The sequence below is a fragment of the Heptranchias perlo genome, chromosome 21 (genome assembly GCF_035084215.1).
Source record: "Heptranchias perlo isolate sHepPer1 chromosome 21, sHepPer1.hap1, whole genome shotgun sequence".
Classification (NCBI taxonomy): Eukaryota; Metazoa; Chordata; class Chondrichthyes; order Hexanchiformes; family Hexanchidae; genus Heptranchias; species Heptranchias perlo.
In genome coordinates, this window is record NC_090345.1 from 47921082 (window position 1) to 48065260 (window position 144179).

Sequence of the window (144179 nt, forward strand, 5' to 3'; positions counted from 1 at the left end):
TCCTGCACCATTTCTCCAACCATGCATTAACCTGCACTAACTTCCTGTTTCTATACTCACCAGCTTGTGACATTGGGAGTAATCTAGAGATTGCTACCTTTGAGGTCCTGTTCTTTAATCTTTTACCTAACGCCTGGATCTCTGATGTGGAGATGCCGGTGATGGACTGGGATGGACAAATGTAAGGAGTCGCACAACACCAGGTTATAGTCCAACAGCTTTATTTGAAATCACAAGCTTTCGGAGCTTTGCTCCTTCGTCAGGTGAGTGCACTCCCTGCCTGTTCCTTCTAGTCTGCCTGGTGGTCACCCACTCCCTCTCCTCCTGAACTCTCTGTAACTGCGGGGTGACCACCTCCTGAAACGTGCTATCCATGAAACTCTCAGATTCCCGTGTGCACTGTAGTGACGCCAGCCTCCCCTCACACTCAGAAACTCTGAGCTCGAGCTCGAGCAGTTGGCGGCACTTCCTGCACATGTGGTTTTCCAGGACACACAAAGTGTTCTGGAGTTCCCACATGGCACAGGATTTGCATGTGACGGGCCCCAGCTGTCCTGCCGTGTTAGATAACAGTTATTTAAACTGTTTGTTTAGCTTTAAGGCATTTTTCTGTTTATCTGATGCAAAAACACTAATCACTAAACACAATATCCTAAAAACACATACCAATAAACTAAATACTTACACTGACTTACCCTCGCCACTCCTCCTTGTGTTGTGATGCCACTTTTTCATTCTTTTCCCTGTCTGTTTCAGACTCACTGCTCCTCAAATTTCTTATGATGCTCTGTCACTCCCGATCCCCTCTCGTGATGCTTTGTCACTCCCGGTTCCCTCTCGCTCCTCGGCCCTCTCGTGATGCTTTGTCACTCCCGGTCCCCTCTCGCTCCTCGGCCCTCTCGTGAAGCTTTGTCACTCCCGGTCCCCTCTCGCTCCTCGGCCCTCTCGTGATGCTCTGTCACTCCCGATCCCCTCTCGTGATGCTTTGTCACTCCCGGTTCCCTCTCGCTCCTCGGCCCTCTCGTGATGCTCTGTCACTCCCGGTCCCCTCTCGTGATGCTCTGTCACTCCCGATCCCCTCTCGTGATGCTTTGTCACTCCCGGTTCCCTCTCGCTCCTCGGCCCTCTCGTGAAGCTTTGTCACTCCCGGTCCCCTCTCGCTCCTCGGCCCTCTCGTGATGCTCTGTCACTCCCGGTCCCCTCTCGCTCCTCGGCCCTCTTGTGATGCTCTGTCACTCCCGGTTCCCTCCCGCTCCTCGGCCCTCTCGTGATGCTCTGTCATTCCTGGTTCTCTCCCACTCCTTATATGGCCACTCCTCGGGCCTCTCACGATGGATAAGATTGTATTTGAAATGAACTGCTTATTATGAGCTACTTATTTAATTATAGACAGAATATTAATAACAACCTCTAAATAAAAGGTGATACAGTCCAGTTCTCTGGGTTTAGTGCCCAAATATTACCTGGAGAACAGGTGCTATACACTAATCTTTTGCCCCTGCTTTGCACCTGAATAGTACTGGAGCTGAATTTCCTGTAAGGCTTTTCAGGACATTGTACCTGACTGTGCCTGAAGGGGACGCTCCAGTGTAACTAACATGCAGCTGAAAGGTGCACTCACATTTCCTGCTTTAACACCAGGGGCAGTTCAGGGGCAAATTATTCCTAAAAAAAAACCTTGCACTTCAGCTTCCAGAGCTGCACTATCCGTTTTAAAGGGATAGGCTGCTTCCTTTTCGAGAAAGGTCTTTATTTTTGGCCTTTCGGATAAAAGGGATGGATTTTGAGCTTCGGAAATTGTTGCAGAATGTTCTAGTTCATTTCTATTCACCGATGGATGCCATTTGTGGTACAGTGGAGGCAGAAGAGGGACATCTACAGCCCCCCTTGACAGCTGCCGAAGATACCGCCTTGGTCCCCCCATCAACTGCTTCATCAACAAAGGACAGGAATCCTCCTTCCATTTTTCCGCACAGTAGCTCCCTCGCACAAGCAATGCAATCCTCCCTGTCAAACCTGCACTCTTCTCCAAATCCCGAATCTTCAGTGTACCCACCCACACTTATTATCCTTCATCGATAGTAAAAAAGGCACAAATCGAACAATGATCAAGTTTTAACATTAATTTATGAGGAACGGTGTTTGTGTGACTATCCTCTCATTATCACCACTGTGCTTCCTCCTTACCCACTTTTCCTATGGTGGTGTTGCAGGTACACAGCTACCTATTGCAGTGCTCCTTCTCCCACTGACGGAGAGGCGTCTCTGGTCCTTGAGCCTGGACCCTGGATGGTCTCCGCAGATGTGGGAACAGCCTGCCTTCTAGATCTTCGATGGTCATGGTTGTTGGGGAGGAGTAGTGTGGAACTACTGCTACCCTGAGGGGGATCGTCATCGTCCATGGTCACATTTGTCCCGAAACTACTGGCAGCCTCCATGTTACTGAGCTCTCTGCTCTGAAGATGCACAGACCCGATGACTTCAGTGTGATCAGTGAAGCCCGATCCCATTTCATGCCTCTTATGCCAGGTTCATCTGTAACTATTCATAATGCTGTGGCAGAGTGCAGGCCAAAGCCTGGATGGACTGCTATTTGAGTTCTCATCATGGCCTCTCCAGTGGAGGGCTTTGCTACCCTATCCAATGAGGTCTACAGGTTCCACTCAGTATCCCACTCAACATCAACAACAACTTGCATTTGTATAGCGCCTTTAACATGGTAAAATATCCCAAGGTGCTTCACAGGAGCGTTTTCAGACAAAATTTGACACCGAGCCACATAAGAGATATTAGGACAGGTGAACGAAAGCTTGGTCAAAGAGGTAGGTTTCTTAAAGGAGGAGAGAGAGGTAGAGAGGTGGAGAGGTTTAGGGAGGGAATTCCAGAGCTTAGGGCCTTGGCAGCTGAAGGTACGGCCGCCAATGGTGGAGTGATTAAAATCGGGGATGCGCAAGAGGCCAGAATTGGAGGAGCGCAGAGATCTCGGAGGGTTGTAGGGCTGGAGGAGGTTACAGAGCTAGGGAGGGGCGAGGCTATGGAGGGATTTGAAAACAAGGATGAGAATTTTAAATTCAAGGTGTTGCTGGACCGGGAGCCAATGTAGGTCAGCGAGCACAGGGGTGAAGGAGACTTGGTGCAAGTTAGGCTACAGGCAGCAGAGTTTTGGATGAGCTCAAGTTTACGGAGGGTGTACTAACAGGGGGAGAGAGAACAGGGGGACACAAACAGACAGCAAGGCAGACAGGCAGGTTTTGTCTCCTCACTATGATTTGATTTCTTTTTTTTTAAAGTTGAATTTTGAAAGCAAATAAAGAATCTTTGACAGAAACAGATAGGAAAGAAGAACATAAGAAATAGGAGCAGGAGTAGGCCATCCGGTCCCTCGAGCCTGCTCCGCCATTCAATAAGATCATGGCTGATCTTCGAACTCAATGCCATTTTCCTGCACCATCCCCATATCCCTTGATGCCTTTAATATCTAGAAATCTATCGATCTCTGTTTTGAATGTACTCAATGACTGAGCCTCCACAGTCCTCTGGGATAAAGAATTCCAAAGATTCATCACCCTCTGAGTGAAGAAATTTCTCCTCTTCTCAGTCCTAAATGGCCTACGCTTTATTCTGAGACTGTGACCCCTGGTTTTAGACTCCCCAGCCAGGGGAAACATCCTCCCTGCATCTACCCTGTCGAGCCCTGTAAGAATTTTGTATCTTTCAATGAGTTCACCTCTCATTCTTCTAAGCTCTAGAGAATACAAATGTACAGAATCTTACAATACCAGGTTATAGTCTAACAGTTTTATTTGAAAATCACAAGCTTTCGGAGGCTTTCTCCTTCGTCAGGTGTGTGATTCTTTACATTTGTACACCCCAGTCCATCACCTGCATCTCCACATCATGACGAGAGAATACAGGTCTAGTCTACTCAATCTCTCCTCATACCACAATTCTGCCATCCCAGGGATCAGTCTGGTGAACCTTCGTTGCACTCCCTCTGTGGCAAGTATATCCTTTCTTAGGTAAGGAGACCAAAATTGCACACAATACTCCAGGTGCGGTCTCACCAAGGCCCCATATAATTGCAGTAAGACATCTTTACTCCAAAGGTTGACGAGGAGGGAAGGAGGGAAACTGGTTGAGGTTGAGCTGGCCTCTGGCCTTTCAGCACCCACCCAGGGTTAGGGAAGTGGGAGTGGTTGGAGTGTTAAAGGTGAGGTGAATGGTCGTGGAGTGATGAGTAGCGGAAGGTAAAGGGGTCGAGCAGGTAGGTCAACGAGGATGAGGTTGAGGTAGTGATGAGAGTAAGGGGTGGTAGAAAAGGGAGGCGGTGGGAAGGTGAATGTCACAGGCAAAAATATCACGTCCAAGCCCAGGCTTTTGGGAAAGGATGAGGCCTTCACATAAAAACTTAAACGAAAGCATTAAAAGGCACAAAAGTTAATTCCATGGATTAATTTAATCATGTCACTCTGAAATGTCTATTTTTTTTAAAAAAAATTTGTTGTTTAAACCCTTCTTTTGGATATTAGAAAGTTCAGAATTGAGAAAAAAAGTGTCAGGTGAAAAAAAATTCAGATTTATGGGAGCCCAGTAACCAGATTGTACAATCGTAGGGTACTATACTGTATCTATTGTGTGTCACACAGGGGGAAACCCACACAGTGGGGGTAATTCTAACTTTTGTCGATAGTGTGAAACAGGCATTATTGGATTCGCGGCCTGTTACACACCTCTCCCAACTTCCATGGAAAGGGAAATGGGTAGATTGTATAACCGGCGGCCGGTCCAATATTGCCCCTTTTACACTATCACCAAAAGTTAAAATTAACCCCTAGTAAGTCAAAAAGTGTGAGAAAGAGCCCAGCAGGACATATGGGCAAGTTACCCAAATGAGGATTATGTAGATGAATGCATGTAGGATAAGAAATAAAACAAGTGAGTTAGAAAAACAAATTCAGCTCAAAAGATCTGATGTAGTGACCACTACAGAGACTTGGCTAGAAGCTGGGCGTGATTGGGAGGTAAATATTCCAGACTATCGGATCTTTGGAAAGGACAAGGAAATTGGGAAAGGAGGGGTAGTAGCATTATTGATTAAAAAAACCCACATAATTAAAGCATTAGATAGAAGAGATTTCATGAGGGTGAACAGACAGTAGAAACACTTTGAGTATAATTAAGGAGCAGCAAAGGATGCAAGACTGTGGTGGGAATTGACTACGGACCTATTGACAGTAGTGATGGGTGGGAGGCGGGGATGTATAAATATGGAGAGCAGAGAGACATGTAGCAATAGTAGTTTTCCTTCCAGTATGACCTCTGTGGCCGAGTCCCCGATATGCATTCCTATTTCACAAAGTTCTGCGCCAGGAGCACTAATAAAGTAAAATTTACCCCAAACTTCCCTGATCTTGGCACGACCAGTTGAACCTTTTTAACTTGTCACTAGTCAGTGTGAAGGTGTCACTCACAATGCTAATCAAGTACTGGGAGGTATCTCACGAGCATTTGAATAGAAACAAAAACAAGCCATCCACATGGAGTATAGTAACCAAGTGAGTCAATATTTGGGATTGTTGGTATGCAGTTTTGAGCACCTTGAACAGATGCTGAGGACGATTCTGGGATGTAGGACTCTAAAGTTACTGAGACACACACACAGGGGAACTTTTTTATTCCATGAGAGGAGATATGATCCAGATTTTAAAAATGCTGACAAAATGCATAATGTAAATGCAAGCAGATACTTAACTTGGATTGTGAGTGCAGAATCGGGCGAGAAGTACAAAATTAACCACAACATCAATACAGCAGGTGGAAGGGCATTTGAAAGTACACATTGCTGCTCTGGCATTGTAAATAGCAGGAATCATTCCTCCTCACTGGGAGCGGGGGATTACACAATTTACCCCAACATTTTAAAAACATTGTAATTCTGTTGAATTAAAAGGAGTTTCTGTAACAGCATTCTCCTTCGAACAGAGGAGGTTAAGGGGAGATAGAGGTGCTCAAGATTACGAAGGGTTTTGATAAATCAGCAGAAACTGTTTCCACTGTCAGGAGGGTCGGTAACGAGAGGGCACAGATTTAAGATAATTGGCAAAATAAGGAGAATGTTGTTTACCCAGAGTTATGATCTGGAATGCACTGCATGAAAGGGTAGTGACAGCAGATTCAATGCTAACATTGAAAAGGGAATTGGGTATATATCTGAAAAGAAAAAATTGCAGGGCTACCGGGAAAGAGCAGGGGAGTTTGACTAATTGGATAGCTCTTTCAAAGAGTTGGCACAGGCAGGAGGGGTCGAATGGTCTCCCTCTGTGCTATATGATTCCATGATTATAGGCAGTGCTGTGCAGCTTATGAAAATGTCCCAATTTGTTAATTAATGAGCCTTCATCCCTTTTGAATTGAAGAAAGGTGAGTGTACATTTTGCGAGGTGAGGCTCCCCCATGGATTGGAGGATCACAGATGGAGGTCAGTCGACTGATTTTTGCAGCGCTCCCAATTTTCCAGTTATTGAATGCAATGTCGCCCTATTCTCTGCTTGCTCGTCTTTTTCACATCTTTCAGGAATTTGTTTCATGCTGGGCACTGTGGTACCAGTCTAGGATAGCGAATTGTTTCTCTGAATTTATGAATTCCACGTTATCATTTTTTTTGCTAAACCGAGTATTTTTCCAGAGCTTCGGGATTTCGTGACAGACTGAGGCGCAAAAGGGCGACTCCGTGAACCCACACACCCGGCAGGGAGCCACATTCTCGGAAAGCGCATCGCAGGAGATCAAGGGGAAACGGTCCCTTGGAGCCGGACTTCCCACGGGGAACACGGGTTCTCTTTAGCGATCACCCGCAAACGCGGCGGGCGCGGTCTCTCGAGAAATATGCATGTGACTGACAGAAAGGACTCTGATAAGAGATTGGAATACTCTGAACAGACTTTAATATACCAGAAAAATTGCACACATCGCTCCGTCACTGATCGTCACTGCAGGACACACCCATACAAAGTTAAACTTTTAAATTAAAATTCGGTGCTGGATTCTGGTGGTTTGTTATCAGTTGCTAATTTCAATAATACCGGGGACATTTTATGTGTTTTGACAAAAATAGCTGCAGCTTCTAACAGTATATTCATAAAATGCAGGAAATTAAACACTCTGCTCTCAGTCTAGTCATCAAACAGAAATGTCAATGCAATAACAGCCTCGTTTGTTATTCTGTCTTCCACCAGATTTAACAATACATCAAAGATATGACAAACGTTTGCAGCATACATTTTAATAACACTGGACACTGTGCCACTGACTGCTGGTAACCCTTTGAGTATTGAAGAGGGGGTATTGGGAGCTGGAGACAGGACAACATCATTGTATTTCCAACCCACAACAACAACTTGCATTTATATAGCGCCTTTAACATAGTAAAACGTCCCAAGGTGCTTCACAGGAGCGCAGTCAGACAACAGTTGACGCTGAACCAAAGAGGGAGACATTAGGACAGGTGATTAAATGCTTGGTCAAAGAGCATAGAGTTTTAAGCAGCATCTTAAAGGGAGAGAGAGAGAGGTAGAGAGGCTAAGAGATTTGGGGAGGGAATTCCAGAGCTTAGGGCCTAGACGGCTGTAGGCACGGCCACCAATGGTGGAGCAAAGAAAGTGGGAGTGCACAAGAAGCTAGGGTTGGTGGAACACAGAATTCTAGTAGGGCTGGAGGAGGTCACAGAGATAGGGAGGGGCGAGGCCATGGAGGGATTTGAATAAGAAGTAGAGAATTTTAAAATTGAGGCACTGCTGGACCGGGAGTCAGTGTAGGTCGGCAAGCATAATGGGTGAACGGGACTTGGTGCGAGTTAGGATACGGGCAGCAGAGTTTTGGATGATCTCAAGTTTATGGAGGGTGGAAGATGGGAGTTGGGAATGTTCCCATTGGGATAGAGGGATCATGAATCAACTCTAAGTTCTTCTACAGTTTTCAAAATGTGCACTTCAGTTATTTCTTCAGTCTGTCTCCCCTCAGTGAGAAAGTAAGATATTCAAAAATTAATTTGGGTTTGTCAGAAACAGCACCTTCCTCTGTGTAATACTCCAGCTAAGAACTGATGATAGCCACATCGGGAATGCAGGTTTGAACAATATTTCTAGAATGTTCTCACACGTGGTCTTCTGACTGGGACAACATTCTCCCCTTAACCAGACCCAGGTGAAATGGACATTCATCGCATTTGCTGATTGTGACTCCTTGCTGTGTACGAATTGTCCGCCACATCTGCCTACATAAAAACTGACTGCACCTGGAAGTAGTTCGTTGGCTGTGAATCGCTTTGCAACATCTGGACGACCTGATACGGCACTCTATAAATGCATGTTCTTTGTTACAGTCAAAGAGGCTTTCTTTTATACACTGCAGCAGAGAAGGTTGAGGAGGATATAATCGAATTTTTCAAAATTATGCAAGGTTTTGAGAGGGTAAAAAGTGCAAGCCTGTTTCTACTGGTTGGTGAATCAGTAACAAGGGACTAAACCATCTAAACTAACTGAGGACGAAAAGAATGAGGAGGGAAGTTAGAAAAACTGTTTTCACACAGAGGATTATTAGAACATGGTATGTTTCACCACAAGGGGCTATTGAGGCAGTGACTGTAACATCATTTAAAAAGGAATTGGATGAGTATTTGGAAAGGAAGAATATAAAAGGATATGGGGAAAAGGAGGGGAAATGGGAGTAGAATAAAAAGCTCCAACTGATGAGTTAGGGCTGCATGGTCCCCTTTGGTGCTGTAATTTTTATGATTTTATGTTCACTTGCTTAAGCAACCAAGTATTACTATTATCACAATGTGTAGAACTGATTTCCATAAATATTGAAAGCGGAGTATTATAACATAGAATACAAGCTAATAAACTCCTTGAAGGACAATGCCATCCTTTGAATAAATTAAGATGTTGTAACATCATACTTTTAATTCAGGAATGATATTCTAAGACCTCATCGTGTTACAATCACATACAGCACTATTTACATCCATAGTAACAGCAACACATTACCAACACTCACATACCAGGTTGCAATCTGAGTAACGGTAACATTTAATTACATACACAAGAGGAAATTGTGGTAACAGTGTTGTCATCTCTAAGCATAGGTCTCCTCTCAGGAACAGCTGCTGGTGTTTTCACCAGGAGAACATATGGGAATGCACAACATATCACAACAAAAGCGTTCCACAGAATGTCACAGGAAAAGCACTTATCTGGGTGAATAACATTTTAATTGTAAGATTGAGAAACAAAAGTGAAAGGCAGCTCCCCGGTGTGTCAGATTTCATAGTTCCTGAATTTCCGAAGCAGTTCTGAAGGAGAGTCTGCCGACCAGCGGAAACGATAATGGCAGCCGTTCACATCGGAAATTCCTGGAGGAAATCAGAATTTGAACAAGTCACTGGTGGATCTCCTGTGGCATTGCTCACATTGAGTCAGAGGATATAAAAATTGGGATATCTACAAAATGTGACCAGGAAAAGTGTTCCAGGAAGTGTGTATGACACCTACAGGAAGTGCATGTCATATGCAAGACTTAAATACGCTATAGATGTTTACAAAATACTATGAATTTCATAAAAGGGTAATTAAACAGTCATGATAGAAATTTCCAATAGGTTACCAATTTCCTTGCCCCCCCCCCCCAATCTCTCAGCCACAGCAGCAAGGAGCTACGAATGGGAGTCAGTGGTGGTGAGAGGGCCAGCAACATCATTGAATGATTACATAAGTTTCTTTTGCATTAAGATTACCTGAGTTTCTTTTGCATTAAGATTACCTGAGTTTCTTTTGAATTAAGATTACCTGAGTTTCTTTTGCATTAAGATTACCTGAGTTTCTTTTGCATTAAGATTACCTGAGTTTCTTTTGCATTAAGATTACCTGAGTTTCTTTTGAATTGGTGCCAGTAAAGTTAAGACTGAACAGGACCTAGTCTTATATTTGGCACAAGTGAAAAAAACCAGAGCTCTGGGTCACTGTTGTGATTTTCATGGTCTGCAGCTGCATAGTATTGTAGAGAGATAGAAGTGGATGGGGAGACTGGTTGGTGTAGTGGAGTAAAGCACTGTCCTTTCACTTCAGGCTTGAGTCTTTCCTCCATAGCTGCTTCTACGTTGATGTTGACGGGTGTTCCCGAATCATGGGTCGCCATCAGCCGGTGACAGCACCTGTGGTAAACCTACCAGCTTCATTAAATCAGGACACAGGGAGGACCAGGTATAAAGTGGGTCTTCAAAACTCATTGACTACAAAATCATTTTGTTCCCAGATTATAGAGCATGGCTCACATTAAGCACACAATACAGTCCCCGCCACTTATACCACCCAGGGGGCAACTATCTATACCGGGCAATTAACCATAACCATTTTCTATCACTGTAGAATCACAAAGGCGTCGCTTACAATGTATGGAGCAGGCTGGTTATTTTGGGCAATTCAATAAGCTTTTCGCCCCTTGTTAAAGTGCAATTATCTTAGTTACTGAATGAGGGAAAGAGAATTAGTGAAGACTGATAGGGTTGAGCAGCCACCCAACTAAAGACAAGTCGAGACATGTCCTTGCCTAGCAATTGACTTCCCATGGTACAGATTACTCAAAGCCCGGGAAAAATATACATAAGATAATTAGCTTTGAACTTGCTACTTGGTGAATGACAAACAGAGACAGCCAGTCTGGGAAACAAAGATCAGTCAAATACAGGGAAGTCACACCTCACTCCAAAATTTTCACATCGTTCACCTGACGAAGGAGGAAGCCTCCGAAAGCTTGTGAATTTAAAATAAAATTGCTGGACTATAACTTGGTGTTGTAAAATTGTTTACACTCCAAACAGGACACAGATCGAGTGTGATGGGAGAAAACTCACATCTAATTGAGGTGAACAAAGATAGAGCAATCTTTGTGTGTGCGGGGTGGGGTGGGGGGGTAATGGCTGTTCCAAAGCCAGTTGGTTTTAAGTGGTGTTTGAGTGGCAGACAAAGATGCCCAGTCTATGTGTATGAGCTGGGTTTCGGTGGGCATGTCCAAGGTATGAGCGAAGGTAGCATAAAGAGACCATGCTTTGGCTGTTAGAGGGGGTACTGTCTGAAGAGCTCATGCCTAGGTTTTACTGTATCCTGTTTAATGCAGTGTAACACCGATATAAAGGCAAGACAAGAAACAAGGACGAGTCTGCCTATCATTTTACCCGATGGATTTAACTTCATTTAACTTCAGTTACTTAATCCTCTATACTGACTGTTTTAAAAGCTCTGCTGATTTCAGACAAATTGAAATGTTAATTAAATTTCTTTCAGTTTGTACTGTTAACTGTTCTGCCTCAGTACTGCAGTGTGGTCAGACACTGCCATTGCTTGTATTGGGAGCATGGTGAAATAGTGGCTGTATTAACAGGAAACTTCGATCTAGATTGTGCAGTGTTTTGTTTAATGGCGCACTCAGTGCTGAATCAGGTCCCAGGTGATCTAGAAACGGCCTTGTGACTATTGCAGGGTGGACCCCACAGTAACCAGAACCTAACCCTGTACTTGCAGTTCTTACCCTGTTGTAGTTGTGACTGGGACATCTGGGTCCATTACCTCCCCCAATGTCTGCACTGGTTCACTGGCACACAAGACCAACCTGGAGGCCAGAACACACGGCCATTTCACCAATTGGTTATATTGCCATCAGAAGGAGCGAGGTGGGAGGACAATCTCAGGAGGCTCCTACAGAAACCACCGCTATTGGTAATGCACACGAGCCAACACAGTAAACGTACTATCGGGTAAAGTTGCCGATCCCACACTCCCAGACATCACAGATAGTGCTGTTCCATCATCTAGCTAACCTACACCCCTTTAATTTACCTTTAGAAGACTAGATGCATTTATTCTCTTTACGGATGTCATTTCAAATTTACATTTAACTAGAGAGGCTGAAATTTCACTTGTATTTAGCCAAGCGACTATCACAACTCATCATGTTAACGATACTCCAGTGCTACATTTATACAGCTCCAAAATAGGATACTGGGTGTCGTGATCACCTCCATATTCCAATTTCAAATCGGTGGTTGAAAATGGTTCCCAATCACTTTTTAATCTCACTATTGGATGAATCCAGGAAGTACTGGACCAGAAATAAAACTGCAGTCCACATGGCCAGTCCCAAAAATGAACAGTCCTCAATCGCCCACTCGCTCAGATATCAATCCAATCCTCCCTTAAATCTTTCCACCTTCACTGCCCCCACTGCCTCTCTGGTCAGTTCATTCCACACGTCAATCACCCTCTGCTAAAAGTGGTTCAATCTAAACTGCCTGCTCACCTTCCCTCTTCTAGCCTTGAGCCCATGTCCCCTTGTGGCAATCTTGAACATATTGGCAGGATTCAATTTATCTATTCCCTTAACTAAACCATACAGATTACTGTGGAACATAGGAATTGCTGGACAAAGAAAGACCACAGTCCATCTAGTTCACCATTTACCATCCTGGTAGTCACATGGTACAACGATAATGGAGCTGTTGACTAATCAGAGCAATCAATCTCTATCAATCTGTCTAACCCGACCCAGACATGAGGTGAGGAAAACCCCCAGTGGTGGAGAGCTTTGCAAACCAGAGGTCCAAAGTCACCTGTTCCTCCCAAGCCCGTTACACTTATCACAGGTCATGTCTCCAATTACTCATAAACTGGATCCCAAAATGTGTTTTTCTTTTAATGCTTACTGTTCAATTTTACATTTGTATAGCTTTTTGAATCAATTCTTCATTTTTCATCCATACACCACAGTCGCATTTTGGGATTTCTGACCAATTTTCCACAGAGAGGATTTGGAAATGAGTTACATTTAAGTGGTTTGTTTTAAAGTGGGTTTACAGCAGTTTAAAATTTTCCTTACACCACATGCTGCACTCTGAGACAAAGGAATGTATATATTAATGAGCCAGTTATTGGAAAGATGTGTTCCACAACAACTTACAACAATGGGTAATTTGTTATCTTATTTTAGAATTCCTACAAACATCCACACCTCTTATCGTTGGGGTGACCCTGTTCATTTGAACCCAGCGTGGGGTATCTGCTGAGAATTGACTCTTGAGAGGGGAGTTGCCGATTTTATTGACAGGCCCACTGGTGAATCATTGAATGGGGAAGTTGGAGGTACAGCATTCCCCCCACCCTGCCCGGCCCCCCCATCCCCCCAGCCCCGGATCAGTTCCTCTGGTCAGAAGTAACAAAAGAGAAAAACCCACATTCCAGGTCAGTCCAGACGATCTGCTAAAAGGCAAGAAAGACCTCGGCAGTTTATTGTAAGACTTGTGCTGAACAAGCCCGTGTAAGCCTCGGCCTGTTTAAATGCTAAAATAGACTAAAAGCAAGTGTAGTTAGCTCACTAACTGGGACAGGGTAGCGTGGTTTATTATTTTTCTTATTCACAAAGAGGGGATTCAAGTTACGTGAAGTAAGTGAGTTTTGATTACAGTTGTTAGTCTGCACAATCACTTATTGTCTATGAAATAAGCAGCCTAGCAATTCATATCTGGTGCCATCTCACTAAAGTGCTTTCAGTCCATTCTCTGAAAGATTAGAGAAGCTAAAGTGAGGGCACATGTGAAAGACATGATATCCAGTTCAGATCACTGGGGGTGCTAATGTTACACCCCTAGATAATGCTATGGTATAATTAGATATTGGGCATTGCGGGCACACTCCTGAGCATAAGATCTTCAGGCCACTTACAGGAGTGACCAGCACTGCTGTTCCAAAAGAATATCTAAGACAGACCCAAAGTTTGTAACAATTATAACAACTGGTCTCCTCACTTTTACTTTACTTCTCCAGATACTGTTGAGTTGTCGTTTCCTGCATCTCCACAGCATTACTTCTTGTTTAGTCTTTAAAATTCGGTTTTCTATACTCACGTGGAGAGGTGGGACTTGTTGAAGAATGCTGATCTTCATTAGCCATCCTTTCCTCTTTGATTCCAGCTCCATCCAAATCGGCCTGATCCGCGTTACCAATACGACCATTTCTCCATTCTTCCTCTGCTCTCTTTGTAGAGCCTTCTGAATCTGCAGTCGGTGCCTCCAGCATTGGCTCTTTCTTACCCCTCACTGCCCAGTGCATGGACTAGGAGACAAGATATGACAGAGTCGTAACTCTTCTACAATTTACTAGTAGACAAGTACCAAAGATGTTGTATTCTGTTTAGTTAACATTTTTAAAAATGTTTTTCCTGGTGTGTGGTATATGCTCCAATACAGAGTTTGTCCCTTTTACAGTTTGCGGAATTAACTCACTGATAATCGCCACAGGTCTGTCAAAATTGCAGCACAAGGATCAATATTTTAATTGTGACACTTAATTGACCTGGGGTAGACTTCATGAATTGGCACTCGTGGTGCGGAGTTTCACACCAACGGAGCTCTCATTGGCAAATTTGGGCGTGAAGGTTAGCGTGCCCTCCGTGATTTTCTATTCGTTAATCTACCCTGACTTTCTACAACCAATGACAAAGCCCATCTTAAGGGGCATCATTTAAGTCAAAATGTTAGGTCCACTTTAGTAATCAAACTTTCTGCAATTGCACTTTTGCTTTGTTAACCCCAAGGGGTTAAATGTTCTGCGTTCGCCTGCCAGACAGGAATGTCGGCCACTGGCAGCTCATGATGGAAAATTGCATGCATACTCGCGATTCTCCAGTACTCAGTGGGCAAACTCGGACAATTACCCCCCGAAGAATGCATTTACACTATGGCAACCAGTCTGAGAAGGGTAGCTACAGAACTGATTCCACCTGGCAGTACCTGCACTCGAATCTCAGGGCCAGGAGAGAGCAGTGTTGATGTGTAAGCTCAAGGCTTTGGTCTCAGAAAGTCTTACAGAGCTCACGAATCTCACAGCCCAAATTCCGGATCCATAATGCAAATTTCTAACATTACAAAGAGATATTCACACTTCCATGGGGATCATCAGGCTTGATATGTTGCCCGTATTCAGTGGTTAATTGTATTTGAATATTATTTGATGTCTGAAGATGTGTTTGTGAATCTGCAGACTGAAGGAAGCAGACAAAGTCATCCAAGCTCATCTTTACCTTCACCGCTTGGCAGTAAACTGGCAGAGGGGATCGCCTGCCCGTTATAGAACCCGGCTGGTATAGAACCTGGCTGGTATAGAGCCTGCCCGATACAGAACCTGCCCGGTATAGAGCCCGCCCATTATGGAACATGCCCGGTATAGAACATGCCCGGTATAGAGCCTGCCCATTATGGAACATGCCCGGTATAGAACATGCCCGGTATAGAGCCCGCCCGGTATAGAGCCCGCCCGGTATAGAATATGCCCCGATTTTCATTTCCATTGATTTCCATGAAAATCCACTTCAGAGGTGAAGGTTAAAAGTATCCTCGTCACCTCTGATCTGCCCCATCAGTGGACTTTCTGAATGGAAGGCAGTTAAGCTGAGATTTTCCTATTGCCATTATTTTAAGTCCAGCATCAATTCATTCATTTTAAATAGTTTAACAACACGCTAAACACACCCATTGGAAAATCTCGGTTTTGAAGTCTCAGGTTTGACATATGTGATGGTGTTTGCAGGATAGGGCAGCCTACAGAATGATCAGGCAACCTCTTCAATTCAGGGATTTGGTGCAGCCTGTTTAAACATTTGATGGCAGTTTGAGAATAGACTGGACAAACTCTGCCCAAGCAACAGGAGAGGGGAACTCAGAGCTTTGTGGATTACAGAACTGAGGAAACAATCACAGCCCCTCACTGAGCTTGCTGATAGACATTTTGTCTGGCGACCGTTTGATTATAAACATTGGGGTAAATGTTTGTCTTTGCACAAAGCAGTGCCTTGGCGGAATGCGTGGAGGTACATGACCATAACACAGCTCGCCCACTATTTTAAGGGACGGAAAACCTTGCGGGTTCTGTTACTGGCTGGCGAACCTCCCTGCCTGATCCTCTGTGTGCTCTGCCCAGCTGATTCTCTGTGAAGACAAAGATCTACCCGATTGTGTCCAACTGTTCTGTCCTACTTAATTACTTCAATTAAAAATGTTCACTGCAAGGTGATGATGTTATCCTGTGAGGAAACATTAGTCAGATAAATCCTTCTTTCCTTTCATTTAAAGTGCAAAGAAAGTAACCAGGGGCAGCAAGTTAAACTGCAGAGCCAGCAACAGAAGGTTTAAAGATTTGGAAACTGCTCCCAGCACCTTCAGTGATCCCACTGCACCAGCATGACAAGTAAAGCTTCTATTGTTCTGTCACATCAAAGATACATTAAAACCCACGCAGCTTTAAATCAGGGCTTGCAGTCATGATGAATATGATGTTCTTTATTAAATCAAAGGAAAGGATGCTTTCATGGTTACCATCACGACCTCTAGTCATTCAGCTGGACAAATCTTTTTAGTAGAATTATATACGGTATGATTCATCTGTGGCTCTACTGGAAAAATTAAATGCATTCGATGAAGCTACTGGAGGAAATCGAGATCCAAGCCGGAGAGAGAGAGGCTACGGAGAGAGATATTCAGCTGGCCTTCAATCCCGATTCTAACGATGAATGATTAATCCCGAAGTTTGAAGGTTAATGGGTAATAAAGGGTAAATTTAACCAACGCATGCCCCCCCCCCCAAACATTGTGGGGGGCTACCCAGGCAATTTCCCGTCATGCGCTCCCACTGGGCGAGGCTCCACGCCAGGAACATGCATCCAGGAGAGTAGATTTTAGCACCACCCCCCCTCCCCCTGCACCCCGCCCATCGGGAATGGCATGGGTGGGGTTTAACATGATGAGGGGGGATATCATGCCATGTTCCCGCCCCCGACCATCTTTACTTACCTTAATTAAGGTACTGTAGGGCCGTCTGACCCCGGCATCGAAACATCGTGGCCCCATGGTGTCATCGGCACCACAGCGGCATTTTAACATCTGGATTCGGGGGGCCCGAACGGGGCCAATCCTGACAGCAGAACCACGGCGGGAATCGCAGAGTGGTCAGAAGAGGCAAAGGTAAGTTTAAAAATGTAACCTTTCTAAAGAGTGTATGTGGGTCTGGAGGAGCAGGAGTGCCTGACCCAGGCCCAGTGACTGGAGCTTTGTCTGGAACAAGTTGAAGGCTGGTCTCACATAGACCAATACGACCGGACCCCCCCACCAGTGGGTAAAGTTTCAAAAGTCAGAAATCCGATTCCAAACCATCTCCAGTGAGGCTTAATGGAGCCGGGTTTGTGGGGGCGGGGACTAATCTGCTCGAGAGGCAGGTCAGTAATTTAAATATGTTAATGAGGCTGCATGCCTCAAATTTAAAGTGACTTTTACATTTAACAGCTGTGGGCCGGGTTTCCCAGAGCTCAGAAAACCCAGCAGCTGAAGGGAGGTGAGAACGGCCAGATCCAGCAGGTATGTGTTTTCCAGCACTGCCTGTGGGCCAGTTGGAGGAGGAGTGCTTTCCACCATCCCCTCAAGCAAACCTGCCGCAATCGGCCTCCCCCTCACGATCCGCTGACACTCCCGATCTCCCCCCCCAGACCCACCATCTCTCTCTCTCCCTTCCTCCACAATCTCCCCTCTGACCCATGATCTCCCCCCGACCCACGACCTCCCCCACCGACCCACGACCCCCCGACCCACGATCTCTCTCTCCCTCCCCTCCAGCCCACGATCTCTCCCCTGACCCACGATCTCTCCCTCCCTCCTCTCTGACCCACGACCTCCCCTCCGACCCACGATCTCTTTCTCCCTCCCCTCCAGCCCACGGCCTCCCCCCGCCGACCCACGACCCCCTCGACCCACGATCTCTCTCTCCCTCCCTCCCCTCCAGCCCACGACCTCCCCCCCCGACCGACGATCTCTCCCTCCTTCCCCTCCGGCCCACGATCTCCCCCCGACCCACGATCTCTCCCTCCCTTCCTCCCCCCTCACCACTCCCTGGCTGCGGCCAAACAGCGCAGGCCTTCTTGCCCGACTGCGACCAGCCTCTCAATCTGACTGGCTGCTGGCTGGAAAACAGAGACATTTTTTAAAAAATGAGGTACCATTAAATTCAGCAGGACCTCCGTATTTCCAGGCCGCTAGGACCACCCCTCCCCGCCTCCCCGTAAATATCGGGGCCAACATCTCCAAAGGTTAAGTAGATGCCTAAAGCTATCTTAAGTCCCACCAACCTTTCTTTGAAGTGTTTTGACATTTTCAACTGCTTATTGCCACATTGTCCATACTGCATGTTAAATTCACACATGTACTTTCATATTGTGCTGGGACCTATTATTTTTAAATATACCGATGTATGAATTTGTGCACACACACATTCTGCTGTCCATTATGGCTTTTAAAAGTGTGGGGCCTCTCTCCACTTGATAATTGAAGCTGTTCAATAAACTACTTCAAACAAACTGAAATCACAGAGAGACAGCCTAGGTTTTCCCTTGGCTTCCCTTGATCTGAAAGTGCTGGTCTGGGAATGAATATAAAGCCAGTTATCAAACAGACTAAAAGCTCCTGCCATTCACAAGGAATAGAAGGAGCATATAAAGAGCTCGCACCACTGACAGAACCAAATGGACACCCAACGTGAACACAAGACAGTTTTTAAATGGAATATCCTTTTAAAAGGAGTCTGTGACCCAAGTACTGGAGCTGCAAGTACTGGTAGCAGAAAATATAATGACTTCATTTCAGGCACATCCTAGGAAACTGTTACTGTATGAAACTCAAGGCAGCAGTTCACCATAGTTGCTGGGAAGGTAGAGTCCTCAAAAAATACAGGTAGTTCCAAAGGAAACTTAATTGCATTGCTTTCTTCCTAACAGTGACCATTTTGTGGAGGTCAGTTTGAGAAAAGCGAATTTGTCTTCTTACATCACTAAACTTTGTATTTTTGTGATGGGGCGATGGCCATAAAATAGAGACCAGCAAGAGAGGTTCTGATCATTTATTCAACGTAACAACTAACAGATAACAGCCTAGAAATCGGACGCCTATAGGAGAAGCCTTTACCAATATGGCGGGTGGCAAATTTCCAGTGTGGAATGAGTGTATGCACGCCGCCCGCCATATTGGATCCTCACCCGACCATCTTAAGCCTGTAAAACGGGCACAGTGCGGTTCAATTTCTAGGATGACATGTTTGGACGTGGACATTTGTGTTCCAAATGAAACATCAGTGTTTAGTCCTAGAAACTACTCACCATTTTGACAGCGTCACTCAGAGCCTCCCACTGTTGAAATGGAATCGCAATCCTACTGCGACGCCAGTGGTCATAGTGGGAACGCTGGTCTTTATTGGTCAAGGTTTCCTTAGCTTGCTGCAGCTTCTGAAACTGTTCCACTAGATTACAGAAATGAATCATACTCAGTTAACAAACCTGGCAGAGTGCATAACAGAAATGAGTGCCATGCACGCATTCTTTACTCAATGAGAAAACAAATGAAGCCATTTCACTTGTACTGTTAATTTAAAGGAGCACTAGGATCAGGACTTCCTTTGAAAACCATAGCTGTAGCTTGTCAAAAGGTCTGGCTGTGTTGATGTAAACGCAACATCCATCTTCTCTGGCACGGCCAGCAAGTCGGTGAGATTTTCTGAGGACACCGTAGCTCAACTGCCCGTCAGGATTCACAAGATCCCAAGATAGTTACAGTGGAGGTAGACCATTTGGCCCAAAATGACCCTTCCATCCAGCTTTCTGACTGCTTCCTCGCAAAGCTTGTGGACTTGATGGGCCAAAGGGCCTGCCTCTGTGCAGTAACACCCTAACCATTCTAAAACTGTGTGAGCACAGGGCTAACGCTGCTCCTCTGTGAGATTCATGTAGCTCCATCTTGGATGTTCTTACCTCACCCCGGTGTGATCTGTAACTACCGCGGTGCATTGCTTTCCCCATCTGGGCTTTCCCTCCATAACCTCCTCTGCGAGCAGCTCCACAATTACTGCACCTTTCCCCATGGTGTTTGCAGCAGAAAAGAAACCATTAAACATCTGTACACTGTTGTGTTGCCACTTCTAGAAGTTATGCTTCTATCTGTTACTGAGCACCAGTTCCAAGTTCACTGGCTCGAAAAACATTCAGTTTATGTTGCAATCATGCACATTTGTCTTGATGCAAGGCCATCCCAACCATGCACAAACCCTTTACAAGGTATTTTTCCTTTGTTTCCTATTCATCCCTAGTTACACTTCAGCACTCAGGGGAAGCCAATGCACGGTGAAAAACTATGGTGTGCTGGTCAACCTCCCATGGCATTGTACAGAGTGAGTGAAGGCCATGTGTAGTCTTTAGGTGAAGTGGGGTTGGAGGGCGGGCATAATTGGACCAAGACACGCAGAGATATAATTCAGTCTCCATTTTAGAGTCATTCTGTCCTTATTTTTTTGTTTATCGTTGAATAGCAAAACGTAGGGGAATTTGAGAAGCAGAGAACTCGAGTTGGAGTACAGGCTGAGGGAGTGGGAGATGCAAAACCGAGGTGCTGCAGTGCTGCCACTGGCAGGACGGTGTAATTACAGCATGGCACGTTTATAGAGGCAGTTCCCATTATAAATATGGACTCGGGAATATTGCCAATATATCATCTGGTAGGCTTAAGATATTGACCCTTCTTTGCTTTTATCCTACCGAGTCTACTCCGTGCATTTGATATTCTCTCTTTGCTCTCCACAGAGTTTCAAAATTGGTATCATTTCAAAGATCTGTTCTACCTAACAGGCAGACAAATATTTGATTTAAAGCATGTTGATAAGGTCAAACTAAACAGAGCAGCCTCCTCCGCAGAATTCCAGCTCTTATCAGCAGCACATGCTTTCTAACAGTCTTTTATCGTTACTTGCAGATGTCAAGTTCCATGAATGAAAGAAGCTGGCCGTTAAATTGGGCCGTCTACGACCCTTGTTTTGGCGCTACGCAGCCTCCCGGTGATCCAAGATGGCATCTCGGATGCGCACACACGCTTCTAGCGTGACGTGCGCCGGACGCCATCATGGTAAAGGGTTTAGCGCATGCACAAGTAACGAACGCCGGCATCATGTAAAGTAGGGAGAAAATGTGTTTGATCAGTGTGCAACACTGATTTAAAGTGCTGGACACCATTTTGGCACTTAACGCTCCACTCAATGCACTGTCTTAACAGTGACCATCTAAACATATCTTAGAGAGCCTGGAAGACTCCCCACCAGCACTATTTAAAGGGACCATGCAAGATTTACAGGTTAATTGCTGGATTTTTACTTCTGGCTGCTGATGCATTTGTAACTGCTTTTGGAGGTCTACTATAATTGAATACTAGGACCGGGGAACATAGCCTAACATTTAGAGCCAGGACGTGCAGGAGTGAAGTTAGGAAATGCTTCTACATGCAAAGAGTGGGAGAAGTTTGGAACGCTCTTCTGCAGATGGCAGTTGATGCTAGCTCAATTGTGAATTGTAAATCTGAGATTGATAGATTTCTGTGAACCAAGGGTATTAAGAGATACGGGGCTAAGGCGGGTATATGGAGTTAGGTCACAGGTCAACCATGATCTCATTGAATGGTGGAACAGGCTCAAGGGGCTGAATGCCACTCCCACTTGCTGCCTCCTGATATGCGCCACCTTCTCCTGCAAGAAAGTTGGACGTGTGTCTGGGTGATGTGCCTGTCATGGTTGAATAGCTGCCAGTGTGTGTGGCCTGTGAGTTGTGGGTGGGCGGCTTGAAACAGTGGTAATGTGTGAGGGTGAGAGGAAGCATCTGATTGGAAGAGTTGAGTACTGATTGAAAGAGTTTGTTGGTATGTGGGTGATGGGGGTGTAGTGTGTGGTGCAGTTGGTAGGAGACGCCACTTGACAATTGACCTCACTCACCTTGACCACTCATGTCAAAGCATTGAACTTCTTCCTGCACTGCATCTATGTTCATGATGCTGTGACCCTGGCATTGACTTCGTCCCCTGCTGCCTCCCACTGCCTTTTGGGTATATGTCTGGAGGGCCTCTTGCCTCCCCTCCCCCCCCCCCCCGTGGATATAGGATGTCCCTCCTTCTATCCACCTCCTGCAACAAGGCCTCTGGTGCATCAGCAGAGAACCTTGGTGCATGCTCTCTCGCAGACCTGGTACAAACTCAGATCGGCAGATTGGTGAGGTGTGGCTTGCAGATTGGAGGATGTGGGATTGTGACTGAGTACATTCCCCAGCTCCATAAAACAATCCATGACCTTCAGCTGCAGTCCTTGATGGAGATTTCAGGTTCCTTGTAGGGTTGACCCAGTGCAGTCATGGGGATGGATTTTGCCCCTACCTGACCAGTGGGAAGTGTACTGGTGGCCTTTAAATGAGGCCTGGCGGTTAAAATCACCATGGTCTCCTGCTGCCTGTGCCAGGGAGGAAATCGACTCAGTTGAGCAGTTTCCTGCCTAGAAACTGGCTCTGAGTTAAAATCCACCCCATGGTCATTTTTAAGGTGATGGGCCAACCAATAATGCAAGTTGATCGATTATGTGCAGTGGATCACCTTCAGAATGAGATAGTATACTGTGGTCACAATTAACAATAATAACAAACTAGTGGCCAATCATGATACATCTGTAATAACGATCCTTTAATGCTGAAACATTTAACAGGCCACGAAACCTTTATAAATGTTGAAAGGTTTTTTGCTAATCCAGATGTGGAGTGTGAAATTTTCGAGCAGAATGGCTCCACAACAATTGGAAGATCAGTTCACCAAAATCTGTTATGAAGAAAAGGAATGCAAGCAGATTTTGGACATGGGAGAAAACCCCCTCAGTACACGGACAAGCTGTACACTGTCCAGTTGCTAATGTCAGCTGTGCTGAGCAGGGCTAGGTTACGTGATTCCTCAAAAGTGAGGGAAATAAAGAACTCTCAGCAAGTGACCTCAAGCTACTCACAAGCATCTACTGTGCAGCCTTTTTGCCAATGCCATGCCAAGATGTGCCCGTGCCAAAGGTGCCATGTAACACTACCGGCAGGGGCTGGTACTGTATCAGCAAAATTAATTCCAGCAAGTGCTCTTACACTACCTTAGAACCTATAAAAACCAGAGTACCAGAACAGTTAGTAAATTAAAGGACATGTTTTCCTGTTTGAAAATAGATGGCTTACAGTATCGCCATCCTATTTTTATTGATTGAGAAAAGCTGATCAGGTGCTCAGATTATTTTCATATTTTGCTTTACTTTGGGCAAGCAGAGCACTAACAGGGTGTTTTTGCCAGGCTCTGATACTAGTGCAGAGCCTCACTGGACACAAGTGTGAGTCGGAGATGGCCCTATAACTATAGTGCCAATGATGCTTGCATCTAGCCAGGAGTAAAACCTCACACAATTGCCCCTCAGACCTAACACAACAATTTGAGATCTTCTCAATGGTCAAAGCAACAAACTTGAACAGGCAACTTTTGAGCAACTAGTGACATGAGAAATTTTATTTCCTCTCCTTCATTTGCTGATAATTTTCAGTTTCAATTTCAGATTTCTAGTGTTTTTCTTTTTAGGTCTGACAAATTTAATAAAAATACATTCATATATCTTGCCCATGATATGTTTTTAATTGTGTCAATACTATACTAGTCTTTTAACAGATAATCTTTGGGCTTCAGAAGCACATGTCAAACAAATTACACCTCAGAATGGCAGTGTAGTCTAATTACTCTTATACAGTTCTCAACATGTGCCAAAAATGACAAGTGCAAATTCGATACAGGAGCGATTAATATGTGTCTAATATGTGGAGTCATACTAATCTTGCTCAACTTGTCCTACATTAAACCAACCTGAGTAAAGTTAATTAAAAAAAATAAGATCCTGCCAACAGCCTAAATAAGAAATAGGAGCAGGAATAGGTCATGCGGCCCCTGAATATTGGTTGAAAACCATTTAACTCTTGGCTTACCAGAGATCAAGGAATAAACAAGAATCCCTAGTACTTCCCTAGCTCTGTGTATGTAAAGACAACATTGTTATCAAAGTAATCATGACAACTGTTACAACAACTTGCTTTCAGAGTCACAGCAGCACAGCGGTAGTTCAGTTTACCTTTGATGAGTTACGGTGGGAGTCTGGCAAATGACCCGAGCCTTTATCCTATTCTATGGGTTTCACTCCTAATTCATCCTACATTACACTTTCCATCAGCCACCATTAAACTGAGCTGTTTGATTTGACAAGGCATCAAAATCTCAACGCTTCCTGAATTTGCCATCTTATCTCCTCAATGTGGTTTACTGGGCAGAAAAATATTGAATTGAAAAAATATAACAGTTCCTGAATAATGTGTACCTTTACTGGGGACAGGATTAGAATTGTCAGTGGCAATGGTTTTCTGAGACCGAACATTTTCTTTGTGCTCACCAAGGTTTCAGTGACAGCGCAGAGGGATGGAACATCACCTAACCCTAAGGCAGTGTCAGCACCAGGCAATCTCAAGTCAGCTGTATCACGATCAGATGCAGAGCTCCGCCCCAAAAAACATGCCTCGCCTGCAATTTCAGCTGCGTGGTGCCTGCTGCACCAGCCATCCTGTGGCCTCTCTGAGCAAGACCGCCAATTAGAGCCAAATTAATGGAAGTTTTGTTCTGTGGGCCCCAAGCCCACTGGGAATTGAAGTGAAACTGTCCAAACTCATTACACAGGACCATTATAACCGTTGATTCCAGACCCCGTGAAGTCGCATGACTTCAGGTCAAATAAGGGCAAGGAACTCGCCTATTGCATGACCCCCCCCCCCTCCCCAACTCCTCAACTGATGAATCAGTACTCCACCATATTGAACACCATTTGGAGGAAGCACTGAGGGAAGCAAAGGAACTGAATGTACTCTGGGTGGGGGACTTCAAGGTCCATCACCAAGAGTGACTCGGTAGTACCACTACTGACCAAGCCCTGAAGGATATAGTTGCCAGACTGGACCTGTCAGGTGGTGAAGGAACCAACATTCGGGAGTAACCTACTACATTTTGTGCCTACCAACGAGCCTGTTGTAGTGACCAGTCCTGCAAGGTCTTGGTTTGACAGCTAGGAGATCTGTAGTAGGGCACTGCCACCGTGCTAAGTAAGACAGATTAAGGACAGACCAAGGACAGACCTAGCAGCCCAAAACTCGGTATCCATGAATCGCTGTGAGCCATCAGCAAAAGCAGAATTGTATGCCACCACAATTTGTAACCTCACAGCCTGGCACATTCTCTCACTTTTCCATCATCATCAAGCTGGGAGGCCATCCCTAGTTCAATGAGGAGTGCAGAAGGGCATGCCAGGAGCAGCACCAGGCATATCTTAGAAGGAGGCACCAACTTAATGAAGCTACATCACAGAGCTACCAACATGTTAAGCACCAGGCTACAGGCAGAGCTAAGCAGTCCCACAACCAATGAATTAGAGCAAAGCTCTGTAGCACTGCCACATCTATTTGTGTTTAACTTATCAGCTAAGGACAGCACTCTCTCAGTACGGCAATGAAGTGCCAGCCTAGACCATGTGCTCAAGTCCTAGAGTAGGGCTTGAACCCACAACCTCCTGACTCTGAGGAGTGAGTGCTACCACTGAGGCGAGCTGACACTGCTATATTAGAATGGTGACAGTTAGGTTCCGTACTGTCATGATGGAATTTTCCTGCACTTCAACTGTTGATGAAAAAGTAAAATTACCACCAATCCGTAGCATTACTCAACTGACCATTTGACGAATCTAGCAGTAGACATCGTTTAATAAACCATGTGCAGTGTCAATAATATTTCTACTGCATTCATTAAAATCACACGTATTTAGCTGTACAAAATCTTAAAATAATAGACAGCTCCTTATTTATTTCCCATTCACAGTGCTCTTATATTATCTGTATGCCTGGGCTAACTTGGTCCCTCTAGTATAAATGAAGTACATTTTATATTACAAGCAGACCAGTTTGTTTTGTTTTAAAGGATGAACCTGAATAAGGACTATCTCTATAAAGGGGATAAAACCATTCCCATCCCAAAGTTTCTTCAAAGCCAGCTAAAAATGTAAATACCCTCGTTACCAGCGGCAACAGAACGACAGCATTATTTCCATCGCTGAGCTGAATAGATATTTGCTTAATGAATATAGCACTGCGTCATCTGCCACTGCAGCATCTAGTGAGAAGCTGTTTAGCTGCACTGTTTTTCCTTCCTATTTAAACTCATTGTGAGACAGAGACAAAGAGAATAGATTTATGGAAAATTAGAACTGTTGTGTCCAAGCTTAATATAACACACCCTAGTAAGTTCTGGAATAAAGCTCAGCACTTAGACTCTGTGACTCATGCATCTATGACGTACATTAGTTGTATTACGTGCATCTCATGACAATCTATATTGTCTCGTTATGCAGGTGTCTGAAGAGCTTCTTACTCACACTTGTGTTATTGCCACAAGAGTAAACCAGGATCTGTTTCGTGCACTGAGAGGTGGTTTACACTCTCATTTTACTTTTCCCCACCAACTCTTACGATGGTAGCTGTCAGATTGATAGGTAGCTCACAGCACGGGCTTAGAAAGAACCTTCCAGTGGAACCTGACCTCCAGTGGAAAGAGGTTAAATTTTTACTGGCCAAAAACAAGTTTGTTTCTTATTATCACTTGTGCCTTGTATAAATGATGTGCAGTGTGGTATCTGTTAATAGTCAAAGGGGGTAAAGTCTGTCTCAGCCAGTAGTCAATAGGCAGCCCGTTTTACACCCCTTCTGATTTTCTTTCCCATTGACTTCAGCCGCCAGCCAAACCACTAGCGAGGAGAACAGGGACAGTGAGACTGTAGAGAATATTGTTTTTGAAAATCTTTTTCTCTGCCATCTTGTTTAGCACTGGGAGTAAGAATTCTAACGTAGAAAATACATTAAAAAAATTACACAATTCACCAACAAGATCATGAAACTTTCTCATATAGTTGCCTTTTCTGCATTTTAAATCTCCCCTATAGCTTTTGCCCCTCGCTCCCACCCCCTACTCCCACCCACGAGACCTGCCCACATTTAAGGCTTCAACTGGGGCCTTGTGTCCCTTTGGAGTTTCCACTTGACTCACCCACGTTACACTCCCCTCATCATGCTCCCCTGCCCATCCACCTGCTCCACTCCCTAGCCTTGTCCCACAATACCAGTGAGTAACAGCACCGGATTTCTACACACAAGAAACGTGGGGACATGATTTGGAAACCAGAAACGCCCGCACCAGGGTGCACGCCCGGTCTTCTTGACACAGAAAGTTGCATCATGGACAGAGGAGAGTAGCGAATGGCAATCGTTTAGAGGGGAGGGGAAAGAGATAAAAAAAAATCTCTCTCGGCATCGCATCAAAATGTAAATTCAGACCCACAGGAAGAATGAGAACACTGTTATTCTCATCGTTAACACAAATACAGCTACAGGACTGCCAGCAGCAGATAGTGTTTTTTTTTAGTGAACCTAGGTCCCCAGTATAGTTAACATTTTCTAATTTCAACGTAATTTAAAAGGGGTAACTAAGCTAAGGCAAGTCATGGCAGCAGACCTCGCACCCGTGATATGCTCCTCCTGCAAGATGTGGGAAGTCATGGACACTACCAGTGTCCCTGCCGACCATGTGTGCGGGAAGTGTGTCCACCTGCAGCTACTGACCGATCGTATCTCGGAGCTGGAGCTGCGGGTGGACTCACTGTGGAGCATCCGCGATGCAGAGAAACTCGTGGATAGCACGTTTAGCGAGTTGGTCACACCGCAGGTAAAGGGTATACAGGCAGGAAGTGAATGGGTGACCACCAGGAAGAGTAAGAGATGCAGGCAGGTAGTGCAGGGGTCCCCTGTGGCCATCCCCCTCTCAAACAGATATGCCACTTTGGATGCTGTTGGGGGGGATGACTTATCAGGGGAAGGCAGCAGCAGCCAACTTCCTGGCACCACGGGTAGCTCTGCTGCACAGGCTGGGAGGAAAAAGAGTGGCAGAGCTATAGTGATAGGGGACTCAATTGTAAGGGGAATAGACAGGCGTTTCTGCGGCCGCAACCGAGACTCCAGGATGGTGTGTTGCCTCCCTGGTGCAAGGATCAAGGATGTCTCAGAGCGGCTACAGAACATTTTGGAGGGAGAGGGCGAACAGCCAGCTGTCGTGGTGCACATAGGCACCAACGATATAGGTAAAAAAGGGGATGAGGTCCTAAAAGCAGAATATAGGGAGTTAGGAGGTAAATTAAAAAATAGGACCTCAAAGGTAGTAATCTCAGGATTGCTGCCAGTGCCACGTGCTAGTCAGAGTAGAAATAGGAGGATATTTCAAATGAATACGTGGCTAGAGGAATGGTGCAAGGGGGAGGGATTCAAATTCCTGGGACACTGGAAACGGTTCTGGGGGAGGTGGGACCAGTACAAACCGGATGGTCTGCACCTGGGCAGGGCCGGGACCGCTGTCCTAGGAGGAGTGTTTGCTAGTGCTGTTGGGGAGGGTTTAAACTAAAGTGGCAGGGGGTTGGGAACCTGAGCAGGGAGAGAGAGGAAAGCGTAACAGGAAGGGACAGAAGGTATGGAGTAATAGGTAAAGGGTTAAAAAAGGAAAAAGCAGGAACTAAGCGTCACAAAACAGATTTGAAAGTTCTTTATCTGAATGCACGTAGCATTCGTAATAAAATGGACGAGTTAACGGCACAAATAACTACGTATGGGTATGATCTTGTGGCCATTACAGAAACATGGCTGCAGGGTGACAACGACTGGGAATTAAATATGCCAGGGTATTTAACAATCAGGAAGGACAGGCAGGAAGGAAGGGGAGGTGGGGTGGCTATGTTAATAAAGGAAGGAATCACTGTAATACAGAGAAATGATATTGGGACAAAGCATCAAGATAATGAAACAGTTTGGGTGGAGATAAGGAATAATAAGGGGAAAAAACATTAGTGGGCGTAGTATATAGGCCTCCTAATAGTTGCAACTCTGCTGGAAGAAGTATTAATCAGGAGATAGTCGGGGCATGTAATAAGGGAACAGCCATAATTATGGGGGATTTTAATTATCATATTAACTGGACAAATCAAATTGGGCAGAGCAGCCTTGAGGACGAGTTCATTGAGTGCATCAGGGATGGATTTCTTGAGCAGTATGTAACTGATCCTACAAGGGGGCAGGCAACCTTGGACCTGGTCCTGTGTAATGAGTCAGGATTAATTAATAATGTCCTAGTTAAGGATCCCCTTGGAACGAGCGACCACAACATGGTTGAATTCCATATCCAATTAGAGGGTGAGAAGGTTGATTCTCAAACAAGCGTACTGAGCTTGAATAAAGGAGACTATGATGGTATGAGAGCGGAATTGATTAAAGTGGACTGGGAAAATAGATTAAAGGGTAAGACGGTACATGAGCAGTGGTGTTCATTTAGGGAGTTATTTTACAACTTTCAAAATAAATATATTCCACTGAGGAAAAAAGGGTGTAAAAGAAATGACAGCCATCCGTGGCTAAGTAAAGAAATCAAGGATAGTATCCGACTAAAAACAAGGACATATAAGGTAGCCAAACTTAGTGGGAGGATAGAAGATTGGGAATTCTTCAAAAGACAGCAAAAAGTAACTAAAGGATTGATTAAGAAAGGGAAGTTAGATTATGAAAAGAAATTAGCAAAAAATATAAAAACAGATAGCAAGAGTTTCTATAGTTATATAAAAAGAAAAAGGGTGGCGAAGGCAAACATAGGTCCCTTAGAGGATGAGACCGGGAAATTAATGGTGGGAAACATGGAGATGGCAAAAATGCTGAACAAATATTTTGTTTCAGTCTTTACAGTAGAGGACACTAAGAATATCCCAACACTGGACAAACAGGGGACTCTCGGGGGGGAGGAGCTAAATACGATTAAAATCACTCAGGAGATGGTACTCAGTAAAATAATGGGACTCAAGGCGGATAAATCCCCTGGACCTGATGGCTTCCATCCTAGGGTCTTGAGGGAAGTGGCAGTAGGGATTGTGGATGCTTTGGTGATAGTTTTCCAAAATTCCCTGGACTCAGGAGAGGTCCCGGCAGATTGGAAAACTGCTAATGTAACACCGTTATTTAAAAAGGGTAGTAGGCAGAAGGCTGGAAATTATAGGCCAGTTAGCTTAACATCTGTGGTGGGTAAAATTTTGGAGTCTATTATTAAGGAGACAGTAACGGAACATTTAGATAAGCATAATTTAATAGGACAAAGTCAGCATGGCTTTATGAAGGGGAAGTCATGTCTGACAAATTTGCTTGAGTTCTTCGAGGATATAACGTATAGGGTGGATAAAGGGGAACCAGTGGACGTAGTGTATTTAGACTTCCAGAAGGCATTCGACAAGGTGCCACATAAAAGATTATTACTTAAGATAAAAAATCACGGGATTGGGGGTAATATTCTGGCATGGGTGGAGGATTGGTTATCGAACAGGAAGCAGAGAGTTGGGATAAATGGTTCATTTTCGGACTGGCAACCAGTAACCAGTGGTGTTCCACAGGGGTCGGTGCTGGGTCCCCAACTCTTTACAATCTATATTAACGATTTGGAGGAGGGGACCGAGTGCAACATATCAAAATTTGCAGATGATATAAAGATGGGAGGGAAAGTAGAGAGTGAGGAGGACATAAAAAACCTGCAAGGGGATATAGACAGGCTGGGTGAGTGGGCGGAGATTTGGCAGATGCAATATAATATTGGAAAATGTGAGGTTATGCACTTTGGCAGGAAAAATCAGAGAGCAAGTTATTTTCTTAATGGCGAGAGACTGGAAAGTACTGCAGTACAAAGGGATCTGGGGGTCCTAGTGCAAGAAAATCAAAAAGTTGGTATGCAGGTGCAGCAGGTGATCAAGAAAGCCAACGGAATGTTGGCTTTTATTGCTAGGGGGATAGAATATAAAAACAAGGAGGTATTGCTGCAGTTATATAAGGTATTGGTGAGACCGCACCTGGAATACTGCATACAGTTTTGGTCTCCATACTTAAGAAAAGACATACTTGCTCTCGAGGCAGTACAAAGAAGGTTCACTCGGTTAATCCCGGGGATGAGGGGGCGGACATATGAGGAGAGGTTGAGTAGATTGGGACTCTACTCATTGGAGTTCAGAAGAATGAGAGGCGATCTTATTGAAACATATAAGATTGTGAAGGGTCTTGATCGGGTGGATGCAGTAAGGATGTTCCCAAAGATGGGTGAAACTAGAACTAGGGGGCATAATCTTAGAATAAGGGGCTGCTCTTTCAAAACTGAGATGAGGAGAAACTTCTTCACTCAGAGGGTGGTAGGTCTGTGGAATTTGCTGCCCCAGGAAGCTGTGGAAGCTACATCATTAGATAAATTTAAAACAGAAATAGACAGTTTCCTAGAAGTAAAGGGAATTAGGGGTTATGGGGAGCGGGCAGGAAATTGGACATGAAGCTGAGTTCGGATCGGTCAATGCCCTGTGGGTGGCGGAGAGGGCCCAGGGGCTATGTGGCCGGGTCCTGCTCCGACTTCTTGTGTTCTTTAGATTTGTGGTTGGGATCAGATCAGCCATGATCTTATTGAATGGCGGAGCAGGCTCGAGGGGCTGATTGGCCTACTCCTGCTCCAATTTCTTATGTTCTTATGTTCTTATGTCACAGGGGGCTGCCTCTAGGGTCGCCAACTCCGGTTGGATGCATACCTGGAGATTTCATTACACGACATCCGGCCTCCCACTGCCCTGCCCCCATGCTCCCGCCATTGGTCGCCCAACATGTCCAACCTCATGGCACACCATCTCCCTGCGCCAACTGGAAAGCGAACAGACTCTTCATGACTCAATTGGATGATTCTTGACTCAGTCAAACAGTCTTTACTCCCCCAACTCCTATATTTTTATAACTAATAAACAAAAGTGTTCAAAGAAAATGAAAAAAAAACACGATTTTTTGAATGCTCTGAGGATTTTTCTCTTGGGTGTTGCTCACAGCCGTGTCCTGGGGATTAATCCTCAATTCCTGGGATGTCCAGGACAATCCTGGAGGGTTGGCGACCCTACCCACCTCTCAGCTGGATATTGTCAAGGTTCGGGTTCTGGGTCAGCTGGCATGTGGCCTCCAGTTTGTGCAGACTCCCAGCCAGACCAACCACTTTGCTGCAGCATTGCCGGGGAGAAATGGACATCGACCGTTCACAAGACATTTTTTTGGGGGATATTTTCAATTCACTTGCCTGCTTTCGGATTCTGCGGATGTTTGTCAGGATGGCAGCCCAGGGCCTTGGCTTTAAACTCTGCAATGATTTGTTCTGTCTGACAAAATAAAAATTAAATCATTACCAAACTTGAAGTATAAACCTTTTGTCACCAATGTCATCAGAAAAATGATCAGCAAACCTATCTGACAGTTATGATTCAGCATTTCCTTTGGTGTATTCATTGCTTCTTTTTGGTTGGTTTACTTTGCTTTCAGGAAGTTAAAGGTTTATTTTGATGTAATACATTCTCCATGGTAACAACTGGTGTCTGGCTTTCCACAGGTGTGACAGTAATTGTTGGAAACTGCTAATTAAACACAGGGACAAGATTTTAATTTGTGATTTAATAAAACTGACCTGGGGACTGAATGCATAATAACCAAATGACATAGAGGAGGAATGACTTTTCAATATTTGAGCCTGGATGTGTTTCCTAAATACTATGTACACATCCCATAAATTGTCATCTGTTGTACGAGCTCATTCGGATGTCTGGTTTAAAAAAATGGTGACAAATCACAGCACAAGGCAGCCTGTAAACTTCAGGACACAACACGGCTGTCGAGGTGGCGTCTGGGCCTTGAAGGCCCTGCAGTTGCACAGGGCCCCCGTACCAGTGAAAGGTTGCCACAGTCCGCAGACACTGCCCCGGCTGGACCTTTACTCAACTGCCCTTCTTCAGCCTTTCCTCATCGCTCTGTCCCTGGGATCTGGTACCCACCCCCCAAAATCCCCCACCCCCCTCCGAATCTGGTGCTGTTCGTGAAATGGATCCAAGATTTTAGAAACTCCTCTGAAACTTGCAGCGATTCGGCCCTTTGCCCCCCCCTGCCGAGCAACACAGTGCGTCAGAGTGTCAGAAAGTAACCTCATCCATTGCCTGGGACCGAGCACCGTCCTGAGGGACATTACACAATATCTATGAGGGAGGTCTCCATTAGTGTGGATAAGGCACATTCTACTGTAACATTTCATTTTTAAAAATTCATTCTTGAGATATGGGCATCGCTGGCAATGCCAGCATTTATTGCCCATCTCTAGTTACCCTTGAGAAGGTGGTGGTGGGCAGTGTTCTTGAATCGCTGCAGTCTGTGTGGTGAAGGTGCTCCCACAGTGCTGTTAGGAAGGGAGTTCCAGGATTTTGACCCAGTGATGGTGAAGGAACGGCGATATATTTCCAAATCTTTGAAGTTGGCAGGACAGGTTGAGAAAGCGGTTAAAAAAGCATATGGGATCCTGGGCTTTATTAATAGAAGCATAGAGTGCAAAAGCGAGGAAGTTATGTTGAACCTTTATAAAACACTGGTTCAGTCACAACTGGAGTATTGTGTCCAGTTCTGGGCACCGCACTTCAGGAAGGATGTGAAGACCTTAGAGAGGGTGCAGAAAAGATTTACTAGAATGGTTCCAGGGATGAGGGACTTCAGTTTTGTGAATTTCCTTAGAGCAGAGAAGGTTGAGAGGAGATTTGATAGAAGTGTTCAAAATCATGAAGGGTTTAGATAAAGTAAATAAAGCGAAACTGTTCCCATTGGCAGAAGGGTTGCGAAGCAGAGGACACAGATGATTGGCAAAAGATCCAAAGGCGACGAGGAAAAACTTTTTTACGCAGTGAGTAGTTATGATCTGGAATGCGCTGCCTGAAAGGGTGGTGGAGGCATGGCTTTCAAAAAGGAATTGGATAAATACTTGAAGGAACTGGGACCAACTGGATTGCTCTTACAAAGAACTGACACGGGCTCGGTGGGCCGAATGGCCTCCTTCTGTGCAGTAACCATTCTATGGTTCTATTCTATAAAGTTGGGTTGGTGTGTGACTTGGAGGGGAACTTGGCGGTGATGGTACTACCATACGCCTTCTGCCCTTGGTTGTTGTTCAGGTCTTGCTGCATGCAGCCATGGACTGCTTCATTATCTGAGGAATTGCGAATGGAACTGAACACTTTGCAATCATCAGCAAACAACCCCACTTCTGACCTTATGATGGAGGGAAGGTCATTGATGAAGCAGCTGAAGACGGTTGGGTCTAGGACACTGCCCTGAGGAACTCCTGCAGTGATGTCCTGGGGCTGAGATGATTGGCCGCCAATAACCAGTCCCATCTTCTTTTGTGCTAGGTATGACTCCAGACACATTCCCATTGACTTCAATTTTACTGTGACTCCTTGATGCCACACTGAGTCAAATGCAGCCTTGATGTCAAGGGCAGTCACTCTCACCTCACCTTTGGAATTCAGCTCTTTTGTCCATGTTTGGACCAAGGCTGTAATGAGGTCTGGAGCCGAGTGGTCCTGGCGGAACCCAAACTGAGCATCGGTGAGCAGGTTATTGGTGAGTAAGTGCAGCTTGATAGCACTGTCGATGACACCTTCCATCACTTTGCTGATGATTGAGAGTAGACTGATGGGGCGGTAATTGGTCGGGTCGGTTTTTGTGGACAAGACATATCTGGGCAATTTTCCACATTGTCGGGTAGATGCCAGTGTTGTAGCTGTACTGGAACAGTTTGGCTAAAGGCACGGCTACTTCTGGAGCATAAGTCTTCAGCACTACAGCCGGGATGTTGTTGGGACCCATAGCCTTTGCTGTATCCAGTGCACTCAGCAGTTTCTTGATATCACATGGAGTGAATCGAATTGGCTGAAGACTGGCTTCTGTGATGGTGGGGATATCGGGAGGAGGCCAAGATGGATCATCCAATCGGCCCTTCTGGCTGAAGATGGTTGTAAACACTTCAACCTTGTCTTATGCACTTAAGTGCTGGACTCTGTCATCATTGAGAATGGAGATGTTCACGAAGCCTCCTCCTCCAGTTAGTTGTTTAATTGTCCACCACCACTCGTGATTGGATGTCAAAGGACTGCAGAGCTTTGATCTGATCTGTTGGGATCACTCATGCTGCTTCCAGTGTTTAGCATGTAGTCCTGTGTTGTAGATTCACCAGGTTGGCACCTCATTTTTAGGTACGCCTGGTGCTGCTCCTGGCATGCTCGTCTACACTCTTCATTGAACCAGGGTTGATCCCCTGGTTTGATGGTGATGGAGGAGTGAGGGATATGTGGGGCCATGAGGTTACAGATTGTGCTGGAATACAATTCTGCTGCTGATGGTCCACAGCACCTCATGGATGCCCAGTTTTGAGCTGCTAGATCTGTTCTTAATCTATCCCACTTAACATAGTGGTAGTGCCACACGACACGATGGAGGGTGTCCTCAGTGTGAAGACGGGACTTGGTCTCCACAAGGACTGTGCGGTGGTCACTCCTACCAATACCATCATAGACAGATGCACAGTAGATTGGTGAGGATGAGGTTATTCCCTTATGTTGGTTCTCTCACCACCTGCCACAATCTCAGTCTGGCAGCTAGGTCCTTCAGGACTTGGCCAGCTCGGGCAGTAGTGGTACTACCGAGCCACTCTTAGTGATGGACATTGAAATCCCCCACCCAGAGTATATTCTGTGCCCTTGCTACCCTCAGTGTTTCCTCTAGGTGGTGTTCAACATGGAGGAGGACTGATTCATCAGCTGAGGGAGGGCAGTAGGTGGTAATCAGCAGGAGGTTTCCTTGCCCATGTTTGACGTGAAGCCATGAGACCTGGCTTAAACAAGGGGAGGAATGGGCACTTAATATTCCTGGCTACAATGTATTCTGGAAAGATAGGGAAGGAAGAAAAGGAGGGGGTGGCAGTATTGATCGAAGATACTGTTATAGCACTAGGAAGGGATGATATACATGAGGGTTCAAAGATAGAATCTATTTGGTTAGAATTAAGGAACAATAAAGGAGCTATTACACTGCTGGGTGTACACTATAGGCCACCAAATAATGGGAAAGAGACAGAAGAGCAAATTTGCAGGCAAACTGTAGAAAGATGCAACAACTTTAGAGTGGTGATAATGAGGGACTTGAATTATCCCAATATAGACTGAGATAGTAAAGGGCAAAGAGTGGGAGGAATTCCTGAAACGTGTACAGGTGAATTTTCTTGAACAGTGTGTTTCCAGCCCAACCAGGAAGTGGGGCAGGTGGAGCATGTTTCAGTAGAGAAGCATTTGGGAAACACTGATCACAATATCATTAGGTTTAGAGTAGTTATGGAAAAGGACAAGAAAAAATAAAATGTGAAAATACTCAACTGGAGGAGGGCTAATTTCAGTGAGTTGAAAAGGGATCTGGTCTAGGTTGATTGGAATCAAACACTGGTAGGTAAAACAGTAAATGAGCAATGGAAGGCCTTCAAAGAGGAGATAGTTCGGATACAGAGTAGACAAATGTCAGATTCGTAATTCAGTAGAGAACCAAGCTGAATATAAAAAGTACACAGCAGAACTGAAAAAGGAAATAAGCGGGGCAAAGAGAATGTATGAGATTAGATTAGCGGATAACATAAAAGGGAACCCAAAAGTCTTTTATAAACATATAAACAGTAACAGAGTAGTCAAAGGAGGGGTGGAGCCGATTAGAGACCAAAAAGGAGACCTTCTTGTGGAGGCAGAGGGTACGGCTGAGGTACTAAGTGAGTACTTTACAGCTGTCTTCACTAGAGAAGAGGATGTTGCCAATGTCACAGTAAAGGAGGAGGTAGTAGTGAATTTGGATAGGATAAAAATAGATAAAGAGGATGTAATTAAAAGGCTGGCAGTGCTCAAAGTAGAAAAGACACCCAGTTGGGATGCGTCCTAGGTTACTGAGGGAAGTAAAGGTGGAAATTACAGAGGCTCTGGCCACAATCTTCCAATCCTCTTTAGATATGGAGGCGGTGCCAGAGGACTGGAGGATTGCAAATGTTACACCCCTGTTCAAAAAAGGGGAGAGGGATAAACCCGGCAACTACAGGCCAGTCAGTCTAACGTCGGTGGTGGGGAAACTTTTAGAGACAATAATCTGGGACAAAATTAATTGGCACTTGGAAAAATATGGGTAAATAAATGAAAGTCAGCACTGGTTGGTTAAAGGAAAATCGAGTTTGACTAACTTGATTGAGTTCGTTGATGAAGTGACGGAGAGGGTTGATGAGGGTAGTGAGGTTGATATCGGTATATGGACTTTGAAAAGGCGCTTGATAAAGTATCACATAATAATAGACTTGTTAGTAAAATTGAAGCCCATGGGATTAAAGGGACATTGGCAGCGTAGATACAAAATTGGCTAAGGATCAGAAAGCTGAGAGTAGTGGTGAACGGTTGTTTTTCAGACTGGAGGTAAGTATACAGTGGTATCCCCAGGGGTCAGTATTAGGACCACTGCTCTTTTTGATATATATTAATGACCTGGACTTGGGTATAGAGGGTGTAATTTCAAAGTATGCAGATGACAGGAAACTCGGAAATATAGTAAACAGTGAGGAGGATAGTAACAGACTTCAGGAGGACAAAGACAGACTGGTGAAATGGGCAGATACATGGCAGATGGAATTTAACACAGAGAAGTGTGAAGTAATACATTTTGGTAGGAAGAATGAGGAGAGGCAATATAAACTAAATGGTACAATTTTAAAGGGAGTGCAGGAACAGAGAGACCTGGGGGTGTAGGTACACAAGTCTTTGAAGATAGCAGGACAAGTTGAGAAGGCTGTTAAAAAGGTACATGGGATCCTTGGCTTTATAAATAGAGGCATAAAAGCAAGGAAGTTATGCTAAACCTTTATAAAACACTGGCTAGGCCCCGGCTGGAATTATTGTAGCCGATTTTGGGCACCACACTTTAGGAAGGATGTCAAAGCCTTAGAGAGGGTGCGGAGGAGATTTACTAGAATGGCACCAGCAATGATAAACTTCAGTTACATGGAGAAACTAGAGAAACTTGCGTTGTTCTCCTTGCAGCAGAGACGGTTAAAAGGAGATTTGATAGACGTGTTCAAAATCATGAATGGTTTTGATAGAGTAAATAAGGAGAAACTGTTTCCAGTGACAGAAGGGTCGATAACCAGAGGACACAGATTTAAGGTAATTGGCAAAAGAACCAGAGGTGACATGAGGAAACATTTTTTTACGCAGCGAGCTTTTATGATCTGGAATGCACTGCCTGAAAGGGTGGTGGAAGCAGATTCAATAGTAACTTTCAAAAGGAAATTGGATAAATACTTGAAGGGGAAAAATTTGCAGGGCTATGGGGAAAGAGCAGGAGAATGGGACTAATTGGATAGCTCTTTCAAAGAGCCGGCACAGACACAATGGACCAAATGGCCTCCTTCTGTGCTCTACCATTCTATGATTCTATGACTTCATGGGGTCCAGAGTCAATGTTGAGGACTCCCTGGGCCTATCCCCCCAACAACTGTAAACCACTGTGCCCCCACCTCTGGTGAGTCTGTCTTGCCGGTGGGACAGGACATACCCAGGGAATGTGATGGAGCAGTCTGGGATTTTGGCTGATAGGTATGATTTTGTGAGTATGACTATGTCAGGCTGTTACATGACTAGCCTGTGGGACAGCTCTCCAAACTTTGGCACCAGCCCCAGATGTTAGTGAGGAGGACTTTGCAGGGTCGACTGGGCTTGGTGTGCCTTCATCGTGACCAAATCTGATGCCTGAAGCCGAGTAGTCTGTCCATTTTTTTATTCTTATCCGTTTTTGTAGTGGTTTGATACAACTGAGTGGCTTGCTAGGCCATTTCAGAGGGCAGTTAAGAGTCAACTGGGATCACATATGGGCCAAACCGGGTAAGGACGGCAGGTTTCCTTCCATAAGGGATATTAACCAGTTGGGTTTTTACAATAGCTTCATAGTCACTTTACTGATACCAGCTTTTTATTCCATATTTATTTCGGATTTTTTTCAACTGAATTCAAATTCGCAAATTGCAACGGTGGGATTTGAACTCCCGTCTCTTAGTAGGCCACCTCTGGATTACTAGTCTAATAACGTATTCACTACTCTACCAGACAGTTAAAATTTAATTGCATTGGTTTGTCCATATCTTCATCAATGTGCAATGTTTATTTTAATGGAATACAATTTGAATGCACATGGCTACTCTCACAATAAAATGTGTTGCTGATGTTTTTTACATTTTGATCCTTTTACTCCCCTCCTCTCCTGATTTTTGTTGGGGTGAGGTTGTATGTATGCCAGGTGCCCACTGGGACCTCACCCTCATGGCCATACTCCATGTGAGAGCATGGTCAGTGAATCAAGTCAGCCCCTTCTGTCCTCCCCAAATATACACATACTTTGTGGCAGGGATCACTGGATTGGATCAGGAGCACATTCCCTGGCTGATACTCCTCCATAGCCCCACCCCCACCCAGGGTGCTGAGGCCAACTGTAACACATGGACCGGTAATTAAACCTAGGACCTTTTGGTCTATATGGCTCAGCATGGGGTGCATGTGCCCATTATGTTTCATCAAGTATGATTGGGTCCTGCTCTCCTCTGCCAAAACTTCTCATTACTCCAGGATCACCCTGAAATGCAAATATAACCCCCGGCATCTTTTCTCCATTACCAACCCATCTCCTTAAACCCCTCTTCCCTGCCGCCCACGCCCTCACCTCCAACAACAAGTGCGAGGAGCTCATGGATCTTTGTCCTAAGATTGAGACCATGCATTCAGCTGCCTCAGTTGTATCCCTCCCCTCCCATCCTCAAAAAACCCACCCTTGACCCCTCCATCCTTGCAAACTACTGCTCCATCTTCAAACTCTTCTCCAAAGTCCTTGAATGTGTTGTCGCTTCCCAAATCCACGACCATCTTTCCCATAACTCCCATTACCTCTCCAATCAGGTTTCCGCCCCTGCCACAGCACTGAAATCAAAGTCACAAATGACATCCTATGTGATTGGGACCGTGGTAAACTATCCCTCCTCATTCTTCTTGACCTCTTTGACAGGGTTGATCACACCACCCTCCTCCAACGCCTCTCCTCTGTTGTCCAGCTGGTTGAGACTGCCCTCGCCTGATTCCACTCAAAATTATGGACAATGTCAGGTTCCACAAGTACACTGATGACACCCAGCTCTACCTCACCATCACCTCTCTTGACCCTTCACTGCCTCTGATTAGCCAGTCTGCTTGTGCGACAACCAGTCCTCAATGAGCCGAGGATGTCCTCCAATGACATATTGGGAAGACCAAAGCCATTATCATTGGTCCCCACCCGCTAATTCCGTTCCCACGCCACCGATTCCATCCCTCCCCCTGGGCTCTGTCTCAGGCTGAACCAAACTGTTTGCAACCTTGGCGTCCTATTTGACCCTGAGATGAGCTTCCGAACCCAAATCCTCTCCATCACCAAGACCGCCTACTTCTAACTCCGTAACATCGCCCGTCTCCACCCCTGCTGCAACCCTCATCCATGCCTTTGTTACCTCTGGACTCGACTATTCCAATATTCTCCTGGCCGGCCTCCCATCTTCCACCATCCATAAGCTTGAGCTCATTCAAAACTCTGCTGCCCATATCCTAACTTGCACCAGGTCCCGTTCACCCATCACCCCTGTGCTCACTGACCTTCATCGGCTTCCGGTCCGGGAACATCTCGATTTTAAAATTCTCATCCCCATGTTCAAATCCCTCTATGGCCTCGGCCCTCCCTATCTCTGTAACCTCCTCCAGTCCTACAATCCTCCGAGATCTCTGTGTTCCTCCAATTCTGGCCTCTTGTACATCCCCCACTTCCTTCACCTCACCATTGGTGGCCGTGCCTTCAGCCGTCTAGACTTTAAGCTTTGGAATTCCCTCCCTAAACCTCTTTGCTTCTCAACCTCTCTCCTCATTTAAGATGCTCCTTAAAACCTACTTCTTTGACAAAGCTTTTGGTCACTTGACCTAGCGTCTCCTTCTTTAACTTGGTGCCAATTTTTGTCTGACTATGTTCCTATGAAGTGCCTTGGTATGTTTTACTGTGTTAAAGGCGCTATATAAATGCAAATTGGTGTTTTTGCTTCAAAGAATACATATACCAAATCTCACAGATCTAAGCTGTATTGTTATGCATTGTGGCACAAGGAAACACACTGATTCCTGACATTGAATTTAAGAGAGTATTGCAGGAGCAACTATATAAAACACTGAAGGAGAGAAAAGGTACACCCATTTTGTAACTCAAGTTAGAGCATCAGAGGAAGGTGTGTACCGTCACACTGAGTCTGTAGGAAATCTTTCAGCACCAAAATGAAAAATAGAATCTAATTACTTTATTCAGGAAACGCTAATCGATTCTTTCATTTCCACCTATCGCCTATCATTTTGACACTATTTTTATATTACCTATCACAAACTCGCTTTTTCACAATCTTCACCAGATTAACTTGTTAGTATTTAGTATCATTGTCTAGTAAAATGTAGGGACCCCAAACCAAACCTTCACACTGGGTCTCCGCAAGGCAAACACCCCCTGCACAGCCTGAATTCACAGAGATCTTCCAGCAAACCTGCAGTCCAGGTGAGTATTTAGGATTTACAGTATGCAGCAACTTAGCAATGGTTCTAAAAGACAAGATGTTGCTCACATGGTCAATGCACTGGGTGATTATTTATTCCATACACAAAGATCCTAATCTCCCCAGTGTCATTCACTCAGAAACCTGCAACACAGTTTCAGCACTAGGATACAAACTAGTCAGCACTAAGAAACTAGTCGGCACTAAGATGCAAACTAGTCAGCACTAAGAAACTAGTCGGCACTAAGATGCAAACTAGTCAGCACTAAGAAACTAGTCGGCACTAAGATGCAAACTAGTCAGCACTAAGAAACTAGTCGGCACTAAGATACAAACGAGTCAGCACTAAGAAACTAGTCAGCACTAAGATACAAGCTAGATGATCCTCACCGTGGACAGTTCGTCGCAGCCCAGTATCCGGTAGTAATCGTCCGGACCCTCGGCCGTGCGATTCACCGTCCCGTCCATTCGCGGAGACCGGCACCAGCCCGGCTCTGACGCCGGCTGCCACTCGCTCCCTGCCGGTAAGGCAGCAGCTTATGTGCTGCTGGCCGGGTTCCTTATAAAGAAGGTGTCGGTGAGATCGGAGCGGATGTGCCGCCCACTCGCCTTGTCCATGGGAATGACACTCACACACGGTCAGTCTCCACCTCCTGGGACTTGTAGTGATGGGGAGGTATCGGGGGCAGCAAGGCTGCAGACTCACACACTGTCATTGATGGCTGGACTCCCAGAATAACAAGATTCACGGGGAAATGCACATAAAACACAGCCCAGCAATGTTATACAGACAGCAGCTCAATCTGAGCGACTCAGGGCTAATTCAAAACTGAAATAAGTCTCAAATGTGGTGACTTCATCAAGAAGGGAAAAAACTGAATTCCAAAGCAACACCCAACTTGCATTTATATAGCGCCTTTAAAGTAGTAAAACGCCCCAAGGCGCTTCACAGGGGATCAGACAAAATTTGACACGGAGCCATATCAGGAGATATTAGGACAGGTGACCAAAAGCTTGGTCAAAGAGGTAGGTTTTAAGGAGCGTCTTAAAGGATGAAAATCAGGGATGCTCAAATGGCCAGAATTGGAGGAACGCAGAGATCTCGGAGGGTTGTAGGTCTGGACGAAGTTACGGAGATAGGGAGGGGTGAGGCCATGGAGGGATATGAAAAACTGATGTGTGTGTCTGTCTCTATAGCCTCCCTGTGGGATAATAGTGTGCTCCCCAAGCCCCATATCACCACCCGAAACCCACTCGGAGTTGAAACTGACCCCATGCTTATGTTTAGTGATAAAGTGAATGGCGTCTTTATTATTTTACGTATTGTGGAGAGGAGGGAAATGTATGATTCATTATTTTACACCGTACACTGTTCACTAATCTGTAGTATTTAAATAAAGCAAGTTGTTGGTTCAGAGTTTGAGTCTCAGTCTGATAGAATGTATATTCATTCCATCTTTCAAACAGAGGAGAATCAGATGGCGACACATGATACACAGCAGTAGCCAATGTACAGAGGAATGTTTCTCTGTTACGATCCCTGGCTCCTGTTATTGTTTACCCAGACATTGGGAAGAAGAAGGTACACTCTGGATCGTAGGGGATGCAAGGCCCCCATGGGAATGGCCGGCAACGTGGAACCTGAGAAAATATCCAATGGCAAGACCCAAAAATGTGACAATGGTCATAGTCTGGTACGTCTGAAGTGCGAATGTTGCCTGTCACTTGCCAACCCAAAGCTGGATGTTGTCCAGGTCCTGCTACAGGCTGGGATGGATCTGAACACTGTGGAATTGTCAGTAAACAGTCAAACTCCTGACCCATATTATGGAGGAAAAACCATTGATGAAGTTGCTGAAGATATTGGGCCAAAGACATTGCCCTGAGAAACTGATACAACAATGGGCTGTGGTTAATTGGCCTGCGACAGACACCACCATCTTTTTCTGTGTCACATATGAGTCCAACCACTGGAGAGTTCTCCTCTTGATCCCTCATTGTCCTTTGATTTGCCACACTCGGTGTCACAGTCGGTCAAATGTTGCCTTGATGTCGAGTACGGTTACTCTCATCTCTCCTCTGGCATTCAGCTCTTGCATCCATGTCTGGATCAAGGCAGAGATGAAGTCTGGAGCTGATTGGGTTTGGCAGAACCCGAATTGAGAATCCATGAGCAGGTTATTAGTGAGCAGGTGTCACCCGAAGCACTATTGATGATTTCTTCCATCACTTTACTGATGATTGGGAGGAGGCTGATAGGGTAACATTGGGCTGGGTTAGATCTGCTCTGTTTTTGGTGGATAAGGAAGATCTGGGCAATCGTCCCCAGTATCGAGGATGCTCTTTCATCTTCGCTGGTAAACTGTCAGCTTAATTCAAAAAGCGCAATGAACACTTAGAGTACATTACCATGCTTTCGTAAAATTGTAGTTTACTGTTGAAGGTGAAAGAGCAAGATGGGAGGGGGCAACAGGAGCTTGGTAATGAGCAGGATTGGCAATAAACAGACCAGGCAGATAAACATATAATTCATCTCCCGTGACACTGCTCACGCTGAGTCAGAAGATTCCCTATTTTATAACAATAGGGGTGTTTATACCATGTTGCAGGTAACATCAGGGTCTCTGATTTGCTGGGACAGAATAAATTGAATTCCACTTTTATTAAATTGTATTCCGTAATCTTTATTGGTGCTTTCGGGATTGAATTTGCGAATACATGAAAACTGTAAATGAGTGGTCTTTCCATTTTATGTGTATCCGTTTATGTATTTAATTTTTATTCCTTCCCATTTTAGAGCTGAGAATACACAGCAAGATGTTATGCAAGGTGTACCAATTAGAGGTACACACCTTGAGCACAGAAATTCCAGCAATGCCGTTACAGGCACAAGAAAGCCAAACTTTTGCCATGTATATGTATCTCTCTGCCCATATACATATACATATACATGTAAATCTCTCTCTGTAGCTATACCTGGGTGCCCATAAACATATACATGTATCTCTCTCTCTACATTAACCTGGGTACCCATATACATGTATATGTATCTCTCTCTCTCTCTGTAGATATACCAGGGTGTCCATATACATAAAAAGAAAGAACTTGCATTTATATAGCACCTTTCATGACTTCAGGATGTCCCAAAGTGCTTTACAGCCAACAAAGTACTTTTGAAGTGTACTCACTGTTGTAATGTAGGGAAACGTGGCAGACAATTTCTGCACAGCAAGGACCCACAAAAAGCAATGTGATATTGACCAGATAATCTGTTGGTTGAGCCAGGACACCATGGAGAATTCCCCTGTTCTTCTTCAAAATAGTGCCATAGGACATTTCACATCAACCTGAGAGGGCAGATGGGGCCTCGGTTTAACATCTCATTTGAAAGACGACACCTCCGACAGTTCAGCACTCCCTCAGTATAACAATGGAGTGCCAGTCTGGATTATGTGCTCAAGTCTTTGGAGTGGAGCTTGAACCCACAACCTTCTGACTCAGAGGCTGGAGTGCTACCCACTGAGCCATGGTTGTTACATGTATATGTATCTTTCTCCTTGTACATATACCTGGCTGCCCATATACATGTATATGTATCTCTCTCCCTGTACATATACTTGGGTGTCCATATACATGTATCTCTCTATACACATATCTGGGTGCCCATACACATGTATCTCTCTCTGTACATATACCTGTGTGTCCATATATATGTATAATCTATCTCTCTACATATACTGGTGTGTCCATATACATGTATATCTATTTCTCCACATATACCAGTGTGTCCATATACATGTATATCTATCTCTGTACATATACCCGTGTCCATATACATGTATATCTATCTCTGTACATATACCTGTGTCCATATACATGTATATATATCTCTGTACACATATCCATGTGTCCATATACATGTATATCTATCTCTGTACATATACTAGTGTGTCCATATACATGTATATCTATCTCTGTCCATATACCCGTGTCCATATACATGTATATCTATCTCTGTACATATACCCGTGTCCATATACACGTATATCTATCTCTGTACATATACCCGTGTCCATATACACGTATATCTATCTCTGTACATATACCCGTGTCCATATACACGTATATCTATCTCTGTACATATACCCGTGTCCATATACATGTATATCTATCTCTGTACATATACCCGTGTCCATACACATGTATATCTATCTCTGTACATATACCCGTGTCCATATACACGTATATCTATCTCTGTACATATACCCGTGTCCATATACACGTATATCTATCTCTGTACATATACCCGTGTCCATATACACGTATATCTATCTCTGTACATATACCCGTGTCCATACACATGTATATCTATCTCTGTACATATACCCGTGTCCATATACACGTATATCTATCTCTGTACATATACCCGTGTCCATATACACGTATATCTATCTCTGTACATATACCCGTGTCCATATACACGTATATCTATCTCTGTACATATACCCGTGTCCATACACATGTATATCTATCTCTGTACATATACCCGTGTCCATATACACGTATATCTATCTCTGTACATATACCCGTGTCCATACACACGTATATCTATCTCTGTACATATACCCGTGTCCATACACACGTATATCTATCTCTGTACATATACCCGTGTCCATACACATGTATATCTATCTCTGTACATATACCCGTGTCCATATACACGTATATCTATCTCTGTACATATACCCGTGTCCATATACACGTATATCTATCTCTGTACATATACCCGTGTCCATACACACGTATATCTATCTCTGTACATATACCCGTGTCCATATACACGTATATCTATCTCTGTACATATACCCGTGTCCATATACACGTATATCTATCTCTGTACATATACCCGTGTCCATATACACGTATATCTATCTCTGTACATATACCCGTGTCCATATACACGTATATCTATCTCTGTACATATACCCGTGTCCATATACACGTATATCTATCTCTGTACATATACCCGTGTCCATATACACGTATATCTATCTCTGTACATATACCCGTGTCCATATACACGTATATCTATCTCTGTACATATACCCGTGTCCATATACACGTATATCTATCTCTGTACATATACCCGTGTCCATATACACGTATATCTATCTCTGTACATATACCCGTGTCCATATACACGTATATCTATCTCTGTACATATACCCGTGTCCATATACACGTATATCTATCTCTGTACATATACCCGTGTCCATATACACGTATATCTATCTCTGTACATATACCCGTGTCCATATACATGTATATCTATGTCCCGCCCCCTGTGCACGTCTTGCTGACGACTGACCCTTGACCCGGCGGCTGGCGCTGTCACGTGACGCGGTTTAAATCTCTGCGAAGATGGCGGAGGCGGGCAGGGTCTGTGACCGAGCGGGAGAGGCCGGCGCCGGGCCCGGGGACCAGCTCGCCAAGAAACCCCGGCTGGAGGTGGCGCAGGCGGAGGAGGGAGCGGGTGAGACCGCCGCCTGCGCCGAAGACCCCCCGGAGGAAGGGCGGAGGAGGAGAGCGCCGACGGCCGAGCGCCAGGCCCCCGGGCCGGCCCCGGAAAACAATGAGCCGCGGTGCGAGAGCCCGGAGAGCGGGGCCGCGCCGGCAGCAGGTAGAGTTAGCGGGCCGGGCCGGGCCAGGAGAGGCCGCGTTACTGCAGCTGGGCCGAGGCCCAATGGCGACGGCGAGGCAGTCACTGGGCCCCGGGGGGTGGGGGAGGGGGTGTACAATCACTGGGCCCCGGGGGGGGGGGAGGGGGTGTACAATCACTGGGCCCCGGGGGGGGAGGGGGTGTACAATCACTGGGCCCCGGGGGGGGGGGGGAGGGGGTATACAGTCACTGGGCCCCGGGGGGGGAGGGAGGGGGTGTACAATCACTGGGCCCCGGGGGGGGGGGAGGGGGTATACAGTCACTGGGCCCCGGGGGGGGGAGGGGGTATACAATCACTGGGCCCCGGGGGGGGGGGAGGGGGTGTACAATCACTGGGCCCCGGGGGGGGGAGGGGGTATACAATCACTGGGCCCCGGGGGGGGGGGGAGGGGGTGTACAATCACTAGGCCCCGGGGGGTGGGGGAGGGGGTGTACAATCACTGGGCCCCGGGGGGGGGGAGGCGGTATACAATCACTGGGCCCCGGGGGGGGGGAGGGGGTGTACAATCACTGGGCCCCGGGGGGGGGGGGGGGGAGGGGGTATACAGTCACTGGGCCCCGGGGGGGGGAGGGGGTATACAATCACTGGGCCCCGGGGGGGGGGGGAGGGGGTGTACAATCACTGGGCCCCGGGGTGGGGGGAGGGGGTATACAGTCACTGGGCCCCGGGGGGGGGAGGGGGTATACAATCACTGGGCCCCGGGGGGGGGAGGGGGTGTACAATCACTGGGCCCCGGGGGGGGGGGAGGGGGTATACAGTCACTGGGCCCCGGGGGGGGGAGGGGGTATACAATCACTGGGCCCCGGGGGGGGGGAGGGGGTGTACAATCACTGGGCCCCGGGGGGGAGGGGGTGTGCAGTCACTGGGCCCCGGGGGGGGGGGGGAGGGGGTGTACAGTCACTGGGGGGAGGGGGGTGTGGCAGTCACTGGGCCCCGGGGGAGGTGGGGTGTGTGTGGCAGTCACTGGGCCCCGGGGGAGGGGGGGAGGGGGGGGGTGAGGCAGTCACTGGGCCCCGGGGCGCTCTGTGGGTTGCAGCGGGAGGGGGCTCAGTGTGGCCGGAGCCGTTGCTGTTGACAGCTGCTCCCACTGACCGTGCAGCCTGTGCTCCGTTCCTTGGGATCTGCCCCGGGGCCACTCAGCAACTGCGGCCCGTTAATCCTCCAAAAGCTTAAGGGTCTCATCTCGCTGGTTGAGGCAAATCAGTACAGGTGGCGCCTGAGCTGCTGACCTTTCGGGACCAAAGAGTTGACAAAAGGAGCATTTTACCGTTCCTGCTTCAGAGAGGAGTTTAAAACTGATCCCAATGTGTTTCAGGTTTTATGTTACTGTATCTGAAGGAAAGTGGTCCAAGGCAGTGAGTAGATATTAAATGGGCACTGTGGTCGTGTAGGCAAATGTGCATGCCTTGTATTGATTTTGATGTTTGAATATCGTAAAGATATTTCAAATATTTATAGCATTTGTAATGTCATTTGTCAGCATCAGGAGTATAGATTGCAAACCCATTTTCTGCACATGGTGCTGTGTTTATTTCCACCTCAATCGTTCAACTTTTTACATACAATTCACTCTTGATGAATGATAATTGGACTTGCTCAGTGCTGTCATAAGTTAAAGCTGCTCAGTTGCAGAAGTTGCAATTTCACTGCAGAGAAATTTGTCAGACTGCCTGCACCGGCAAAATTTCAGAGTATTTATTTTACACAAAAAAACACTGAAGATCTTTCAATAGTTAATGCTTATCAGTTAGATTTTTTAAACTGTTGTCTGCCCTAACTTTAAAATCTTAGTTTTACTTTAGTACTAAAATGACTTATTCTAATAATTGTAAAGAATCTTACAACACCAGGTTATAGTCCAACAATTTTATTTGAAAATCACAAGCTTTCGGAGGCTTTCCCCTTCGTCAGTTATTGCAATGCAGTTAATGTTGGAAGGGGTGTGTTTAAAAAGTTAAAATGCATTTATGAAGAGCAGGCCTCTTGTTAATGCATTTAAATTAATTTGTAATTTTAAATTTGTTTACACTATGCAACAATAAATTGGCATTTACTAAGCGCCTTTAGCATAGAAACATGTCCCAAGATGCTCTACAGAGTGTAAAAGTGGACACCAAGCATACATGGAGGAGATAAAAGGGGTTGAATAAATGGGTTTAAGAAAGGCTTTTAAAGGTGGGGATAGAGAAAGCAAGGTGGGGGGGCGGGGGTGGGGGGGGAGGTTTAAGGAAGAAGTTCCAGCGAGCAGGGTCTAGACAGCTGAAAGCCCTGCCATCAATGGAGGAACAGAAAGAGGGTGGATGTACAGGCCAGCTTTAAAGGAGCACGTTGTTCTATTTGCAGCAAGTAATGTAACTAGAATTGAAGAGAGACATTAAAAGTGGAGCTATGTGTCTCTCTTTAAAGTTGTAGACAGGTTTACATGTTTTCTCAGGTTTTGGCGCAGTGCGGAGTGGGCGCCGGGCTTGGCGCAATACATGTACTGCATTGCAGATCACGTAGTGGCAAATGCATACTGAGGGCTATAGTCAATTTAAAAAGTCTTGTGTCCCTATCTAATCCAGTTTTCAACTATGTTTCTAGATTTTAAATAATTAACTGGATTTTGCTTTAAAAGCAACGGTGAGGCTAACAGTGCTCACCGTTTATTTATGTGCAAATAGAACAGTAACTTCCGGCAATCGCACGTGCGCAGTTAAACACCGAAATCAGGAAGTTGCCGTTCTAGATGAGATGCTCCTCCAAAAGCTGTGTGAAAACGGCATCTCGCCAGCCGACTCACCATTCAAATATTGAACGGCATGAAGTTCCTGTACTTAGCTTATAGATACGGACTAACCTCACCAACAAAAGTTAGGGCTTGTCCATTCCGGTGTAAGTACCCTTTTAACGGTGTGGTAAGTCTTAATTTCTACCAAGCAACCTGTCTGGCACTGAAAATTAACTTTTATAAGTGTGGGGTCTCGTTCCTTCAGATTTTAATTATTGTTGGACATTTTTTAAAAAACACTAATACATTTTTTTATTTTTACTTTTTCTTTCATCTCTGTCTCTTAATTCAATCTTTCTTTCCCTCTCTTGAAGTGATATATTTCGGTAGGAAGAACCAGGAGAGGCAATATAAACTAGCGGGCGCAACTCTAAAAGGGGTAGAGGAAGAGAGAGATTTGGGGGTATATGTGCACTAATTGTTGAAGGTGGCAGGGCAGGACGAGAATGCGGTTAAAAAAGCATACGGGGTCCTGGGCATGGAGTACAAAAGTATGGAAGTCATGATAAACCTTTATAAAACACTGGTTTGGCCACAACTGAAGTATTGTGTCCAGTTCTGGGCACCGCACTTTAGGAAAGATGTGAAGGCCTTAGAGAGGGTGCGGAAGAGATTTACTCGAATGATTCCAGGGATGAGGGACTTAAATTATGTGGATATTCTGGAGAAGCTGGGGTCGTTCTCCTTGGAATAGAGACGGTTGAGGAGGAGATTTGATGGAGGTATTCAAAATCATGAAGGGTCTAGACAGAGTAGATAGAGAGAAACTGTTCCCATTGACGGAAGGGTCAAGAACCAGAGGACATAGATTTAAGGTGATTTGCAAAAGAACCAAAGGTGACATGAGGAAAAACCTTTCCACACACCGAGTGGTTAGGATCTGGAATGCACTGCCCGAGGGGGTGGTGGAGGCAGATTCAATCATGGCTTTCAAAAGGGAACTGAATAAATACTTGAAAGGAAAAAAATTGCAGGGCTATGGGGATAGGGTGGGGGAGTGGGACTGGCTGGATTGCTCTTGCATTGCACCGACTCGATGGGCCGAATGACCTTCTTCCGTGCTGTAACCTCTCTGATTCTTTATTTTGCTTTCTGTACCTGATCTGTCATTGAATTCACTATTCTAACTTAGACTTCCTACTTCAGACTCCGTGCTGCTGATTAACAATTCTTCAATCTGATTGGTTAAGGAGATACACAGTTGCTTGCCCCGTTCACACAGGTCCCAGATGCCCTAGAGAGGACGCCAGGCCATTTGGCTGTCCCGTTGACGGTAACTTGCCATGCGGAACCCAATAGAAAGTCTATGGGCAAGTGCAAGTCTTACGAACGGATGGTGCAGTTTGTTTGCTGCTGACAGCAAAACCCAGCCCCTTATTTTGAGTGACTATGGTATAGTTCAGGTATGTCACTCTCACCTCTGAGTCAGAAGGTTGTGTGTTCAAGTCTCACTCTTGAGGGAGCGCTGCACTGTCGGAGGTGCCGTCTTTTGTTGAGACGTTAAACCGAGGCCCCGTCTGCCCTCTCAGATGGATGTAAGAGATCCCATGGCCACTATTCAAAGAAGAGCAGGGGAGTTCGCCCCGGTGTCCTGGCCAATATTCATCACTCAAGCAAAATCACTTTTTAAAAAAAACAGATTATCTGGTCGTTTTCACATTGCTGTTTGTGGGATCTTGCTGTGTGCAAATTGCCTGCTGCGTTTCCTGCATTGCACCCTGGTGGATCTTATAGGGTCAGGCTAATTATAATCAACGTGGTGGGTTCCCATTGAGTTTTCTGTTCTCAACAGGTCGCCTGCCTTGGGGGGAATCGCTGTGTTACTTGCCACGGTGCTGGCAGAAAATGTTTTTGGATCATTTTTTTCCCAAATTACCGCAGGGCCTAGTGCGTTTGATTGCTCTGTGATTGCACTATGAAAAGCAGCCCGTCTAATTTGAATGCCCCCTCAGCTGCCCTAATGCTGGGCATCTGCCGCCCAGTGTTGCAGGGGCATTCGTGCCAGAAAATATGTCAAGTGATGTATTTCCATCGTTAAGATTTAATTTGGATGCACCTGTCCAAATGTGGGGATGCGGCGGCATGTCCCATTAGTGGCAGGCGAGAATGGGGAACCAGCTGAATGGCTTCCACTGTGTTTCCCTCATTAACCTACCCGAAAATGGGCAGAAAATCCAGGCCATGAGCAAGCAGCTTTGGTTGCAATGTACAGGTGATAACTTTGTCAATAAAAACTGTAGTATTGCTGTTTTTACAGTAGTTTTTTTAAAATTTCAGACAGCCTACCTATGGGACATGCAGTAAATGCTGCTTCTGAGGAAATCGTTCCAAATGGGATTCGTTCATGGGAGAGTGACGAAGATGACAAAACATCTCACGCAAGCTCGAGTGACTGGACCCCACGTACCCGGATAGGTACAGGTTAATACGTTAATGGAGGATTATTTCAGCTGGGGGATGGAAGCTCAAATGGTATTAACTCTTGCACAGATTTCCTTGTGTATATGCACCATACTGGAATGATTTCACCGGCACTCACCAACACATTGCTTGCAAGTCGGTGTGATTCTTGCCCCTGCTGCTGTTTCGTCTCCTCCACCCCCCACCCCTCTCCACTTCACTATCCGTGGCCATGCACTCTGAAATTCTCTTCTGAAGCCCTCTGCCTTGTTACATGCTACTTAGCACAATGAAGCTGCCTGATGATCGTTAGTGGTCCAAGCTATGTATGGTTTTTAAAAACTGCTCTAGTGCACTTGATTGTGTTATATACTGAATGGTGGATACGGCTTTAAACTAGCAAGATGGGGGGAGGGATCTGGTAGCAATAACAAGCCTAAAGATAAAAGAAACAGGACATGAGTAAAGGTCAGACTAGGGTAAGGAATAAAGATAACATAAACGGTCAAGGAACAAATACAGTAATAAAACAGAAGTATAATAAAGGGACTATTAAAAATAAAGTAAAAGGAACAATTGTTAAAGACAAATTAAACTGCCTGCACAGCAATGTACACAGCGTCCAAAATAAAACGGGGGAACTGGAGGCAATAATCCGTAGTGAGGAATCAGATGTAGTAGGAATAACTGAAACAGGACTGGCAACTAAATATTGCAGGTTATATAATCAGAAAGGACGGAAGATGATGATGTGGGGGGTGGTGGAGTAGCTGTACTAATTAGAGATAACATAATGGCAGTAGGAAAAATAACATAGAAACAGAATCCATATGGATTGAAATAATAGTGGTATACTACAGACCACCTAATAGTTAAAAGGAGGTGGAGGAAGAAATATGTAAGCAAATATATGAAATGAGTAAAGGACATAGAATAATAATCATGGGAGATTTTAACTACCCCCAAATAAACTGGCAAGAAGAGGTAGGTAAAGGGGTACAGGGAATGGAGTTTTTACAATGAGTGCAGGACTCCTTTCTTACCCAGTATGTAAAAAGTCCAACAAGAGAGGAAACACTGTTGGACCTTGTAATGGGAAATGAACCAGAACAGATGAGAAGTAAATGTACGAGAACATCTAGGCAATAGTGATCACAACATAATAAGGTTTAAGATCAAGATTGAGAAGGACAAAAGTAAGACAAAGACCAAAAGCTGGTTTTAAGGGGATGAGAATGGAACTAGGGAAAATAAACTGGAAAAAATTATTGACAAAGAAATAGAACAGGAGTAGGAAACATTTAAAATGGTGATCCAGGGGAAATATATCCCACTAAAAAGCAAGAACAAACTAGCCAGTAATGACACACATTGGATGAATAAAGAAATAAGGGCACTAAAGAAAAAGGCATACACTAAGTACAGACAATAAAGGAGAGGATGACAAAAGGGAATATGAAAAGGTTAGGAAAGAAGTCAAAAAAACAATTTAGGAAAGCAAAGAGAAACTGAAATTAAATTATCAAGGAATATAAAAAGAAATGGTAAATTGCAGACACATAATTAACAAAAGAAAAATCAGGATGGGGATAGAGCCACTAAGGGATACACACGCTAAACTCACAGGTAATGACAGCAAAATGGCAGAAATATTAAATAATTACTTTGCCTCAGTATTTACCAGGGGCAATAACATGGTGGGCATGACATTAGAAGAAGAGATCAAAAAAGATAAAGACATTTAAGATAGAAAAATCAAACTTAAAGAGGATAAAACCCCTGGTCTGGATGGATTGCATCATTCATATTAAAATAAGTTAGGGAAGAGACATCAGAGACACTATTACATATATATAAAAATTCATTAGAAAAGGGAATAGTGCCAGAGGACTGGTGGACAGTTAATGTGATTCCTGTATTTAAAAAGGGAGATAGAACAAGTCCAGGGAACTGTAGACCAATTAGTTTAACGTCAGTGGTAGGAAAGATAATGGAATCTTTACTCAAAAATGTAATAGAAAAACATCTAGAAACTGAAAATATAATAAAGAATGGTCAGCATGGATTTCAGAAGGGAAGGTCATGCTTGACCAACCTTATTGAATTCTTTGAAGAAGTAACAGAGAGTAGACAAGGGTAATGTAGTAGATGTAATATATTTGGATTTTCAAAAGGCCTTTGATAAGGTACCACATAATAGACTCATGACTAAGGTCGGAGCACGTGGAGTCAGGAAACAAGTAGCAGAATGGATAGCAAGCTGGCTACAAAACAGAAAACAGAGAGTAGAGATTAAAGGTAGTTACTCAGATTGGCAAAAGGTGGGAAGTGATGGTCCACAGGGATCGGTGCTGGGGCCACTGTTGTTCACAATTTACATAAACATTTGGATTCGGGAATCGGAAGCACAATTTCAAAATTTGCGGCGACACCAAATTGGGGGGTATAGTTAATACTGAGGAGGAATGCGACAAAATATAGGAAGACATTAATAAACTTGCAGAATGGGCGTGTAATTGGCAAATGAATTTCAATATAGATAAGTATGAGGTGGTACATTTTGTAGGAAGAATAAGGAGGCCACATACTGCTTGGATAATAAGAGTCTAAATGGGATAGAGGAGCAAAGGAATCTGGGGGTACAGATATAAAAATTACTAAAAGTAGCGAAGCAGGTTAATACGGCCATTTTTTTAAAAAAGCAAACCAAGCACTGGGGTTCATCTCTAGAGGGATGGAAATGAAAAGCAGAGAAGTTATGTTAAACTTGTATAGAACCTTGGTTAGACCACACTTGGAGTACTGTGCACAGTTCTGGTCTCTATATTATCAAAAGTATATAGAGGAACTGGAGAAGGTACAAAAAAGATTTACTAGGATGATACCAGAACTGAGAGGTTATACTTTTCAGGAAAGATTGAGCAGTCGGGGGCTTTTTTTTTAGAAAAGAGAAGACTGAGGGGTGACCCGATAGAGGCCTTTAAGATTATGAAAGGGTTTGATAGGGTAGATGTTTCTACTAGACCAGAACTGGGGGCCATTAATATAAATAGTCACTAATAAATCCAATAGGGAATTCAGGAGAAACTTCTTTATCCAGAGAGTGGTTAGAATGTGCAACTTGCTACCACAAGGAGTAGTTGAGGCGAATAGCATAGATGCATTTAAGGGGAAGCTAGATAAACACATGAGGGAGAAAGGAGTAGAAGGATATGCTGATAGGGTTAGATGAAGAAGGGTGGGAGGAGGCTCGTATAGAGCATAAACATCAGCTTGGGCCGAATGGCCTGTTTCTGTGCTGTACATTTGATGTAATTCTATGTCACAGTAAAGGAGGAGGTAGTAGAGAAATTGGATAGCATAAAAATAGATGAAGAGGTACGTAAAAGGTCGGCAGCGCTCAAAGTAGAAAAGTCACCTGGTCCGGATGGGATACATCCTAGGTTACTGAGGGAAGTAAGGGTGGAAATTGTGGAGGCTCTGGCCACAATCTTCCAATCCTCCCTAGATATGCAGATGGCGCTAGAGGACTCAAGGATTGCAAATGTTACACCCCTGTTCAAAAAAGGGGAGAGGGATAAATCCAGCAATGACAGGCCAGTCAGCCTAACATTGGTGGTGGGGAAACTTTGAGACAATAACCTGGGACAAAATGAATTGGCACTTGGAGAAATATGGGTTAATAAATGAAAGCCAGCACAGATTTGTTAAAGGCAAATCCTTTGATGAAGTAATGGAGAGGGTTGATGAGGGTAGTGCGGTTGATGTCGTGTATATGGACTTTGAAAAGGCGCTTGATGAAGTACCACATAATAGACTTGTTAGCAAAATTGAAGCCCATGGGATTAAAGGGGCAGTGACTGTGTGGATACAAAATTGGCTAAGGGTCAGAAAGCTGAGAGTAGTGGTGAACGGTTGTTTTCAGACTGGAGGGAAGTATACAGTGGTGACCCCAGGGGTCAGTATTAGGACCACTGCTCTTTTTGATATATATTAATGACCTAGACTTGGGTATACAGGGCATAATTTCAAACTTTGCAGATGACAGGAAACTCAGAAATGCAGTAAACAATGAGGAGGATAGTAACAGACTTCAGGAGGACATGGACAGACTGGTGAAATGGGCAGACACATGGCAGATGAAATTTAACAGAGAAGTTTGAATTGATTCATTTTGGTAGGAAGAATGAAGAGAGGCAAAATAAACTAAATGGTTCAATTTTAAAGGGGGTGCAGAAATAGAGACATCTGGGGGTGTATGTACACTAATCTTTTGAAGGTGGCAGGACAAGGTGAGAAGGCTGTTAAAAAAGCATGTAGGATCCTTGGCTTTATAAGTAGAGGCATAAGAGTACAAAAGCAAGGAAATAATGCTAAACTTTTATAAAACACTGGTTAGGCCCTAGCTGGAGTGTTATGGCCAATTCTGGGCACCACAACTTAGGAAGGATGTCAAGTCCTTAAGGTGCAGAGGAGATTAACTAGAATGGTACCAGGAATGAGGGACTTCAGTAATGTGAATAGACTGGAGAAGTTGGGGTTCTCCTTAGAGCAGAGAAGGTTAAGGGGAGATTTGATAGAGGTGTTCAAAATCATGAACGGTTTTAAAGAGCAAATAAGGAGAAACTGTTTCCAGTGGCAGAAGAATCAGTAACCAGAGGACACAGATTTAAGATAATTGGCAAAAGAGCCAGAAGCGAGATGAGAAAAAACATTTACACAGTGAGTTGTTATAATCTGGGATGCACTGCCTGAAAGGGTGGTTGTAGCAGGTTCAATAATAACTTTCAAAAGGGATTTGGATAAACACTTGAAGGAGAAAAAATTACAGGGCTATGGGGAAAAAGCAGGGGAGTGGGACTAGTTGGATAGCTCTTACAAAAAGCTGGCACAGGCACGATTGGCTGAATGGCCTCCTTCTGTGCTGTATCATTCTTTGAGTCTATGATACTGTGACAGGATATAGTTTTGATGCATCTATGCTGGAGATGATGTGCAGGTGATAGGGCATAGTTTAGGTATCCATATGCTGGTGCTCACAGTCTCAGCTGCATCCCTCTGGGGAGCTGTTGACAGTAATTTTGGTACAGATGTGTTCTGGTATAGGTGGGCCTGCTGTCGCCTGGTTCCAGTCCTACTTATCCAATTGTAGCCAGAGAACCTCTTACAATGGCTTATTTTCCCACTCCAGCACCGTTACCTCTGGGTCCCCCAAGGATCTATCCTTGGCCCCATCCTATTTCTTATCTGCATGCTGCCTCTTGGCGACATCATCCGAAAACATGTCAGGTTCCACGTGTATGCTGATGACTCTCCGCTCTAGCTCACTACGACCTCCCTCGACCCTTCCACTGCCTCTGATTTGCCACGCTGCTTGTCTGACATCCAATATTGGATGAGTGGAAATTTCCTCCAATGAAATATTGGGAAGACCGAAGCCATTGTCTTTGGTCCCCGCCACAAACTCCGTTCCACAGCCACTGACTCCATCACTCTCCCTGGCCACTGTCTTGAGGCTGAACCAGACCGTTCACAATCTCCTCATCCTATTTAACCCTCAGCTGAGCTTCTAACTCCATCACCAAGACCGCCTACTTCCACCTTTGTAACATCGCCCGTCTCCGCCCTTGCCTCAGCCCATCTGCTGAAACTCTCATCCATGCCTTTGTTACCCCTAGACTCGACTATTCCAGTGCTTTCCTGGCTAGCCTCCCACCTCCCTTCCTCCATAAACTTGAGCTCATCCAAAACTCTGCTGCCCGTATCCTAACTCGCACCAAGTCCTGCTCATCCATCACCCTTGTGCTCGCTGACTTACATTGGCTCCCAGTCTGGTAACACCTTAATTTTAAAATTCTCATCCTTGTGTTCAAATCCCTCCATGGCCTCGCTTCTCCCTATCTCTGTAATCTCCTACAGTCCTCTGAGATCTCTGGACTCCTCCATTTTTGGCCTCTTGTGCTTTCCATATTTCCTTTGCCCCACTATTGGCGGCCATGCCTTCAGCTGCCTAGGCCCTAAGCTCTGGAATTCCCTCCCTAAACCTCTCTGCCTCTCTACCTCTCCTCCTTTAAGACACTCCTTAAAACCAACCTCTGACCAAGTTTTTGGTCACTTGTCCAAATATCTCTGTGGCTCGGTGTCACATTTGGTCTGAGAATGCTCCTGTTAAGCACTTTTTGGGACGTTTTGCTATGTTAAATGTGCAACATTAATGCAAGTTGTTGCTAACATCCAATGACGGAGAAAGACAAGTCCTGCCTAATCTTATTTTTCTTGACAATTTCTCCCCTTCCTTCTTGGTCATTGATTCCTTACTAAGATATGATTTCACAAGCTTTGGTTGGCTGTCAATATCTTGCTCAAGTCATCATGTTCACCTGTAAGCTTTGACCGTGAGAATGGCAGGCTATTCAACTGAGAGTCTAACAGTTGAGCCCTATCTTCACATGATGTCCACAGGCATGTATTTCAAGCAGGAGTCAGGGGATAATAATCAGGAGGGGGAATCTGCTGCCAGCAGTTGAACTGAGAATGCTGATGTTATGTTCAAACTATCTATCTTCTTTCAAACTAACTTTTTTTGAATGGCTAACTTTTCCCTTTCTCCTTTCCAACTAGGTCCTTATAGTTTTGTCCAGCAACACCTTATGCTGGGTACAGACCCCCGGTCTATTCTGAAGGATCTGTTGCGAGGGAACAGTCCTCCACCCGACCTCGATGACATGACACTGTGGCAGATTGTTCTCAACATTTTGTCAGAGCCACCAAAACGGAAGAAGCGCAAAGATATTAACATGCTAGAGGATGTGGTGAGGATCTTGAAGGAGAGCAAGAAAATCATGGTCCTGACTGGAGCTGGGGTATGTGTTAAGGAAAAGTGCTGAATAATAATTGAGACACCATGATTTAATGATCCTGGTAACAGTTGTAATCATTGATGACGGGTGGAACAGCAACACTGTTATCAAATCAAACTTGTCTTCCACAAATCAGAACCTAGTCATTTTTGACGACTTTTTTTTAACTAGCGTGGACTTGCAATAAACTTGATAAAACTAATCTCTCTGACTTGCCTGCCATTCAGATTGGGAGGATGCAGTGGTTTAACACTTCTGGATTCTGAGTTTGAATCCAGCCCATACTGAGGGGATGAAAGCCTCCCATCTCTGCTCATGTGAAATCAATGTGGATGAGCCTGAGCTCAGTTTCTAGTGGTTGGTCCATAGTGCTGTTCTCACTCAGCAATCAGGAGAGTTGCTATTGAAATGGAAAAACAACCAGTGCAGTTTGATGCTCTTGTTCTCCTAAGGTTAGGATCGAGCCCTTTGGTGAAAAATGCCCCAGATACTGAATTGCAGAGTGCTTTATAACTGGGGCATTAAATGATGTGACAGGCACAACAAGGAAGAAATGTATAAAAACCCAACTTGGCTTGGTGAAATTAATCTGATACTGCTACTGTAGAAAGAATGGAAAAACTAACAGGGTCAAAGCAAAATACCTTTAGTAGCCTTGTATTTTATTTTGCCGTGCCTGTGGGCGGTGGGTGTCGGTGCCCCTTTGGGCGGTGGGTGTCGGTGCCCCTTTGGGCGGTGGGTGTCGGTGCCCCTTTGGGCGGTGGGTGTCGGTGCCCCTTTGGGCGGTGGGTGTCGGTGCCCCTTTGGGCTCACCAGTTCAGCTCCGGTGTCTACCCTGTAGGACGCCACCTCCTGTTTGTAAGATTAATGTTTGAACAGTATGTTGGCATTGGTAAAGCTGATACAAAAATATGGGCCAAGACATTCTAAATGGAGTTCCATTGTTCTTTTATAAAATCTTGACTTTACAAATTCACAATGTTTCAATTATCCAGTCAAATTTTTCACTTAATGTATATAGTAAATGGTTTGGATTATTGAATATCTACGTAGAAATGGTATTGGAGGAGCATCCTTTTTGTCTCTGACCTGATCAATATATTTTTGGATTTAATACACTTTTTTAGGTTTCTGTTTCATGTGGAATACCGGACTTCAGATCAAGAGATGGGATTTATGCCAGACTGGCAGTAGACTTTCCAGACCTTCCGGATCCTCACGCTATGTTTGACATTGAATACTTCAGAAAAGATCCCAGACCATTTTTTAAGTTCGCAAAGGTAAATATTACACTGATTGAGAAATTGTAGGAATTTCTGCTGCAAAAATATTGCCATTAACCTAAGGGGTGAGAGACAGGTTGGAACAGAGTGAGAGAAAGACAGTCTGAGAAAAAGATACAGAGAGATAGTCACCCAATTACTATTTATGAGTAAACTTATAAATATTGCCCATATATCTTTTATGAACATGAACTGAGCAGTACTTGTGCCTATACTGTGAGCTGTCCTGTGGCTCACTGTTCCTCCTCGACCTTTCCACTACCGTTGATTGCTGCATGTCTCCTCCAGAGTCATCTCCAAGGCACTGCTCTCTCCTAGTTTCGCTCCTGTCACACTGTTGACTTCATGCCTCCTCAAATGGTGTCTCCTGTTGTGCCTGCACAGTCACCTCTGCATATTACCCCTTAGTGATGTTACCCAGGTACATGGGATCAGCTTCACGTGTATGTTGATGACACCCAGCTTTACCTCACCACCTTCTCATTGCCACCATCTCCAACTGCCTATTGGCATTAAGACATGGAAGAGCTAAAATTCCCTCCAGCTTCAGGTTGGCACAACCAGAGCCATGCTCCTCGGGCCCTGCAAACACCTTCGCGCCTCCAGTTTTGCATTGATCTCCCTTCTGGCTGTCGCTCCATGCTTGGTCCAGAGATGTAGAACATTACGTATTACTCAACCTTGAGCTGAGCTTTCCCTCTTCCTCTACACCTGATTTATCCCCACACCAGATTTCTTTCATTTCCACAACATCACCTGCCTCTCTCCCTCTGCCACCCAAACCCTAGCTGACACCTAGCTGACCTTGCGGTTGGATTTCTCCAATACTCTCCTTTCCAGCCTCCCTGCTTCTACCATTCATAAGCTACAAGTCACCTAGTGCTGTGGCCCATGTCCCCACCTGCACTAAGGCCCATATCCCTAAATCCACTGGAGTTCAGTGTCCCAGAGATGACGTAAAAGATTCTCATCGTCACCTTCAAATCCCTTCAAGGCCTCACTCCTCCCTACTTCCATCATCTCCCCAGCTCTATGTCCCCTCAGCCACCCAACACTGGCCTACTTCTCTTTTCCCCACTGCCTCCATTCCATCATTGGTGATGCTCCTTCAGGTACCTTGCTGCTGCCCTTTGGAACTCCAGCATCTGTTCCTTGGCTCCTCCCTCTGTCTATCAAAAACCTCAAGACCCTCCTTCAATCATGCTTTTGACCCTCTTCCCATTTACCCTTTCCTCGGTTCGGTGTCTAATTGCTGTTCACCACTGTACAAAGCACTCTGAGACTACGCTTGGTATATAATGACTGCTGTAGAAATACGAGCTGTCTCATATTAACTACTTTGACTGTTTGATTTGCTGAAGAACGGTGTGCTCAATTCAGCACTGCATCTCTCCCGATGAGTTAACCTTTAGTAATGGGAACCAGAAGGCTTGAGGTGATGTTGCAGTAGTTTAATTGCTGCTTTACTGACTTTCAAATAATCTTCCACCAAACCAGTCACTATTAAATGGAATGGGAATTTGCTGCGAAAAAAAAACCTATTTAAAGAGGAGGGAACCAATTGCTTGAACACTTGCATATTTTAACTTAATACCCAATACAATCATACTTTTCAGAAGCCTGCTAGGTTTAAAAATTTACCGCTTATTGTGCATGAAGTTTTTGTAAGTTGCTCAGTTAGATATTAATATCAGAACCTTATATTTGAGATTAATTCCACATGTTTTTATTATGCAGGAGATTTATCCTGGTCAGTTCCAGCCATCACTTTGTCACAAGTTTATAGCTTTGCTGGATAAGCAAGAGAGGCTGCTTCGGAATTACACCCAGAACATAGATACCCTGGAGCAGGTTGCTGGCATTCGCAGGATTGTCGAGTGTCATGGTTAGTAGAGGATAATCTCTTATCTAGGCACTAAAATAACTGGATGGGTCTTCCCTCCCTCCCTCCCTCCCTCCCCAACCCCTCCAGCCATTACACATTCTCAAGAGCTGAAAGCATTTTAACATGTATTTTCTGCTCTATTAGTGAGAGCTCTCTCCTATAGTAAAAGCAGCTCAGAGATCTATCTGAAAGATACAAGTTGGGGAATGTGTTGAGCTCCTGTTAAACACACGTTCTCTATGGCCTTGCAGTTCAAGTACAAGGTTACACGGCTCCATTTAGTGGGTTGAGTTTGAAGCCTAGCATTCCGTACCGCTTTGACATGCATGCCGTCTGCATTCTGTCACTTCTCATTTGGACTGGCAGATGATAGTACCATGTTAAGCCAAGCTCGTTTGGTTTTGGGGAGTGGGGCATGAAATGCTGATATTGTCGAGTCCTACCGAGTTAAACACAGAAGTTCACAGCTCACTAAAGGAGACCTGTTAGTGGCTAGGTTCCAGGAAAGGGGAATAATAAGAGATAATTGCTTTTTGTAATTAAAAAAAAAAATCTAAAATTATTATTTGGAGAAAGAAATCTTGTGTTGGATATTGCTGGGGTAATGGTGTAAATTCTATATGTGGAATGTTAGACTCTATAGCACACCTTTGTTCTGTGTTGGGGGAACTATTAACTTGTATGAATTCGGGTCTATTGGTAGCTTTGGATCTGTTACAGTTTCCAAGCTAATCTTCCACACACTAGTCTTTCTGCTAATTATATATTTTTGTAAGAAATATTTGCTGCTGAATTGTGAACGTTACTGTTGTACCGTTTTCTGAAATTTCTCTCTAGGCTCATTTGCGATGGCTTCTTGTCTGATGTGCAAATACAAGGTTGATTGTGAAGCAATTCGAAAAGAAGTTTTCAATCAGGTGAGAAGGAAGCTGCTTTTGTTCTGGGTGAAGCTTTCTTGTAGTTGGTCTTTAAAGTGAGATCACTGAAAGCAACAGTCTATTCTTGGACGTTTAGTCAGGGGCCTGCTTCTCTCCTTCGCTTTAACTGCTGATGAAGAGATACACTGGCACTTTAAGTTCCTCCCTGCCCAGGAGCCTGAGCAGGCTGCCTATTTTCAGGCCACTGTAGCTCTTGAGCTAACCACTGGGAGGTGGGCAAGTCTATGTCTTGATTGATAATCCACGCAATTTTTCCTCTACCCGAGGAATTGTCTGATCACTGAATGTGGACTGTGGCAGCTGTGAAGCTGCATTCTACCCGCTCTGGCACAGTGCACTAATATGCTGTACCACTGGATTGTCTGAAGTTTTTATGCCAGGACTAATTATAGACCAATACACACTTGTTGAGAAATGCATGTGCCTAAATGAGCTGCATGCAGAATAGTTTGTAGCATGGAACTAATTTGTATATTCTGTACCTCATCAGGTAGTTCCTCAGTGCCCGAGGTGTCCTCCTGATGTTCCTCTTGCCATTATGAAACCCGATATAGTGTTCTTTGGAGAAAACTTGCCAGAGCAGTTTCACAGGAGTATGAAGTATGACAAAGATGAGGTTGACCTCCTAATTGTGATTGGATCATCATTAAAAGTGCGGCCAGTGGCCCTCATACCAAGTAAGAAACTCAACCCATTAATTCTGCCTACGTGGAAGGCCTGTGATGCTCAGGGGTGTCAGAGACTTTTTAATACAAGTCAAAAAAAAAGTACAACTTCAAATACGGAAAGCAAAAGGTCACCGACCTGAAACGTTAACCTAGAAAAAAATCTTCCTCCCTCCACAGATGCTGCCTGACCCGCTGAGTGTTTCCAGCATTTTCTATTTTTATTTGAAATACTGAAGTTGAATGTCTATATTGTAACATGCATTCAAAACAGTCTTAACAGTGTAACATAGTAAATAATGTGTTGTCACGATTTGGCACTGAACAAACCATTTGTATTTCAAACAGTGGTGACTTGGACTATGAACTGTTTCCTGTAGAATTTCAGCTTTCGTTGCTCATTTAAAATTGCACTTGGAGCTGGGGTTCTTCCTGCAGCACATTCTACATGGGAGTGTATTCGGTTTGTACCATAATCCGCGCGCTTTTGCAACCTTTACGTACTTAGTGTGTGGACTAAGTTGCCATTTGTGCACTAGTTTTTCTAAGCAGAAGAGATTTGTATTTTATGTTTTTTAGAAATTTGAAGTGAATCTCCTGTCAAATTCTTAATCCAAAGATGCTTGTGTAGTTGGCCAGACACTGGTCTTTCAACACTAGGGCAGCCTAGACTGACGGGATAGAAGTGTCTTCTGTCTTTTGGCTGTAAGGGGTTTACATGTGCCAGCCGTGGCTCAGTGGTAGCACTCTCGTCTCTCCGTCTGAAGGGTATGGGTTCAAGTCCCACTCCTGAGACTTGAGCACGTAATCTAGGCTGACAATCCAGTGCAGTACTGAGGGTGTGTTGCACTATCGGATGAGACGTTAAACCGAGGCCCCATCTGCCCTCTCAGGTGGAAGTAAAAGATCCCATGGCACCGTTTGAAGAAGAGCAGAGGAGTCCTGGCTAATATTTATCCATCAACCAACATCACTAAAACAGATCATCTGATCATTGTCACATTGCTGTTTGTGGAACCTTGCTGTGTGCAATTTGGCTGCTGCGTTTCCTACATTACAACAGTGACTTCAAATGTACCTCATTGGCTGTAAAGTGCTTTGGGACGTCCTGAGGTCTTGAAAGGCGCTGTATAAATGCAAGACTTTACGTGAAATGTGTTTTGATAATCTCAAGGCAGTTCTTGTTAGGCATGGTCATACCAACCTGTAGCCTTAATTCCTATTATCAACAGGGAGAAGGGCATCACAGGAAAGTGTGGGAAATGGGAAAAATGTCACACTGGTGCAGTATAGAGTGCTGTTCTGAATTTTGGGCCAAGGCACATTGTTGATGCAGATTGAAGAGAGATTTACTCTGCTGATGTTGGGAGACTGAGGTGATATTAAACCAACACCTTGTTGACCACAGAATTCATAAAGTAAAAGTGCAAAAATATGCTCCAAGTGAATAATGACAAAAGTAACTATCGTTTGCATGAATTGCTATTTGGAAATCTATTCCATTTCTTACTCTTGAAGAGTGGGGAATAATATACCTGTGGTAGGTATCTATCTGGCTTTTTTGTTTTTGAGATGAATACTGCCTGATGTGTGCTGGTGGATGCCAGATTGCCACTCTGCCACGTGTTCTTGATGGTGAATGATGTGAGCTGCTGATGGATTTGCGATCATAAATGATACAGCACAGAAGGCGGCCATTCGGCCCATCGTGCCTGTGCTGGCCTTTTGAAAGTCCCACTCTCCTGCTCTTTCCCCATAGCCCTGCAATTTTTACCCCTTCAAGTATTTATCCAATTCCCTTTTGAAAGTTACTATTGAATCTGCTTCCACCGCCCTTTCAGGCAGTGCATTCCAGATCATAACAACTCGCTGCGTTATTTTTTTCCTCTGGTTCTTTTGCTGATCACCTTAAATCTGTGTCCTCTGGTTACCAACCCTTCTGCCACTGGAAAAGGTTTCTCCCTATTTACTCTATCAAAACTGTTCATGATTTTAAACACTTCTATCAATCTCCCCTTAACCTTTTCTCCTCCTATGGAGAACAACCCCAGCTTCTCTAGTCTCTCCATATAACTGAAGTGCTTCATCCCTGGTACCATTCTAGTAAATCTCCTCTGCACCCTCTCTAAGGCCTTCACATCCTTCCTAAATTGTAGTGCCCAGAATTGAACACAATACTCCGGCTGGGGCCTAACCAGTGTTTTATAAAGGTTTAGCATAACTTCCTTGCATTTGTACTCTATGCCTCTATTTATAAAGCCAGGGATCCCATATGCCTTTTAACAGCCTCTCAACTTGTCCTGCCACCTTCGAAGATTTGTGTACATACACCCCCAGGTGTCTCTGTTCCTGGACCTTCTTTAAAATTGTATCATTTAGTTTATATTGCGCCTCCTCATACATTTTGTTAGGAAGAATCACTTCTCACCTCTCTGTTAAATTTCATCGGCCATGTGTTTGCCCATTTCACCTGTCTGTCTATGTCCTTCTGAAGTGTGTTGCTATCCTCCACATTGTTTACTGCATTTCTGAGTTTCATGTCATCTGCAAACTTTGAAATTATGCCCTGTATACCCAAGTCCAGGTCATTAATATATTTCAAAAAGAGCAATGGTCCTAATACCAACCCCTGTATGAAAAACATCCGTTCACCACTGCACTCTACTTTGTGTCCTTGAACCAATTGTGTATCTATGTTGCCACTGTCCCTTTAATCGCATTGGCTTTAATTTTGCTGACAAGTCTATTATGTGGTACCTTATCAAACACCTTTTGAAAGCCCATATACACCAACAACTGCAGTACCCTCATTAACCCTCTCCGTTACTTCACCAAAGAACTCAATCAAGTTAGTCAAACATGATGTGCTACTTTTCATTTATTAACCCAGATTTTTCCAAATGCCAATTAATTTTGTCCCAGATTATTGTCTCTAAAAGACTTCCCACCACTGCCGTTAGGCTGACTGGCCTGTAGTTTCTGGGTTTATCCCTCTCCCCTGTTTTGAACTGGGGTGTAACATTTGCAATCCTCCAGTCCCATATCCAAGGGGAACATAGGAACAGGAGTAGGCCATTTAGCCCCTCGTGCCTGCTCCGCCATTTGATAAGATCATGGTTCATCTGTGATCTAACTCCATATACCTGCCTTTGGCCCATATCCCTTAATACCTTTGGTTGCCAAAAAGCTATCCATCTCATTGGGGGATTGGAAGATTGTGGGCAGAGCTTTTTCAATTTTCACCCTAATTTGAAAACCTTTCCCTTTCTGAATGTGATGACTCGTGTTGTGAATCAGTTATGTCATGAGCAGTGTTGGCCATTTTTGAAAGTGTGGGTAGTGCATGTTGGGCTGTTCATCCCTGGGGACTGCCATGGTTGAAGCCGAGACATAAGAACATAAGAAATAGGAGCAGGAGTAGGCCAATCGGCCCCTCGAGCCTGCTCCGCCATTCAATAAGATCATGGCTGATCTGATCCTAACCTCAAATCTAAATTCATGTCCAATTTCCTGCCCGCTCCCCGTAACCCCTAATTCCCTTTACTTCTAGGAAACTGTCTATTTCTGTTTTAAATTTATTCAATGATGTAGCTTCCACAGCTTCCTGGGGCAGCAAATTCCACAGACCTACTACCCTCTGAGTGAAGAAGTTTCTCCTCATCTCAGTTTTGAAAGAGCAGCCCCTTATTCTAAGATTATGCCCCCTAGTTCTAGTTTCACCCATCCTTGGGAACATCCTTACCGCATCCACCCGATCAAGCCCCTTCACAATCTTATATGTTTCAATAAGATCGCCTCTCATTCTTCTGAACTCCAATGAGTAGAGTCCCAATCTATTCAACCTCTCCTCATATGTCCGCCCCCTCATCCCCGGGATTAACCGAGTGAACCTTCTTTGTACTGCCTCGAGAGCAAGTATGTCTTTTCCTAAGTATGGAGACCAAAACTGTATGCAGTATTCCAGGTGCGGTCTCACCAATACCTCCCTGTTTTTATATTCTATCCCCCTAGCAATAAAAGCCAACATTCCGTTGGCCTTCTTGACCACCTGCTGCACCTGCATACTAACCTTTTGATTTTCTTGCACTTGGACCCCCAGATCCCTTTGTACTGCAGTACTTTCCAGTTTCTCGCCATTAAGATAATAACTTGCTCTCCGATTTTTCCTGCCAAAGTGCATAACCTCACATTTTCCAATATTGTATTGCATCTGCCAAATCTCCGCCCACTCACCCAGCCTGTCTATATCCCCTTGCAGGTTATTTATGTCCTCCTCACTCTCTACTTTCCCTCCCAACTTTGTATCATCTGCAAACTTTGATATGTTACACTCGGTCCCCTCCTCCAAATCGTTAATATAGATTGTAAAGAGTTGGGGACCCAGCACTGACCCCTGCGGAACACCACTGGCTACTGGTTGCCAGTCCGAGAATGAACCATTTATCCCAACTCTTTGCTTCCTGTTAGATAACCAATGCTCCACCCATGCCAGAATAATACCCCCAATCCAGTGATTCTTTATCTTGAGCAATAATCTTTTATGTGGCACCTTGTCGAATGCCTTCTGGAAGTCTAAATACACTACGTCCACTGGTTCCCTTTTATCCACCCTGTACGTTATGTCCTCAAAGAACTCAAGCAAATTTGTCAGACATGACTTCCCCTTCATAAAGCCATGCTGACTTTGTCCTATTAAATTATGTTTATCCAAATGTTCCACTACTGTCTCCCTTTCTTAATCAATCCTTCAGTTACTTTTTGCTGTCTTTTGAAGACTTCCCAATCTTCTATCCTCCCACTAAGTTTGGCTACCTTTATATGTCCTTGTTTTTAGTCGGATACTATCCAAAATTTTACCCACCACAGATGTTAGGCTAACTGGTCTATAATTTCCAGCCTTCTGCCTACTACCCTTTTTAAATAAGGGTGTTACATTAGCAGTTTTCCAATCTGCCGGGACCTTTGCCGATTCCAGAGAATTTTGGAAAATTATTACCAAAGCATCCACAATCCCTACTGCCACTTCCCTCAAGACCCTAGGATGTAAGCCATCAGGTCCAGGGGATTTATCCGCCTTGAGTCCCATTAATTTACTGAGTACCAATTCCTTAGTGATTTTAATCGTATTTAGCTCCTCCCCCCCCCCCCCCCCCCCCCGAGAGTCCCCTGTTTGTCCAGTGTTGGGATATTCTTAGTGTCCTCTACGGTAAAGACTGAAACAAAATATTTGTTCAGCATTTTTGCCATCTCCATGTTTCCCACCATTAATTTCCCGGTCTCATCCTCTAAGGGACCTACGTTTGCCTTAGCCACCTTTTTCTTTTTCTATAACTATAGAAACTCTTGCTATCTGTTTTTATATTTTTTGCTAATTTATTTTCATAATCTCTCTTCCCTTTCTTATTCAATCCTTCAGTTACTTTTTGCTGTCTTTTGAAGACTTCCCAATCTTCTATCCTCCCACTAAGTTTGGCTACCTTATATGTCCTTGTTTTTAGTCGGTAACTATCCTTAATTTCTTTACTTAGCCACGGATGGCTGTCATTTCTTTTACACCCTTTTTTCCTCAGTGGAATATATATTTTTTGAAAGTTGTAAAATAACTCCTTAAATGAACACCACTGCTGATGTACCGTCTTACCCTTTAATCTATTTTCCCAGTCCACTTTAATCAATTCCGCTCTCATACCATCATAGTCTCCTTTATTCAAGCTCAGTACGCTTGTTTGAGAACCAACCTTCTCACCCTCTAATTGGATATGGAATGTAACCATGTTATGGTCACTCATTCCAAGGGGATCCTTAACTAGGACATTATTAATTAATCCTGGCTTATTACACAGGACCAGGTCCAAGGTTGCTTGGCCCCTTGTCGGATCAGTTACATACTGCTCAAGAAATCCATCCCTAATACACTCAATAAACTCTTCCTCAAGGCTGACCTCACCACATACACACTGTCAGCAGGCATTGGCAGCAGATAGACGGTCAGTGTCTTGTTGGCTTCCTTCTGTTTGGCCCAGTCCAGGTGAGACGAGGCAAACTGTAACTCCAGCCATTGCCCACCAAAGTTACTGTGGATCGTTGATTACATGTTAGTGCTTTTTGGATCTGTATGGCTCTGTGCCATGTTAAGACCCTATTGGAGAAACTGGATTGCACCCTTTTTTGCTTCAGAACAAAGCCTATTAATGCATAGTTTGTTTAATGAGACTGTTTCAGTTTGTAATTAATGGTCTTAAATTGTAAATGATTCAATGTATTTCCAAATCTTATTTGTAAAATAACATGCTGATGCTGGAAATCTTGAAAGAAAAATAGAAAAAGCTGGAAACACCTAGTGGGTCAGACAGTGTTTGTGGCGAGAAGAGGCAAGTTGAAATTTCAGGTGTGGACCCTTCATCAGAACTCGGTTACACACCTGAAATGTCGACTTGCTCTGTTCATCGATGCTGAGAGTTTCCAGCATTTTCTGTTTTCGTTTCTTAATTGTCTAATTTTGTAGTTTTACTTGTAATATAATTTAACTTTCATTGCAATCCTAATTGTATTAATCAATCTGATTTTTACACAGGCTCTATACCACATCATGTGCCTCAGGTGCTGATTAATAGGGAGCCCTTGAATCACCTTAACTTTGATGTGGAGTTGCTGGGCGATTGTGATGTTGTCATTAATGAGCTATTTCATCGTTTGGGTGGAGAGTTTGAAGACCTTTGCAGCAACCCAGTAAAACTTACAGAAATCACAGAAAAGCCCCCACGATTGCAAAAAGAATTGAAATGTCAGTCGTTTGATCTGCCACCTACACCTCCCATTTTAACAGAAGATTCTAGTTCATGCGAGCAAGAAATGGAGTCTCACAAGTTGGCAACAAGTAAAAGTTCTACAGCTAAAAGTTATGAACCCATTGCAGAATCCCCTACTAGTGCGAAGGAAAATCCAGAGGAATCTGGGATAGAAACAATTTTTCAGGAGAAGGAACTGGAGAGTAAGACTTCCGTTGCGGAAAGCTCTGGAAATTGTACCAACGACTTGCATATCAGCCAACCTATTGACAATAGTTGTCCAAACACTGAGCATCATGTTCCAGATGATGTAAGACATGCTAAAGAAACCCCCAAAAAAGGCTGGATCAGTAAATATCCAAAAGAACAAATCAGCAAGCGATTGGATGGTAAGTCATGCCAGTACATGTTTTACCCTGTTTTTACATCTGTGCATTTGCGTTTTATTATATTCTATGTATGGGCTACCAATGACTGGTAACCAAGACTGGGTTGACTAGTGACCTACCAGTCAAGTAGACGTCAGTAAAATTGCATTGCAGAATTGACTTTTTTCTTTTTCCCAATGTTTCCCTCTGGTACCTTGTCCAAGTGGCCATTCTTCATACGTAGACATAGACTGTCCGTAGGCTATTTGAACATAGGGGTCTTCACAGCCACGTTCAGTCCTGCCCTCACGTAACTTCCATATTTATGCTTTCCAGCAATGGATAGCAGTCAGGAATGGGAGTCATTGTTTCCCCTCCTGCCCCGTTCTTAACCCGGGGCACTGAGGCCAATTGTAATAGCTCTACTGGTGGAGGTTGACTGACTCAGCAAGGCTGAGAGTTGACCATGAGCAATGCTGGTCTGCTGGCTTTACCAACTGACCAGCATGGGGCTGGTGAAAGAACTTTGAAAGCACCAAAGAGACTGCAGGAGGAAATGCTGGATAGAACGAAGAAACAATAAATGACTATTACAAACTGTCTGATGCGGGAGATGAAAAATAAGTTGCTGGTAATAGGGAGAAAGAAAAGCCTGCAGCCATTGTCCAGAATGAGGCTTTTTGTAAAGCAGAGTGGTGACCCATTGGTGCAGTTTGTTTTTGATAAGTATCCAACGCTCATGGAAAACCATCACCATTTTTGTGTCTCCAAATCAAAAGACTGAGAAATCCATACAGGGAGAATATGGGGTGCACACTCTCCCACAGGCATACTTACTAAGTCCAGAGTTTAGTTGTAGGTTGGCACTGGTAAGCTTCCTTCCTGTCCAGATATGGCCACCATACCCGTTAACAGGGTTATCTGGAGCTGAGTGGGAAGAAACCTGGCCTCTAGTGACTGATCTACTTCAGGTTCCACTGTCGATCTGTTTGGTTCAGATATCAGGTTACGAACTCTACTACAGATGGTTCCAACCTTCCATTGTCAGGCGAGTCATAAGAACAGGAGTAGGTCATTCAGCCCTTCGAGCCTGTTCTGTCATTCAATTAGATCACAGCTGATCTATTCCTCAACTCCTTTTAATGGGTAAACCTACAGACAAACAATGGGAAGGATTCGTGGTATTTGGTACGATACAAAACCGGTACATATCCCTAAAAGGCAAAAGCTCCACGTACGCCATTAAGCAACTGTGGTTAACAAATGAGGTAAGAGACAGTAAAGAAAAGGCTTACACAGGTACAAGGAAAAGTTGAATTTCAGTGAACTGGGAGAGCTGTAAAAAGAAACAACGGGATACAAAGAAAGTAATAGGTGCAAAAAGGAATACAAAAAAAACCTTGCAAGGGATATCAAACCTAACAAAATTTTTATAAATATATTGAGAAAGAGCGATAAAAGGGAATGTGGGCCCATTAAAGACAGACGCAGGTGATTCTGTAATCGACAGTAAGGAAATGGCTGACTTGTTAAATGACTACATTGTATTCATCTTCACAGTAGTGGAAGAGGATAAAATACTAGCGATACGAGGGAACCTAAAAAAAAGTCAAGGAGAGGAACTTACTGGATTTAATATAAGTTTTTTTTAAAAATGTGGTAATGGAGAAAATAATGGGACTTAAGACAGTCAAATATCCAGCTCCTGATGGTTTCCATCCGAGGGCATTTAAAGAAACAGGTGAGGGAATTACAGATGTGTTCGTCATAAATTTCCAAAGCGCACTCGATTCAGGAATTGGGCCATTGGTTTGGAAAATTGCAAATGTTACTCCATTATTTAAGAAGGGAGAAATAGGTAACTACAGACCTGTCAGTCTAATGTCAGTTGAGATACTAGAATCTCACATCAGGGACAGAGTGACTGCATTCTGATAAGTATGAACTGATAAAAGAGAGTCAGCATGGATTTGTGAAGTGTGCCTCATGCCCGACTAATCTAGTTGAGTTTTTTGAGGCGGTCACTAGCAAGGTGGATAGGGGAGTGTCCTATGGATGTTGTCTATATAGGCTTGCAGAAGTAATTTGATAAAGTTCTGCACAAGAGATTATTAGCAAAAATAAAAGCGCACAAAATTGGAGGTAACCTTGTGACATTGGTTGGCAATAGGTTGGGAGATAGGAGACAGAGTAGGGATAAAGGGAATGTACTGTGATTGGCGAGATGTGACAAGTCGTGTTCCCGGGGGTCTGTACTGGGTCTCAGCTTTTCGCCATGAATATCAATGACCTGGACGAAGGAAGAGTTGTATATCTAAGTTTCCAGATGACATTAAGTTAGGAGGCACAGTAAGTTGTGAAAGGGACATAGATAAATTAAGGGAATGGGCAAAACTATGGCAGATAGAGTTCAATGTGGGCAAGTGTGAGGTCATCCACTTTGGATCTGAAAAAGACAAATTGGAGTATTTTCTAAATGTTGAGAAACTAGAGGAGCAAAGAAATTTGACATTAAAAGCTAGTGGACGGGTACAAAAAGTAATCATAAAGACTAATGGAATGTTGGCCTTTATTTCAAAGTGGGCTGGAATACAGAGAAGAGGAAGAAGTGATGCTTCAGTTATACTGAGCCTTGGTCAGACCCCATCTGGAGCACTGCGTTCAGTTTTGGGCACCGCACCTCAGAAAGGATATATTGGCCTTGGAGAGGGTGCAATGCCGATTCACCAGCATGATACACTAGCTTAGAGGGTTAAATTCTGAGTACAGGTTGTATAAAGAAAGTGGGGGTAAATGGAGTTTAAGTACAGATCATTGTGATCCAATTGAATGGCGGAGCAGGCCTGAGGGGCTGAATAGCCTACTCCTGTTCCTATGTTCTCTTCACCCCCACCCCCCTCAACCCTTTCCAAATTCCCTTCCAGACACTTCGAGATATCCCTTAACCAGGCATCACATCCTCCCAGACTCTTGATCGTAACTACGAAGGATGCCCTCAATCCCCTTATCGACTCTCCCATACTACAACCTTTCAGATCCGTTCATTCCCCCCCCTTTCTTGGACTGCCTCCTGCTCCACAGTGCCTTGGTTAGCATTCTGGCCATCCTCCCCACAGCTGCCTTCCTTATTCTCACAGGCAGCAAGTTCCTGTTGGACAAGACCAGATTCTGCGGTTCTCCCTAATCTGCTGTCAGTCACACACTCATCTTCCTGTACTTGTATCCTCTGTGGTGTGACACTACTCTGGAGTAAACTATCCAGAAATTTCTTTCCCTCCCTTATGTGTCGGAGTGTCTCTAACTTGTACTGCAGCTCAAGGGCTCCAAGCCAGAGTGACTCAAGGCAGAGACTTTTCCTACAGATGTGGTCGCCTGGAACCGTCCACATCCCCACATTCTACAGTTCTGACACACCGCTTGTGGTCCCATTATCTAGTCTACATTTATTGTTTATACAGCAATTATTTAATTATCTCTAGTGCTAACTAACTTGCCTTTAATACTAAATTAGTTACTTCTACTGCTCAGTTTAGTATATTTAACCTAGTTCACCTATTCACTTATTTAAAGTTGATAGTTTGGTTTTTCCCTTGCCACTTAAGTACTTTTTTTTTTAAAGACAGGTAGCCCCTTAAACTCCTGTATAGTTAAAATCAGAGTGTGAATAAATAATTGAACACTGAGCTTTTATTCCTCGGGCTCCTCCCTCTGTGTTTACTATAACGTCACTGATTCAGCTCCACCGCTGTGCTCGGGTTCCCCGCAATGTTTAAACTCGCTCTGGGTCGCTCCTGAGATTCTCCGCTTTCGTTCCCTGCACTGTTTAAACTCGCTCTGGTCTCTCCCGCTCTGGTTCCCTGCTCTGTATAAACTCGTTCCAAGTCTCTTCCCACGATGTTCCGCTGTCCATCTGTCGTCTAGAATCCATTGCAACCCCAAAGAGATCCTGCTTACATATCCCTCCCTGCCCTGCTATGAAGAGAGTCACAAGTTAAGTCAAGTGTGGGTATGAGGCCTCGTTATGTGCGCAGTGTGTGATCATTACAAACACTGAAACTCATGCGTGTGTATTGCCGCTCCTCACACCCCTGCCCCAATAGCTGTGGTTCTAGCAGCTCCAGATGTTGAGTTTCACAGCACCTGGGCTGCACCTCTGTAACCTAATCATGGGAGGCACCGAGCCCTGGAAATAAAACTCTTATGTTCTTGGGTAACACCAGACAGCAGCTGTCGCCCAAATAATCAGTTTCCTCAACATATGACGGACACCGTCCCTTCATCCTGGTGGAAGGAAGGACTTAAGGCAGCCTGTGTCGCACCTGGTTGTTCAAATGTCGAAGTCCACTGTAGGTTTACTTGCCACCAACTGCTTAATCCCGGGGGGATTTGGCAAAGAGGCATCTTGCTGTGAGACTGACTTTCCCCCTACGGCCACTTCCTCTTTCTGTCACAAACCCACTCATGGCTCGGTCTTGATCTCACACATGGGCTGTCTGAAGCTCTTCCATTGCTTGCCTTTAAATTCTGGAGGAGACCTGCTTGGAAACGTGCCCTGTGTACCACAGCACAGCCTGCATTGGGAATTTGCTATCGTTAAGGAGACCACAAAGTATTTTGCTCCTTCTCATCATGACCCCGAGTGTTGGCATCCCCCAGGTACTGATCTTTCTCAAATGTGCACATTTCTTGATGGGAACAGTGTCCTTAACATGCAGTCTGTCTTCAGGTTGCCTGCTGGAAACTGTTCAACCACAAAGTTTGTAATTACCAGACCAAGTTCTTAATATTGCAGAACTCCTCAAAATAATGCACTTCTGTTGTATATCTTGTTTCATTCACCTCCCCTGTGGATTTTTGGCAATGTTCACCACCTTGTCAAGTGCAACTAGGGATGGGCAATAAATGCTGGCCTTGCCAGTGACACCCACATCCTGCCTCCACCCCCCAAAACAGGTCAGAGGAGTGAATGGTTGCTGGACTGTACAAGTTTCTTTTCTCTCTTCCTCCTCCTCCTCCCTCTACCACCACGAAGAAAAACTGTCAGTCTGAATTCAGGGAGGCTAGACCTGATGCAACATGCACCCGGGGTGTAGGAGATGAATTGGCATGGGATAGATCTGGAGCATTCTGTGTCCATAAAAGCAAAGCTGCACCTAACACAGTTGAAGCGACTACATCAGGCATATCTGATGCCCAAAATATTGCCGGTGCTAGGAATTATGCCCTGTGGCACAGTGCTGATCATTGGGGGCAGATGTTGGGTGGTCAGCCCATAGATTTCTAAACAATGTGTTGAAATAATACCAGCATCAAACTAGCCTGAGTTCTTCAGTTACTCTGAATTTTGGTAACAGTAATCGAGCTCAGTAAGGGAAACTCCGAGTCGTTACCACTGGTATAAAGAATAGTCTTTCAGCATTGGCCGACTACAGATAAACCTCATCTACAGCAGTGGTATCGGAAGCTGCTGTAAAAGGCCATATACAGTTTGCAGGTTAAGCAATATAAATGCACGTCGCCCAGTGTGAGTGGCTGTGATCAATATTAGGTGGGAGGTTAAGGGGCTATGAACATAATGGAAAGAAGAAACGAGGCCTAGTTAAAATACAGGGATGGGCCTGGGGATGGTTTTTTGATACGAAGAAAGAAAGTCTTGCGTTTCTATAGCGCCTTTCACGCTCTCCGGATGTCCCAAAGCACTTTACAACCAATGAAGTACTTTTGAAGTGTAGTCACTGTTATAATGTAGGAAACGTGACAGCCAACCTATGTACAGCAAGGTCCACAAACAGCAATGAGATAATGACCGGATAGTCTGTTTTTAAGTGATGTTGGTTAAGGGATAAATATTGGCCGGGGCACCGAAGAGAACTCCCCTGCTCTTCTTCAAAATAGGGCCATGGAATTTTTTGCGTCCACCTGAGAGGGCAGACAGGGCCTTGGTTTAATGTTTTTTTTTATTCGTTCATGGGATGTGGGCGTCGCTGGCGAGGCCGGCATTTATTGCACATCCCTAATTGCCCTTGAGAAGGTGGTGGTGAGCCGCCTTCTTGAACCGCTGCAGTCCGTGGTGACGGTTCTCCCACAGTGCTGTTAGGAAGGGAGTTCCAGGATTTTGACCCAGCGACAATGAAGGAACGGCGATATATTTCCAAGTCGGGATGGTGTGTGACTTGGAGGGGAACGTGCAGGTGGTGGTGTTCCCATGTGCCTGCTGCTCTTGTCCTTCTAGGTGGTAGAGGTCGCGGGTTTGGGAGGTGCTGTCGAAGAAGCCTTGGCGAGTTGATGCAGTGCATCCTGTGGATGGTACACACTGCAGCCACTGTGCGCCGGTGGTGAAGGGAGTGAATGTTTAGGGTGGTGGATGGGGTGCCAATCAAGCGGGCTGCTTTATCTTGGATGGTGTCGAGCTTCTTGAGTGTTGGAGCTGCACTCATCCAAGCAAGTGGAGAGTATTCCATCACACTCCTGACTTGTGCCTTGTAGATGGTGGAAAGGCCTTGGGGAGTCGGGAGGTGGGTCACTCGCCGCAGAATACCCAGCTTCTGACCTGCTCTCGTAGCCACAGTATTTATATGGCTTGTCCAGTTAAGTTTCTGGTCAATGGTGACCCCCAGGATGTTGATGGGGGATTTGGCGATGGTAATGCCATTGAATGTCAAGGGAGGTGGTTAGACTCTCTCTTGTTGGAGATGGTCGTTGCCTGGCACTTGTCTGGCGTAAATGTTACTTGCCACTTATGAGCCAAGCCTGGATGTTGTCCAGGTCTTGCTGCATGCGGGCTCGGACTGCTTCGTTATTTGAGGGGTTGCAAATGGAACTGAACACTGTGCAATCATCAGCGAACATCCCCATTTCTGACCTTATGATGGAGGGAAGGTCATTGATGAAGCAGCTGAAGATGGTTGGGCCTAGGACACTGCCCTGAGGAACTCAAAAGACAGCACCTCGGACACTGCAGCAGTTCCTCAGTACTGCACTGGAGTGTCAGCCTAGATTATGTGCTCAAGTCTCTGGAGTGGGGCTTGAACCCACAACATAGTGACTCCAAGTCGGGAGTGCTACTTACTGAGCCACAGCCGACACGTTGTTATCATAGTAGGTACAGCACAGGTGCCTGTGCCGGCTCTTTGAAAGAGCTGTCCAATTAGTCCCATTGCCCTGTAATTTTTTTCCCTTCAAGTATTTGTTCGATTCCCTTTGGAAAGTTACTATCGAATTTGCTTCCACCACCCTTTCAGGCAATGCACTGCAGAATGTTACTGTTGTTGGTGAACTTTAAATAAAAATTTCATGGTGAGGATAAGGCTTCACATACGGACTCCTGAATTCAAAAATGAAAGATATTGTAATGATGAGCTATAATGTACAGATCCTGTGTGTAAACAGAGAGAATCAGGCAGATTACTTTGCATATACCATGTGCTTCTACGCACCTAATTTTTGCAGTTTGGTGTAGTGTAATGTCGTTTGTGTTGATTAATAAAGAACATTGTGCACCATTGCCCAGTATTTTACATTCCCTCTCAACTACAGTACCCAAATGTGCCTCATGGAGACCATGGACTTACAAGTTCTAAACTTGTTTTGCATTGCAGATGGGGGAGGGGGGGATCCAGTTGAATATTTTCTATTTCTAACTTACTATAATGACCTTACAACATGTGTATTTCTCAATTTTCAGATTCCCAATATCTCTTCTTGGCACCCAATCGCTACATTTTCCATGGTGCTGAAGTCTACTCAGACTCCGAGGGAGATGAGGGTTCATCATCTGGCAACAGTGTTAGCGACAATGAGTCATGTAGCAGCAGAAGTGTTGGCGACGGGGAAGAGGAGAGTGATATTGAAGAATTTTATAATGGAATAGAGGAGGAAGCTGGAACTCCGTATGAAGCTGATGGGGTGTACTTTGGGGGTGAGAGTGAGCATTTTGGAGGTGGCGAAGTGCTAAGTGAGTCAGTTGAAAACCCCATGCTAGGTGAATGTGAAGATGCTAATCTGTTGGAGTAAGAGGCACAATTGCATGATACAGTTATATTAAGCTATCCACCAGCATTAGCCTACTTTTAGGACACTTTTTGTAGCCAGTAAGCTGTCCTGGACATAAGTGGCTGCAATGATCATGCAGAACTTCAGTCTGAAACTTCTCCCAGTTCAGTCTGTATTATACACTGAAAACACTAGGCCACCTTATTAACTGCTTTACACTGAATATGGTATCTGTACCAAACATGAATTCTGCATATTTGGACAACAGGTTAACACTCTGGGTTCATTGACATGGCCTTTATTGTAAACTTTTATTTTTACAAAGGGGGCAGAGAGTCTCTTCCCTGCCAAAATGTCTTGCTTTGTTTTACTTTTAGTTTTGATTTAAATGCTTTGAGTTGTACAGCTATTTAATACAGTTCCTCAGAAGCTAAAATGAATGTTCTGTACATAGTTTTGTGTATGCTTGTTCAAAAGCCATTTAATTGCTGAAAGGATAAAAAGGGAACAGGTAAAAAGACCAAAGAACAGTGGGAAATCTCAATGATTAGAGCTGCAACAGAAGTTTAAAAAGTTCTGTTGTAGATTTTATTTTAGAGCAGTGGGTGGTTTGTTTTAGCATATTACATATTTTCCTTCCAGTTTGTATATTCTCTCATGAAACACTGGCTATAATGTTTTCTATGAGATGTGCTGGCAGCTAATTTATACACCGAGGTTACTATTTTTCATTGAGCTTAAGCTGTATATTAGAAACTAGTTAAGTAACTGAGGCATACTCAATTTGAGTGGATTAAGAACATTTTTACAATATGTAGCACTTGTAGTTACTTGCTGCCTTATAGAGATTTGTAGGGTTTGCTCCTGGTGCCAGTTCTGCTCAGACCTGGTTCCAGGTTTGGTATGTAGCAGATTTGTGTTTTTCTTGCATTTTCTTCCTGTGGAAATGAGATGTAAAATGTGTAATTTTAAAAATCTGAAATGTTTGGACACCATTGCAGAATTGATGATAGAACACAGAATAACATTGAGCTGTAGTTCCTGCTAATGTGCCTACATTCTAATTCCCCATTGTATTGGAAGGCTAAATTATTTCTTAACTTTTTGATGTATTGTTACTTGCATGGAATAAGCATAAGTTTTATAAAACCTTAAATAACTTATACTGCCAAATATGAATTATGCAATTTTTCATGTACATATTCAACTATTTTGTTTTTTTTTAAAAAGGCCCTATATAAAAGTGCTGGTCCAGCATTAATGAGACTCTGATTCTATATTCTGCAGAACAAAGTGTAACCTCAGTATACACAGTCTTCTGGCATATTGAAGAAAATTTTTCATGGACATTAAATAGGTGTGTTACATTTTGATATAGGAATTTGTAAGAAAAATCTAGCTGAGGATGTTAGAAATTTGTAAAGGGTTTTGTTTTGTAGTTTTATTATTCAGCAAAAGAGCTAAAGGTTTTGACTTATTTTTGCACACTACCAGAATTAAACGTGACCATTCAACATGTCTTCAGAATTTGGCTTGGAGATTGAGTTTCCCTGTCCTAACCCACCCACACCTGGGACACTTCCACTTTGCATCTTCTGCAGTTCGTTTTCTCAGCTTATTTTTAATCCTGTATAAATAGCCCTTTTATTCTGGTAACATCATACCCCGATTTCCACAGATGTGTAATACTGTATCCCAGTTTTTATTGGGATTGGGAGGGGGAGGAGGAGGGGGGTGGGATGGAATTGAGAGAGAAGCATGGCAAAAACTTGCAATAAAAAAATGTTTGGCAAAGCATGACTATAAAAATGCTTTCCATGGTGCTGGGCTTGGTTTTGATAAATGCATATGAGGAAAACTCTGCTAGCCCCAGTTAGCTGATGGTAATGCAGCACCGTGGCAGTTTTAGTTCTGCATGTTAAGTTCTTCTGTTCTGAGGCCCCTACTACCCATGTCCAATCTGGGTTACCCTGCAATAGTGTCTTCAGCACAACTGCATCAACCATTTACTGCATCTGTGCTTTATTGTCACAGCTGTACATTGAAGCTGGGCATCATATGAAATGCTCAAATTAAAAATTGCATACGCCCAGATCAACTTTAAAGCTGTACAAGGGAGCCTCAAATTTTGAATCCTATCTTTTGTTGCCTTGATGTTCATATGATTTGGTCTTTCAATACAGAGATGTCCTTACTATAGTAGCATGTTTGTTCATCTTCCCAAATGTTAGCTGTCTGAAATCTTGTAGAAGCATGATCTAATTTGTGGTTAGCAAAATTTGATGTATTGAACATAGGCTATATCTGCTCCAAAGCCATTATTTTGCAGTACGGTGTTCAAATTATTTCTCTGTCCTTTCTACATACAGGATCATTAATGTATTCAAACTACTTTTGTAAGGAACAGATATTAGAAGGTGACTTGTTTTCAGATACAAAAACAATTTCATACTTGCAGTTTTGGGTCTTGAAATTTTTTAATGCATTTAACACCTACGATTTGAATTTGCAAACTTTTACAAAGAAAATGCTTTTTGAAATAAAAAAAGTACTGTTGGAATACTGTGATTAATGGAAATGTTCTGTTAATTTAAACTGAAGTTGCCTGAAATTTCAAAAGCTTGTTCCTGTTCCATGTACCACAGTCTCTGTTCTCTGTGCTTCTCTTTTAAAGTAAAGATGTATTTGAATGGATAATATATTGCAATAAATCTCCTTGGTAAATTATTTGGCTTTAGTGTCATTATTTGAAATTGCTTTTAAATGGCTATATTGATGTTCAGAGAGATCACCAATATAGCCCTTTCCTCTGCAGTTTGATCATTTTACATTTTGTATCTCAGTCCGTCTCTTTCATTGTATAGAAGGATCTGTTGCTGAATGCTAGTAGGTTAAATATGTCTAATTTTGGTAAATCTGTAAGCCATTTGTTGCTATCCACTTTTTATTCAGAATATTTTGTTGTAATGCAACAAAAATAGAATGTTTGGAACATAATTTAATTGGTTAAATTATTCCAAATCTTAGTTTCTTTTCTTTAAGTTAGTATGCAGGTGCAGCAGGTGATCAAGAAGGCCAACGGAATGTTGGCTTTTATTGCTAGGGGGATAGAATATAAAAACAGGGAGGTATTGCTGCAGTTATATAAGGTATTGGTGAGACCGTACCTGGAATACTGCATATAGTTTTGGTCTCCATACTTAAGAAAAGACATACTTGCTCTCGAGGCAGTACAAAGAAGGTTCACTCGGCTAATCCCGGGGATGTGGGGGTGGACATCTGAGGAGAGGTTGAGTAGATTGGGACTCTACTCATTGGAGTTCAGAAGAATGAGAGGCGATCTTATTGAAACATATAAGATTGTGAAGGGGCTTGATCGGGTGGATGCGGTAAGGATGTTCCCAAGGATAGGTGAAACTAGAACGAGGGGGACATAATCTTAGAATAAGGGGCTGCTCTTTCAAAACTGAGATGAGGAGAAACTTCACTCAGAGGGTAGTAGGTCTGTGGAATTTGCTGCCCCAGGAAGCTGTGGAAGCTACATCATTAAATTTAAAACAGAAATCGACAGTTTCCTAGAAGTAAAGGGAATTAGGGGTTACGGGGAGCGGGCAGGAAATTGGACATGAATTTAGATTTGAGGTTAGGATCATATCAGCCATGATCTTATTGAATGGTGGAGCAGGCTCGAGGGGCCGATTGGCCTACTCCTGCTCCTATTTCTTATGTTTTCTTCCCCCACCCCCCACCCCTGTCCTCCCAAGTGAGTATTTTAGAAATGTAATCTATAATGGGACATAAAAAACTGCTATACTAAAACGGTGATTTTAGTAACTTCTCAGCATTCTGGTAATCTTTCCAAACTGAAAATGGGATGTGCCACAACATTGCACAGATGGAGAAGCTTCAGATTTTGATGAACTAGCTTGTCCTACAAACTTTTAGGCTACTCTAGAATGACAATAGGAGGCTTTCCATTTTGAATTCTATAGAATGATTCTAACCCCCATTTAACCTCCACATATAACAGGCAAAGTCACTTGGGTCTTTTGAACCTTCAAGGTTATCCTACCTTGGCATGTTCTTATGGCTCTTCACTACACCATACCCTGAAAATGGTGACCATGAGAAATGATGGAATAAAAGGAACGGCCAGAATTCTGATGCAAATCAGTTGGAAGCTGACTGATGAAACCTCTTTTGGAAGGACGTTTTTGAAAATTTTACTAAAGCGCTGATGGGGAAGGAAGGAAACGGGCATGAAACCTGAATACTTAAGGAAGTGAACACTTGTGCCTTTTTGGAGTAACAGTTAGCATAGAAAAAAATGTTATCCTCCTTCTGTGATAGCTGTGGAATTTACACCAAATGATCAGGAGAGTTTGGAGAGGAAAAGGTATGGGTTTGTTTTTCAATAGTACCTTGGAGGAGAAGGCAGTGCTAATAATGGTACATTAGCTATAGTAATCTATTAGAGCTGTACCTTTTTGGGCATGCAAAACCAAACTTTTAAGGACTAAATTGAAAATTTAAGTGAACCAGAAAAATGCAGTGTTAAATACCCATCCATAATGGTGCCTAATTAGGAACCAAACCAGGCTTGGACAGGGGCATTGGGAAACCAGAATCATTGTTAACTTTTAAGCTAGTGCCGTGTGTCCATCATTGCACAGTACCTGGCAAAACCTGCAATTTGCTGGTGTCTGCTGATAGCTCAGTGGGCAGAGACTTTGTTTCAGAATTACAGTAGCCAGTTCTCAGTCAGAAAGAGAGGCAGCCAGTGTGTGTGTGTGAACTATGCAGCCAGTAGCCAAAAGGCAATCTCTGTTTTAAAGCTTGAAATAGCTCAGCCAGGAAGAACTGAGCTATTTACAATCCCTGCTATACTTGATCTAGATATTGGGCAGAAAAGGGTGCACTCTGGATTGCAGGGGATGCAATGTTTGTTTGTGGGAGAGGTGGGTGACACCACATCTGGCTTCAGGACAGGGGAGAAAATTGGGTGGGGCCAAGACTTGGGGAAGGGGTGAGGAAGAACAGGATTAGGAGCCAAGTGATGTTTTGGGTTTGGAATATGTTTAGCTATTTGATATAATGTTCTATTTATAATTGATGTGTAATTACCTCCTCTGGTGATAATATCCTGCCACTATAGTAGCAGCAAAGGTGGTCAGAGGGTGGAGACTCCCCTCTCTCGGACATGGACTCTGCCCATCAGTCTGCTGGGTTTGACACGCCCCCCCCGGTGCTGATTGGTCAGGGCTCCCTGTCAATCAATGCCGGCCTTTAAAGGGCGCGGTGCGGGGCCTGGGAGCAGAGTCTGAGCGGGAGATGGCGGCGCGGCTCTTGGTGCGCGGGCCGTGCGGCAGCCTGAGGCGGCTGGCGGCGGCGGGGGTACCCGCGGCCCGGGTCATGACCAGGCCCATGGCCGCTACAGGTAAACGCGGGGCTCGGTGAGCGAGGTTGGGGGGAGAGAGCCGCCCGGTGCCGGTCCCCGCCCGCTCTCGGTCCCTCCGCTTCGCCTCTTCACGGTGGGTCGCGGTTTGAGCCCCTCCGGCAGCTGTGGAGGTGACGGGCCTGGGGCGGGCGCTGCCCGTGTCCCGGTGACCTTGTCCGGACAGGCCCGGCCATTCCAAGGACAGGGTGGGGGGGGGGGGGTGGACCGAGCCATCACTGGGGGGGGGGGGGGGGTTAATGTCCTCGAGTTCACTGTCCCACCGAGCTTTGTATCATCACCGGACTCGGACACATTACACTCGGTCCCTTCATCTGGATCATTGATATAGATACAGACTGTAAACAGCTGAGGCCCAAGCACTGATCCTTGCGGCACCCAACTAGTTACAACCTGCCATACTGAAAATGACCTGTTTATTCCTACTCCCTATTTTCTGTCCATTAACCAATCCTCAATCTATGCTAATATATTACCCCCAACCCCATGAGCCCTTATCTTGTGTAACAACCTCTTGTGTGGCACCTATCGAATGCCTTTTGAAAATCCAAATATACTACACCCACTGGTTACCCCTTATCTACCCTGCTAGTTACACCCTCAAAAAAATTAATATTTGTCAGTTGATTTGTCAATCACGATTTGACTCTGGTGACTGTATTACATATTTTTCAAATATTTATCCACTTTCCCTTTAAAGGCTGTTACGTTTCCACCACTGCTGCTGCTCTGCTTTGCCCTCCCATACTTCTGTTTTAAACTTTATGCTCTTCAAATAACTTGGCTTTTTTCATAAACTTCTGCAATAATCCCACCTGTTCTGTTTTTCTACCTTCCCTCCTCTGCTATTCATATTGACCTGCTCTATTTTCTGAGTGGCTACTTGTTCCAAAAGTAGTTTCTTCTAAATTAGAAGATGTACAGTAGTTTGAGATGGGCTACAGGACTGTGAGCCTATCTGCCGGTCCCCGCCCACTCTCGGTCCCTCCGCTTCGCCTCTTCATGGTGGGTCGCAGGTTACTGTTTAACCTGCCATTTTATATTAACAATGACACTCAACTCAAAGTTCATCCAAATTCAGTCTTCAATCTGTTCAGTGGGAGAAGTGAAATATCTGATGTATAGTGTAATCTTAGCTGAAGCAGAAGTAATTTGCCAGGTAACAAAGCTTCAATGCAATGATGCCCATTTATAAGAGCTTGTATTTTGAGTTTAAAATTGTAAGCACAGCCCTGTTTGTGTGTTCAAGGTTAACAGCTGCTATGATTGGGATGGGGTGCTCCTCAAACAATCTAGCCTTTACTGCAAAGGAAATGGAGTAGTGATTTATCTAAGCAGGAGCCCTAATTAATTTATTCCGTAAAGTCGTTTCGTAAATGTACCACAAATTACTTTAGTTTCTCTGCATTAGATATTCCAACAGACGAAGAACAATCTACTGGACTAGAGCGGAAAACTCTGCAAGCATTGAAGAAAGGGATGGTATGCTTATTTGCTTTCAAGTTGTAAAAAGGCTGATACAACAGCTGTATGACTTCAGAATAAAAAATACTATTTCATGACATGTTTTGACTATCAAATGCGACCTAAAGAAATTTTGAAATTTAACATTTTCGCTTATTACAGATTTGTTTTCAAAACAGATCAGTTGTTCTGAAGTGAAATAATTCAATTACTTAGCACTTCTTTATCCCTCCTGCTCTTCGTTTTCTGTGGATGATTTTTACTATTTTTAAAACTTCAGAATGAGCAACTAAATTAATTACTGCCCTCCTAGCCTAAACAATGATATATATGGTAACATGTGAATGAAAGCCTTATTTTCCCAGTCTCACAACGGGCTTGGGAAACTCATGCTGTGCCCTTTTGCTGCAATGATCAACGCAGTACTTACCAGGTAATGTGTAGATTCTGGAAATTCAACAACACTATAATGTTGCTACTACCCAGACTTTCCACACTTTGTGCTTGTGTTTACACCCTGCTAATTTCTGTCACAAGCACAAAGTGTGGAAAGTCTGGGTAGTAGCAACATTATAGTGTTTCTGAAAACCTTATGCCCAAAGTTATGGTAAACAATCAAGAGAACCCCCAGTGGAAATTCACCCCTAGCCAGTTAGTCTCTTCGCAGTTAATGGCTGGTTCTTTAAATCAAATCAGAAAACATAAGTTTTTTAATAAATCTGCGGGTCAGATTCTTGTACCAGGTGTACTTGGACAGCGTTATAAGTTTTATCTGTAACAACTGGGGCAGAGAGCAAGAGAATTCAGGCTTAAATAATGAAGCGTGATTGTATTTAATGGACAATTTCTTTTTGAATTTTGAGGTCAGCTATTCATCAACAACTTACATTTATATGGAGCCTTTAACCTAGAAAAATGCAGAAGTGTCGATAACTCCAGGATATTAAATCCCATGAGAAGAGAGTCTGAAATCTCAAACAACTGGTCAGTTTGATAATCCTTAAAGAAAGGAGAAACAACCTTATTTACAAAGGATCAGCTTGTTTGTTAAGAGTTACGATCTAATTATTTCCTGTAACTGAAGTTAAGGTGGAAAGTCAAGGATAGACATTCTTGAGGAGTTGGGACTCATCCATGAAAGTGATCTATGATAGGATACTATGTGAACTGCAATCTCCGTATATCTTATGTAAATTTATACCAATAAAGACAATTGTTTTGTTGCTTGAATATTTTTTATATTTTTCAAATTACATTTCTTTCCATAGGATCCCTACAGTATCTTAAAACCTAAAGACTATGCAGGTACCAAGGAGGATCCTCACATTGTTCCTTCAATCACTGAGAAGAGGCTTGTTGGTTGCATTTGTGAGTTATAGACTTTAGCTAAGATTCTTGCTTGAATGGTGCTTTAACTCTGCATTAGCCTATGGTACTGGCCCAGCGACTCAGATCGAGTTCAAATCCCACATGGCAAGTTGTGAAATTGAATCTAATAAATGTGGTGATTTGTGGACACGCAGCAGAAAATGACCATGACAGCTGGGGAGAGAAAAACGAGCTGGTTCACTAATGGGACGGGATTTACCAGCCCTGGCCTACACGTGACTCCAGTCCCACACTATGCGGTTGATTATTAATGCCCTTAGGGCAACGGGGGCTGGACAATAAATAGAGTGTCGCCTACACCCCAAGAACAACTAATAACAGTTTGTAGAGTCACAGAACTAACAGCATAGGAGGCCATTCAGCCCATGGAGCTTGTGTTGGTGCTAGCTCTTCAACTGGAGCTATCTATTCTAGTCCCGTGCTCTTTGCCCATATCTTCCTTTTCATCTCAACAGCCACCTTCTAATAACCCTCTGGAAAAGAATGTTTTACAAACTTCTTCAAAATTTCTTCTATTTAATGGCTTTCTAATGAATGCCTTAAATATTAGCAGAAGTGGGATTTACTCTGTTTGTCTTAACTGCAGGTGAAGAAGACAACACTGCAGTCATTTGGTTCTGGCTGCATTCAGGAAACCCCCAGCGCTGTCCGTCCTGTGGATCTCACTACAAACTCGAGCATCATGAGGTTCCTCATTAGCTGCAGAACAGTTGCCGTTGTCTTTCATCCACAGTTGACTTTAACTGACTTAAATATCTTGATCTATTATTTTTGCTGCAAATGAAAAGGAATATGTGCACTTTACAAAATAAATGCCATTAAATATTTGCCAATTATAAAGTAATTATTTAAGCATCCAAACAGTACACTTAGCCAGACTCTGGTTGGATAGAGATAGTGTGCAGTGTTTACTTTTTTAAAAATAGAAGTGATCATATTTTATACACCCTGACTGTCAAAATGGAGTGCACAGTAATACCTATTTTATTCAGTTAGTGGTGTCTAAAGATAGCCCCTGTTACCGTACAATTTAATGTATTGTACAGGGAGGTGACATTTCAATCCTGCTTTTTATAAGGGGGAAGAGGACTATGGAAATGCTGTGAGCCATACTGGTATATCCTAAGTACAGGAAATAAGCCAGTTTGAGTACATGGAGGGCTGAGAGATTCCAAATATGTTCCAGAGCGATCCGTCTCAAACAGATTTAATATAAACTTTACTTACCTCCTGCATCTGCTGAGAAATTACAGAGAAACTTTGTTACATCCAGTAACTCAGTGGGTGATGATTGTGACCAGTCCCCACTTTTCTGAACTCATCAAAACACGAAATCAAGACAAACCTAAAGAATCTGATATAAATCCTGATGTAAATATGAGGTAAATTTTAGATTTTTTTTATGACTGATAAGACTTGCTATATACAAGCCTCACGCTGTGCAGTTGAGTGGAAAGCCCAGAAGTGTGAGAATTTGTTTGTATATAATAATATAAATCATTTTGTTAACTTGTTTATAATTTTAAAGCAAAGCCTTTGGGACTTCTATCTAAGGTAAAATTCTGGAACTATTGATGATTGACTACAAGACTGGTCTTCCCCCGTCTCTCCCCCCCCACCCACCATTGCTAACACATTTTGCTGGTTGAAAATGAAAAATATTCATTCAGTAAATTAGCTACGCCTCTGTGCAACATTGAAATCTTAAGAAAACCACACAGTTTGAGGACTTTTATCTGAGTTAAATGATGTCTTGAGGCAAATTTTCAAATTTGTATAACTAATAGCAAGACTGGTGAACAACAAAGCAATTTTTTGGTCTTGAAAGAAAAATAAATGTTTGCTTTCGTATCAAACATGGAAACAAGGTAATGCATTAAGTTTTGACTGTGAGGTGTTTTAAAACTAGATCTACAGTGGGGGGGTATTTTTACAATATGTCCACTAAAGCAGGTATGTGTTTATTTACTTTTCCACTGGAAAAACAGACAAGGTGGAGAAGGAGGTAGACACACAGTGGAATCTTTTTTGCCTCCAACCTAGTTCATGATGCTTATTATCTTAATGTATACCCTGAGCATTGAGAGAGGTAAGGGATACAATTGAGTACATATGGAAAGGAATGTTCTAGGGTAACTTTTCCAGCACAGAGCCAATAATTAAGGCCATTTTATAGTTTTGTGGAGAGGTGGAAAATGTAGAAATTCAATTCCACAAATACCAAGTAAACATCCCATAATACCAGTGTAATAGTGATGCAATTTGACATGTGGAGCACACACAGCAGCCGTGGTAATACCGTTACATGGCATGACACCCGCTATCAAACAGTGTATCCTCCAACTCACCATAAGCAATACCATAGGAGATCTACAAATGCATTGTGAACTTATATAACCTCAGCAGGTTTAAAGGGTAGACTTTGGTATATGAATCTTTGTAGTTCTATATTACATTGACTACAGAATAGCTAGTATTAAATCCCAAATTGAGGTTTTTTGATGTCATAAAATTATGGTATGTGGTTTTCCTAATTCCTCCCCCCCCATACACATTGTTGTTGACATTACCCATACTCTCTGGTAAAGTGATCAGTTCAGGCCGTGCACTCCCCTATAGCATAGAAATAGAAAGGTGAATCTTCCAATTGCGTGCACTTGGCGTGGAGTCTCAGCAGTCACGCGTGTATAATTGAGAACGCACATATATGCAGCTCATACATTTATGTTGATTAAAATTAATGGACAGAAAATTATGGGCTGGCACCTGCAACGGTGGGCGAGGCTCTCTGCTAGGAACACACCATTGAAAAATTTACTCTGCATGCCTCTTTTGCTGCCCTCTTTGCTCTTACACTTAGCAGCTGTCTTGAGATTTGGAGCAGGTTGCCTCTCTGCCAGGAAAGAGTAAAGCAAGTTTAAAATGAGAGAAAATATTGTGTATACTAACTTAATTGGGATAGAATATAATTAATAGGGACTGACACTGCGCTCCTTGTGCCAGCATGCACCAGTCACAGAAAATCATTTTTTATCCCTGTGGCAGGTTACGTGTTGGGGAAAGAGACTCGCGCTGCCCACGGCGCGCGCACTTTACATGTTGGGGAAAGAGGCTCGCGCTGCCCACGGCGCACACACTTTACGTGTTGGGGAAAGAGGCTCGCGCTGCCCACGGCGCACACACTTTACGTGTTGGGGAAAGAGGCTCGCGCTGCCCACGGCGCACACACTTTACATGTTGGGGAAAGAGGCTCGCGCTGCCCACGGTGCGCACACTTTACGTGTTGGGGAAAGAGGCTCGCGCTGCCCACGGTGCGCACACTTTACGTGTTGGGGAAAGAGGCTCGCGCTGCCCACGGTGCGCACACTTTACGTGTTGGGGAAAGAGGCTCGCGCTGCCCACGGCGCACACACTTTACGTGTTGGGGAAAGAGGCTCGTACTGCCCATGATGCTCACACTTGACGTGTTGGGGAAAGAGGCTCGCGCTGCCCATGATGCTCACACTTTACGTGTTGGGGAAAGAGGCTCGTACTGCCCATGATGCTCACACTTGACGTGTTGGGGAAAGAGGCTCGCGCTGCCCACACTTTACGTGTTGGGGAAAGAGGCTCGTACTGCCCATGATGCTCACACTTGACGTGTTGGGGAAAGAGGCTCGCGCTGCCCACGGCGCGCACACTTTACGTGTTGGGGAAAGAGACTCGTACTGCCCATGATGCTCACACTTTACGTGTTGGGGAAAGAGACTCGTGCTGCCCACGGCGCACACACTTTACGTGCATTTGGGGACTTTAAGGACCAGGATTTTGTGCTCCTTTGTGCCATTGGTGCAGTCCCATTCAGGTGCACCATAAAAAGCTGGAGCAGAAGCCCAGCCTGCTGGTGCAACAGCCAATGGAGACTTAAAAGGTGAACTCTGCCTTTGTAACCAACTTTCCTGAGCTTATTCTGTGATTTCACAGTTTATTATTTTTCTTGGACTGTTGAGAGTCTCAGAATTTGTGTTTTCTACTGTTTAATTTGGATTGGAGCAGACATTTATTTGGGTACTTGACTTCTCCACTCCCAAGCATCCAGTCATGTCTTGCCCTGTCCCAGGCAACTTGACTAATACCGTGGACACACCTGTATGGATTCTGCTGGTTCGTCTCGAGATGAGGGATGAGGAAATGGACCAAAAGTAGCAGTGCAAGTGCAGACACGAGCCTGAACAAGAGGCACTAAATGTCAACTTGCCTTCACCCCCTGAGCAGCAACATGCTTGTGACTTGAGATGAAGATTAATCTAAACCCACTTCACTTAAAACATCATTGGTCATTGCTCCCTGCAAAAACATTTTTAGATTGGGTTTCCCCTGGCCTGACACTAATCTGTGGTGAACCTCCATTATCCCTCTGCCACCATCATTGCACAGCCCAGCAGAAAGGAATCACAAATAACCCTTACAACCAGGTCCATCCACTTTATTGTGTTTCTTGTGCAGTATAATCTATATTTTTTTCTTTCCCTAAACCTCTCCATTTCTCAAACCTCTCCTCCTTTAAGACCCTTCTTAAAACCTACCTCTTTAACAAAGCTTTTGGTCACCCACCCTAATATCTGCTTTGGCCTGGTTTCAATTTTTGTTTGATTATTCTCCGGTGAAACGCTTTGGGACGTTCTCCTACAGTAAAGGCGATATATAAATGCAAGTTGTTTATTTGTAATTCCCAGTTCAGCGCTGGGAAACCAGGACGAAGAGGAGGAACTTTGGGCAAAATGTCCCAGTAATTGCCAGACCTCAAGATCCCTCTCCCCAATTCTGCCACAGTCCAGGACACTTCCTCTGTGTTACAAGACCCTGGTTCACCCCTCCCCAATACTGCCATTATCATCTTCACTAAACCCCACATTCTGCCAGACATCAGGACTCCTGCAAGTATTCCCAACCCCCAAAACTCATCCCCCAATGCTGCCAAATTCCAGGACAACTTTCTCAATACTGCTAGGGTGCATGATTCTTATTTGGTACTAAATCCTAGGATTGCTTCAAAACCCCAAGACTCTCACCAAATTACTGCAACAATTCAGGATCAACTCCATTTTGTACTGATTAACTCCTGGATTGTTCCTTGAGTTTCAAAAACCCAAGCACCTTCACCATAGACCAACCTGGGTACATGTTATCTACCATCTTCCCATGTATCCCACAATTTTTTAAAAAGATGAGAAAAATTGAACATGTAAAGGGAAATATAATGAATTTATAGTTTTCATGGGAAAATGGAAACTTGTGGAATTTGATCCCAAAAAAAACAGTAATGTCCCAAAAAACCACATAATAAAAATGCTATTTCACTCAATCATACATCAGTAGGCCTGTTAATATGTTGTGTGTTAAATAGCAGAACACCCCTATTGTTAGAAAAACAGAGGATCCTCCAACTCTGAGTATTGTCATGGGAGGTATGCTAGTACTTATCATAAATGGGATAGAGAAGCAAAGGGATCTCAGGGTACAGATGCAGGTTAATAAGGCCATAAAAAAGGCAAATCAAACACTGGGGTTCATTTCTAGAGGGACATAATTGAAAAACAGACATTATGTTAAACTTGTATAGAGCCTTGGTTAGACCACACTTGAAGTATTGTGCATATTATAGAAAGAACTGGAGAGGGTGCAAAAAAGATTCACAAGGATGATACCAGAACTGAGAGGATATCCTTATCAGGAAAGGTTGAACAGGCTGGGGCTCTTTTCTGTAGAAAAGAGGAGGCTGAGGGGTGACCTGATAGAGATCTTTAAGATAATGAAAGGGTTTGATAGGGTAGACATACAGAAAATGTTTCACTTGTGGGTGAGTCCAAAACTAGAGGTCATCAATATAAAATAGTCGCTAATAAATCCAATAGGGAATTCAGGAGAAACTTCTTTACTCAAAGAGTGGCAAGAACGTGGAACTCGCTACCACAAGGAGTAGTTGAGGCGAATAGCACAGATGCATTTAAGGGGAAGCTAGATAAGCACGAGGGAGAAAGGAATAGAAGGATATGTTAATAGGGTTAGATGAAGTAGGGAGGGAGGAGGCTCGTGTGGAGCATAAACCATTGGGGCAAATGGCCTGCTTCTGTGCTATAGTTTTGATGTAAACTCCTATGTAGCTTTGAACTGACTACTGTTCACATGGTATACTTCTTTTTAAGGGCTACACTTCCTGTAATGATCTACTTCCTCTTTATCCCACTGCATTTTCTCTTGGCTTGTGGGAGGCATACAAGTGTCATCTTCATTTTTTTTCTGTCTTGTAGGGGATGGGTCTCTCCTAGGTTTCCCTCCACACATTGTGGTTAAACTTGAGAACTGGAGAGGAACAAACTAGTATCTCCCATGTGGGGTCAAGTGCTGGTGCTCCAGTACGCCCTAATGCTGTTCAACCAAATCACCATTAAAAGGATAAATATAACTGATTAAGAACTCCATACAGATGATTTAGAAAAGCAATGAATAAACCAAAAAAATTAAAAAATATAATTCTCATAAAAGTTAATGACAAGGGCATTCAGCCCATCAGAGCTTAGCTATCTTGTATCCTAACTTTCGAGTGGGGATAAGGCTAGGTTGTGTGCCTGGCAGACAAGAGTTCAGGTCGAGGCTACAGAGTGAGGTTGGATTTTGAGTCACAGTCGGGGGAACCTCATGTGTGGATAGTAATCTTTATTAAAGGCAGAGATCTGTAAAGTGCCAAGTAGAAAGATGAGGTGCTGTTCCTCAAGCTTGCTTTGAGCTTCATTGGAACAGTGTAGGAGGCCGAGTGAGAGTGGGACGGAGGATTAAAGTGGCAAGTGACCGGAAGCTCAGGGTCACGCCTGTGAACTGAATAGAGGTGTTCAGCAAAGAAATCACCCAAACTGTGTTTGGTCTCCCCAGTGTAGAAGAGACTGCATTGTGAGCAGAGAATACAGGATACTAGGCTGGAAGTACAAGTAAATTGCCATCTCACCCTGAAGGAGTGTTTGGGGCCCTGGACGGTGGTAAGGGAGAAGGTGAAAGAACAGATATTGCATCTCTAATGCTTAAATGGAAGGGTGCCAGAGGAGGGAGAGCAGGCGTTGGGGGTGATGGAGGAGTGGACCAGGGTGTCACAGAGGGAATAGTTCCTTCGGAAAGCAGAGGGGAGGGAAAGATCTGCATGGTGGTGGGATTGAGCTGGAGGTGGCAGAAATAGAAGAGGATGACCCATTGAATGTGGTTGCGAGTAGGGTGGAAGGTGAGGACATGAGGGACACTATCAAGGTGTTATAAGCTGGATAACCCGGTGAAGGATTGAATACTAGAGCCTGGTCTTCAGTTGATTCCAAGCCTTTATTCACAGAGCTCCACGTTACACCCACACCACACCCTCGATCAGCTCTCTTATAAATGGATACAAGAGAATTCCCAATTGATACCCACCATCTGAATATAATTAACACTAATTGATCTAAATCACATGGATACAATTTACACATGGTTCTGAGAGGAAGGAGAAGGGGTGAGGGCAGTAGTGTGGGAAATGGGATGGCACTAATTTCAGGAGAGCTTGGATGCTGGAGAGGGACAGCGGAAGTTGTCCTCAAGAAACTCTTGAGCAAATGGTATGCGACCAGTGGCCTGAAAGGGGTATCTGCCACCAAAGGCCAGTGTGGGGCCAGGTTGAGGTTGACGCAATGAGAGACCAGTTACATGCAAAAGGCAAGGAACGGGTGAAGCTTAGTCTTCGGGGCATGATGGAGGCAAAAATAACTACAATTTTACTTATTTATTTTATTGCTTTTTGATTTTTAAACTTTCTTCAGTGCTTTAGCTGTGGAATGGTAATAGATTAATTATCCAAGTAGTGTGATTAGCTGTTCTCTGATTTTACTGTGACAGTTGGACTATTGTGTAAGTTAAGACAGTATAATTTTATTATTTACGAGTTTACTATGAGACCAGTGGAGCATGAAAGGTTAGAAATGAGTGAAGTTTAGTCTCAGTGGTCGTTGGCTTTGAGGCATAGTTGATGGAAGAATATATTTGAGGGCGTCACAATTTTTGGGTTTTTATGCTAGCTATTCTCTCGAGTTCAGCACCACCAGTCACGCCTGTAAGCTGATCTCAAGTTCCCATGATCTGGAGTGCATCATTTACTACCCAATATCTAATTAAATGATTGTAAACAATTTTACAACACCAAGTTATAGTCCAGCAATTTTATTTTAAATTCACAAGCTTTTGGAGATTTCCTCCTTCCTCAGGCAAATGTTTCAAGAGCTCCTTGAAGCCTACGCATTTATACATATAGAACAATACATGGTGTTTACAGACTGCCCCTGCAACTGCCCGTTGCCAAGGCAATCACCGTGTTCAGACAGAGAGGTGTCACCTGCAGAACCCCCGAATACACATTCAACAAAAAAACAAACAGGGAAAAAAAACTGTTTTTTTTCTCTGTTTTTTTTCCCTGTTTGTTTTTTTGTTGAATGTGTATTCGGGGGTTCTGCAGGTGACACCTCTCTGTCTGAACACGGTGATTGCCTTGGCAACGGGCAGTTGCAGGGGCAGTCTGTAAACACCATGTATTGTTCTATATGTATAAATGCGTAGGCTTCAAGGAGCTCTTGAAACATTTGCCTGAGGAAGGAGGAAATCTCCGAAAGCTTGTGAATTTAAAATAAAATTGCTGGACTATAACTTGGTGTTGTAAAATTGTTTACAATTGTCAACCCCAGTCCATCACCGGCATCTCCACATCATAATTAAATGATAGCATGGTCTGGAGATTGTAACAGAAGACCCTTGCTCAGTATACCAGCTACTGAAGTAGACTAAAAGCACTATCGAGACAAGGCAAATCAACAACTGGTTTATTTTACATAAATGAACAGTATACAGTTTCACAGTGAACAATTTTCCTACACTTCTCAGTTATGAAAAACAATAAAGGCACAACTCATTAACCCTGAACGTTGGCTTAGCACCTGTAGCTAGCTGACCTATAACAGTTTGTTACTTGTGCTGAGAGCCCACCACTGTGAGAGTGTCAGTGAGAGACAGAGAGATACATGGCTGGGCTCTGGCAAGGGAGCCATCTTCTTACAATAAAATGCTTCTTATGTAACAATTGTACTTTTGTTTGCTAATTAACACTTCAAAACACTATGGTAACCAACCTAGTTTCAGACCAGTGGCTTCTTGCTGCAGGAGTTCCTCAAGGCAGTGTCCTAGGTCCAACCATTTTCAGTTGCTTCATCAATGACTTTCCCTCCATCATAAGGTCAGAAATGGGGATGTTCGCTGATGATTGCACAGTGTTCAGTTCCATTCGCAACCCCTCAAATAATGAAGCAGTCTGAGCCCGCATGCAGCAAGACCTGGACAACATCCAGGCTTGGGCTCATAAGTGGCAACTAACATTCACGCCAGACAAGTGCCAGGTAATGACCATCTCCAATAAGAGAGTCCAATCACCTCCCCATGACATTGAACGGCATTACCATCGCCGAATCCCCCACCATCAACATCCTGGGGGTCACCATTGACCAGAAACTTAACTGGACCAGCCACATAAACACTGTGGCTACAAGAGGAGGTCAGGGGCTGGGTATTCTGCAGCAAGTGACTCACCTCCTGACTCCCCAAAGCCTTTCCACCATCTACAAGGCACAAGTCAGGAGTGTGATGGAATAGTCTCCACTTGCCTGGATGAGTGCAGCTCCAACAACACTCAAGAAGCTCGACACCATCCAGGACAAAGCAGCCCGCTTGATTGGCACCCCATCCACCACCCTAAACATTCACTCCCTTCACCACTGGCGCACAGTGGCTGCAGTGTGTACCATCTACAGGATGCACTGCAGCAACTCGCCAAGGCTTCTTCGACAGCATCTCCCAAACCCGCGACCTCTACCACCTAGAAGGACAAGAGCAGCAGGCACATGGGAACAACACCACCTGCTCGTTCCCCTCCAAGTCACACACCATTCCGACTTGGAAATATATCGCCGTTCCTTCATTGTCGCTAGTTCAAAATCCTGGAACTCCCTATCTAACAGCACTGTGGGAGAACCTTCACCACACGGACTGCAGCGGTTCAAGAAGGCGGCTCACCACCACCGTCTCAAGGGCAATTAGGGATGGGCAATAAATGCCGGCCTCGCCAGCGACGCCCATATCCCATGAATGAATTAAAAAAAATAAAATGCTGAATTTAACTGTACAGAAATATTGTAAGAAATTCAGCTTTGGCAGCACAGGCAAAAATCCAGTTTATTACTGAGGAGACAGGCTGGATGTACCAGAGGGTCTTTTCCTCTCAGTCATTGGGTTGCGGACCTTGAGCAGCAGCTGGCATCACTGCAGTGTATCCGTGAGGCTGACAGCTATGTGGAGAGCACATTTGAGGAGGTGGTTACCCCGCAGCTTAAGAAAGTGCAGGCAGAGAGGGACTGGGTGACCGTCAGACAGACAAGGAGGACCGGGCACATAATGCAGGAATCCGAGTGTATCTCACTCTCTAACCAGTGCGGGAAAGAGGGTTCCTCTGGGGAGTGCAGCCAGAGACAAGACCATAGCATCATGGATGGTTCAGCTCTACTGTGGTTGGTTGGTTTGGGGGGGTGGGGGGGAAAGGGAGAAAGGTCAGGAGAGCGATAGTGATCGGGGATTCTATAGTTAGTGGAGCAGACAGGCGTTTCTGTGGCCGCAGACGTGATTCCAGGATGGTATTTTGCCTCCCTGGTGCCAGGGTCAAGGTTGTCACTGAGTGGCTGCAGAACATTCCGAAGGGGGAGGGTGAACAGCCAAAGGTGATGGCAATGACATAGGTAGCAAGAGGGATGAGGTCCTGCGGCAGATTTTAAGGAATTAGGAGAGATTAAGAAGTAGGACCTCAAAAGGTAGTAATCTCCAGATTACTCCCAGTGACATGTGCTAGCGAGTACAGAAATAGGAGGAAAAAGCAGATGAATGCGTGGCTGGAGAGTTGGTGCAAGAGGGAGGACTTTATATTCCTGGGGCATTGGGACCAGTTCTGGGGGAGGTGGGACCTGTTCAGGGCGGACGGAGCTAGGACCAATGTCCTCGCGGGGAGTTGGTTGGGGGGGGGGGGGTTTAAACTAGCAGTAGCAGCACGGATACAGAATTGGCCAAGTAACAGGAAGCAGAAAGTAGCAGTGAAAGGATGTTTTTCAAACTGGAGGGAGGTGTGCAGTGGTGTTCCCCAGGGGTCGGTACTAGGACCACTGCTTTTCTTGATATATATTAATGACTTGGACTTGGGTGTACAAGGCACAATTTCCAAATTTGCAGATGATACAAAACATCGATGTGTAGTGAACAGTGAGGAGGATAGTGATAGACTTCAAGAGGATAGAGACAGGCTGGTGGCATGGGCAGATACGTGGCAGATGGAAATTTAACGCAGAAAAATGCGAAGTGATACATTTCAGTAGGAAGAACGAGAAGAGGCAATATAAACCATAGGGCACAATTCTAAAAGGGGTACAGGAACACAGAGATCTGGGGGCATATGTGTACAAATCATTGTATGTGGCAGGGCAGGTTGAGAAAGCGGTTAAAAAAGCATACATGGTCCTGGGCTTTATAAATAGAGGCATAGAGTACAAAAGCAAGGAGGTCATGATTAACCTTTATAAAACACTGATTCGACCACAACTGGAGTATTGTATCCAGTTCTGGGCACTGCACTTTAGGAAAGACGTGAAAGTCTTAGAGATTTACTAAAATGATTCCAGAGATGAGGGACTTTAGTTAAATTGATAGACCGGAGAAGCTGGGGTTGTTCTCCTCAGAAAAGAGGTTGAGAGGAGATTTGATAGAGGTATTTTAAAAATCATGAAGGGTCTAGACAGGATAGATAGATAGATAGAAGCTGTTCCCATTGGTGGAAGGGTCAAGAACCATAGGACTTAGATTTAAGGTGATTGGCAAAAGAACCAAAGGTGACATGAGGAAAAACTTTTTTACGCAGCGAGTGGTTAGGATCTGGAATGCACTGCCCGAGGGGGTGGTGAAGGCAGATTCAATCATGGCCTTCAAAAGGGAGCTGGATAAGTACTTGAAAGGAAAAAAATTGCAGGGCGACAGGGAAAGGGCGGGGGAGTGGGACTAGCTGGATTGCTCGTGCATAGAGCCGGCGCAGACTCGATGGGCCGAATGGCCTCCTTCCGTGCTGTAACCTATGATTCTATTGTTTGTAGTAAAATCACAAAGCTGTGTTTGATTTTATAAACTTGAGAAAACAGTTCAATTTGGAATGGGAGATGGGGGAGGGAAATAGCTGAAGCCTGTGACATGCAGCATCGGCACGATGTGGGAGGGCCAGGATGGCCACGTCACCGACTGCTTGCGCTCAACCTCAAGGTTTCCGATCTTGAGGACCAGCTGGCAAAACCATCACTTATGGAAGCTGAAGGGTTCCTGCTATAAACATTCCAGGAGGTGGTTATGCCACAGACAGACTGAATTAGTAATGGGCAGTGGTGGCTTTAAATTTGGCACTCTCCATCTCCTTGCAGGTATGCTGTAATATTGATCTATGGGGATGGTACCATAGCATGACACAGGACATCCTTTTCACAATCAACTCATTCAGCACTGCCTTCACTTCAGCAATTGTAACCAATTTTACAACACCAAGTTATAGTCCAGCAATTTTATTTTAAATTCACAAGCTTTCGGAGGCTACCTCCTTCCTCAGGTGAACGATTCCACATCGTTCACCTGAGGAAGGAGGTAGCCTCCGAAAGCTTGTGAATTTAAAATAAAATTGCTGGACTATAACTTGGTGTTGTAAAATTGTTTACAATTGTCAACCCCAGTCCATCACCGGCATCTCCACATCTTCACTTCAGCAGACAGTGGTGGGAGGCAGTCTTGGCAATAGCTTGCTTTCCCTTTGTTTGTGCCCATCACTTCTTAGGCCCCTGACCCATCAGTCTTGACAAAGACTGCTAATGGGTTGTGGTGCTTTTTGAGGCTCTCGAACAGTGTTCCGAATTTTTGACATGCTATTGTGACACTGCCCTTTAATGGCCCCCATCCCTTTAAATGTCTCACACAATTATCTGCTCTCAATACTAGTGTGTACCCTGCCTCCATCCAGATCTGCACCTGAAGCTATGCTAACGAGGTGGCTTCAGAAAACCGAGTGCAATAGCACACTTCCATTTGAGTTTTGTCTAAAATCCACCACTAACCATTCTGGCATAAACTTCACAAAACAGAAAAATCTAGGGCAGAGACACCAGAAATTTATTTTAGTCACAAAATGTTCTATGCAAGCTTCCCAAAATTAAACTGAACTGCATCTGAAATGTATTTTTGTGGTGACTGTATAGAAAGCAACCACAATTGTAATTATTTTGCATATCTTCCAACACAGAACAGCCCCATAAAGCAAATGTAGAACTGAGCAGAAGATGTAAATGAAATTGGCACAAGTCACCCCAACTAGTAGTGTGTTTCTGGTTGCAGGTGGCCCATTTAATGGAGAGAAGGTCCATAGCAAAAGAATAAATAAGACGACAAATTTATCCAGGTTTCTCTCACACCCATGACCCTGGTTATAGACTTGTCATTCCCTTTGATCATGAAATAGTGTTCACAATCTTGGAAAGAGGAGTGTATGGAGACATGTTTCAACAGAAAGCAATGCAATTCAATACTATGGAGTCTGGTCTAGTCCTGTTAACTGTTTTGTTTTCTTGAGCAATATGTCCAACTCTTATCTACTTCAAAAAATTAACTACCACCACAAAAATACAGCACCCCCTTTTATTGATATCCAAGTGCTACAAAGTGTAATGCTAAATGAACGTCAAACTTGCCAGAGGTACTGAAAATTCTAGTAAAAATTAGCAAAATTGGTATTCTATTTTAGTAGTTATTGCAGCAAATAAAATACTAAATACCAAGAACTCAGGAATTAAATAAAGATACCCACTTGTCAGTGTATTAAGATGTCAGTTCTCAGCCAAGCTGCTTAGCACTACTCATACTTGACTGAAGAGATGTAATTTGCTCCATATGAAATACAGCATGAAGCACATTTGTACAAAAGTGAAGTACCCGAATTGGGAAACTGGGGTGCTGTATAACTAGGATGTATATATATTGTGTTCTGTCTCTAGTATGTTTATTTTTTTGACCTAAACACAATTTTATTATTTGATTCTTTAAAATCTGAATATTTTCCCTAATTTCTACTATAATTCTCTCAAATGTAACAATTTTATGTTCACAGCCATTTATAATAAATACATATATTGTATGTGAAGGTCCACTTCTAGCTCTTGATGCAACATTTTTACTGATATCACATTATAGCAGGAAATATAATGATATAATTATAGAGAGAAATATGAGCAAGCTTAATCATTAAGGCAGTTTAAATATCTTTACTCCACAGTGAAATCTTTAATTCAAGGTTGTAACATATTCTGTTATATGGACTGATAAAATGCAACGATAAAATGCAACAACTCTCCAAATTTACTAGAAAATAAGTTACAGAAAATTGACATTTTAAAATCAAGCTGAAACACTCGATGAACAAAGTAATGAATACACTGCATTTTTATATGGTAAAAATATTTTATCCTGTAAATCTACAAAATAGCAATGACTATTTGAACAGTAAGTACCGTAGCACTACAGGGTCAAAGGTGAAACCCAAGGCATTGGAGCTCTGGCTTAGAAGTTTTAAATCCAAAATACTTTTATCTTACTTTTGCATCTATTACAAAAATAATTTTAGGGTATTTCCTTACCTATCAATCACAGCTCTGGCTTCTCCCCAAAGTTACCCCTTTGTTGAGGCACAGTCCTAGAAAAATTAGTTTTAGGATTCAAAATTGCATTGGGAATAATTTTGTAAATAGAGGGACCCGTTAAACTTTGCTCTTAGTTTCTGAAAGTTGCTGGGATTGTACTCTTTGACACACTTCCATCTCTTACTCATTCCTGCATCATTCTTGGCTTAAGCTGAATCAAAGTTTTTGCCAAGATTCCGTTAGTAAAGGAACTGAGCAGAATTCTTAGGTCCATAATGCATATATTCTTTTGTAGCTTTGAAAAAAGGGTGAACTAGGGGATTAGAAGTAGATTTTATGAATACAAGTTCTTATGTACAGCATGTCAGTGCTGTCACATGTATATTTTCCTCAATGTTTTTTCCATATACCAAAAAGTGATTGTATTACAAAAATCAACACTATTTACTGATCTCAACTAGTCATAAAAGTACAATGTAATCTTACAGACAACTTAATTTCTACTTGCCAACAAGTAATGAAAAAAATTATTAGTGAATTTTTCATGCAAACCAAGCACTGGTGTTCATTTCTAGAGGGAGAGAATTGAAAAGCAGAGAAGTTATGTTAAACATATATAGAACCTTGGTTAGACCACACTTGGAGTACTGTGCACAGTTCTGTTCTTCATATTATAAGGATCTAGAGGCACTGTAAAAGGTGCAAAAAAGATTTACTAGAATGATACCAGAACGGAGAGGTTATACCTAGCAGGAAACATTGAACAGCATGGGGCTCTTTTCTCTAGAAAAAAGACTGAGGGGTGACCTGATAGACATCTTTAAGATTATTAAAAGGTTTGATAAGGGAGACGTAGAGATGTTGTTTCCGGTTGCGGGAGAGATCAGAACAAGGGGCCATAAATATGGCGGGAGTAACTATAACTAACTGTTACATTAGAGACTTTCTAGACTTCTCGGTCTCTGTTGTTGTACCTCCCCGTGTTTGTGTTTACTGCGTGTGGCCAAATCGACACTCCCTTACACAAGTCAACAAGGTCTGCGAAGATCAAGTATCTGCAGGAGGGCGAAATCATTTAAAAAAAACTTTTAGATTACCCTGCGGGATATCTATTTCCAGTTGGGACTCCCCGCCGATATGTTTACAGCAACATTCGGTGATAAGTATGTGCTCCTGAGGTTCTGGCAACCAAGAAGCTCATATACGCAAACAAATGAGGATGATTGTATAGATGAAGGACCCATATTGATTCCCAACCGAATCTTGTCCTTAGGGATTTCCCTGAGGTCAAAAGAGTGGAAGGGAGAGACTACCTTGAGCATGAGGAAGAATCTCCTGCTCAGACTACTTCTGGAGGGGGGGCGGGGGGGCGAAGATTTCTTTTTCTCGTGCCTAATCGTTTTATAATTCCCATTTCAGAGGATTAATTGAGTGCACTGCCGAGTTCGATGAGACAAATAATGACGCCAAACTCCAATGTTGTCTGTGCAGCAATTAGAATTGAGCCCGACAGTACCTCTAATCAATGGATTGAGGCTATGATTCATTATGCCAGTGATCGTTTACTTTGTGTACAATGCAATGAATATCACATCATAATTCATATATTATGTTTAAAAAGCATATGAAAGTTAAGCATTCGACTGCTAAAATAATCACAAAATGCTCCAGGTGCAAGAAGAGCAGGGAATAATACTCCATGGCTTGTCACTATCCAAAACGCAAAGGCATTCATCGCCTAACATTTACTGTTCAGTTCTCCTGTTCACTATGTCCGCTATCTTTCTCCTCGAAAATCGGTTTAGGCCAACACGAGAAACATACGCACCCTGACCTCAGGAATAAAAAGAGAGCAGAGGACATTATTCCTAAAAAGAACATCAATAAGATCAGTGTGGTCTGTCGAGGAGGTGGGTACGCTGATTGAATTAGAGGCCAAATTTATTGGTCAGCAAAACATCAAGATGATGATCAATGATATCCTGGTATCCAAAACAAATAAACAGATATCGGACAAAAGACGATGGTCAGCCGCCAAGGCTAATAAAGATAGTGCAATAGCTGCACACAATACCAGCGTTGTAAGCAAAATCAATGATGCTGCTATTACTGAAGTAGGTCAAGAGATGACAAACCAATTAATAGTACCCAATCGAATCAATATGAAAGATCTTACAAAGGGCAAAATAGTTACGCGACATCCATAATACACTTTTGGAAACGGAAGAGATTTTAAAAGGGCCAGCTGACCCCCAGATAGAACAGTTTGCCAATGGAAATATCGAGGTATTACTCAATAAGAGAGCTAATCCTCAGATAGATCCAATGATGCACGAGTCAACAAGAACTACAAGTCTACAGGGAAGAGAAATAGCGGCCCAGTTAAGAGGTATGCAATGAAAAAAAGCCAAATATAAGACAGTGCAAATAATGTACAATATAGAAGGAAATTGGCCCGTCAAATCATGGGTGGACCAGCCAAAATTAAACAAAAATGACCTTGAGGCACACTTTGTGAATAGACTGTCAATAGCAAATAACAAAGCAGACATCGGCAAATTTGCTGGATGTATGAAGGCGACTAACAATTCAAATCGCACGTGAGCGATCAATGAGTCGGATGTAAATTCCACCACCGAAGGTATGAAATGCCCCGGGATTAGATGGTGTTATCCTGGAAGAGCTGAGAAAGATTGACAGTGGTGATTCCACTCGACTTCCGAGGCTCTTTTCACTGATGCTCAAAATATCCTATATACCCAATGCATTAAAGAAAAGTAGAACTGTGTTAATACCAAAGAGTGAAGACTCTGAAACCCTAAAGGACATTGACAGCTGGAGGCTGATAACAATTGGACCAATGTTACTTAGACTGTTTAATAAAATTATGGTAACGAGACTTGCAGAGGCCATTGCACCTAATCCAAGACAGAAGGGATTCATTGCAGCCACATCTGGCTACCATGAGAGTATAGCTATCCTCCATAACATAATAAACGGATCCAAATACAATAAGAACCATCTTGCTGTTGCCTTTGTTGACTTAGCAAAGGCCGTCAATAGAGTTGGACACAGGTTAATCTCCAAAGCATTAAGCAAGAATGGGTTGCCAAAAGAATTTAATCGAATTGATAACCTAGGTATGAACACCACCACGGTAATCGAAGGAGCAGGATGCAGTACAGACCCTATATCAGAAGGGAGGGGTCAAACAGGGTGATCCATTATCACCTCTGATTTTTAACATCGTGGTGGATCCTCACAGGTGGAGAGGGTCCACTCCATTATGGTCGTAATGAAATCTACTGGTGGACAGATGGCTTGTAATGCCAGAGCTTTAGCGAATGATATCGCAATTCTAAGCGATTCTCATACTGGCATGGAAATAAATTTGAAGGTTCTCGAATTGTTCTGCAAGAAAACTGGCCTTTCAATTAATACTATAAAGACTACTGGATTTTACATGGCTTCCAGTAGGAAAACATTCCTCTATAACCACGCCCAAAAAATGGAAAATCAATGGCGTTAACCTTGCTTTTATCGAACCAGGAGATACTGAAAAATACCTGGGTGCCTGTGGGCAGGACTATCTGACGATAACTGGGTCAAATAAGTTACAGGATTGGATTGTAAACCTGAAAAAGACCAAGTTGAAGCCAGTCCAGAAATTTGAGATTCTGAAAACTTATATTATTCCTAGGTTTTATTTTCATCTAACCCTGATGGAAGCATCACAGAATATATTAATCAAAAAGGATAGTATAATCAAGAAAGTCGTTAAGGAAGTAATACATTTACCAAGTCATATATGTGATGGCCTACTCTATTCTAGAGAGACTGCAGCCTATGTCTACCAAAATTTGAAATCCAAATCCCATCTGCGGTCGTGAGCAAGCTGGAGGCCTTCGAAAAATCGTTTGATCCGATTTTAAAAGTGCCCTTCCAGTTTTGTAGACAGGATAATCATAATAACATAGAAGAACTGAAACAGCTTAATGTGTTAAAGGAAGTTGTCAACTATCCCTCAATCATAGGCAATACAAGTTCAGATGAGGCCACTAATCGATCGATATGAAGTGACATCGAAGATCAAGTTTGGGATTTAATTCCTTTACAACTTCAGAACAGGAAGAGTCGAGCGCCAATATTTATGGCGAATGGAACAATTTGGAATTTCAGAAATGGATTACAGCCCAATTTCAGGGATCCGGTATTATGTACTGTTAAAATAATAACATTTCTAACAATTGGATTAGAAACAGCTATGGCATGAAGCACTCACTTTATTTACGCTCTATTAATGAGATCCAACCTTTATCCAACTAGGTACTCATTAGCACTCAGCAACTCCACGGCAAATAAATCCTGTAGGAGATGCGCCCGGGTTAATGAAACAATTTCTCATATATCTGGCAGTTGCATATACATCAAGAATGAGAATTAAACGGTACAACATGATCCTCGAGCAGTTGAAAGACAAGGTTGTAAGCTATGGTTGGGCAGCGTTCCTCGAACCAAGAGAAGATCGGATAATGGAAGTTTATGGAAACCCGCTATCATCTTCCATAAAGGTGGTGATGTTGCGGTTGTCGATGTAACAATACACTTGGAGGATAGTAATACGTTCGACCTTGCTTGGACTGAAAAATGCAATAAATACAGAATTTTAGCACCTGCAATTAAAGACCTTACCAGCGGTAAGAACATCAAATTTTTTGGCTTTGTTATGGGTGTGAGGGGGAAATGGCTAGAGCAGAAAACTGAGTGTGCAACTTTGAGAAATTTCATCAGCAAGACCGTTGCTTCCCGTACATCGAAGCTTACCCTCCAACTCACCCTCAAAATTCTGCGTATATTTATGGTCTCTTAATGTATTTTATATTTTAATGTTTTATTATCTATTGTTCACATTTTATATTTCAATGATTTTGTTTTTTAGTTCTGGCCGATTTTAACTAGTTTTATTAAAGATGTTTTTTTTTCTTTTTCTTATGTTTTATCCCCTTAGTTATCCACCGCTTGATGAATTCTGTTACACATTGATTTAATTAACACCTGAGGCCTTTACGCCCCCCTGTGGTTTTGCCGGATATGTGTTAGTTGACGAGCAACTTTAAAACGCGAAAAGGCCACTCATTAAATGGATTAAGTCAGAGTGTATTTTAAGTAGTCACCAATAAATCCAATAGGAAATTCAGGAGAAACTTCTTTACCCAGAGAGTGGTTAGAACATTACCATTGTAGGAGTAGTTGAGGTGAATAGCACAGATGTTTTTAAGGGGAAGCTAGATAAACACGAGGGAGAAAGGAATAGAAGGGTATGTTGATGGGGTTAGATGAAGGAGGGTAGGAGATGGCTCGTGTGGAGCATAAACACTGGAATGGACCTGTTGGGCCAAATGGCCTGTTTCTGTGCTGTACATCTATGTAATATTCCTGTCACCCCATACGCCAGTTGACTTTGTATTTATAAATGCCTCTTCTGATGCTATCAATATAGTTCATTTATACTCATTTTTGTAAATGTAATTTTAATATGTTGCATTAACAGTATACATGATTCTGTACAAATTGCTAAAATTAACACATTGTAAGCTCTTTACTGTATTTTGTTTAGTTCAATTTCTCATGACACAGCATTTCCTGCTAAATGTGTAATTTCCAAGGATTCATCTTTTTACCCAACTCAAAAAGATCTGTAGTTAAGAGTTGATTGTTTCACACCAAACTGAAGCCTTCATAATGATCTATGGCTTTAACTAGCTTCGTCTTAAGGATTTCTTTGTCTGTGTATTTTGGCAGATCCAGAAGATTAAAGCAGGTGTGTGCCACTGGAAGGTAATTATCTCCACCTCCAGTTGGTTGAATGATAAATTTTAGGCTCTTCATTCCAAGAATTGGGATACGGTCACTGCCAGTTAGAAACACTAAAATAAATGCAAAAAATAATCACTCTTAGATCCAACCAGTGCAGAGAGAAGGAAGAGACTTGAAACAGATAAAATCATGAACAGTTAAGTACTACAATAATTTAATTAGTTCATCTATGCCTTTCAAGACTTACACAGAAAACGTTTTTTCTTTTCCACAGGTAGTTCATGGAACACCTCCCAGAAGAGTTTGATGGTAGCATGATCTGCCCAATATTCTCCTTTATATTCAGTATTCTGTAAGAAAAAGAACAAAGCTGCTTACTTGTGAAATAAAAAAACCTATAGATTAGAAAAAGTTACATTTTGGAACAAGTAAAGGTTGGAATACTGTTTGGCTGGAAGCTAGATAGCAATGATGGGAATGTGCGGAGAGATATCAAAATGGAAATCAATTGCCAGTGGAATTCCATAAGGGCTGATGTTTATAATTTTTATAAATGACTTGGAGAAAGGATGTTGTCCAAGCTGTCTTAGATGACATTTGGGTGCAGTGGCCAATGATACTAGCAAACGTGTGATAATCCAAAGGTCAATGAACAGAAAGGTGGCAGGTCAGAGTTCAACACTGATAAGTGCAAAGTAATGAGATTAAGTAAAAAGTAGTGACAATGTGGGTACATATTAAATAGAAACTCTCGAGGTTAACAGAGTATTAGAGACCTGGGGATTTTTGTGGATAGGTTGTCAAAACAGTTTAGTTTAGTTTCACATGGGTGGTCAAGAAAGCACATAAAACATTGGGTGTATAGCCAGGGGTGTGATTTATAAGTCAAAAGGATTTTGAAGTGGTACGTGGCCTTGATGAACCCACATCTGGAGTATCACATTCAATTTGGCTCCACATTAGAGCAAGGATATATTGTAGGAAGTAGTCCAGAGGAGGGCTATTGGCCGATTCCTCAATTTATAGGGCTGGATTACGAGGAGAGATGGTTTGCTTTGTGATTTTATTTTCGAGAACAGGACGATGTGGGGCAACTTGATAGAAATCTGGAAAATGTTCACAGTAATGAAGAAATTAGATTCAGGAAAGCTCTTCAGTCAGGCACAGAATTCAAGGACTAGGGAACACAGTTTAAAGCTAGGGTGTCAACACAGTAATGGAGTGGTAGAAATGTGGAATAGTGGAACAGAAAATCACGCTCAATGAATTCCTATTATAAACAGGATTCAAAGCTATTTGCTCTAGAATTATATTGTGAAATCTGATGGGAAGTTTGAAAGACTAAGGGGGGTTAGATGAACCAATGGTCTTCTCTTGACCAAAACATTACTATATTACTATGTAATACAAAACATACACAGATAGAATATGAACATATTACCTGCAATAATAAGCATGAACTAACATACAATTACAATTCTAAAGCTATTAGAAATATTTTTTTTCAAATAATCTCAATTTACACCATGAAAACTGACAGTGTTCCAAGAGCTAGTTTCTCCAGTGGCATTGTACCATAGAGTGTAAAACAGGGCCATGCTGGTGAACTACTCCATAGCACTGTACATTGTAACACCAGTATAATGACACCACGCCATTAGAGAAACTGGTCCTTTACATAAATTTCAATTTTGGCCATGTAGCCCAGAATTTTGTTAACAAACAAAATAGCTGCTTAATATGGCAAATGTCCACAGAATGCCAAGGTTCTATATACATTAACAAAATACTTCCTCTCTAATAATTAAGCATGCAGTGACAACAAAGATTTTGGGGCCTTCCTTGGTCTTTGCATATAAGCATTCTCTACATGTCTGCAGTAACAGGCATGTTTCACAATCCAACACATACAAAGGGACACTGTCACTTGAAATGGTTGGATTTTTTTTTTGTTTACAGCACCTGCATGAGAACTGCTTCCAAACAGTATAAAGAGAATGATGCTCTGCCTGCAAATTATCAACTTGTTTTAATCTGATCCTTCAGAAAGAAACGAAGAGCAATACCAAATCTCTCACAATCCTTAGCAAGAGAATACCTGGGCGTTCATCCTTAAGCACCTGTTGTAACAGCAGCGGCGAGTAGAAGGAAAATGTTCTTGGGGGAGAACAGTAGCAGAAGCAGAGAGAAGAGAAGGTTTCAACAAAGATCTCTGCCATGCTCAGCCACTGGGATGTCTGCCCAATAAAAGGGAAGCGTCATATGAAACATCAGTCACTAGGTAGAGACTGTGCCCGAGCTGTACGAGATTGAGCAAGACTGACACTACCTTGTCACAGACCCATAGAGAAGCAGGAGAGCCTCTTAGGTGGCCAGAAAGTATTCACCAACATCCTATGATGTTTGGGTGACCATTAGTTCATGCGAGTAGAATACTGAAACCTTGGTACTGGTCAGTTCCAAGAAACTTATGTCAACTAATACTGGTGCACATTTCTTTTCTTCCCTTAAGGATAGCTTGGTATGGTTGATGCTGAAGCCACAGATGGGACCAGTAAGTGGTCGCTTTGCACAAGATGTAGTAAGACTGGCGCACTAGGGTGTCAGTATCAATTAGCATTAGTGGAAAGTCCACTGCTACCAAGCCTCTAGCTGGTCATGGCGACAACAGTGAAGGATGTGGTCTAGGGATCTGAAGTAGGTATCATTGCCAGCAGAATAGATTTCATGTGTTAAGAGTCAGTAGCAACTGGTGCAGGTTGAGAACCAGTGTTAAATTTAACAAGGTTATATATCATGACATGCTGAGGCATATTTCAGACACATTGTGGATGTTAGCAATTGTTAAGTGTTATACATTTAGTGTATAAAGCCCATAGGACAACAAGTACGCAATGCTAGTTGGTAGCACTGTACCTATTTAACAAAGTTAGAATCTTAATAAAACTAGCATGGCACCAAAAAAGAAAACCTGTTACATTCCTCACTACTGACATCCTTCATTTGAAGATTGCAAAATTTACCAAAAACACATGCTTCTTCATCTGGAGTGAGCATACTACTAACCTTCTCCCATTCGTTCCAGTCATAATTTGCGTTTCCAATCACCATTGCCTGCAATTCATTAGGCTGGAAGAGCTGAAGTACCTTTCCTCCACACACTTTGTGAAAGCCTTCATAGAAAGCATCAAATAAAGAAGCAATGGATATGTTGAACACATAGTCCACGTATGCATCCACAAATTCATGCCTGGAAAAATATGAACAACATTTCTTAGCCACTTATACACAAATGCTGACATTGGCGTAAGCATTCAACTATATAAACAGACTCTCCTTCTTTATAAAGACGTTTTCAAAAACTTCTATCAATCACAATTTTTCAGCCTAGTGAACATTTCTCATACCCCAGTTACAATGTACAATACAGCGTAGAGTGTTGAACTTTTTACAAGAGCGGTTATATGAGGCTATACTGCAAGTTATACTGCCTGCCCGCAGCACTGTTGCAAGAGGGAAGTGAGAGCTTCACAACTAATTACTTAAACCCCTAGCTGCCAGTGGAATTTTCAGTGACAAATTGCAGATGATATTTTCATCTCTTTCCTATTAGAAATTTGTATCAGTTTTTCTTTAAAACTTCAGAATCAGTTAGTACCAGTGCACAGCAGTAGTGATTGCATTTCTGAAAAATCACTAATATTATGTTGTATGTTTGGTATGTGTGCTGGGAAAGAATGTGTTACATCAATATCAAAGGTCTAGTGCAACTGGGGCATAAAGCACACTTACAATGTAAAAGTTAGATTATGTACCTTGCAAGGTCTTCATACTTTCAATAGAAGTATTTTGTTTGATGAAAGGATGCCTGACCAGCACAATTTTCAAAACCAGTTTGGGATTAGCAAAATCATCCCCCCCCCTTTATCTTTTTAAACACTTTAGTGATCCAAGGCAAAAGGAGGGATTGTTGGGTAGCAGAGAGGAACATCTGCTTCAATAAGAATGACTGTGCATCCAATTGTGACGCTTGCCTGCCATTTGTGGATAATTCATTCAGAAGTGTCATTTGTCACTTCTAAATAAATCACCCACTTCTATAGGTGCATATAATGGCAAACAATGAGTTGGTGTAGACAAGAATAATACTTTCAGCCAACTAATACAAAGGATCTTTTGTTTTTAATTTCCTAAGAACTTATTAATTTTAATTTTTAAAAATCCAACTGAAAAATGCTTGCCCTGATATTTTTTTAAATCCAGGAAATGAAGGGCATTACTTAACGCATTACTCCCTCTAAAAACAAGGCTGGTTATTGCTACCTATGTACACCACTTCACACTTCAAATAACAATACATTCTTATGCAGGTTCTCAAAAAGCAGCTTTTGGACATTGGGAAGAGATCGAAGGAGGAAATCAACACAAGAGCACCAGAAGCTGGAAGAACATCAGGGATTCAGAAGAATAGATGAGCCTTGTATATATGGCCATTCCTACATACAGTCTATTTCTGTTAATTCAAAGTTGTTCTTTGCTTAAAAATGCTGTGAATTATTTGGTAGTTTCAACTAAACTATTTCAATAAAACAGCACAGCAAATGTGTTTTGCATAATTTCAATTCATAGTATCATAGTCGGCCCATCATGCTTGCTCTTTGAAAAAGCTATCCAATTAGCCCCTTTCCCCTGCTCTTTCCTCATAGCCCTGGAAATGTTTTCCCTTCAAGTATTTATCTCATTCCCTTTTGAAAGTAACTATTGAATTTGCTTCCACCACCCTTTCAGGCAGTACATTCCAGATCATAGAATCATAGAAAGTTACGGCACAGAAGGAGGCCATTCGGTCCACCGTGTCTGTGCTGGCCGAAAAAGAGCTATCCAGCTTAATCCCACTTTCCAGCACTTGGTCCGTAGCCCTGTAGGTTACGGCACTTCAAGTGTACATCCAAGTACTTTTTAAATGAGTTGAGGGATTCTGCCTCTACCACCCTTTCAGGCAGTGAGTCCCAAACCATCACCACCCTCTGGGTGAAAACAATTCTCCTCAGCTCCCCTCTAATCCTTCTACCAATTACTTTAAATCTATGCCCCCTGGTCACAGATCCCTGTACTAAGGGAAATAGGTCCTCCCGATCCACTCTATCTAGTTCCGTCATAATTTTATATACCTCAATTAAATCTCCCCTCAGCCGCTTTTGTTCCAAAGAAAATAACTCCAGCCTATCCAATCTTTTCTCATAGCTAAAATTCTCCAGCCCTGGAAACATCCTCGTAAATCTCCTCTGTACTCTCTCTACATTAGATCATTACAACGTGCGTTAAAAAAATGTTTCCTCATGTCGCCTCTGGCTCTTTTGCCAATCACCTTGAATCTGTGTCCTCTGGTTAGTGACTCTTCAGCCATTGGAAACAGTTTCTCCTTATTTACTGTATCAAAACTGTTCATGATTTTGAACACCTCTATCAAATCTCCCCTTAACCTTCTCTGTTCTAAGGAGAACAACTCCTGCTTCTCCAGTCACTCCACATAACTGAAGTCCCTCATCCCTGGCACCATTCTAGTAGATCTCTTCTGCACCCTCTCTAAGGCCTCGACATCCTTCCTAAAGTGTGGTGCCCAGAATTGAACACAATGCTCCAGCTGAGGCCTAACCAGTGTTTTATTAAGGTTTAGCGTAACTTCCTTGCTTTTGTACTCTATGCCTCTATTAATAAAGCTCAGGACCCCATATGCTTTTCTAACATCCTTCTCAACTTGTCCTGCGACCTTCAAGGATTTGTGTATGTGTACCTCCAGGTCTCTGTTCCTGCACCCCCTTTAAAATTGTACCAGTTTATATTGCCTCTCTTCATTCTTCACACTTTTCTGCGTTAAATTTCATCTGCCATGTGTCTGCCCATTTCATCAGTCTGTCTATGTCCTCCTGAAGTCTGTTACTATCCTCCATGTTGTGTCATGTGCAAACTGTGAAATTATACCAAGTCCCAGTCATTAATAGATATATCAAAAAAAAGCAGTGGTCCTAATGCTGGCCCCTGGGGAACACATACCTCCCTCTAGTCTGAAAAACAACCATTCACCACTACTCCCTGCTTTCTGTCACTTAGGCAATTTTGTATCCACGCTGCCACTGTCCCTTTAATTCCATGGGCTTCAATTTTGCTAACAAGCCTATTATGTGGTACTTTATCAAATGCCTTTTAAAAGCCCATCTACACATCAACCGCACCACCCTCATCAACCCTCTCCGTTATTTCATCAAAGAACTCAATCAAGTTAGTCAAACATGATTTTCCTTTAACAATTCCATGCTGACTTTCATTTATTAAACATAGAAACATATAAAATAGGAGCAACAGTAGGCCATTCGGCCCTTCGGGCCTGCTCCATTCAAAATGATCATGGCTGATTGTCCAACTAAGTACCCGGTTCCCACTTTTTCCTCATATCCCTTTAGCATTAAGAAATATATCTATCTCCTTCTTGAATACATCTAATGACTTGGCCTCCACTGCCTTCTGTGGTACAGAATTCCACAGGTTCACCACCCTCAGTGAAGAAATTTCTCCTCATCTTGGTTCTAAATGGCACACCCCGTATCCCGAGACTGTGACCCCTGGTTCTGGACTCCCTAGCCATCGGGAACATCCTCCCTGCATCTAATCTGTCTAGTCCTGTTAGAATTTTATATGTTTCAATGAGATCACCTCTCATTCTTCTAAACTCTAGTGAATATAGGCCTTGTCGATCCAATCTCTCCTCATACGTCAGTCCTGCCATCCTAAGAATCAGTCTGGTAAATCTTCGTTGCACTCCCTCCACGGCAAGGACATCCTTCCTCAGATAAGGAGACCAAAACTGCATACAATACTCCAGATGTGGTCTCACCAAGGCCCTGTATAACTGCAGTAAGACATCCCTGCTCCTGTACTCAAATCCTCTTGCAATGAAGGCCAACATACCATTCGCCTTATTAGCCCATACATTTCCCAAGTGCCAATTAATTTTGTCCCGGATTATTGTCTCAAAGTTTCCCCACCACCGTTAAGCTGACTGGCCTGTAATTGCTGAGTTTATCCCACTCCCCTTTTTTGAACAGGGATGTAACATTTGCAATCCTCTGGCACCATCCCCATATCTAAGGATCCCAGTCCATCACCGGCATCTCCACATCATATCTAAGGAGGATTGGAAGATTGTGGCCAGAGCCTCCGCAATTTCTACCCTTACTTCCCTCAGTAACCTAGGATGCATCCCATCTGGACCGGGTGACTTTTCTACTTTGAGCACTGCTAACCTTTTAAGTCCCTTCTCTTCATCTATTTTTATTCTATCCAATATTACTACTATCTGTTCCTTCACTGCTACAATGGCAGCATTCTCTTCTCTAGTTTAGAGGGATGCGAAGTATTCATTTAGTACCTCAGCCTGCTCTCTGCCTCCACAAGAAAATCTCCTTTTTTGTCCCACTCAAGTCTCACGCTTCTTTTGACTACCTTTTTACTATTTATATGTTTAGAAAAGACTTCTGCATTCCCTTTTATGTTAGCTGTTAATCTATTCTCATTCTCTCTCTCTGCCCCTCTTATTCCCTTTTTTAGATCTCCTCTGTACTTTCTGTATTCAGCCTGGTTTTCTACTGTATTATGAACCGTACAATCATAAGCCTCCTTTTTCTGTTTCATTTTAATCTCTATATCTTTAGTCATCCAGGGAGCTCTAGCTTTGGATGCCCTTCCTTTCCTCCGCGTGGGAATTTGTCTATTCTGTACCCGAACCAACTCCTTCTTGAAGGTCTCCCACAGTTCAATTACTGTTCTGCCCACCAAATTTTTGATACCAATCCAATAGGGCAAGGTCCCTTTTTAACTCACTGAAATTACCCCTCCTCCAGTTAAGTATTTTCACATTTGATTGTTCCTTGACCTTTTCCATAGCTATTCTAAACCTAATGATATTATGATCACTGTGCCCCAAATGCTCCCCCACTGAAACATGCTCCACCTGCCCCACTACATTCCCCAGAACTAGACCCAGCACTGCTTCCTTCCTTGTTGGGCTGGAAACACACTGTTCCAGAAAGTTCTCGAACACATTTCAGGAATTCCTCCCCCTCTTTGCCCTTTACACTGTTACTATCCCAGTCTATATTGGGATAATGGAAGTCCCCCATTATCACTACTCTATAGTTCTTACATCTTTCTGTAATTTGCCTGCAAATTTGCTCCTCTATCTCCTTCCCATTATTTGGTGGCCTATAGTATACACCCAGTAGCGTAATAGCTCCTCTATTGTTCCTTAATTCTAACCAAATAGATTCTGTCTTTGACCCTTCAACCACATCACCCCTTTCCAGTGCTATAATAGTTTCTTTGATCAATACTGCCATTCCACCCCCTTCTTTCTTTTCTTCCTTATCGTTCCTGAATACCTTGTGGCCAGGAATATTAAGTATCTAATCCTCCTCCTCTTTGAGCTAGGTCTCTGTTATTGCCATTGTATCATAGTCCCATGTGGTGACTTGAGCCTGCAGCTCAGCAACCTTATTTACCACACTACATGCATTTACACACATGCACTCCAAACTCATCTTAGGCTGCCTCTCATCTGTCCCCTGTAAATAATATTAATAGATAATTTGAAGTAAGCAACTTTGAATTAAGGGTAGACTGTATTTTCAATCATTTATTGAGCTGAAAAACGATTGGGAGAGAGATAGAATGATTGGAGAGCCAGGTAAAAAGCAGATCAAAGGGCTATGGAAGCAGTTAGGAAAGATCACTGAGGAAAAGAGCAAGACAGTAGTGAGCGGAGTGGCCTGACTAGCTGTTCGGGACAGCAGAAGCGCTTTTTATATGGTTGCACTCCCCTTAAACAGATGAAGAGTGCACTCCTCTCTCTCAATCCTCCCTACAATGTAGTCTACAGATCTCCCAACTCCCAGGTAAATTCTCACAGGTAAGTGGGAGAATGCAGATAATTGAAGCATTGGTAATTTATCTTTCACTGTCATTTTAATCCAATTACAGGTGATCATTCCATAATATTGTACAATTGAACATTTGTGCATTAATACATTGTGTAGTGACTGCATAAAACTTCCAACTACCATTTAGTATAATTATTGTAATCATCATCAATGGGCCATTTGTGAATAGCATGAAAGCTTTTACAAAAATACATGTTGTGGCTTTCACTAATATTTTGCTGCAGTGCACCTAAACAAGATCTCTCACCTATTATCTTTAGTGACAGGAATATTGGTGCCATCCAGAACCAACTCTTTAATTTCTGTTACATCAAACTTTTCCATTGCAATCTGTTTAAATGGATACACAATTGAGGAAAATGTAAAATGGTAAGAACAAATCTTAAAATATTAACTAAACCATTGTGCAATGATGTTCCCAGGTAACATGGTAACCCAAGAACTCTACCCTTTACAAGGCTATGGTATACCAAAGCAAGGGAAGGCCAAGATTTCTAGTAATAGTCTTCCAGATTTAATGACCGACCTGGTTTGTATTTTTAACATTTCTGTTTTAATTTCAGATTTCCAACTCTTCTCCCCTTTTTATCTTGACAAGATTATAGCCATGTCAAAATAAAATACAGAAAGCACATAAGTTTCTGTATTTAATACACCACCACCGTGAACAGTGTGGGATTTGAAGTTTTAAATGGATTAGAGGTACCTTTTCAATCAATGTCAATCTCCTTAAATACAAGGAGTGAACCGTTCGACAAAACTGCAATTCAACTGAAGTTCAAAGATAAACATTTGGAAGATTGAACATGTCATAGTGTAAGCATGGTTTCCTATAAAGGGCTGAAAATTTGAGTCCCAAATACCATGGTGTTCTAATGCAGGAAGGGGAATTCCCTAACGCACATTACAATAGAAATGTCTACTGCAAAAAGCAGCACCTTAAAAGTTCCACCTCCATCAATACTGAATATCGCATTAGAAAAAACTTCTAAATTAGTTATATGAGGTCTAAATTAGCTAATCATGAAGTTACTAAGATTAAAATATATGCATTTCTGGAGAATAATAATTAAATGTCAAATTACTGTTTTGAGATTAAAACTCAATTAAAATTAGGGATGGGAACACCTGCAAATTAGATCAAAAACTGGTTGCAATTTTGAAAATGTGTACCAGTTCCTACTTTAAGCAGCAATTCAACACATGAACAAAAGCCACGACACTTGTAATTTAATTTGAATCACAAGTGTTACTACCGATACTGAATGCCTCTGATTACAAGAATAGTGTTATTGAACACCTCTGATTACAAGAATAGCATTGATACAGTACAGGCATCATTGGCGTAGCCATGTAAGAAAGAAGCACCTCATTATACTAGTGGTTCACACCACTGCAGGGAGGCTCCAATCTCTGTACATTCTAAAATGTACATCCATACATATGCAGAGAATATAATTTACTGGCATCCAGTACAGAAGATCAACAGCTTTTCTAAATTACAACAGCTCTCCACGTTGTAAACTTCTATGATTCTAAAACTGAACGGTAGTAAAAATGGTTGCTTAAGTTTAAAAAAGTGAAGAAAAATTGAGCCACATTGAGACAACAGGTCTCTATCCCCAAAACCCACACATTAAAAGCAAGAACGGTTGAAATAAGAGAAACTAAGTTTCGGCCCATGGGCCACGTACAGGGCTGAGCCCTGGCAAACTGCCCCGTGAAGCCCAAACAACTAAGTTCTACCTGTGCTTATATTTTGTTGGTTTATTCTGTTTGAATTTTGTGGGCCTGGACTGTTTAAAAAGGGCTTGTACATTCTTGAATGAAATACCAAAGAAAAGTAAGAAACAAGTTATGATACATATATTGTGCTTGCTCACGTAAAACACAGAACTACAGACGTTGACAGCATAGGAGGAAGCCATTCAGGCCATCGAATGTGTCAGCTTCTTGCTAGAGCAATCCAAAACGAATCCCACTGCCCACCTCTGCTTCAAATATTTATTCCAATTTTCTCAAAAGATGTAATGGTCTCTGCCTGCACCACTCCATGTGGCAAAGTATTCCCTGATTCAACAACCCTGTGTGTAAAGAAATCTCCCCTCACTTGCAATGAGGATTTTAAACTGATGACTCCTGATCACTGACTCCCAACCAGAAGCAGTCTTTTTGAAAATCCTTCATAATTTTAAACACCTCTATTAAATCTCCTTAGCCTTTGCTGCTCCAGTGGATATAGTCCCAGTATCTCGAATTCCTCCTCATATTATAGTTTCCCATCCCTGGCATCCTGGTGCATCTGTACTGCAGGCTGGGCCTCCTTTTTCTGGAACAAAGGCCGAAGGGTGACCTAATAGAGGTCTTTAAAATTATGAAGGCACTTGGTAGGGTAGACATAGAGATGATGTTTCCACTTGTGGAGGAATCCAAAACTAGAGGTCATCAATATAAGACAGTCAATAATAAATCCAATAGGGAATTCAGGAGAAACTTCTTTACCGAGATAGTGGTTAGAATGTGGAACACCAAGTTACATCGAGTCTACAGCACAGAAACAGGCTATTCAGCCCAACTGGTCAATGCCAGTGTTTGTGCTCCACATGAGCCTCCTCCCTCCCTATTTCATCTAACCCTGTCCGCATACCCTTCTATTCCTTTCTCCCTTGTGTACTTACCTAGTTTCCCCTTAAATGCATCTATGCTATTTGCCTCAACTACTCCTTGTGGTAGAGCAATCCACATTCTCACCACTCTCTGGGTAAAGAAGTTTTTCCTGAGTTACCTATTGGATTTATTAGTGACTATCTTATATTGATGACCTCTAGTTTTGGACACCCCCACAAGTGGAAATATTTCCTCTACTTCTACCCTATCAAACCCTTTCATTATCTTAAAGACCTCTATCGGATCACCACCCAGCCTTCTCTTTTCTAGAGAAAAGAGCCCCAGCCTGTTAAGTATATCCTCTCAGTTCTGGTATCATCCTTGTGAATCTTTTCTGCATGTTCTCCAATGCCTCTATCTTTTTTTTAATGATATGGAGGCCAGAACTGTGCACAATACTCCAAGTGCGGTCTAACCAAGGTTCTATACAAGTTTAACATAACTTCTCTGCTTTTCAATTCTATCCCTCTCAAAATGAACCCCAGTGCTTGGTTAGCTTTTTTTTAAAAATAGCTTTATTAACCTGCGTCATTACTTTTACTGATTTGTATATTTGTACCCCGAGATCCCTTTGCTCCTCTATCCCATTTAGACTATTATCCAAGCAATATGTGGCCTCCTTATTCTTCCTACTAAAATGTACCATCTCATACTTATCTATATTGAAATTCATTGACAATTACCTGTCCATTCTGCAAGTTTATTAATGTCCTCTTGCATTTTGACGCATTCTTCCTTTGTATTAACTACACCCCCCAATTTGGTGTCGTCTGCAAATTTTGAAATTGTGCTTCCGATTCCAGAGTCCAAATCGTTAATGTAAATTGTAAACAGTGGTCCCAGCACTGACCCCAGTGGAACACCACTTCCCACCTTTTGCCAGTCTGAATAGCTACCCTTAACCTCTACTCTATTTTCTGTTTTGTAGCCAACTTGCTATCCATTCTGCTACCTGTTTTGACTCCACATGTTCTGACTTAATCATGAGTCTACAATGCGGTACCTCATCGAAGGCCTTTTGAAAATCCAAATGTATTACATCTACTACATTACCCTTGCCTACTCTTTATTACTTCTTCAAAGAATTTAATAAGGTTGGTCAAGCATGACCTCTCCTTCTGAAATCCATGCTGACCATTCTTCTAGATGTTTTTCCATTACATTTTTGAATAAAGATTCGATTATCTTTCCTATTGCTGACGTTAAACTAACTGGTCTATAGTTCCCTGGACTTGTTCTATCTCCCTTTTTAAATATAGGAATAACATTAGCTGTCCGCCAGTCCTCTGGCACTATTCACTTTTCTAATAATTTTTATATATATGTAACAGTGCTTCTGCTGTCTCTTTCCTAACTTCTTTTAATATGTCCGGATGCAATCCATCCAGACATGAGGTTTTATTCTCTAAGTTTGATTAATTTATCAATTATCTCTTCCCTTTCCATCTTAAATGTCATTATATCTTTTTAAATCTCTTCTTCTAATGTCATGCCCACCTTATTAGTATCCCTGGTAAATACTGAGACAAAGCAATTATTCAATATTTCTGCCATTTTGCTGTCATTACCTGTGAGTTTATCATGTGTATCCTTTAGTGGCCCTATCCCTATCCTGATTTTTCTTTTGTTATTAATGTGTCTGTAGAATACACTACTATTTCTTTTTATATTCCTTGATAATTTAATTTTGTAGTTCCTCTTTGCTTTCCTAATTTTTTTGTGGACATCTTTCCTAACCTCTTTGTATTCCCTTTTGGCATTCTCGCCTTTAGTGTCTATGTTCTTTAGTTTCAATTTTACCCTTGTGGAGGAGTTGAGGCGAATAGCAGAGATGCCTTTAAGGGGAAGCTCGATAAGTACACGAGGGAGAAAGGAATAGAAGGATATGCTGATAGGAGACTCGCGTGGAGCATAAACACCAGCATAGACCAGCTGGGCCGAATGGCCTGTTACTGTGCTGTAAATTTTATGTAATTCTATGCACGGTCTCTATAACTTTAATGTTTATTCTATAATGGGGTACCCAAACCGAAGTTTTTTTTTACAAATTCATCATTACTTCTTCACTCTTGTACTCTATGCCCCTATTTATAAAATCCCAAATGCTGTTGGTCTTTTCATGGCTTTATCTATCTGCGCGCACACACTTTCATAGAATTATGTATTTGAAACCTTAAGTCTCTTGATCCACAGCATTAAGCATCTTTCCATTGAGTGTATACTCCCAATATGTATCACCTTATACTTCTGTACATTAAATTGCATCAGGTACCTTCTGTCCATTGAATCACTAACCTTTTTGTTCCTTCCTGAAGACGCCTACAGTCCTTCTCACCGAACCCCTACTTTTGTGTCATTGGCAAATTTCAAGATTGTGTTCCTATACCCAAGTCCAAATCATCTATATACACAGAGAACATAAGTGGACCCAGTAGTGACCCCTAGGGTACAGAACTTCCAACCCTTCTCCCATCTGAGCAACACCCATTTACTCTAATGGTTTCCTGTTAACCAACTTTCTAACCACTATATTTCTTCTTGCACCATAGGTCTGAAAATCCATATACACAACATCTACAGCATTCTTTTATCTATCCAAATCAGTCACTTCTTCAATTTCATTTCGTCAAATATGACTTGCCGTTATTCATTCCAAGCTGGCAGTTCATGATTAATTCATCCATTACTAAATGCTGACTAATTTTATATTGAATTATGGTATCTAATAGTTTTCATCACAATTGATGTTAGACTAACTGGTCTATAGTTACCCAGTTTATCCTTCTCTTTCTTCTTGAGCAAAGGTGGCTACTCTCCAGTCCAAAGGCACAACTTGCATATTTAAGGAAGTATGAAAGTTTGTGGCCAGTGACTCTGCCATCAACTTGATGGCTTCTTTCAATAGTCTAGGGTGCATGCCAACAGAACTTGGACTTATTCACCCCGAGTTCAGTTATTCCTTTCACACCCAATTCCTTTTCAGGATACCTCCTTTGTATTCTATATCCACCTCCTTTGTATTCTATATCCACCTCTACTAAACCTACATTCTCTACATAAACCTACATGTCTGCAAAGGGATACTGACAGGTTAAGCGAACGGGCAAAAATTTCGCAGATGGAATATAATGTGGGAAAATGTGAAGTCATCCACTTTGGGAGGAAAAATAAAAAAGCAAAATATCATTTGAATGGAGAAATACTACAAAATGCTGCGGTACAGAGGGATCTGGGTGCCCTCATACATGAAACATAAAGTGTCAACGTACAGGTGCAGCAGGTGATCTGGAAGGCAAACAGAATATTGGCCTTTATTTCTAGGGGGATGGAGTATAAAAGCAGGGAAGTCATGCTACAACTGTACCGGGTGCTGGGTGAGACCACACCTGGAGTACTGCATACAGTTCTGGTGCCCTTATTTAAAGAAGGACATACTTGCATTGGAGGCAGTTCAGAGAAGGTTCACTAGGTTGATCCCGGGTATGGAAGGGTTGTCTTATGAGGAAAGATTGAGCAGGTTGGGTCTATACTCATTGGAGTTTAGAAGAATGAGAGGAGATCTTATTGAAACATACAAGATTGAGGGGACTCGATAAGGTAGATGATGGGAGGGTGTTACCCCTCATGGGGGAATCTAAAACTAGGGGGCATAGTCTCAGAATAAGGGGTCGCCCGTTTATGATGGAAGAGGAGGAATTTCTTCTCTCAGAGGGTCGTGAATCTTTGGAATTCTTTACCCCAAAAAGCTGTGGAAGGCTGAGTCATTGAATACATTCAAGGCTGAGTTAGACAAATTTTTGATCAGCAAGGGAGTCAAAGGATATGGAGAAAGGGCGGGAAAGTGGAGTTGAGGTAAAAAAAACCAGACCAGCCATGATTTCATTAAATGGCGAAGCAGGCTCGAAGGGGCCGAATAGCCGACTGCTGCTCCTATCTCTTATGGTGGTCAAAACTAGTCCAGGAGGTTACTCTGGCCCTGAAATTCTCTGCAGTACCTACCTTTTGTACGAGGTGATCTCTGCACCAGCCAGAAACAAGTGCAGCTCTTGCTTGAAGGAATTCAGCGAATCGGCATCCACCGCACGAGCTGGCAGCCTCTCTAGCTATTCTTTAACTCTTTAATGTTTATAAAGACATTTTTTTCATATTATTTGCTAATTCTTTTTCATGTTACTTTTTGCCTTTCCAATCTCTTCACTTTCCCACTACACTTTCTATATTCCACCATTATCTTTAGCATTACTCGCCCTAACTACCTACCACATGCACTGGCCATCATGGTGTGGGGGAGGCTTGATGGACCAGCTGGTCTGTTCCTGCTGGTCAATTCTGCTTGTTCGTATGCCTCCCTTTTAAGTTTGTTTAGTTTTAATCTTTCTATTTATACAGAAAACTCTGTTCTGATGTCCCTCTTTTGCCATAGAGAAATATATTTATTTAGTACTCTATTGCTATTTGAAGATTTCCCACTACTGATCTGTTGACCCGTTTGTTACATTTACTGCTCAGTTTATTTGGGCCAGATCCCTTCTTGCTGAACTGAACTTTGCTTTTTTTCAATTAAGCATCCTCATCTGTGACTCTTCATTGTGTTTTTCTATTCTTAAATTGAACCTAATTATTTTGTGGTCACTATTTCCCAACTGCTCTTTTTTCATCAGTTATTTAACCCACTTTATTTCTCAGAACTAAATCAAACAATGCTTTTTTTTCATTATTGGACTGGAAACATACTGATGCAAGAAGCAGTCTAGGGTTCAATCTGAAAAGCATTCCCCACTTTGTCCACATGCATTAACTTTATTCCAGTCTATCTTGGAACAGTTAAAATCATCTCAAATTATCCTACTGTACTTGCATATCTTTGGACTGTGCAGATCTCCCATTCTATCTGATAGCCACTGTTTGGTGGCCTATAATGCACACTATAGCAACTGTACCAGTTCCCTTCCCATTTCGAAGTTTGACATTCCATCCATATAAACTCTGACTTAGCGCTATAACATAAGGACATCCTGGGGGTTGCGTTGTCACAGAATCCTTTACTAACGTTACCACCCACCCCATTATCGCTCCTGAAAATGTTCGAAACTGTAATATTAAGATCTCGGTCCTATCCAAACAGAAGCCACATCTCCATTACAGCTGCTATAACACATCCCTCCATAGTTATTAATGCTTCTAACTGTCTAATTTTGATCTGAATGCTTTGTACATTCACATACATACCACTCCAATTTTTTGCAAGACTGACCCTTATTTTCTTATGGTTTTCTCATCTAATTTTGGTACCTCTAGCTTCATCTACAATACTGTGTCTAATTTTAAAATCAGCATAACCCACTAGCACCAAACTCTCAGGAGTCAAACTCCACTTAATCACTTCACACAAGTATTCATCATAGGAAAAAAAACTCCTGTCCAACGGCACATCAATGCTAAGCTCCCGTTGAGACTAAACTTCACACTGTACTGGCCTGTCACAGCTTTATGTCCTCTATTATGTTTCCGACACCCAGAGTGTGAAAGAGGTCTACCAATAAGTTTAAAAGTGCTTTAAGACAAATAATCAGATCTATGTAATGACTTACTGTAAAGTTGAGGGAGAAGGTGGCTTCCACATCCTCCTCTGGGTAATCTAGCAGTTGCTGCATACTCCTGTATAAAAGTAGATTGATAAAAAGCTAACTGATTTGCTGATGTAAAGAAACATGAACAGAATGACAACTGCGCAATTTGGACTCCAATAAGATCTAATATATTGGCTGTATGTACATCTTTTTCTAAAGAAAACTTCATTTTATGAAGCCAATCTTTACAATTCCTAACTGGAAAACAATCAAATATTTTACAATTAAGTCAAAATACAAACACATCCTTTAAAAGATTATCCCAGATAGCTGGCTGACAAAAATTGCTTGAATATATGTCACAAATGTTAAAACTAGAAGGGGCACAAAGATGAGTCAACCAGTACGAATTGCACCAAAGCAGGCCTCAGAAGGCAGATACGGGGGTACTGAGGTACAGTAAGCACTGGCTATGACAAAATGGCATTGCCAAGAAAAATGAAACTTTGCAAATATTAAAAATGAATAAGCTTAAAAAAATACTATAGAACAACCACTAACTAAACTGTAGACAAACTACACAGACACAAGAAACAGAGTGTTCATTTCATATTGTAGGGGCTTCTTCAAATGATAGGCATCTTGCACAATGGCCAATTTATCTCTAATTTCATCTCAGGATCTTTAAAGTCCAAAATAAGGTTTTAAATAAAATGAAAAATTCCAAAGAATTACGTATTTCAGAATATATGACTTTTTTGTCTTTTAAAATCTTCATTAAAAATTTTTTACTAGAAAGCTTCTGCTTCTCCCAAAAGTTTGGTCCTAGACTTGATACTTTTATCCAGAGCGGTGACCGTGTTCGCTGAAGCTAGAACCTGAGTTTGAGCATGTGCACAATTTCCCAGGATTTATCAGTAGCATTTATGCTAATCAAACACTGTTTTTCTCTCTCAATCTAACAAAATCTGTATCGTTTTTCTCCCTCAAAGTTGCTGGAAGAAAAGCTAGAGATTAAAATTCAAAAACTTTATTCAGGTAACATTTATATTAGGTGTTCTTTTTTTAAAAACAGAGAAAGTGCGTGTGCGAATGAAAGGGAATGAGAGTAGAAAGAGAAATGATGGACTGTGCTAAGTACATACCTGTTGGTGGTTTCAAATTATAAATACCCTAAAATCTTCAGAAAGTGAGAGTGAGACAGAGAGTGTGAGAGACAGAGAGACAAGCAGAGCGAGAGACTTTCCTTTGAATTTTTTTTAAAAAGCAAATGATTTCAATTTTGAAATAAAAAGAACTCCTCCATTTTTAGATAAGTTCTTTTGTTGATCGAAGATGTAAAAGTTCTAATTATTAATAATGAGGAAAATTTGACTTTCCTCATATTTTTTAATTTGAGAAAATAATTCAAATCGAGTTAAATATTGAAAGCAAACAGAACAGCTTTAGTTATTGTGTTTACATTTCCCAAAAGCGGAGAGATAGAGAGAAAGAAAGACAGACACAGATATATTCAGGAATCAATCATCAAAAAATCAAATTAAATGATTGCAGTAATTTCTTCCTTAGAAAGTTACAAACCAGTGTTACTGGATCCTGCCCCCAAGACACATTCTTGTCAGGCCCATGCCCTCCCCTCCTCGCTAAAGGATACCAGCGGGGTGAATTTAACTATTTCTACTAGGTGGGAAATGGGCAGCAGTGATTCAGCTGCCCGATTTCCTCTTCATTTATTTTCCATAGGTTTGTCCCCGGTGTATAGCACCCTTGGTAGTGGACTCCCCTTATCAGGACTCCAAGGGTGACTCTAGCACTAGCATGGAGTCCTGATCCATGGAATTTTGAGCCTGGGTGTATCCTATACATTTGTTCTAACCCAAGGGTAGAACTTGAATTTCAAAACATCAGACCACATCCCAAAAGGATGTAGTCCTAAGAAACCTTTTAGATTGCGACTTGTGCAATATCTGCAGAAAGAATTCCAGCAGGGACACACAAGTCTTGGAAAAGGTAACCTAAAGACTCTATCCTAATCTGTATGAGATGCCAGTATTTCCTCCAGGAAGAAATCTATAGAACATTCTGGATGGGGAACATCTGGGCAAAAGGAGTTGACGGAGACCGCCTGTTATGAGGTTGTTCCGCTGAAGTCAGACTGGAAAGCAGTCCCCCACTAAACAGGATAGATTAAACAAAGGGGACTGAGCTGGTTGGTTGGGAGCTTGGGAATATGTCCTGCCTATTAGAGGAACCTTGGCATTTAGAAAATACTTTCCTAGCAGAGGTAAAAGGACTATCAGGAGGGATAGTATCTGCTGTTAAAGTTGGAACAAATTCTGAGGTTATTGTACAACCTGGCCTCTCCTGCAAGGCTAATAGTCCGAATATCACAAGTAGCTGAAATTTCATTCATCCACGTGCTCACTGCTCCATATAGGGAGGGGTAGATTTGGACAAACAGAAGTAACTGGGAAGGTAATCTTTGTTGCTAAGGGTTCTAGTCTGCAGTGGGCCCAGAGATATTAAGCCTGCTCCTTTACCTGGAATTGGTCAGATGCAAGCAATTCAATAGCCTCTTGGTGCCTAGATCTGCTCCTTCACACAGTAGAGGCAAGAGAAAAATCCAAGTGCTTTACTGAATTTTTAGGCAGCTTCTTAGGTCCTATGTTTGGAGTACGGTAGCATAGTGGTTATGTTCCTGGACTAATAATCGGGAGTCATGAGTTCAAATCCCGCCATGGCAGCTGGGGAATTTAAATTCAATTAATTAAATAAAATCTAGAATTAAAATACTAGTATCAGTAACGGTGGCCATGAAACTACCGGATTGTCGTAAAAACCCATCTGGTTCACTAATGTCCTTTAGGGAAGGAAACCTGCCGTCCTTACCCGTTCTGGCGTATATGTGACTCCAGACCCACAGCAATGTGGTTGATTCTTAATTGCCCTCTGAAATGGCCTAGCAAGCCACTCAGTTATAAAATCTCGCGCAAAAAGTCATAAGAATAAAACTGGACAGACCACCCGGCATCAGACCACGAGGCACCGGACATGACAACGGCAAACCAAGCCCAGTCGACCCTGCAAAGTCTTCCCCACTAACATCTGGGGACTTGTGCCAAAATTGGGAGAGCTGTCCCACAGACTAGTCAAGCAACAGCCTGACATAGCCATACTCACAGAATCATACCTTTCAGCCAACGTCCCAGACTCATCCATCACCATTCCTGGGTATGTCCTGTCCCACCGGCAGGACAGACCAACCAGAGGTGGCGGTACAGTGATATACAGTCAGGAGGGAGTGGCCCTGGGAGTCCTCAACATTGACACTGGACCCCATGAAATCTCATGGCATCAGGTCAAACATGGGCAAGGAAACCTCCTGCTGATTACCACCTACTGCCCTCCCTCAGCTGATGAATCAGTCCTCCTCCATGTTGAACACCACTTGGAGGAAGCACTGAGGGTAGCAAGGGCACAGAATCTACTCTGGGTGGGGGATTTCAATGTCCATCACCAAGAGTGGCTCGGGAGCACCACTACTGAGATTCCTGAAGGACATAGCTGCTAGACTGGGCCTGCGGCAAGTGGTGAGCGAACCAAGAGGGAAAAACTTACTTGACCTCGTCCTCACCAATCTACCTGTCCATGACAGTACTGGTAGGAGTGACCACCGCAGAAGTCCTCGTGGAAACGAAGTCCCGTCTTCGCACTGAGGATACCATCCAACGTGTTGTGTGGCACCAACATCATGCTAAATGGGATAGATTCAGAACAGATCTAGCAGCTCAAAACTGGGCATCCATGAGGTGCTGTGGGCCATCAGCAGCAGTAGAATTGTATTCCAGCACAATCTGTAACCTCATGGCCCGGCATATTCCTCACTCTACCATTACCAACAAGCCAGGGGATCAACCCAGATTCAATGAGGAGTGTAGAAGAGCATGCAAGGAGCAGCACCAGGTGTAACTAAAAATGAGGTTCCAACCTGGTGAAGCTACAACTCAGGACTACATGCATGCTAAACAGCAGAAGCAACATGCTATAGATAGAGCTAAGCGAGTCCACAACCAACGGATCAGATCAAAGCGTTTCTGTGGCCGTAAACGTGACTCCAGGATGGTTTGTTACCTCCCTGGTGCCAGGGTCATGGATGTCACTGAGCGGCTACAGGGCATTCTCAAGGGGGTGGGTGAGCAGGCAGAGGTCGTGGTCCACATTGGGACCAACGACATAGGTAGGAAGGAAGATGAGGTCCTGCATCAAGAATTTAGGGAGCTAGGTAGCAGATTAAAGAGCAGGGCCTCAAAGGTTGTAATCTCTGGATTACTCCCTGTGCCACAGGCTAGTGAGTATAGAAATAGGAGGATAGAACAGATGAATGCGTGGCTAAAGAGTTGGTGCAGGAGGGAGGGTTTCAGTTTCCTGGATCACTGGGCCTGCTTCTGGGGAAGGTGGGACTTGTACAAGTCGGACGGGTTGCACCTGAACCAGAGCGGGACAAATATCCTTGCGGGGAGGTTTGCTAGCACTGTTGGGGGGGGTTTAAACTAACTTGGCAGGGGGATGGGATAGAGTGGAGCTACAATAGGGGGTGATGTGCAGCCAAATATAGAGAAAAAAACAAGTCAGCTTGGAAGACAGGGCAAATATGTAAGGGCAAGGCTGGATGGCATCTATTTTAATGCAAGGAGTCTTGCGAATAAGGTGGATGAACTGAAGGTGTTGATAAACACATGGGAGTATGATATTGTTGCTGTCACAGAGACATGGTTGAGGGAGGGGCAAGACTGGCAGCTCAATATTCCGGGGTACAGAATCTTCAGGCGAGACAGAGGGGGAGGTATAAGAGGAGGGGGGGTCGCAATATTAATTAAAGAATCAATTACTGCCATAAGGAGGGATGATATATTAGCAGGTTCCTCTAATGAGGCCATATGGGTGGAGCTTAAAAACAAAAAGGGGGCAAGCACTTTGATGGGAGTGTACTATAGGCCCCCAAACAGTCAGGGGAAGATAGAGGAACAGATATACAGGCAAATCTCAGAAAATTGTGCAAATAATAGGGTAATAATAGTGGGGGATTTCAGCTTACCCAATATTAACTGGGATACTCAGAGTGTAAAAGGCTTAGAGGGTACAAAATTCTTAACGTGCATCCAGGAGAGCTTTTTGAGCCAGCATGTAGAAAGTCCTACAAGAGAGGGGGCGGTACTGGACCTAATTCTAGGGAATGTGGCCGGCCAAGCGGAAGCAGTGCTAGTAGGTGAGCACTTTGGTGACAGTGACCATAATTCGGTGAGATTTAAGGTGGTCATGGAAAAGGACAGGGAGGGGCCGGAAATAAAGGTTCTAAATTGGGGGAAGGCCGATTTTAATAGGATAAGGCAGGATCTGGCCAAAATGGACTGGGATCAGCTGCTTGTAGGAAAATCCGCATCGGAGCAATGGGAGTCTTTCAGAAGGGAGATTGAAACCATACAATGGCAACATGCTCCCGTAAAGGTCAAGGGTGGTTCCAAGAACTCCAGGGAACCTTGGATGTCAGGGGATATACGAGAATGGATTAGGAAAAAAAGGAGGGCTTTTGGCAGATACAAAAGGCTAAAGACGGAGGAAGCCCTAGAGGAGTACAAAAAGTGCAGGGGGATACTTAAAAAAATAAATTAGGAGATCAAGGAGGGGCCATGAAATAACACTGGCGAGCAAAATAAAGGAAAATCCTAAGATGTTTTATAAGTATATTAAGGGTAAGAGGATAACTAGGGAAAAAATAGGGCCCATTGGGGACAAAAATGGCAAGATGTGTGTGGAGCCGGCAGATGTAGGAGGGGTTCTGAATGAATTTTTTGCATCTGTTTTCACTATGGAGAAGGACGATGTAGACAGGGGGACTGTGATATACTCGAACATATTAACATCGAACGGGAGGAGGTATTGGCGGTTTTAGCAGGCCTAAAAATGGATAAATCCCCAGGCCCGGACGAAATGTATCCCAGGCTACTGTGTGAGGCAAAGGAGGAGATTGCGGGGGCTCGAACACATATATTCAGAACCTCTCTGGCCACAGGGGATGTGCCAGAGGACTGGAGAACCGCTAATGTAGTACCATTATTCAAGAAGGGGAGTAGGGAAAAACCGGGGAACTACAGGCCAGTGAGCCTAACATCAGTGGTAGGAAAATTATTGGAAAAAATTCTGAAGGACAAAATTAGTCTCCACTTGGAGAAGCAAGGATTAATCAGGGATAGTCAACATGGCTTTGTCAAGGGAAGATCATGTCTGACTAATTTGATTGAATTTTTTGAGGGGGTGACTAGGCGTGTGGATGAGGGTAACGCAATGGATGTGGTATACATGGATTTCAGTAAGGCCTTCGATAAAGTCCCGCACAGGAGACTGGTCAAGAAGGTACGAGCCCATGGAATCCAGGGTGCCTTGGCACTTTGGATACAAAACTGGCTTAGTGGCAGAAGGCAGAGGGTGATGGTCGAAGGTTGTTTTTGTGACTGGAAGCCTGTGGCCAGTGGGGTACCACAGGGATCTGTGCTGGGGCCCTTGCTGTTTGTGGTCTACATTAACGACTTGGATATGAATGTAAAAGGTATGATCAGTAAGTTCGCTGATGATACAAAAATTGGTAGGGTGGTAAATAGCGAGGAGGATAGCCTCAGTCTGCAGGACGATATAGATGGGTTGGTCAGATGGGCGGAACAGTGGCAAATGGAATTTAACCCGGAAAAGTGTGAGGTGATGCACTTTGGAGGGACTAACAAGGCAAGGGAATACACAATGAATGGGAGGACCCTAGGCAAGACAGAGGGTCAGAGGGATCTTGGTGTGCAAGTTCACAGATCCCTGAAGGCGGCGGAACAGGTAGATAAGGTGGTAAAGAAGGCATATGGGATACTTGCCTTTATTAGCCGAGGCATAGAATATAAGAGCAAGGAGGTTATGATGGAGCTGTATAAAACACTGGTTAGGCCACAGCTGGAGTACTGTGTGCAGTTCTGGTCGCCACACTACAGGAAGGATGTGATCGCTTTGGAGAGGGTGCAGGAGATTCACCAGGATGTTACCAGGGCTGGAGCGCTTCAGCTATGAAGAGAGACTGGGAAGATTGGGTTTGTTTTCCTTGGAGCAGAGGAGGCTGAGGGGGGACATGATTGAGGTGTACAAAATTATGAGGGGCACAGATAGGATGGATACTAAGGAGCTTTTTCCCTTCGTTGAGGGTTCTATAACAAGGGTACATAGATTCAAGGTAAAAGACGGGAGGTTTAGAGGGGATTTGAGAAAGAACTTTTTCACCCAGAGGGTGGTTGGAGTCTGGAACTCACTGCCTGAAAGGGTTGTGGAGGCAGGAACCCTCACAACATTCAAGAAGCATTTGGATGAGCACTTGAAATGCCATAGCATACAAGGCTACGGACCAAATGCTGGAATATGGGATTAGATTAGACAGGGCTTGATGGCCGGCGCGGACACGATGGGCCGAAGGGCCTCTATCCGTGCTGTATAACTCTATGACTCTGCAGTCCTGCCACATCCAGTCGTGAATGGTGGTGGACAATTAAACAACTAATGGGAGGAGGAGGCTCTGTAAACATCCCCATCCTCAATGATGGCGGAGTCCAGCACGTGAGTGCAAAAGACAAGGCTGAAGCATTTGCAACCATCTTCAGCCAGAAGTGCTGAGTGGATGATTCATCTCGGCCTCCTCCCAATATCCCCACCATCACAGAAGCCAGTCTTCAGCCAATTCGATTCACTCCACATGATATCGAGAAACAGCTGAGTGCACTGGATACCGCAAAGGCTATGGGCCCCGACAACAACCCGGCTGTAGTGCTGAAGACTTGTGCTCCAGAACTGGCTGCGCCTCTAACCAAGCTGTTCCAGTACAGCTACAACACTGGCATCCACCCGACAATGTGGAAAATTGCCCAGGTATGTCCTGTCCACAAAAAGCAGGACAAATCGAATCCGGCCAATTACTGTCCCATTAGTCGACTCTCAATCAGCAGCAAAGTGATGGATGGTGTCGTCGACAGTGCTATCAAGCTGCACTTACTCACCAATAACCTGCTCACCCATGCTCAGTTTGGGTTCCGCCAGGACCACTCAGCTCCAGACCTCATTACATCCTTGGTCCAAACATGGGCAAAAGAGCTGAATTCCAGAGGTGAGGTGAGAATGACTGCCCTTGACATCAAGGCAGCATTTGACCGAGTGTGGCACCAAGGAGCCCTAGTAAAATTGAAGTCAATGGGAATTGGGGAAAACTCTCCAGTGACTCGAGTTATATCTAGCACAAAGGAAGATGGTAGTGGTTGTTGGAGGCCAATCATCTCATCCCCAGCGCATTGCTGCAGGAGTTCCTCAAGGCAGTGTCCTAGGCCCAACCATCTTCAGCTGCTTCATCACTGACCTTCCCTCCATCATAAGGTCAGAAATGGGGTTGTTCGCTGATGATTGCACAGTGTTCAGTTCCATTTGTCACCCTTCAGATAATTAAGCAGTCCGTGCCTGCATGCAGCAAGACCTGGACAGCATCCAGGCTTGGGATCATAAGTGGCAAGTAACATTCGCACCAGACAAGTGCCAGGCAATGACCATCTCCAACAAGAGAGAGTCTTACCACCTCCCCTTGACATTCAACGGCATTACCATCGCCGAATTCCCCACCATCAACATCCTGGGGGTCACCACTGACCAGAAACTTAACTGGACCAGCCATATAAATACTGTGGCTACAAAAGCAGGTCAGAGGCTGGGTATTCTGCGGCAAGTGACTCACCTCCTGACTCCCCAAAGCCTTTCCACCATCTACAAGGCACAAGTTAGGAGTGTGATGGAATACTCTCCAATTGCCTGGATGAGTGCAGCTCCAACAACATTCAAGAAGCTCGACACCATCCAGGATAAAGCAGCCCGCTTGATTGGCAACCCATCCACCACCCTAAACATTCATTCCCTTCACCATCGGCGCACTGTGGCTGCAGTGTGTACCATCCACAGGATGCACTGCAGCAACTCGCCAAGGCTTCTTCGACAGCACCTCCCAAACCCACGACCTCTACCACCTAGAAGGACAAGAGCAGCAGGCATATGGGAACATCACCACCTGCACGTACCCCTCCAAGTCACACACCATCCTGACTTGGAAATATATCGCCGTTCCTTCATCGTCGCTGGGTCAAAATCCTGGAACTCCCTTCCTAACAGCACTGCGGGAGAACACGGACTGCGGCGGTTCAAGGCGTCGGCTCACCACCACTTGCTCAAGGGCAATTAGGGATGGGCAATGAATGCTGACCTCGCCAGCAACGCCCACATCCCATGAACGAATTTTAAAAAATTAAATCCACCATTTTATTAATGGGAAGTCCAACACAATCTGGCAACTGAGTGTTGAGGTGGGGTAATGCAATTTGAGTAATTCTCCTGTCCATCTGCAATTCAGAATTAGGTCTCTTAGGACCAACTGGCCCATGTTCAACTGCTGTTCACATGGAACTCCTCTCCACTTCGGCCTTCAAAGTTCTCGTTTGAATATTTGCTGCACTGTTGTTTAAAGGATCTTGTAGCAATGTGAATAGTCATTTTCAAGCACATGGCCTCCTTCTGTGCTATATGTATGATTTTCACATCTTGCCTCAGTGTCTTGGAATCAGAGGTACTTTCTTGAACATATTACAGTAATGGAACAATCCATTACTGTTTCAATTATTTTGTACTCTTTCATTTTCTTTTTTTATATGAAATAATTACTTCTTGGAATTATTTTTCTATGCAGCAAAAAACCCCATTGACTTGCCCAAGAGCCTCAGGCATTTATAGCTATCAGGAACACCTTTGCTTTCTAAACCTGTTAACAGCACGAGGGCTGAGCACTTTTATTAGATACTTTGAGTAAAGTGGATCAATACCCTGAAGATGGCAGAATTTGCTTTAACGCTTCCACAAAATATATCAAAATGGAGTTGGCCCCCACTGAGATGTAAGTAGTAAAAGACCTGAAGGAAAACATGGTAACAGATTAAATAGCTAAACACTACTGGAATAAGAGCGTGCGCTAAAAGCTACACTTGTTCTACTTATAAAATACCCCAAGCCTGGCTCTAAAAATTGGAAAATCCAATACTAGAAACACATAACCTTCACAGAACTGATGGGATGGGGGGAAAAGGAGGTGGAAACAGTTGTCACTCTTGGGCGGGTCTTAAAGCTTTATACAACATGAGAGCTGGTGGTGATACAAATTTTAGGGGGTGCCTAACCATGTGATTTTCTCAGAACCAATCTAGCTTGGATATATTCCTGCTGTATGAAGGATGCCTGAATGAATAAATAAAAACCTTTTTTTTTAAAACAAGTGAATTAACTAACCTGCCAACAATGGGCATCAATTCCTTCAGGTCATCTAAGGTAGGTTTCTGTTTTAGCAGTTTCTTATACAAAGCTAATGGAAAATGCAGGTCAACAATTGTAAAGTTGTAGATTGCAAGACCACAGACGACACCAATCAAATGAAATAAATCAATTTCTTCCAAGGTCTAAACAAGATAACAAACAGAAACATTCATTGTAATGCTTATTTTTCCTCTATAATTCCTTGACTGAATACCACTAAGCTATGAGAGACTTATAAAATTTTAAGTTCATATTAAGAAATTAAATCAAGTGGAACGCAGCAAAACATATGACGTGTAAATGATGGATTGCCAAAGAGATGCTATTCAGGAGATAACATAATCTGCAATTTTTTTTTGGAACTTCATTTTAACATCAACTTCAAATAAGACCTCCAAGAGTTTAGAATAATATAATAACACTGGGTATCCAAGACTGGAAAGCAGCCAAGCTAAAAAATTCAGTACTGTCCCAATACTGCTATGTGCTGGGTTGGCAGTGGGTTTCACTAGATGAATCACCTTCTGATTTGCATCAACCCCTTGTCACAATGCACTGAATTTCCAGTGGAGTCAATGCCTAATTATGGACAGTAAAGGAGCAGTCACCAATAGAGAGGAGACCTCAGAACTGGGTCTTCACAGGAGTAATGAAAGGAAGCTCGGGAAATAAAACTGAACTGGAAAAAATATGCAAGAAAGAACGTGCATTTATATAACACATTTCGCAACCTCAAGACGTCCCAAAGCACTTTACAACCAATGAAGTACTTTTGAAGTGTAGTTGCTGTTGTAATTTAGGGAATAACAGCAATTTTTGGACAGCAAGGTCCCACACTCGTGATAATGACCAAATAATCTGTCTTATCAATGTTGGCTGAGGGATAAATGTTGGCCAGGACACTGGGAGAATTCCCTTGCTCTTCTTCGAAAAGTAACATGGTATCTTTTACATCCACCTGAGAGGGCCTCAGTTTAATATCTCATCTGAAAGATGGCACCTCCGACAGTGCAGCGCTCAGTCAGTACTGCACTGAAGTGTCAGCCTCGATTATGTGCACAAGACTCTGGAGTAGGGTTTGAACCCACGACCTCTGACTCAGAGGTGAGAGTGCTAACACCGAGCCAAGTAATGTAAGTGGGCAGAACAATGGTCGATGAAAGTTTAATGTAGATTAGTGTAAAGTATTGCACAAAGGGAAACAAATGGGCCAAATGTGGGCCAGGACAAAGTTGAAAGAGATCTAGGGTCTTTAATAGACTCAATACTTCATGCCCGAGTACTGCTGAGCAATCAAAAAGCAAAGAGAACTATATTGGCAGAACAGCAGAATACAAGTCAGAGGGAATCATAGTCAAACCTTCACTGTTTCTGGTCAGACCACATCTTGAGTAGTATCCAGTTCAGAGGTGTGAGAAATAAGGGGAGGAACTTGGGCTGTTTAGCCTTGAAAGAAGGCCATGGGTGATCTTAGAGGTAGACATGATAGTAAGTAGTATAGAAAATTGAGATAGTAAATTGGATCAAACTAGCAGAAGACAAATTTAAGACTAATATCAGGAAACTGTTCTTAACAGAGTGATCAATACACGGTATATACTTCTGGATGGAGTAGTGGTGGTAAAAACCTGGAAATTATTTAAGGAACAATGGGTGGGGGGAAAGATTGTAGGGTCTTTCACGCTGAATAAGTAAGATGGGTTAAAAAGCTTTCAGCTGTGAGAAACTGGTAGATTTTTTTTTAAGAAGTAGTTTTTTTTGGGGTAATGGGGAGAGCATAAACAGAAATAGACATGCCAATATTGGTGCTTTTACCATTTTCACATTTGTAGTCACGAGACTTTCCAATTTTAAGGGGAAACTGGCTGCCTATACCTCTATTAAAATGTATGTGTATGTGAAGCTAGATAATCTTAGCATATTCAATAATGGGCATCTGTTAAGTTTCCAATTAATGTAGTGTAAAAGTTATTGTATTCTTAGTTGATGGATCTAACATAATGGGGTTTATTGCAAATTAGAAGTTAGTACCATGGATACTTTTCAGAATGCTTTACTCAAAATGATTAAGTGCATAGAATCAGTTTTGTAGTAAGATGTGCAAATATATTACACAATAATTTATTTTAAAATGCAGCTAGATGAATGCAGAGAACTTCCATACCTGAAATGAAAACCAGATGAGCCTAGATTCCTCATAGTACCGAAACATTCCATATTTAGGATCTAATAAGTCTCTCATAATCAAGAGGAAAAACTCCTTCCGGACACCACCAGCATCCACAGCTTCTTCGCCAACAAAAATTACCTAAATATGAAAAGAGATAGAGATCAGTCTGATCTACAGTCTCTACAAATACTTCAAAACTTATTACTTGATATTGCACAAAGGGAAACAAATGGGCCAAATGTGGGCCAGGACAAAGTTGAAAGAGATCTAGGGTCTTTAATAGACTCAATACTCCATGCCCGAGTACTGCTGAGCAATCAAAAAGCAAAGAGAACTATATTGGCAGAACAGCAGAATACAAGTCAGAGGGAATCATAGTCAAACCTTCACTGTTTCTGGTCAGACCACATCTTGAGTAGTATCCAGTTCAGAGGTGTGAGAAATAAGGGGAGGAACTTGGGCTGTTTAGCCTTGAAAGAAGGCCATGGGTGATCTTAGAGGTAAACAAAATGGCAATCTTTTCCAAGTGAAAAAATTCCATGCATTGCATGAAATCACACTTCTCTCCATTGATGTAATGCTTTTCAACTACTTCTGTACTCAGAAGATTTTGGTCACTTGGGCTGCCACCAAAATTCTCTTCAGGCTCAAAAGCAATTCATCTAGATTTATACAAATAAACATACAGATTAGACTCGAACAGTTCCTACAGATTGGAGGGTGGCAAATGTAACCCCACTATTTAAAAAAGGGAGAGAAAAAACAGAATTACAGACCAGTTAGCCTAACATCAGTGGTGGGGAAAATGCTAGAGTCTATTATAAAGGATGTGATAACAGAACACTTGGAAGGCATTAACAGGATTGGATAAAGTCAGCAAGGGTTTATGAAAGGGAAATCACGCTTAACAAATCTACTAGAGTTTTTTGAGGAGGTAACTAGTAGAATAGATAGGGGAGAACCAGTAAATGTGGTGTACTTGGATTTTCAGAAGGCTTTTGATAAGGTCCCACACAAGAGGTTAGTGTACAAAATTAAAGCACATGGGATTGGGGGGAATATACTGGCATGGATTGAGAATTGGTTGACAGACAGGAAACAGAGAGTAGGAGTAAACGGGTCTTTTTCCGGGTGGCAGGCAGTGACTAGTCGGGTACCGCAGGGATCAGTGCTTAGGCCCCAGCTATTCACAACATTTATCAATGATTTGGATGAGGGAACTGAATGTAACATTTCCAAGTTTGCAGACGACACAAAGCTGGGGTGGAATGTGAGCTGTGAGGAGAATGCAAAGAGGCTCCAATGTGATTTAGAAAAGTTGGGTGAGTGGGCAAGAACATGGCAGATGCAGTATAACGTGAATAAATGTGAGGTTATCCACTTTGGTTGTAAAAACAGAAAGACAGATTATCTGAATGGTGATAGATTGGGAAAAGGGGAGGCGCAACGTGACCTGGGTGTCCTTGTACACCAGTCGCTGAAAGCAAGCATTCAGGTGCAGCAAGCAGTTAGGAAGGCGAATGGTTTGTTGGCCTTCATTGCAAGAGGTTTTGAGTACAGGAACAGGGATGTCTTACTGCAGTTATACAGGGCCTTGGTGAGACCACATCTGGAGTATTGTGTGCAGTTTTGGTCTCCTTATCTAAGAAAGGGTGTACTTGTCATGGAGGGAGTGCAGCGAAGGTTCACCGGACTGATTCCTGGGATGGCAGGACTGTCGTATGAGGAAAGATTGGGTCGACTCGGCCTGTATTCACTCGAGTTTAGAAGAATGAGATGGGATCTCATTGAAACGTATAAAATTCTGACAGGGCTAGACAGACTGGATGCAGGGAGGATGTTTCCCCTGGCTGGGGGGAGTCTAGAACGAGGGGTCACCGTCTCAGGATACGGGGGTAGGACATTTAGGACCGAGATGAGAAATTTCTTCACTCAGAGGGTGGTGAACCTGTGGAATTCTCTACCACAGAAGGCTGTGGAGGACAAGTCACTGAATATATTTAAGGAGATAGATAGATAGATTTCTAGACACAGAAGGCATCAAGGGGTATGGGGAGAGAGCGGGAATATGGTATTGAGATAGAGGATCAGCCACGATCATATTGAATGGCGGAGCAGGCTCGAAGGGCCAAATAGCCTACTGCTACTCCTATTTTCTATGTTTCAATGATTGAGCATCCACAGCCCTCTAGGGTAGAGAATTCTTAAGATTCATAACCCTTTGAAGAAATATTTCTTCACTGTTTCAATGCACCTGCTGCCCTTGAGTTTGAGAAGTGCTGCTGAAGAAGCCTTGTACAACTGCAGCCATGGTGGAGGGAGTGGATGTTTAAGGCAGTGGATGGGGTGCCGATAAAGCGGTCTGCTTTGTCCTGGATAATGTCGAGCTTCTTGATCACTTTTGAAGCTGCACTCTTCCAGGCAAGTGGAGAGTCTTCCATCAAACTCTTGACTTGTGCCTTATAGGTGGTGGAGAGATTTTGGGGAGTCAGGTGAGCCACTCGCCACAGAATACCCAGCCTTTGACTTTCTCTGGTAGCCACAGTATGGGTGTGTCTGGTCCAGTTCAATTTCTGGTCAATGATGACCCCATGGATGTTGATGATGGGGACCTTGGCAATGGTAATGCCAATGAATGTCATGGGGATGGTTATGCTCTTATGTTGGAAATGGTCATTGCCTGGCACTCCGTAAATTCCAAACAATCCAAAATGAAACCGCGCCTATCCTGTCCTACATGGTCATTACTCGTTCTCACTGACCTACACTCAAAGCATTAAAATCCTCATCTTCAAACCACTGCATAAATTCCAAATGATCCGACTGTGATCCCTTCTGAACCCCCTTCCTTTGCCCTACTATTGGAAAAGGCTTCAGCTGCTTCAAACCTGCTCTAAAACCCCTGCCTCTTCTCACTCAACAATTTACTCCCTAAACTTCGTCCTCTCCTCTCTCAACCTTAAAAAATCTTCACTAAACCTATCTTTTCAACAACTTTTGGTCAAACCCCTCCCCCACCCCCCAAATCTCTCCCTCGTGGCTCATCATTCATTACCTTTTCATAATTCTCCCTCCTCTCCATAAAGCGTTTTGAGTCATTTTCTATGATGGCCCCAGAGGCAATGACATTTACTGCAATTTTCATATCTAAGTGCTGTACAGATGTTGCTTCTTGACTGTAGGCCTAGTTAAGGAGCTCTCACAGGTCAGAAATCATGTCAGTGGTGACAGCTCATTGCAGATACAGGTATTTGCTCATCTGCAAAACTTTCCTAGCTTACTTTCATGCTTTAACGCTAGCTTCAATTGTGGAAAATTAATTCAGTATACCAATCAAGTAAAAAAAAAAGTAAACTTGCATAATTCCCGATATTTGCTGTTTAATGAGCAGAAAAGCCATTAACGCCAGGCCAGTGCATTACGAGGCATTATACCCCTTTACTCCCAGAAGCAATTTTAACGGCATGGGCAGAAGTTAGTAACTGCTCCATTAAACCTATGCATAAAATGATGATACTTCAATGAACAATTGGTTTGTGCACTAATACAGTGTACAGTGCAAATTAGCTCCCTTTGTGGTTTCAGCATTTTAAGATTCATAGGGACAAACACAAGTGGTCCAGTAGCTACAGCCTCAGATCTATGATTCTAAATTAGGAAGCTAAAGGCCAAATCTTGACTTATGTTTGGAAATGGGCCTTCCCTGCAGGCTGTAGGTTTAACAGTCTGGGCTATACTATCTGTGACAGGAAGAGAGGGCTCTTCCCACCTGACTGTCTTTCTTGATGCGTTAACTAAGAATGACACTGATATTCCCATTTGTGTGGCCAGTGAGGATAATGTGGATGTGGAATATTGGAGAAAGATAATACAAAAAAGATACAGATACATGAACTTAGTCAAATTGAAGAGATTATTTACGAGACCCATTTAGGTTATCATATACAGACCAAACTACCTTCAATGGTTTTTTGAAGTCTACGTTCTTGCTTTTCCTCAATACTTCCACAGTGTCTTCAACAATGTGCTCCCTTCGTACAATTAGCACAAGGCAAGGATTAACTGCATCAACCACAGGCAAGAAAAAGGATGAGAAGTTTTGCCTGTGTGCCTGGTCAACTGCCATCTGGAAAGTGGGAAAAAGTTAGTGGTCAGTATCAGTTTCATTTTCGAGATAGTATATTAGATTTTTTTTTTAAAAAGTGAGTAGGCAAGAAGGTGGCAGATGGAGTATAATGTGGGAAAATGTGAGGTTATTCACTTTGGTGAAGAATAGAACAGAATTTTTTTTTAAAATGGTGAGAAACTATTAAATGCTGGTGTTCAGAGAGACTTGGGTGTCCTCGTACATGAAACACAGGAAGTTAACATTCAGGTATAGCAAGCAATTAGGAAGGCAAATGGTACGTTGGCCTTCATTGCAAGGGGGTTGGAGTACAAGAGTAAGGAAGTCTTGCCGCAATTATGCGGGGCTTTGGTGAGACAACTGGAATACTGTGTACAGTTTTGGTCTCCTTACCTAAGGAAGGGTATACTTGCCTTAGAGGTGGTGCAACAAAGGTTCACTAGATTGATTCCTGGGATGAGAGGGTTGTCCTATGAGGAGAGATTGAGTAGAATGGGCCTATACTCTCTGGAATTTAGAAGAATGAGGGGTGATTGAAACATACAAGATTCTGAGGGAGCTTGACAGGGTAGATGCTGAGAGGCTGTTTCCCCACGCTGGAGAGTCTAGAACTAAGGGGTCGGAGCTAGAATAACTTTCCAACGCATTAAGCCCTTTAATGGAGTCTAAAGCAAGATTCACACATTGAAAAGATGTGCAAATGAAGGTGATCACCTGCTGGGAAGGGTCCCTAACAGTCAAACATTTTAAAACCAGGAATTGGCACAGGCTGATAGATGGTACAGATGTTTTATAAACCAGGCCAGTTCTTAAGATGGTACCAGTGAAACAGTCACTTGATATTTTAAATTTGCAGCATCCTTTTACATAAAAATTCAACATTTACATCAAATGAAACCGCCCTAAAAATAAAGGTCCCTTAAAATTTGTTGCCTTCATTTTATTTAAAGACAAGCCATTCATGTCACACAAGCCTAATTAAACTGAATAGCACAATACTAAATAGGAAGACATCAAATGAGGCATTAATCATTTTATTTCTGAACTGTTACATAACAATTATCTACATTTTAATGGACTGTGCCAGATTAAAAGAGAATGTTCTCACCTGCATTTGTAAGATGGCATCTGTCTGTAAGAGTGTTGTTTTTGCTTGGGCATCAAATACAAATGGATAAGTACAAATTGTAATTGGCATATCCGGCATCTAAAAATAATTGAAAAAAAAATTAAGCTTGCATCACATGGAGTGAAGACATTTCCCATTTTAAATTTTAAAGTAACTAGTCACACATTCAGCACAAGTTGGACTGGAGTCCAAAAGGTAGATTTCAGAACAAAACATTTAAATAGATGCACAATACAAATACGGGTGACAGGCAGAAAGTGCCAAGCTCGACACGTGCTCACTGAGGTCCTAAAACATTGACAGGAAGGCAGCAAAATCACAGTCAAGAGGAGAAAGAAGAATTAGTGTTCGCCCATATGAATTTACAAATCCAAATAATGAAAAGTAAGAACTTGCATTTATATAGCGCCTTTCACAACCTCAGGATGTTCCAAAGCACTTTACAGCCAATGAACTACTTTTGAAGTGTAGTCACTGTTGTAATGCAGCAAACACGGCAGCCAATTTGCACACAGCAAGGTCCCACAAACAGCAATGCGATAATGACCAGTCAATCTGTTTTAGTATTGTTGATTGCAGAATAAATATTTTTTTTTATTCGTTCATGGGATGTGGGCGTCGCTGGTGAGGCCGGCATTTATTGCCCATCCCTAATTGCCCTTGAGAAGGTGGTGGTGAGCCGCCTTCTTGAACCGCTGCAGTCCGTGTGGTGAAGGTTCTCCCACAGTGCTGTTAGGAAGGCAGTTCCAGGATTTTGACTCAGCGACGATGAACGGCGATATATTTCCAAGTCGGGATGGTGTGTGACTTGGAGGGGAACATGCAGGTGGTGTTGTTCCCATGTGCCTGCTGCTCTTGTCCTTCTAGGTGGTAGAGGTCGCGGGTTTGGGAGGTGCTGTCGA

The 144179-nt window shown here is 43.2% G+C and overlaps 4 protein-coding genes across 8 annotated transcripts in view; 2 read left to right on the forward strand and 2 right to left on the reverse strand.

The window, feature by feature from the left end:
* Positions 1–6927: 6927 nt before the first annotated feature.
* Positions 6928–42196, reverse strand: dnajc12 (DnaJ (Hsp40) homolog, subfamily C, member 12). The gene is made up of 5 exons (XM_068002773.1): positions 42008–42196; positions 32207–32285; positions 19240–19379; positions 13952–14159; positions 6928–9412 (listed from the first exon to the last, which is right to left on the reverse strand). The coding sequence occupies exons 1-5, from the start codon at positions 42083–42085 to the stop codon at positions 9318–9320; spliced, it is 600 nt and encodes a 199-aa protein (XP_067858874.1). The 5' UTR covers positions 42086–42196; the 3' UTR covers positions 6928–9317.
* Positions 42197–47016: 4820 nt separating this feature from the next.
* On the forward strand, positions 47017–82013 carry sirt1 (sirtuin 1). Of its 2 annotated transcripts, none has more exons than XM_068002620.1 (9): positions 47017–47297; positions 52385–52528; positions 59129–59370; positions 60495–60647; positions 62388–62535; positions 63373–63452; positions 63964–64150; positions 70713–71315; positions 78979–82013. In XM_068002620.1, exons 1-9 carry the CDS (start codon positions 47039–47041, stop codon positions 79305–79307), a joined length of 2145 nt encoding a protein of 714 aa, XP_067858721.1. In that variant the 5' UTR covers positions 47017–47038; the 3' UTR covers positions 79308–82013. The 2 variants fall into 2 exon arrangements, with proteins under 2 accessions (XP_067858721.1, XP_067858722.1); XM_068002621.1 differs by having other exon boundaries at positions 52385–52522.
* Positions 82014–84579: 2566 nt separating this feature from the next.
* Positions 84580–88421, forward strand: cox5b2 (cytochrome c oxidase subunit 5B2). Its single transcript, XM_068002622.1, has 4 exons — positions 84580–84723; positions 86153–86223; positions 87474–87573; positions 88181–88421. The coding sequence occupies exons 1-4, from the start codon at positions 84618–84620 to the stop codon at positions 88291–88293; spliced, it is 390 nt and encodes a 129-aa protein (XP_067858723.1). The 5' UTR covers positions 84580–84617; the 3' UTR covers positions 88294–88421.
* Positions 88422–103075: 14654 nt separating this feature from the next.
* herc4 (HECT and RLD domain containing E3 ubiquitin protein ligase 4) overlaps positions 103076–144179 on the reverse strand; it is a 124184-nt gene continuing 83080 nt past the window's right edge. For 2 of the 4 annotated variants that reach the window (XM_068002623.1, XM_068002624.1), the window contains 9 exons: positions 143257–143355; positions 141981–142148; positions 138017–138160; positions 135829–135995; positions 125458–125524; positions 117447–117529; positions 111273–111456; positions 108454–108556; positions 103076–108316 (listed from right to left, as the gene is read on the reverse strand). In XM_068002623.1, coding sequence (XP_067858724.1) covers positions 108108–108316; positions 108454–108556; positions 111273–111456; positions 117447–117529; positions 125458–125524; positions 135829–135995; positions 138017–138160; positions 141981–142148; positions 143257–143355 — 1224 coding nt within the window. In that variant the 3' untranslated portion in view covers positions 103076–108107. Of the gene's footprint in view, positions 108317–108453; positions 108557–111272; positions 111457–117446; positions 117530–125457; positions 125525–135828; positions 135996–138016; positions 138161–141980; positions 142149–143256; positions 143356–144179 lie in introns of those variants that run through there. The other 2 variants (XM_068002626.1, XM_068002625.1) reach the window with 2 other exon arrangements.

Bases quoted from the DNA above. Each gene is read 5' to 3' on its own strand.
- dnajc12 (XM_068002773.1), bottom strand. From the start codon at position 42,085: ATGGACGGGACGGTGAATCGCACGGCCGAGGGTCCGGACGATTACTAC. The intron at 19,380-32,206 runs GCAAGTGAATTG...TCTGTAATCTAG, and splicing joins TCCGCAGAATCCGAAAGCAG to TGGAACAGTTTCAGAAGCTG. The intron at 9,413-13,951 runs GTGAGTATAGAA...GATTTCCTCCAG, and splicing joins AACAAGTCCCACCTCTCCAC to GAATTTCCGATGTGAACGGC.
- sirt1 (XM_068002620.1), top strand. From the start codon at position 47,039: ATGGCGGAGGCGGGCAGGGTCTGTGACCGAGCGGGAGAGGCCGGCGCC. The intron at 60,648-62,387 runs GTAAATATTACA...TTTATTATGCAG, and splicing joins CATTTTTTAAGTTCGCAAAG to GAGATTTATCCTGGTCAGTT. The intron at 62,536-63,372 runs GTTAGTAGAGGA...ATTTCTCTCTAG, and splicing joins CAGGATTGTCGAGTGTCATG to GCTCATTTGCGATGGCTTCT.
- cox5b2 (XM_068002622.1), top strand. From the start codon at position 84,618: ATGGCGGCGCGGCTCTTGGTGCGCGGGCCGTGCGGCAGCCTGAGGCGG. The intron at 84,724-86,152 runs GTAAACGCGGGG...TCTCTGCATTAG, and splicing joins CAGGCCCATGGCCGCTACAG to ATATTCCAACAGACGAAGAA. The intron at 86,224-87,473 runs GTATGCTTATTT...TTCTTTCCATAG, and splicing joins AAGCATTGAAGAAAGGGATG to GATCCCTACAGTATCTTAAA.